This window comes from Thalia democratica, chromosome 2, assembly GCF_965202585.1.
Source record: "Thalia democratica chromosome 2, ktThaDemo2.hap1.1, whole genome shotgun sequence".
Classification (NCBI taxonomy): domain Eukaryota; kingdom Metazoa; phylum Chordata; class Thaliacea; order Salpida; family Salpidae; genus Thalia; species Thalia democratica.
In genome coordinates this window covers 2,584,677-2,723,487 of record NC_139166.1, presented here as the reverse complement: position 1 = coordinate 2,723,487, position 138,811 = coordinate 2,584,677, and the positions used below count along the sequence as shown (strand labels likewise).

The window sequence follows — 138,811 nt, the reverse complement described above, 5'->3', positions numbered from 1 at the left end:
AAAGAAAGAGTTTATATATAACTGTTCAATAATATAGGTTTTTTCGTTTGCTAACAAAAGATCCTAGTGAAGTAAATTCACTATATTGATGTTATAGTGTCTAAAAAAAGTAAATTAATGTTTAAATTTCCTAGTAATACTGTATAATACTTTCCGTGTTGACTATACTTGATAAAAAAAAAAAACTAAGCTTCTTATCTCTATAAGCTACATACTGTGTTATTAAAATAAAAAGTGTTTAGTTTTATTTACAACAGTATTAAACACAGTGTATGGACTAAGACAATTGTTTGTAAAAATTTAACCTAAAAAGCTTTCACATTTATTAGCTCACGGATTCTTCCATAAAGCTGAACATGAAATTTAAATTAACTAATTTATGAGATTAATGAAATCTTAAATAACAACTTAATTTTTTAAATAAATGATGATAAATACTTTTTCCGAGGACGGGTCTAAATTGCATGAAAACAAAATTGCACGAAGTTACTAAATTGCACGAAGAAGATTTTGCATCAAAGATCTATTTTGAATGATTACATTTTGCACGAGAATGAAAAAAGAAAATAAAAATTAAACAGAAAAATAAAACAAAAAAAATTTTTTTTTTAAACAATACCGACCGAGGGTAAGGGTTAGGGGTAACAGTAATAGTAAAAATAAATGTTACCAACCGAGGATAATGGTTAAGGGGTAACAGTGATAGTAGAATAAAAAAAAAAAATAATAAAATTAATAAAAACATAAAAAAAAATAAAAAAAATTAATCTGTGCCTAATTGTCTACGTGCAAAGTTTTTTGCTCTTTTTCGTGCAATTTTATTATGATATAATATAAATGTCTGTTCTTGAATAACATGTTTATTGCAGTACGCTGTGACTAGAATGCCCACTCTCTGGGGATGGTTTATGTAGCGATGGTCTTAGCTTTATTCAATATTACATCAGTAATTTCGTATCTGCTCATTATATTCTACTAAAGTTGCATCAGTATAACACTAAACCTTGTAAGCTTTCTCTTAAACGCTTGGATGAACAAGTATTTTGCTCTAATGGTTCAATAACATTTAAACAGTTATCATGTGAAACAAGTGTTCCAAAGTCAAACTGATTCTACTTTTTTTTACAATTTATTACAAAAAGCTCTTTAGGAATGTTTTGTAAACCTATATTTTATCAAATAAGTAGTAAATAATAGTATGAAAAACTGTTATATAATTAACTTTATGTACATTCTTTTATTATAACGTGTATGATGAGTAAAAATATTATTGTAAGGAAGTTTACACTTCCATGGTTGGTTTTGATGATATTTTGTCATCTTACAGGTGAACAGCCCGAAAAGTGGTTTCTACATAACAAAACCACTTAGGGGGCTATTCAATTGCAAAATTTAAACTTCAACCCTTTCTATTATTAAATTTGATTTTTTAATATTTGAAACTATGTTGTATAATTTCTTGCTCTAGCTTTGTTACATAACAAAATGATAAAGAACAAAACAAGTCAACCGTTAAAAAAATGAGAGAATCAGATCATATTTCAAATATGTATATATAAACGTATCAATAAAACACCAAGGTTTAAAATACAATTGTTTCACTGTTCTATTAAACAGCACAGATTTTCAGTTTGTTTATTGTGATAATATTTTAAATCATAAGTCAAAGTATATATATGTATATATGTAAGTTATTAAGAAAATGCGATTTTTAAAATTCTATCACATATTATTCATAAAGACAGAAGACAAAAAAAAAGTCTATAATCTTCAGCTGGTTCAATTTAAAACCAACAGCATTTTAGTAAAGAAAGATGCAAAAAGTGACAAAAAAAAAACAAAAAACACTATATGTATATATATAACTTTTTGAAATGTACGATTTTAAAAATACTGGAACATATGTTTCATAAAGACAAAAAACATTGTCTTTAATCTTCAGCCATTTCAAATTTAAAATAAAAAACACTTTAGTAAACAAAGATGCAAAAGTTTACCAAAAAGTAATTTATTTTAAATTTGAACTGGCTGAAGTTTAAAAACAATCTTTTTTGTCTTTATGAAACATATGTTCCATTATTTTTAAAATCGTACATTTCAATAAATCATTTGAAAGCCCTTCAAGTGGGCTCAGTAGAAGGTGTTCAAGTTTGAATTTCATGTTTGAATTATATATACATATATATATAGCTCATATATCAGTTATTCATGTATGGCGAATTTGGAGAGATTAATTAAGTCACATAATCAAAGGATTTTAAACAAAAGTAATTAATCAAAAATCATTGTAATTGCGCTGGTGGCTGTAAATATAATTTGAAGGTGGGCAATTGCCGGTCAGAGAACATTATTTACAAGGCAACAGTTAACTCTGACCTTGGAAAGAAGTTCTACATCGGTTTATGCTCCACTCAATTCAGATTTCGGTATGCTAACCATAAAAAATCCTTTAAAGGTGGTGTATACGAAAATGAAACTGAGCTTTCGAAGTATGTTTGCAGCCTTAAGCGCAAAAACATTGATTTAAATTAACTTGGGAGGTGATAAAAAGAGCACAGCCAATAGCAGATGGTAACAACCCTGTTTGTAGGCTGTGCTTAAAAGAATCAACAGCCGTTATGTATGCGTTAAAAAAGGAAGGTTGTTTAAATAGAAGGAGTGAATTCATATCGTCTTGTCGACATATGAAAAATCTTCTTTTAAAATACAACAAATTTTGAAGTATTTTATAGTCAATTAACTGTTGTTTTCGTCAATTTTAGTTGTTTGATTAATTAGATGGTAGATCGATTTTTGTGCTGAATATTTGTTATGTACAATGTTTAATTCTTACGTCATACTGTTTTTGTATTTTTGTAAACTTTTGCATCTTTGTTTACCAAAGTGCTTTTTATTTTAAATTTGAACTGGCTGAAGATTAGAGAAAATCTTTTTTTGTCTTTATGAAACATATGTTCCAGCATTTTTAAAGTCTTCATTTCAATAAATTATATATGTATATATATATACATATATATATATACCACAGATGTTCTTGTGCTAAAACTTTATTTCAACTAACGGCGTTTCACTGCTCTCAAATAAATTTAAGAACAGATCTACGGAGTCTCAAAAAGCTCTAAGAATCTATTACTCACTTCCTGTGGATCCTAATTTCTGTATTGTTGTTTTATTTTATGTTATTGTTGCTTTATATATTATATTTGACACTAGACATTGGTTGTTTAAAGGGCAAGGTTATTTACGGCAATAACAAAGTTAATTTTTTATGGTGCTTTTATCGTCTATATTGTTTTTGTCGTGTGCTATTATTTCACTTCTGAAATTACTTGTACAATTTTATGATATTTTAATTGTGTTACGGTTAGATATTTTATTCTATAGATAATTTTCGTCAAATTATGTGGTATTAGATTTAAAAATTGTTTGCCTATTTTAGAACTTACATTTAGACTAAATGGTGGGTTGAAAAATATCATACCTATTTTTCTTTGTCTTTTATTTCTTTTTGGAAAAGCGGTCTTATCATATTTTAAAGTATCTTTGTAATTTGCTGAATTTAATGCTTTTTGGTATTCACTTTTTAAGTTGTTAAAGGATTCTTCGTTGTTAGATAAAATTGATTAGTCTTCTGTTTATTGTTTTGGGTAGTTGTTTTAGTTCTTGTCGGGGGTGATTGGAGTTGTAGTTTACGTATAAAATTGGTGAGCTTGGTTTGTTGCAGGGTTGGTAACTTAAGTTTAAAATGTTTAATGATGCATCTAAAACATCTGTTTGGATTAATCCAGGTTCTATTGCTATTTTAAAGCCGTTATGTTTAAATAATTTAAATAAATATTTAGCAGTGTTTTTAGCTGATCTCGATGATTTGCTTCTTATTATCCCTAGTCCGTCATCTCTTAATAAACTGTATAAAATGTTTTAAATAGTTTAGTTAAACTTTATACTGTTTGTACTAATTGTTTAATTTGAACTTTCGATAACTAAAACATTAGAAAACTTAATCTAGTTTTAAGTTAGTATATGTTGTACCAAATAAAATAATAAACTAGGTAGAACAAGTATCAAAATAAAACATCTTAGTATTTTATCAAAGATTTTTGAAAGGCAGCGAAAAAAAAACAGTTTATCAAAAACTCACAGTAATATAACTAGTTTAAAAGAGAACAAGCTTTTGTACTACTGTCAGTAGATTAGTTTTTGATACTATTGTACACTATTATTATACGTAAAGAAAAACTTTAATAAAATTTCTCTTTTTAATTTACTTCTTCCAGAAAAGCTCTAATATGCTAATTTTAATCGTAATTTTTGTTTTCAAACAAAGCAAAAAAGACAATATTATTTTAATAAAAAAAAAAGACGTAGTTAAGAGGTTACGATAATTAATACTAAAAAAAAAACAAATATTTATAACATTATGCGACTGACGACAATAAGAAATTTCTAATTTAGTAAGAAATTCGTAAATTATTTTAAATAAATTAGAAATGTATATTATATACATATTATTTAAATGTTTTTTCTTTTATCTTTATTATTTCTTGCCTACTTTTTTAATTTCACATAACTTAATTTTAAGATATCAATCTATCAGTGGCACTTTTAACATTCATCAAAACAAATATGAATCATTTTTTTGAAAGTAGATTTAAAATAATATTTGTAATAGAACGCGCAATTTAAGTTCGTTGAAAGCATGATTTTAATAAATTTACAAACTACAAATAATTAGAACCTTAGGTCTTGAATTTATAAGTTATAATAGTTATGTATCAAACAGTTTTTTGTCTGTTTAAAAAAAATAAAAAGTTAATGTTAAAATGTTATAGAAACATTAAAGTCATAAACCATCGTAAGTAGTTTAAATTTTTAAAATAATTTTCTAACTTTTTTAAAAAATAAGTAAAATTTTATATATTTCCTTTGCACTACATAATTATCACAAAAATACTTTACAAATTAATAGTTTTGTTCATATTTTATTTGTATATAAATTATTTTTATCAGACACATTCCATGAGTTTAAGAATTTAATACTCGAAAAATACAATACCGAAAGTTATAAGTCTTTACGTCATTAAGTGTTCAACAAAAATTGTTGTTTTGAAAAGTATTAAATATTTATATTACTTTCTAAGACCTCAATTGAACTTATTATGAACTGATTAAACTCATGTTTTCAAGAAACTTTAATTGCACGTTATATTACAATTAATATTTTAAATCTAGTTAAAAACTGATTCAGATTTTTTTATGAATGTCAAAAGCGTCACTAAGAAATTAGTGAAATCAAATTAATAAAATTTTTAGTCGCAAAAACGACAACACTTTCACCGTTATTGAACATAAAATATTTAGTTATTAATTTTGAAGTGTAAGATTACTTTAACAACAATTTATAATATATGCAACACTACTCATATCTATAAAAAAAAAATACACAAAGTTTATTTCAATTTAAATTGTTTGATCAACAGATTGTTTAAAATAGAATAATAAAAAATGCTGAACCAACAACGACACTTTTAAACAAAAAACATTGTACTTAATTTTAGTTTATTAAAATATACAAACGTAAAGGTAATAAAAATTTTAAGCTTTGAAAATAAGGCATGTAGTTACACTGACTATCCTTCTTTTAGTTACATTTCTCCAACAAAATGTAATAGAAAGTACTAAGTAATAAGTAATATTGTCTGAAAAGTTATCTAAAGACGTTTTGAATATTTTAAATATATAAATATGAAATTTGCCTTTAGAAGCTAAAAGTTCAAGAATTTATAATAAAACAGAAAATTTTTTGTACTTAATTCCGTTCTTTACATAAGTAAACAACACTACTGACTCTATTAAAATGTTACAAACTGTATTATTAAATTGTAACTCAGACTTAAACATTTATTCAGTGGTACTTTAACTATTTTTGAATATCAACTAAATTCTTTTAATATATTATGTTTTAAAACTTTTGCTCTGTTAAAATATAAAATGTGTGATAAAAATTACAGCAGCTAACTTATTAATACTATTAATATTTTAAACGTAAAATATTGAAGTGTTTTTTAACCTTCTACTAAAAAGCACTAAAATGTTCAGTGTTTACAATATTTAAAGAACAACAAAAATAGCAATTACAATTAAGAATAAATTGGTATTTTGTATTATTTGTAGTTTTAATCTAGTTCAAAATTGACAACAAATAACTTTAATTATCTTTGTGTAAATAGCTATAATTGCGTTTAAATTTAATCAATTGAAAAATAAGTTATAAACCTTTCATAGTTATAGTTATAATAGTTATAATAGTTAGTTTAAACTACACATTTCTTTTAAATGTAAGACAAATGTCTACAACAAGTTTTTTGTATTATATCAAAGTGGTTATATTTTAAAACGTTATGCCTTGTTAAAGGTAAATAAAAAAAAAGTTTAATTCTTATAGATTCATGGTTAGCATTAAAATATAGTTTTACTCAAGCGTTTTATAAAACTAAACAAACTTTGTTTTAAGTTAAATGCACAACCTTATAATACTTAATTTAAAACCAAAAAATATATATATTTCAAAAAATTAAGGTTTTTTTGTTGCTTAAAAGCTAGATAAATTTTTAAGTTTGATATATTTTCTGTATTCTTGATTACTAGTTTAAAATGTAAAACTACAAAAATAATTGCACCAGTTAGAAAAAAAATCGCTTACAACAAAAGTAGCTCATTTTTTTGCGTCAATTTTAATTCTGATTGCATTTGTTAATATAACTAAAAACTAAAAACTTTGAATAAGTTTCTTTTTGTACGTTACAATTACTTTTCAAGAGGTTGTTAAATAATGAATAGCTTCTAAAAAAAGCAGGCCCAATTATATAAAACATTAGGTCCAATTAAGATTTTAGAGAACAAATTGGATACCAAGAAAAATTAATAATGAAGGTTTGTTTTTAAGAGTTAAGATACCTTTATATTTTCTTGCAAAAAATAACAATCGTAACTTTTATTTTTTAATTTTGTAGTAAAAAGCCTTTTTCAAAAGTTATATATTTAAACTTTTTCGACAAACTGATACTAGTAATAGAATTATTGCTTTTTTATTGTAATATAGCAAACATTTTTTGAGATTGCGTTTAACTAACCACAGTAACAAAACTAATACAAAATTTTAAAGTTTTTTACAAACTAAATGGTTGTAGTTCTACTACATGTCGTTTGTTTGCAAAAATATCATAATTTAATATATCTATGGTTAAATATTATTAGTTTAGAATACTTTTTTTTTTGTTTGATGTAATTGTACAAAATGCTAACTTTTAATAAGATTTTTTCAGTTGTATAAAGATAAAACAGTAAAAAAGAACTGAAAAAATATAAATGATGAGATTTCAGAAACTAAAGTACATAACTGTAGACGTACGTATATTAAAAGAAAATTGTTTCAAAATAAAACTATTGCATTAAAATTGAATGTATTAAATATAAGTATTATTAAAAGTTGCAAGTATGACGTTTCTAACGCAAATTTTCTGTTGAAAATTTTTTTTTTTAGATATTACTTCTAATTTGTTTGAAACGTTATATACAAACACAACAAAATAGCATAAAGTTATTATAACTTTACAAATGATTAATTTGAAATAATACAATTTACGTCAAAGTTAATATTAACTAGTTTGTTGTTAGCTGTTTAGAAAACAGCTTTAAAAGTTTTAGTTGAGCAGCTGGACATAAAGTACCAAGTTTTCATTAATCGATGCAATTAAGTTTCTGTGTTTTCTTAATATGCATTTTACTTTATAATAGTATCGAGTAAACGAAAGTTTGTGGTGATTTATATGACGTCAGCTAAACTATAAATGCGAAGGTTTTTTGTGGTTGTTATAGAAAGCGTTAGCGGCAGATAAAACAAAAATAACATTGTACTTAAATCTTGAAAGTTTAACTAAACAAACTTTTAAATTTCATCAAAGATTAAAAACTTTTTTTTTCAATATTTTTGTTCGTATCTCTCTCTTAGCTAGGAAGATTCTTTAGACTTATATAAAGTAATCAGCAACTATAATAATAATTTAAGTTTGAATATTAAAGCTATTTTTTTTTTGCTATAGAGACAACTTAAATTTAAATTAATGCAATCTTTGAGAGTTATTTATATATAGTTTTAAACTCTTTCTTTACCAACAATTTTTTGACTTTACTTCAGTGACAAAACATTAATAAAATTTTTTAAGGTTTGGTTGTATTAATATAATTTTTACAATTTAAATCTACATTGTTCAAATTTCTTGTAAAAAATTAACGCAGAAGTATAACTTGCTTTGAAATAATGCGAAAATTTTAGTTTTACTTCTCAATTTTACTTTTTATTTATAAAAGCTATTAGCTGTTATAGTGTAAGTTATAGTTGAACTTTAATATGTAAAATTCTGTCATAAAAAATCGTCTGTTCTACATGTCCCTTAAAAGACAATTTAATTGATTTTATTTAAGTTAAAAAATGTTTTTTTTTAAGAAAAATGTTTTTACTTTCAAATGTTCGGTCAAGTTTTAGTTTAAATTATTGCATAACCAAAAAATATATACTATACTAATTAATTTTTGTCTTTTAAAAATAAGTTTATAAAGTTTTATTATAATTTTTTTGTTATTAAAAAATTAATGCTTCTTTAAGTACCAATTTGAAGCCTAAAAATTGTTTTATGAAGTTAGTAATTTATCTATTTATTTATCAAGTTTAGGAACACATATTCGGCTATCTTATTATAATATTTTAAGTAAATAATGCACAAGTAATTAAAAATTTTAATTTTTTTTTACTCAAAAACTACTTACTTTAATAAACTTTTAAATATTTTTATGACATATATAACTTTAATTTAATTTATCTGTATTGTTACAAGGCTTATCTTATTCGTCGTTATGTAAACGACTTTTAAAATTCATGGAATAGTCAGATTGGAATTTACTCTGCAGAAGTTGTAGCTTTGAATCTTTATTTATACATTAGTCAGTAAATTAACGTTTGCCAAAGGTTTAGTATTACGTCATTGCGTGTTAAATAATAGTTGCATTCAATTAAGTTTATGCGCTTTTATTTACGTGTTAAGAGGAGTGCAAAAACCTATAACTTTTGAAATTTTGATCAAAAACTTTATTTTCATCGAATCGTGTAAGATCTATGTTTATAATGATAAAAATATCAAAAAAAAAATTATCTGATTTTGATTGTAGTTTCAAAATAAACAATAATATAGTTAGACAAAAAAAACTGTTAGAACATATCACTCAAACATTTATGAACTAGGTTTAAAGTTTAAAAGGTTCTTTCTTTTCAAGTTTAGATATTATAAATTTTTAAGTTTTGTTTTACCTAAAATTCAAAGCTAACAGAACTTAAGTTTGTAAATCAAACAAATAAAATATGGTTATATGAAACATTTTGTTGTATAAATATAAACTTACAACTACTATTAATACTTATTGTAACAAATAAAATAATACATATACTTCTATATTGCAAAAAATATTAAGGCATAATTTTAGTTGGCTTCACAAAATGCGACAGTTTTAGTTTTGCTACCCATTTTAAAACTTATCGAATATATACAATATATCGAAAGTAAAGTTTTAAATACAAAAACAATACATATTTGAAATTGGTAACGATTTAAGTCTGCATCTTGCTTAGATTAAATTAATAAATGCTTTCTAAGTTTTAAATTGTTTTTAGGTTAATCACAAATAAGATAGCATAACATCTTCTCAACTAAAATTAAAAAATACTTCATTTTATTAGTAATGTTCCTCATCATTTATTTATTAATTATAGGCTGCATTTTAAAACAAAACGGGTGGAGTTTTTTACATTGGCAACAAATTAAATAATATTTCAGTTAATAAAAAAGTTTTAAAATGCTAACATTTACACAATTGCATTAATTATAGTACTTTTTTTGACTACTTTCATATCTGAAACATAATAAGTATCAGATAATACTTTATGTTAACTACTAAACGTACAAACTTTAAATATTGATACTTATAGTAGAACACTTTAAAAAGTGAAACTATTTTTTTGTTACTAAATGTTTAAAAATAGATAAAAAATTCCTAAATGCTTTTTCAAAAACTTAATACAATTTATTTATATACATCTTAAGTTGTACTTATTTGTTAAGAAACATGTTAAGTTGAATATGATTTAGAGTTCAACTGTTATTTTTAGGTAGCTGTCTAAATTGCTCGAGCGTACAAAATTGCACGAAGGGACAAAATTGCACGAGTGCACAAAATTGCACGAAGATACTTTTGCACGAGGGGATAAATTTGCACGATGATTGAATAGCACTAAGACTCTTTTGCACGAAGGGTTACTTTTGCACGAACAGACAATTTTGCACAAGTAGATATTATTATTATCACTATCTTTTTTTTTACTATCACTGTTACCCTTACCCTCGGTCATTAATTTGTTTGTTAATTAATTTTTTTTTGTTTTTGTTTTTTGCTACTCTCGTGCAAAAGTGTGTGCAAAATTGGCTTCGTGTAATTTTTGCTTCGTGCAATTCTGTGCTTTCGTGCAAATTTGTTCCCGTGCAATTTTGTCCCCCCTCCGTGCAATTTAGTAAACTCGTGCAACTTTATCTTTGTGCAATTTAGACCCATTCCAGTTATTTTTTTAATACTCTCAGTCAGACAAATTTATGCAGTTTAACATATATACTCAATCAAAAGATTAAAAGATAATTGTTTCCTTCTTAAATTTACTTTTAATTTCATTAGCTAATATAAGTAAAGTCAGAAAATAAATTATATTTTAAAGTTTGCAAATAGAATATTATACTTAGTTTTAAATAAAAGCCAAAAGTAAAACTAATTCTACATTTTTTTACAACTGGATACAGAAAGCTTTTTATGAATATTTAGTAAATATATACTCTATTAAAAAAGTAGTAAAGAATAGTTTGTAGAACTGCCATCTAACTAATTTTGATGTACATACTTCTGTTATGACGTGTATGATGAGAAAAAATATAATTATAAGGAATTTTACACTTCCACGGTTGGTTTTGATGATATTTTGTCATCTTACAGGTGAACAGCCCGAAAAGTGGTTTCCACATAACAAAATCACTTAGGGGGTTATTCAATTGCAAAATGCAAACTTCAATCTTTTCTATTCTACAATCTGCTTTTTAATAATTAAAACTAATCTGTAAAACTTCTTGGTCTTGCTTTGTTACATAACAAAATGATAGAGAACAAAATAAGTTAACCGTTAAAATAATGAGAGAATTAAATCATATTTCAAATATAAATTATGTATTAATAAAACCTTTTATTTTCATATACAACTATTTCACTATTATTTTAAACAGAACAGTTCTTCAGTTTGTTTACTGTGATAATATTGTTTAACATAAGTCAAAGTATATATACAACTTATTAAGAAAATGTGGTTTTAAATATTCCAGAACATATGTTTCTAAAAGACAAAATACAAAAAAAAAAGTCTACAATCTTCAGCTAGCTCAATTTAAAATAAATAGCATTTTAGTAAAGAAGAATTTATATATAACTGTTCAAAATTTAGGTTTAATTGTTTGCTAACAAAAGATCCTAGTGAAGTAACTTCACTGGAATAAAAATAAAAACAAATTATACAGTAATCTTCTTTTATTCTACCAACATATGTTTCTGTGTGTCAACGAATCAACACACTTTAACTGGGTTCTGAAAAAAAATAATTACTGTAATGAGAGAATAGAAGCATAGAATAAAGTAGGTGTATACATATTTTAATTAAAATAAAATAATTTTTTAAATTATTACTTCATGTTCTTCTCAGTAAGATAAAGTTTATTATAATAGTAAACAAAAACTTAGACGTTGAATTTATTTATAATAATCATGACGTAGCAATAAAACAGTTTATTGTACAGTTAGCTGAATTTGAAAAATACGCTGTACTTGTTAATTTATGTATTTTAAAAAGTTTAGAAAATTTTATATTAAAATAAAGTTTTAAACTATAAGAAACATGTTTTAAAATACTCGTGTTTTTTGCTTAACTTTTACTTTGTTCTAATATTTAGTTAGTTTTAGTTTTGCTAAAAAAGTGTTTTTGGTAATGAATGCATATGTTTTGTCTTTAGCTTTTCTTGTTTAGTGTTATGTTCTTATCTGATTTATCAATTTCTATTTTTTTTAAGTTACAAAGTTTTCAGCCGAATTTAGTAGTGAATTTAGATTTTGTCCTGTTTAATATTTCCAATTTAATTTTGTAGTCTGTTTTGTTATCTTTTAAATTCCATATGAAGTTCGTTAGTTTTGTTGTATGTCTTTTGTTAATATTGTTGAATGATGATTATGGTTTCTGTATCTTTGTTTGAAAGTATTTGCTGTATATCCTAAGTACTCTTTTGTTGTTTTATTTGATGTTATTGTTGCTTTATATTTTATATTTGACACTAGACATTGGTTGTTTAAAGGGCAAGGTTCTTTACGGCAATAACAAAGTTAATTTTTTATGGTGCTTTTATCGTCTATATTGTTTCTGTTTTATATTTTGTTGTTGTGTGCTATTATTTTACTTCTGAAATTACTTGTACAATTTTATGATATTTTAATTGTGTTGCGGTTGAATATTTTATTGTATGGATGGTTTTCGTTAAATGATGTGGTAATTAGATTTAAAAACTTATGCCTATTTTAGAACTTACGTTTAGACTAAATGGTGGGTTGAAAAATATCATATCTCTTTTTCTTTGTCTTTTATTTCTTTTGGGAAAAGCGGTCTTATCGTATTTAAGTAATCTTTGTAATTTGCTTAATTGAATGCTTTTTGGTATTAACTTTTTAAATTGCTAAAGGATTCTTCGTTGTTAGATAGTTTTATTAGTCTTCTGTTTATTGTTTCGGGTAGTTGTTTTAGTACTTGTCGGGGGTGATTGGAGTTGTAGTTTACGTATAAAATTGGTGAACTTGGTTTGTTGTAGGGTTGGTAACTTCAGTTTAAAATTTTGAAGGATACATCTAAAAAATATGTTTGGAATAAGAATAATCCGGATTTTATTGCTATTTTAAAGCCGTTTTGTTTAAAGAATTTAATTATATATTTAGCATTGTTTTCAGCTGATCTCGATGATTTGCTTATCATTATCCCCTGTCCGTCATCTCTAAATAATCTATATAAAATGTTTATAGTAGTTTAGTTAAACTTTATACTGTTTGTACTAATTGTTTAACTTGAACTATCGTTAACTAAAACATTAGAAAACTTAATGTAGTTTTAAGTTAGTATGTTGTACAAAATAAAATAATAAACTAGGTAGAACAAGTATCAAAATAAAACATCTTAGTTTTCTATCAAAGATTTTTTGAAAGGCAGCAAAAAAAAAAAAGTTTATCAAAAACTCACAGTAATGTAACTAGTTTAGGAGAGAATAAGCTTTTGTACTACTGTCTGTAGTTTAAATGTTGATACTATTGTACACTATTATTATACGTAAAGAAAAACTTTAATAAAATTTCTGTTTTTATTTTACTTCTTTTAGAAAAGCTCTAAAATGCTAATTTTAATCGTAATTTTCGTTTTTAAACAAAGCAAAAAAGACAATATTATTTTAATCAAAAAAAAAAAGACGTGATTAAGAGGTTACGATAATTAATACTAAAAAAAAACAAATAACATTATGCGACTGACGACAATAAGAAATTTCTAATTTAGTAAGAAAATCGTAAATTATTTTAAATAAATTAGAAATGTATATTATATACATATTATTTGCTTGTTGTTACTTTTATCTTTATTTTTTCTTGCCTACTTTTTTAATTTCACATAACTTAATTTTAAGATATCAATCTATCAGTGGCACTTTTAACATTCATCAAAACAAATATGAATCATTTTTTTGAAAGTAGATTTAAAATAATATTTGTAATAGAACGCGCAATTTAAGTTCGTTAAAAGCATGATTTTAATAAATTTACAAACTACAAATAATTAGAACCTTAGGTCTTGAATTTATAAGTTATAATAGTTATGTATCAAACAGTTTTTTGTCTGTTTAAAAAAAATAAAAAGTTAATGTTAAAATGTTATAGAAACATTAAACTCATAAAACATTCTAAAACCATCGTAAGTAGTTTAAATTTTTAAAATAATTTTCTAACTTTTTTAAAAATTTAGTAAAATTTTATATATTTCGTTTGCACTACATAATTATCACAAAAATACTTTACAAATTAATAGTTTTGTCGATATTTTATTTGTATATAAATTATTTTTATCAGACACATTCCATGAGTTTAAGAATTTAATACTCGAAAAATACAATACCGAAAGTTATAAGTCTTTACGTCATTAAGTGTTCCACAAAAATTGTTGTTTTGAAAAGTATTAAATATTTATATTACTTTCTAAGACCTCAATTGAACTTATTATGAACTGATTAAACTCATGTTTTCAAGAAACTTTAATTGCACGTTATATTACAATTAATATTTTAAATCTGGTTAAAAACTGATTCAGATTTTTTTATGAATGTCAAAAGCGTCACTAAGAAGTTAGTGAAATCAAATTAAGAAAATTTTTAGTCGCAAAAACAACAACACTTTCACCGTTATTGAACATAAAATATTTAGTTATTAATTTTGAAGTGTAAGATTACTTTAACAACAATTTATAATATATGCAACACTACTCATATCTATAAAAAAAATACACAAAGTTTATTTCAATTTAAATTGTTTGATCAACAGATTGTTTAAAATAGAATAATAAAAAATTCTGAACCAACAACGACACTTTTAAACAAAAAACATTGTACTTAATTTTAGTTTATTAAAATATACAAACGTAAAGGTAATAAAAACTTTAAGCTTTGAAAATAAAGCATGTAGTTACACTGACTATCCTTCTTTTAGTTACATTTCTCCAACAAAATGTAATAGAAAGTGCTAAGTAATAAGTAATATTGTCTGAAAAGTTATCTAAAGACGTTTTGAATATTTTAAATATATAAATATGAAATTTGCCTTTAAAAGCTAAAAGTTCAAGAATTTATAATAAAACAGAAATTTTTTGTACTTAATTCCGTTGTTTACATAAGTAAAGAACACTACTGACTCTATTAAAATGTTACAAAACTGTATTATTAAATTGTAACTCAGACTTAAACATTTATTCAGTGGTACTTTAACTCTTTTTGAATATCAACTTAATTCTTTTATTATGTTATGTTTTAAAACTTTTGCTCTGTTAAAATATAAAATGTGTGATAAAAATTACAGCAGCTAACTTATTAATACTATTAATATTTTAAACGTAAAATATTGAAGTGTTTTTTAACCTTCTACTAAAAAGCACTAAAATGTTCAGTGTTTTTAATACTTAAAGAACAAGTAAAATAGCAATTACAATTAAGAATAAATTGGTATTTTGTGTTATTTTTAGTTTTAATCTAGTTCAAAATTGACAACAAATAACTTTAATTATGTTTGTGTAAATAGCTATAATTGCGTTTAAATTTAATCAATTGAAAAATAAGTTATAAACCTATTCATAGTTATAGTTATAATAATTATAATAGTTAGTTTAAATTACACATTTCTTTTAAATGTAAGACAAATGTCTACAACAAGTTTTTTGTATTATACCAAAGTGGTTATATTGTAAAACGTTATGCCTTGTTAAAGGTAAATAAAAAAAAAGTTTAATTCTTATAGATTCATGGTTAGCAATACAAATAGTTTTACTTAAGCGTTTTAAAAAACTAAACAAATTTTGTTTTAAGTTAAATGCACAACCTTAGAATACTTAATTTAAAACAAAAAAATATATATTTCAATAAATTAAGGTTTTTTTGTTGCTTAAAAGCTAGATAATTTTTTTATTTCGATATATTTTCTGTATTCTTGATTAGTAGTTTAAAATGTAAAACCACAAAAATAATTGCACCAGTTAGAAAAAAGAAATTGCTTACAACAAAAGTAACTCATTTTTTTGCGTCAATTTTAATTCTGATTGCATTTGAAATATTCAATTTGTTAATATTACTAAAAACTAAAATCTTTGAATAAGTTGCTTTTTGTACATTACAATTACTTTTCAAAAAGTTGTTAAATAATGAATAGCTTTAAAAAAAGCAGGTCCAATTATATAAAACATTAGATCCAATTAAGATTTTAGAGCATTAAATTGGATACCAAGAAAAATTAATAATGAAGATTTGTTTGTAACAGTTAAGATACCTTTATATTTTCTTGCAAAAAATAACAATCGTAACTTTTATTTTTTAATTTTGTAGTAAAAAGCCTTTTTCAAAAGTTATATATTTAAACATTTTCGACACATTGATACTAATAAAAGAATTATTGCTTTTTTATTGTAATATAGCAAACATTTTCTGAGATTGCGTTTAACTAATCACAGTAACAAAACTAATACAAAATTTTAAAGTTTTTTACAATCTGAATGGTTGAAGTTCTACTACATGTCGTTTGTTTCGAAAATATCATAATTTAATATACTTATGGTTAAATATTATTAGTTTAGAATATATTTTTTTTTTGATGTAATTGTACAAAATGTTAACTTTTAATAAAAATTTTTCTGTTGTATAAAGATAAAACAGTAAAAAGAAATAAAAAGTAAAAATAATAAGATTTCAGAAACTAAAGTACATAACTGTAGACGTACGTATATTAACAGAAAATTGTTTCAAAATAAAACTTTTGCATTAAAATTAAATGTATTAAAGCCGATTAAAATATAAAAAATATTAAAAAATGCAAGTATAAGTTTCTAACGCAAACTTTTGTTAAAAGTTTTATTTTAGTATTAGTTCTACTTTGTTAAAAACGTTTTATACAAACACAACAAGTATGACATTAAGTTATTATAATTTTACAAATGATTAATTTGAAATGAAACAATTAGCGTTAACGTTAATATTGACTTGCTTGTTGTTAGCTATTTAGAAAAAAGCTTTAAAAGTTTTTAGTTGAACAGCTGGACATAAAGTACCAAGTTTTTTATTTACATCTTAATTTATAATAGTATCGAGTAAGCGAAAGTTTGTGGTGATTTATATGACGTCAGTTAAACTATAAATGCGCCAGTTTTTTTGTAGTTGTTACAGAAAGCGTTGACCAAGTTTCTAATACTTAAATCTTGTTTGTTGAACCTAACAAACTGTTAAATTTCAACAAACATTATTTTTTTAAAACTTTACTAATTCCTAGCTTTCACTTAGCTAGGAATATTCTTTAGTCTTATATTAACAGATCAGCACCTAAGATAATAATTAAAAGTTTAAAAATTTAAACATTTTTTTGCTATAGACACAATTTCAATTTAAATTAATGCAATCTTGGGGGTTTATTTATAAAACGTTTTAAACTCTTTCTTTACCAAAGAATTTGTAACTTTACTTCAGTGACAAAACATTAATAAATTTTTTTAAGGTTTGGTTGTATTAATATAATTTTTACAATTTAAATCTACATTGTTCAAATTTCTTGTAAAAAATTAACGCAGAAGTATAACTTGCTTTGAAATAATGCGACAATTTTAGTTTTACTTCTTAATTTTACTTTTTTTTATAAAAACTTGTAGCTGTTATAGCGTAAGTTATAGTTGAACTTTAGTATGTAAAATTCTGTCATAAAAAATCGTCTGTTTTAAATGTCTAATAAATAACAATTCAATTGATTTTTTTTATTACGTACCATTAAGTATGGAAATTTAAAACAATTTTTAAAATTTCAATTTTTCTAAATTGGCACTCAATTTTGAGTTAAAAAGTGTCTTTTTTTATAAAAAAAATATTTCTGCTTTTAAATGTTGGGTCACGTTTTAGTTTAAATTAAAACCAAAAAAAAGTTATACTAAATAAATTTTGTCTTTGAAGAATAAATTCATAAAGTTTTATTATCGTTTTTTTGTTATAAAAAAATTGATGCTTCTATAAATACGTTGTTTTAAGCCTAAAAATTGTTTTATAAAGATAGTATTTTATCTATTTATTTTTTCATTTATTTATCAAGTTTAGGAACACATATTCAGCAAGCTTATTACAACATTTTAAATATATAATGCAGAAGTAATCAAAAATTTAAACTTTTTTTTTACTCAAAAACTACTTACTTTAATAAACTTTTTAATATTTTTATGACATAAATAATTTCAATACAATTTATCTGTATAGTTACAAGGTTTATTATATTAGTCGTTATCTAAACGAGTTTTAAAATTCATGGAATAGTCAGATTGGAATTTATTCTACAGCAGTTGTAGCTTTTAATTTTTATTCATACATTAGTCAGTAAGTTAACGTTTGCGAGAGTTTTAGTATTACGTCATTGCGCGTTTAAATAATAGTTGCATTTAATTAAGTTTATGCGCTTTTATTTACGTGTTGAAAGCAATGCAAAAACCTATAATTTTAAAAAATTTCGATCAAAAACTTTTATTTTCATTGAATCGTGTAAGATCTATGTTTGTAATGATAAACATATCAAAAAAATATTTTATCTGATTTTGATTGTAGTTTCAAAATAAACAATAATATAGTTCGACAAAAAAAAAAACTGTTAGAACATATCACTCAAACATTTATGAACTAGGTTAAAAGTTTAAAAAGTTCTTTCTTTTCGAGTTTAGATATTATAAATTTTTAAGTTTTGTTCTACCTAAAATTCAAAGCTAACAGAACTTAAGTTTGTAAATCAAAAAATAACATATGGTTATAAGAAACCTTTTGTTGTATTAATATAAATTTACAACTGTTATTAATACTTATTGCAATATGTTATACATATACTTGTATATTGCAATAAATGTTAAGGCATAATTTTAGTTGGCTTTACAAAATGCGACAGTTTTAGTTTTACTACCCAGTTTAAGACTTGAATTTTTTATTTATTTTACTAAAATGTTGTAATTTTTTTTCAGTTTTATTTGTTATTAGTTTTTGAGATTTAAAATTCAAAACTTCAACAGCTTAAATTTGTAAATCAAAAAAATAATATGCCGTTATATGAAACTTTCTGATGTATTAACATAAATTTATTATTGTCATTAACATTTATTAATCTTAATATACATATATTTGCATATTGCAAGAATTAATTAGGCATATTTTAGTTGACTAAATGCGACAGTTTTAATTTTAAACAGTTTAAAAATTTAGACTAATCAATTTAAATTTTTTCAATGAATAACCTACTACATAACTTAAACTTAATTAACGCATAATAAATTTTGTAAGAAATAAAAAGTATTTCATAACTGTTTCATAAAAATCAAGTTGATTTGATTTCATTGTATAATGAAAAAATGTATTTTGAAATCCAATACATTCCAACTGATGTTAGTTGACAGCTATCATATACTTTTCTCTTATTCATTATTTAAGCAACCTTTTTTATTTATACAAAAGTTTTAAAGTATACAGATTATTAAATTACCCACAAGAAGTCACAAAAAATCACTTTAAATATTTATTCATAAATATCATACATCTTAAACTAATAACGAATCAAAAGTTGAATTTAGTAGGTTAGTATTAATATTTTAATTAATGAATTAAATTATATAATTAAAACTATATTTAAATTAGTTTGTAAGCACAACAACTCTATAAATGAATGATTGTATATTCAATAAGAATTTAATACTTATTTGGGTTTTAAAATAATTCTACTGTAAAATGTAATTTTTTATTCACTTAGCATTAGCTCATTATGAAACGAAAAACAAAATATGCAGTTTTTTTAAAACATTATATTACAAAAGTTTGTAAACATTAAAAATAACCTTACATCTGAAAAAACGTTTAGCATAAAATTTAAGCATATTTTGTTTTTAACTGAATGTTTGTAGATAATTATATTACCAAAGTAAAAATTTGATGACTTTCAATTAAAGTTAATCGTTTTTATGAAAACTGATTACTGCTAAATTTGTATAATAATTAGAGTTTTTCGGTAGTTAAATAAAAATAAAATAAACATTTTCTATCAAATTCTATTAAGCTTTAGTAATTTATTATTTTAGTTGGTAACAACTAAAAAAGCAACAGTTAAACTGTTAACCAATGTAAAAAATATGATTAAGAAACTATTTATTTTCATCGTAAATTTAGGAACACCAAAAAGTGCTAATTCAAGAAATCTAAAACAACCCTTTTTTTATAGAATAGCTAATTAAAAGAGATTAAAAGTCAATAATGTTACCAAAAAATACAAAATTCATTTAAACATAAATTCAACACCGAGATAGAAACAAAAAAAAAAGTACAATGATAAGTTGCATATTGCTTTTGGTAACTTTCAATTTATTTTAAACAATTTATAAACTATCTGCTAAGCCTGAAAAGTAAGCTACTATTACAAAGAAGTATTCTGAAATAAAAAACAAAAAATGTTTTTCTTTTCTTTAATTTTTTGAATGATGGCTTTATAGACAATTTCTTTCTTTATATTTCAGTATGATGTTAATGTGTATTATACAGTTAACTGTTTTTTTTTAATGTGATAGTTTTTTAAGAGCTTTTTATCGTTTTAATACTTATACTAATTATATATTTTTATATAAAAGCCTTACTTCGTCACTTTACTTGATATTTAAATTCATCAACTAATAAAATTTTATGTTAAAAAATCTATTTCATTACTAGTATTGTTGATCTCGTTTTATGAATTTTGTTAAAGTTAATTTATGTAGGTCTAAAAGTGTTCTTTACTTCTATTTTTATTCTTTTAAGTATTAGGCATAGGCTTCATTTTAATTCCTATAGTGTTATACAAGTTTTTGAGTACATTATGAATAAAATAGTTTTAAGTAAACTTATAACTTGGTTAATTTTTTTTATTTTTTTTTATTTTTTTTGATTGTTTTATTTCTTAAAGTTTAAAAGTATGGATTTAAAATTAATTTGTTTTAAGCTTGTAAGAAATTATAGAAGAATGAGGTGTATAACTTGATAACCGAAAGGTTTTTACGTACACCAGGTCCTTAGACCAAGCTTTTTGAGGGCTCTTTTATTGTTTAATATACAATATATCAAAAGTAAAGTTTTAAATACAAAAACAATACATATTTGAAATTGGTAACGATTTAAGTCTGCATCTTGCTTAGATTAAATTAATAAATACTTTCTAAGTTTTAAATTGTTTCTAGGTTAATCACAAATAAGATAGAATAACGTCTTCTCAACTGAAATTAAAAAATACATCTTTTTATTATTAATGTTTCTTATTATTTAATCAATAGTTGAATACTGTATTTTATAACAAAACGGGTTGAGGTTTTTACTTTGTCAATAAATTAAACGATATTTCAACTAATTCAAAAGTTTTAAAAAGCTTACATTTACACAATTGCATTAATTACAAAATTTTTATGACAACTTTCATATCTGAAATATAATAAGTAAAATATAACACTTTTTGTTAACTACTAAACGTACAAACTATAAATAATAATACTTATTGTAGAACACTTTAAAAAGTAAAACTACTTTTTTCTTATTAAATGTTTAAAAATAGATGAAAAATTCCTAATTGCTTTTTCAAAAACTTAATACAATTTATATACATCTTAAGTTAAAATTTTTGTTAAGAAACGTTCATGTTATTTGTTTGGTTGAATATAATTTAGAGTTCAACTGTTTTTTTTAGGTAGCTTTCTAAATTGCTCGAGCGTACAAAATTGCACGAGTGCACAAAATTGCACGAAGATACTTTTGCACGAGGGGATAAATTTGCACGACGATTGAACAGCACTAAGACTCTTTTGCACGAAGGGTCACTTTTGCACGAACAGACAATTTTGCACAAATTGATATTATTATTATCACTATCTTTTTTTTTATTATCACTTTTACTCTTACCCTCGGTTAGTAATTTGTTTTTTAATTTTTTTTTTAGTCTTTTTTCTGTACTTTTCTACTCTCGTGCAAAAGTGCAACTCGTGCAAAATTGGCTTCGTGTAATTTTTGCTTCGTGCAATTTTGTGCTTTCGTGCAAATTTGTCCTCATGCAATTTTGCCCCCCCCCCCGTGCAATTTAGTAATCTCGTGTAACTTTATCTTTGTGCAATTTAGACCCATTCCAATTATTTTTCAACACTCTCAGTCAGATAAATTTATGCAGTTTAACATGTATAATGAATCAAAATATTAAAAGATAATTGTTTCCTTCTTAAAATAAACTTTTAATTTCATTAGTAATACAAGTAAAGTCAGAAAATAAATTATATTTTAAAGTTTGCAAATAAAAAATTATACTTAGTTTAAAAGAAAAGCCATACATCAAACTAATTCTACATTTTTTTACAACTGGATACAGAAACTTTTTAAGAATGTTTAGTAAACATATACTTCATTAAATAAGTATTAAAGAATAGTATGAAAAACTGTTTTAAAACTAACTTAATGTACATCCTTTTATTATAACGTATATGATACGGAAACGTATTTTTGTAAGGAAGTTTACACTTCCACGGTTGGTTTTGATGATATTTTGTCATCTTACAGGTGAACAGCCCGAAAAGTGGTTTCCACATAACAAAACCACTTAGGGGGTTATTCAATTGCAAAATGCAAACTCCAACCCTTTCTATTCTACAATCTGATTTTTTTATATTTAAAACTATTCTGTAAAATTTATCGGTTTTGCTTTGTTACATAGAAAAATGATAAAAGACAGAATTTGTCAACTTTTATCTGATTCTGTTGAGGGTTTGGAGCTTAACCAACAGCACCAACAATGTGCTGTTGGCATGATTTAACTGGTACAAAATCATGAAAAAAAGTTTGAAAAAAGTCTTTACTCTGTATCATTTAGTATTTAATTTTGCAAGTTATTATTGTATGATCATAACTAAGACAATCCAAACTGATAGTACTTTTGAAAAGTTTCAGACACTAATTACATTTACTTTATAAAGTTCGTTGTACGATAAAAAAGGTTATGTTAGCTTTAGTATAATCAATAATGAAATATCCATTGCAATAAAATACTAGTTTAATTATTATACAACCATATTTGAATTACATGGTACAAAAAGATTTTATTTTTAAATTAGTTTCATATACAGAAGGTAAACACGTTTGTTTTTTAATTATAAATTGTAAATAGCTTTACCAAAATATTGACATAAAACAAGTTATATTATATTGATGTGTTTCAGTTGTGTAATTTAACTTAAGTTGTAAATTTTTAACAATTATACTGAGCTAGGTTTTCAAATAGAATGTATATTAAAAAATAATTTGAAACAAAGTAATAATAAAAGACATTACACTTTACCTAATGAGCTAAAATATAATTTGTTAATTGCATAAAATTTATTTAAAATGGTATACAAGTATGGCATTATAAAGTATATGAAAAAAAAAGTTATTGTTAAGTTTTTATTTTAATCAAGAAAAAAATTTTGCATATCCTGTAAACTTTTTTTTTGTAAACTTTTTGAATACTGAGTATAAAAAATTCTCTGTTTTTTATATTTACACAACGTTAAACAACATGTTTTTAAGCAATTATTTTTAAATTCGATATGTTAATAAAGTACTAGTTGTCTCAAGCTAGTTTTTAGTTTTGAAAATTGACACATTTGTTTGTGTACAAATAAAAAAGGTAAAAAATACAGTATAATTTGTTGTATGTTTTAAAATATACTCAGTTTATTGTTTATATTTTGATTAAAAACTTTAATTAAATCAAAATTTTAATTTTACCTTTATAAGCATTTATTATGTAGTGTACAACTTATTACCAAAAAGGTTTCTTTGTAAACCAGGTCCTTAGACTGAACTTTTTAATCGTTTTTTAATTGTTCAACAAACAATAATAATAATACTATTAGTACCCCTCCTGAGCTGATTACTAGTTTAAAAAACTTTTATAAGCTATCTAGAATTATATTGCATTAAAAGTATAATATTTTTTATTACTGATAATATTTTAAAAGCTTAAGGTATTTTTTATATTTAGTCGTTAAAGTTCATTAAACATATTTATATTAAAAAGATACAATGCAATTATTATTTTTTAAATCGACGTAATTTAATACATGTTATAAAGTATACATTTCCGAAATATTATTTTACAAACTAATAAACAATACAGCAAAAAAAAAAACTCTTTTTAAGATTTTTGTGATTTTACTAGCCATAAAAGCCAACAAATCATGAAAATTCTATTTTTAAAGCGCCATGTAACAAACTATCAAAACATTAATTGCAACAGTGTTTATGAAACTATATAAAAATATTCTCAAGATTAGCAGTTAATTACTACATCGAAAGGAAAGAGCTTCGTGAGCCATATTTAAAGCTGGTTTTATATTTTCTCCAGATATGTAGACACTTTTTAAACTTTCACTATAAACTATTATTAAAATTTGAATAACACCCTAAAATTGTTCCCCTTTGAAAAAAGCATGCTCTAGCGTAGAAATATCTTATGTTCAGTTTAGTTACATATCGTGCTAATAACTTTCCTAAGTTAAGAGCACAATTAAGTAACTTAAGTAAAATTTGTACGACTCGAAAGCGATTTTTATCAATAAAGTTAAAAAATATGTTTTTTTTTATAGTTGTATAATAGTTCTACCCTTTGACAGCTTTGTATAAAGTGTAAAAATAGAATAATAATTTTAAAAATAAAAATATATTACTAAAAAAATAGATTGATAAAGTAAAGACTTATAAATAAGTTTTATTTGTTAACTCTGTGTACAATCTGCATATATATATATATAAAGTTTAAACTTTGTAAAGAGGGATTTAATAAAAACAGGAGTTTTAAGTTAATGCCTTAGATTATAAACTTAATAAGACAATAACATAAATATCTTGATTTTTTTTAATTTAAGAATTAATCTACAAGTATTTGTAAGCTTTATTGTAATATTACGTACAAACAGCCTGTGAAGCAACAAAGACTTTATTTTTATTTGACGGTAAAATACTACAGTTCTTTAAAGTGTGTTACTGAATCTAACAGCATCTTATAGGATTAAAATTATCTTGTATTAACTAAGCAAGACTAAAGGTTGTATACTAAATATTTGAATATATATGTCAAACCTTTTAACGCGCTATGTCGACATTTCTTAAAATATTAAAATAAGGTTATTTGAGTTTTGTTATAAAACAACATAAATTAAAACATAAATAACATAGAATTTAAAAGTTTTTTAAACTGTACTATCAAGTATTGTTATACGTGTAATGTAAATTCAGTTGAATATTTTACGGTTAAAAAACGTGATCACTAGAAAACGTGGAACTAGATAAATTTTAAATATAACTACAGTTAATTTCTTTTTTATAAAGCTTAGATTATTTTGAGCTTTGAAGTTTCATTAATATCTTGCGACCTATAACTTGTGTATAGTGTATACAAGTAATAAGTATATACTTAGCACAATTAATAATTCATCAATCATAATTATTGTTTCATAATTAAGGTTTCTTTATAACTGTAATACTTGAAATACTTTACAGTTACAACTTATATAACAAAACACAATTTTCGATTTTAAAAATGTAAAAATTAAAGTTTTCAGAAAACTACTTTAATATATTTGTATGTATTATATAAAGCATTAATTGTATAAAAGTGTGTTTTGAAATATTTTGGTATAATTGTTTTAAAAATTCTTTTTTTTTAATGTAATTCTAGATTTCTATTTTTATTATGTATACTAAAATATCAAAAGTGCTTAGATTCAAAAATGCGTTATCCATAAAAGTTACAATAAAAAATTTCAGCTAAAGTCTAAAAGAGCCTGGACTTTTGTATGCCGTGAGACAAGCTCAAGTTTCATATAAGGCTTGAGCTTAACCATCAGACCACAAGCCTTCGGTGGACTGAGACCGGTTTCGTCCTTATTAGGACTCTTCTTTCATTCACACCGAAAGTTAGAAACTAAAAGTATTAAAGTAATATTATTTTGTAAACTGTGTAAAACTATTTTATTTAAATATAATTTTAAGCAGGCTAAAGGCTGATTTTGTAAAACAAATCTAGTTAAAAAATTAATAAAAAAACTTAAATTTACAATCAACTTTCCAATGTTTTGTTATTACTTATATTTAGCTGTTTATTATTTTGCAACAACTTTGAACAACGTTACTAATTTCTTTGCTTGCTAGATAATATCTGAAATCTTAAAAATTAGATAGTATTGCATTTTTAAATAAAACGTGATAGTTTTCGTTTAAATGACGCAAATTTGGTTCTAAAAATAATGAGATTATGTTTTTATAAAAGTTTTGTAAATTTGTTTTCACATATATTAGTCGTTTAGGTCTCTTTTCAGTACATTATTACGTAATTTTATTATGATCAAAACTTGTTAAGATAAAACAAATAAAAAAATATAAAAAACTAGATAATATTTTTTAAGGATTAGTTGTGAAAATTGAGAACTAACATGTACTTTCTTAAATAAACTTTAAAATTTAATTATAATTAATAACAATTAAACAGTTTTCATTACATTTTCAACTTTAACTTGATGATAAAAAGTATGTAAAACAAAAATAGACAAACAAAATCAAGTATTACTGACAATCAATAAACTACTTTTGTTTATCTATATTAATTGTTATTCACAAGGAAAACAAGGTATAAATATTACACGGTAAAGTATTCCAAATATATTTTAAGCTAATATAGTTTATCTGCTAAATCTTGTCTAAATTTTAAAAATTTTTTCCTAATACTTCTTTTATTCGTACAACTAAAACTGAATAACCTGAGTTTAACCTAAGTTTAAATAAAAATTAATAACACGCTATTTGGCGTTTTTATACTGTTAAAAGTTTATACTGTAATACTTTTATCTTTAAATTAAAAGTGCAAAAGTTTTTTAAACATTTTCTTAAACTAAAAAACTTCAATTTGTGTATTAATTAGCATTTAAAAATAATTGAAGCAATTATACAGTAATAAAAATATTGAAATAAACAAATAGTAAAACTGAAAACTGACATAAGATTACCATCTAAAAAATGTCTAGAACACTTGCTACTTAATACAGCATTATGATATATACTAATTTGTGTTAATCAATTTTTTTCAAAATAAGTCGAAACGTTTATAGTCACAAGTTTATTTGGTGATTGATATAATCTTACATAAAGTTTTCAAACAAGGTTATATTTATTTATTACTCTAAACTGTTTAATTTTCCAACTTTAGGGTTGTATACTTTTGTGTTCGAGTATTTTTATGCTAAAAACATATATATTTTTTGATCACGTTTAAACTTTAATAATATAAATCTGATGACATAATTATCATAAGTCTTATAAAATATAAGTAACTTAACTTAAATTACAAATTACTCAGCCGGTGTTCGTTTTAAAGATTAAAATAAATTATAATTTTCAAATAAAACCAATTTTTACGATTTTTAGTTAGATTAAAAACATATGTGTTTCTCAATACAATAAGTTATACTTATTTTTTTAATGTTTTAATTTTTTTAGATATAAATTTTCTTATCTACATTTTATATTCAATTTATGTTTTTATGATTGTATTAATAAGTATGTTTTTAATACTGTGTGAATTGTTTTTATACGGAATTCTGCTTTTTTGTACAAATAAAATGTTATTAATTTTGATATTTAAGCATATTTAGATGAATTCGTAAAATTTATTAAGAAGGTAAAAATTTTAAAACATTTCAAAAGAAACTTTAATCAACTCAAATTCATAGAAAAATGCATTTATTTATATAAATTAAAACTATAAAGAGTAAAACAAGCTAGTTTATCATAAGTAGATTTAAGATAATAGTATATCAAAAATAATCAAAACTTTTTCTTTACTTACATATAAACTTACCGTAAAACATAACTTAAAAAAAATCGATTACTCCATTATTTTCTACTGAACTAGAAGAAAAGTTTACAAAAAGTTTAAAACAGTGTAAAAAAATTATCAAAATTCAACCAAAGTAAATTTATTATTAAATATTAGTTAATGGCTATTCAAAGTTATTATTTCCCTTAAAAAAAAATTATATGATTTGGTTTTAGTTTTAAGCTTAAAAAAATAAAAATTAAATTACAAACTTTGCTATAAAAATGCATACGTTTAGGTTTATAAATGTTATAAAAGTTTCAATAGTATCAAAATAACTTCAAAGTGTTTCGAATTTGTTTACGAAACAATTAAAAACTTTTTATTAAGTGCTAAAACATGCCGCACCATGTGATTTACAACCCTGCTAATTAGAAATTAAACGTTTTTTTAATTGACATAACAAGTACTTTGATTGATGCTTAACCGAATATTTTTTTGATACTTGTGTGATTAGTTGGTTTCCCATATTGTTTCGCTTGAGTTTCGTATTGAATTTTCTTAAAGTTTTTTGAAAATAAAACTGTTTCAAAAAATCTCCAACAAATTTGATAACAATAGAGTTACTCAAAGTATAATTGCATTGAAAAATAGTTTAATAAAAACACTGATTTTAAAGTTTAAGGTTGTTTTAAGTTATAAAGAAACTTGCTTGCGTATAAAACAACATACATTAAAAACATTAGAACTACCAAGGTTGTTAGTTAAACTATTTTCTATATGCTTCTTTATTTCTATAATAATAGCTTCTTTAGTTTGTTATAAATTGTTCTTAACTATAGAAGTAACCAAAATATGGAATATACTTATTATATTTTTATAAAACATTTTTTTTTAATTAAACAGATTCTCTAAACCACTTATGTCATTTGTTTTGGGCTTTGTAAAAAAATATTAAAAAATTAATTTAGTTATCCTTTTTCATATATATGAGTTGAAACAAGGTAGTAAAGTTTAGCTCAAGCACTGACAACATAATCGATAAACATCTGTTTAATAAAATACAAAGTTATAATTTAAGCAGGTGAAATATGTGAGAAATTACAAACAGAAATAAAGTTATAGCTTACATTAAAAACCGAGTACAAAACTTTAGCAACTAAACTTTTGTATTTTGTCTTCGTTAACTACACTGCGGTATTTTTAAACAGAGGAAAACAGTAATAATTGTTTAACAACTTAGACGAAATGTTTAATCTATAGTAAAGGTATGATTTTTAATTTTACATTTACATTGTTTATTGAACAAATAGTAAAAAGATCGCTCAAAATATTTTGTCTTAGGGCCTGGTGCACGAAAAAACCTTTATGTTGTTGAATTGTCATTTAACTTTCAGAACTACAACAAAATGTTTTGTTTTGAATAAATTGCAGTGATTTTGATTCAAAATGGTATATTCAAAAAAAAAGGTTTTAACATTTTAAAACGTCTTAAAGTTGATGAAAAATTAATTCAAAATTTAATAATCCACTATTTTCTTTATGTAAAAAAGAGTTCTTGCACATTTTGTTGTAAATTTTGTTTTCTTGCGTATTAAATTTAAAAATTAAACAATTTAAAATATAAAATAAGTAAATGTAAAAGTCACATCAAATATTAAAGTATTAAAATAGATTTAGTTATAAAAATCTAATAAGATGCTTAGATATACACATTTTCAGATTGATATAATTTGTTATATAAAAAAAAACCGTTTTATAATACCAAGGTGTTATTTTGTTTGATAACTAATAAAAAGTGATCAATCATCAGAAACTATAAATATTGACTGAATTAAAATCTGATTAGGGCTTGTAAAATTAGAAAGCTAATCTCTATAAATTTGACCACTAATTAATTACGTCAACAAATTTCAAAAAGTTTACTCAGTTTCAAAGCTTTTAAATATTTTCCTAAAAATTATAAGTCGAAACTAATAGTACTGGTAAAACTATAATTAAATTCAAAACTTTTTAATAGCAAAGTTAAAAGTATTTTACCAAATATTTTGTTATGATTTTAATATTAAAACTAAATAGAAAAAAGATTAAATAATCATAGAAACTGGTTTAAAACACAGATTTAAAAACATTGATTGTATAATAAATCTGTTAATAATTTTAACTTTTTTCCTAAACTAACATAAGTTAAAAAATGCATGACTATAAGTACCAAACTTCCAACATTTTAAATAAATCTAACAAAGCAGATTATTTTGCTTGAAATAAAGTTCTGAATTTTAAACAGGCTCAAACTATTTTTTGTTTTATTAAGTGGTTTCATTAGCATTACAGTAATTTTTACATTATAACAAAGTGCCAACAAATATAATTATTTTGGAAACAATAGTTGCTTAACTTTTTAAATACGAGTGTTTTAACTGTTGTAATATTTTAAATAAATCGAACTTTAATAAACAAAATAAAATTTTATTGTTCTAGAAAATTCAATGTATAAAAATTACATAGTTGAGAATGGTTTAAAAGTAATGTTAAAAAGATAATAAACTAAAAATAGAGCTATCAAAGTTTTGAAAATCGTTTTCAAAACCTTAAATAATAGTGTTTGAATTTGGTTTTAGTTAAACTATTTTTAAACTATCTTTTTTTCAACAAATTGATTCTTTAAATGTTTTTAAATGTTATGCTATATCATACAAAAAACATAAAAAATTAATATATTTTTTGTATTATATGTATATATTGGAATTTAAAGATACAAAAAAGACTATAAATTGAAATAAGAGATAATTTTTACAACTAAGAATAAATCAAAATATAAAAAACGTATAGCTTATGTAGCTTAAAAAAAAATCGATATAAATAAAAAGAATGAGCAATTATACAAATGTAGACATCAACTATGTCTCCACAATTAAAATATGTACTTCGAAAATAAAAACAAATAAAAATATTAGCAAGCTAAAACTAAGAATACGAAGAAAAAGTAATAAATAACTTTATGTGTGCAAATTGTTTAAAATGGTCATACCAAATTTATATAATATGTCATAATACATATTTTTGTGAAATTTTACGAAATTTTTCAATAAACTTTATTTGCTGCGATAAATGACGCCTTTAAGCCTAGAAACAGCAATATTAAATTAAATTTTCATTTATAATGAAGTATGTACAAGTGTTTTTATGTTTGATAAAAATAAACATATTTAATTAGTAGATACTATAGTGACTGTTTTTACTTCTTAGAACTTACTAAGAGACCTGTTATAGATAGCTTTTGCTAGCTATTTAATTTTCATAGAGAATTGTAATTAAAACTATTAAATGCAAAATAGATCTAAAAAATATTCAAAACTATAATTATTAGTGCGGACTGTTTAAAAAGAAACTTTTTTCATTGACATAAAAATACATACAAAACAAAAACAGTTATCAGCAAAGTTTTAGCACAATTTTTTAAGTATGTACAAGAGTTGGCTTGGCTTAATGCTAATGTTGCTATGGTAATTGAATATTGAATTATTTATAAACGTCAGATTGTATTATCTTTAAATGTTTTGCTCAAATTATCTATTAAAATACTGATGTGTACAACGATGAGTGAAAATATTTTTGTTAAGTTGTAAAATTAAGTGTTTATTTAAAAATAGTTTACAAGCTTTTATACAACCATTTTAATTTTAGTTTTTAGTTAAGATTTTTTTAAAGTTATAATAAATTATAAATAAAAGTTAAGATAAGACCGAAATGTTTGTAACTTGCATACTTATACTTAACAATCTAGTGTTGTTATAAAGGTCTTTTTAAGTAGTCTACAAGTAATTTATGTATTATGCAAGTCAGAAACAGAATTTCGCTAGTTGTAGCTGAATATCAAGCCTGTTCTATTTTATATTATATTTTACTTAAATGTTTTTTTGCTTATTTAAAAAAGCAGAAGAAATGTCTTAATGAAATGCACACTTTGAATTTTAGTGTATTCTATTGTAAAGTAAAAACTGCAAAAAAGTTAACTGTTTTGAAACAATCACCAATAAAACCTCAATTTGCGTACTAATCAGATTAAATTACTTTATTTCAAAATCAACTTAAATTAAACCTGAAAAGTAGTTAGCTATTCGATATTAGCACTGGATATTCATAAGAACATCTTTACAATATGATAAACGCCTATTATGAATTTAAAACTAACTTATATTTTCCGAAAATTTTGAATTTAATTTACCTACAATTCGTCAATAAATAATTTTGAAAATTTTAATCAACCATAAAAGCGGTTTTAGGACTTTTTAAATTTTAGAAAACAAATATCCTGTTAGGTGCATTTATTTTTATTTTTAGGGTCTTATAATGCTATTGCTTGTTTTTAGATTAAAAAAAGTGGCACAATAGCAAATAAGTAGCTTGAAATAATATTAATTAAAAAGATAAAAAATGCAATTAGTAATTTAATAGTTAAAAAGTTTTTAAGTATTTATCGTTTATAGTTTTAAATAATTTAAGCTGTTTTTATTTAAACTTTACCAGAATTCAAAAAAGTATTCAAAAATATAAAAACTACTGAATGAAAGATTAACATTTTCTCCACAATATAATATTAATGAATTTAAAAAATAATATTTTATTTAGTTAAAATTTAGTAAAAAAATCAACAAATATCAGTTAAAATATAAATGTAAAAGTTCGTTAGTAAACTCAAAATCTACCCACATTAAAATTCAGCCCTGCTATGAGATTAGTTGACTGCAAACAAAAGTATTTTCTCCTACCTATCCATAATCTCATTTGTGGGAGAAGCTAATATTGTGTTTTTGGCTAGTTACCAAGTAATATTATTTCATTGTGGTCTAATTGTAGTATTTTGTTATTATAATAATACTTTGTTGCTTTTTGTTGTTATCACATCTGGAAATATTTCTAAGAATTTTGTTATTGTAGTGTTACAATAACACAGACTGTTAGTGATTTATTATGAGTGAGTTAGTTAGCTTTTTTTTAAATTCTAAAAGTATTTTCAGACAGTCTGTTTTAAGTCAATTTTTTGTAATGAATTTACAAGAAAACTTATTAGATCTTATACTTTTAAACTTAGTATTAGTATTAATAAAATAAACTAGCATTTTTATGATTTTTACAAAAATTTTAAACAGATTTTTCAGTTTTGTTTTTTTTTTTGGTAAAAAATGTTTTTTGTTTATTATTATTTTTAAAGGAAAAAAAAAGTGCAATAAAGTTATTTCAAACTTTACTAAAAAAATAAAAGTTTATTTTAAAAAATATTTAAGTGAAAAGTTGGCAAACTGTGAAAATGAGTTAAAATAGAAGTAGAGAAAAAAAACAACCTTTTATTGCTTTTTTTAAAATATTAATAAAATTTCATGCTTACTTTTCTATTTTGAATAAAAGCTTATAAACTTCTTTGTTTGAAAATATATTAAACTAAAGAACAGTGTTTGAATTAAACAAACTTATAATTTAAACTTAAAGGAAAATTAGTTACCAAAAAAAACAGCCTTTACAAAAAAAAATATACTGTAAAATTATCAAGCAGTTTTAAAAACATATTTATAAAGGTCAAGCTTGTATATAATAAATTTTAAATAATTCAAATTAAATAACATTTTATATATCTGAAAACGTATTGTATTTTGTTGTTTAAATTAAGCTTAAATTATTAACCAGTTTAATTATTCTTAGTAAATAAGTGCTCCTAATTAAAGTTTTACAATATTTCAACTACTAAAAATTCTTTTGGCTTTATACAGTGTTACCACTTCTTTTAATTTAAAAAGTAATATGTAGTATAAAACTCAGAATAAATAAAACATTAGCATCAATTTCAACAAATTAACTTTACAATTAAAAGCAATTATAAAGAATACTATGTTGTTGAGTCCAATCAAGTTGTTTTGCTAAAAACTGCTAGAGAAATGTTTTTGGGAATTATTTTGGGAAATTCAATTGAATACAAGAACTTTCAAGTTTATTAAAAATGAGTTTTTGTATTTAAACTAGCCATTTGGTTGAAACTATTTAGTCATATGTGTATGTTTATATACATATAATAAGTATTTAACACAACAGATAATTTTCAAAAGCTAGTCTATTGTAATTCAATGAAGCATTAAAGTTTTACTAATTAAAAACTTATTAATATACTAGTTCATAAGAAAAAAAGTATTTGAACTACTTAAAAATAGATGTTTAACTTTAAGTATTTATTACAAATGAAAGTTATTACCAACTTAGGTTTTGTTACTTGAATAAAGTAGTTGTAGTTTTAAATTGAACTACTTTTAAAATTAAAAGTAAATTACACCTGGCTTTTTAAATGTTTTTATTTTCAAAAATAAAAGCAAACTTCTTAGTGTTACTCTTTTAACATTTTATTGTTTAAAGCATGTCTATGTACAGCCCAAAACCACTATATTAAAACTGAGTTAGCTTTTTCAAATTTTTGCATGATTACTAGTTGACATTTTAGCTTGCAAAGTTTAGCTATAAATAGGCTGAGAAAATTATTAAAAAAAAATTTATACTTAAAATAAAGAAGTTAACATAGCTAAGTGTATAAATGTACTATTAGAATTTTAAAGATAAGTTTACTTTAAGGAAACTTTGAAATAATACAAGGTGCTGTTTAATACTCTCTTTTGCATGTGTGAAAAACAATTTTTCTAACTAGAAGGTGCATTTAGAGTTCAAATAGTTAAAAACTAGATATTTAATAAAAAAAAAGTAAAAATTTGTACTTTTAACCAAGTTAATTTATACTAAAATTAAATGAAGTATTTAATGATAGTTTTCAAATATGTTTTGTTTATTGAAATCCTTACTTCAAAACTAAATTATATATCAAAAATATTTTTTAACAAATTTAATGATATATAAAAAAACTATCATTCTAACAAATAATAATGAAATTAATTTTTATTTAATAGAAACACTATAACCATTTATTAATATTAATTATATTTTATAATAAAACTTTTGTCTCATTTTATACCTCAGCAGAATATTATAACTTTCAATATTCAAGATTTTATTCTAAAACATATTTCATTATCTTTATTCACTATTCTATATGAATAATGTTTTATTATAAAATTATCAACTCTTATTTTTTGAGTGAAAACCTTTTTAAAAATAAATTCCGTTTATTGGAAGTTAATTATAATTTAATAAGAAAATCTATCATTAACTAAATTAGAAGTCATTTTAATACAGGTATTACTTTTAGTTTTAGTTTCTTATCACACTGAATCATAAAAAACCTTAAAACTTTTTTACTTGTTGAAACCTTTTATGTGACCGTTAAAATTTTTTAAATTTTGGAAATTCAAAGATAAATGGATTGTAATTATGCACTTAACAGCCCTTGAACTACTTGAAATAATTAATAACATTAAGCTTTGTAGTACAAACTTTTATATGATTTGTAAACTAATTGCAGCATGTTTTGTTTTGCCACTATGTTAAGTTATACTTGATTTTTTTAACATATTTATTTTCAGAACACAAATTGAAAAACTAAATAAATGTTACTTTCAAAAATCTTGGCATATATACCATATAGTGATGTGAAACTATTCAATTAACTAAATTAGACTCTAAAGTTATTTGTTAGAGGAAAAATATTTAATTGTGATAAAAAAAAAATCCAACTATGTTTTTAAACTTGACAAACTTGGTTTTTAATATTTGTGATAGTCTTCTCATATTAATTGATAAACATTTTTTAAACCTCAATTAAAACATGGCTGTAAAGTCAACTAAATTAGAACAAGTCACAAAATTAACTTTTTAGTCAGCTAGGAAACAAAAAACAACTCGAGTGTAAAATTTTTTACAAAGTAAACTTGCTACAGAACAAAATATTTTCCAAGATAAATAAACAAAAAAAAAATAAATCACTGATGGCTTCGAAGCACCAACCGAAATTTTTGAGGAGTACAAACTCGGGTCCGCAACTTCCGGTGAAGGAATCGATAAACAAACTTCTTGTGACGTCACAGAATAAAAGTGTCACGTCACCAAACAGATTTGTTACCTCACAAAATAAAAGTGTGACGTCACCAAACAGAGTCGTTACGTCACAAAACAAAAGTGTGACGTCACCAAACAGAGTTGTTACGTCTCAGAACAAAAGTGTTGCGTCACCGAACAGAACTATTACGTCACCAAACGGAAGGTCGAACAGAATGACATCACAAAACAACAGAATGACGTCACAAAACGTGGATATTACGTCACAATCGCACAGCAGGAACAACAGAACCGAACAGAAGATCAGACTTACAGGTCAGTGAACTTTTGAATATAAATTTCTGATAAATATTCTTGAAGTTGTTTTGTTTTTGTATTACCTTTAATGTGTTCAAAGTATGAATCTTCGTACGAACTTAGATATTTAGCAGTATAACGCTTATGATATGGGTATTAAAGCTTTTAAATATTTTGAATTGTTTAGTATATTATTGTTACTTTGAACCTGTGTATAAATTACAGTTGAAATCTACATTTTTGACTTATAAACAGATATATTTTGTTTTTATACTTTTTTTATGCTAAAGCCTGTAATGTTGACATTTTAATGAAAAAAAACTGGCAAATTTTAATTCAAGTATTTTAAACATTGTACTTTAAATTTAAAAAACTAGTTTTTTCCGATAAGCTTGAAAAGTATATTATATACCGAAAAAATTGCATAGCAATAAAGTAAAGTCGTTAATTTATTTCACTTAGACTTGAATAGCCTTGTTTAAATACTTGTATGAAATTTCTACAGTATTTTTTAAGCATTTAGAATTTATTTAATAATCATAGATTTAATTTTAACAATTTTGTTTCAGTTGTGAACTTTTTATTGGTTTTAAACTGTATCTACTATCTATTTACAATGAATTGTTATAATACTTTTGAACACTATTTAAACTGGTTTAAGAACTTTTTAAATTTTACTTGTTGTAAAACACAACTAATATAAAATAAATAAAAACTTTTAATTAGTTTCAGATTTTTGTTATTCAAATTCATCAGTTGTTGAAGCTTATAAAAACGTGAATTAAATACTTAAACAAGTTTACAGTTTAAACTCGCTTGACTGAAAATTTAACAAGTATGATTTATTTCGCGTTCTTGAAAGATTAATCCTATTGATTTTTTTTAAAACTATACATTATCTAACTTTTAAAGAAGATGATTGATAAGCAGTTGTAAAGTTATGTGATACTGATAAAAGTTTTAAGTTTTGTTTTTAGTGTTAAGTAAAAATTGTTAAGTAAAAAAGATATAAATCATAAAGCTTTAAAAAACATAGTATGTAATAATGTTTTTAAAGTTTGATATGATATTCTGCTGTAAAACTAGATAATTATATTCCAATAAATCCTTAAATGAGTTACTATTTTATATACAAAACATAAAAAAAGTTGTATACTAGTGTTAGAAAAAAGATCGACAAATGTTTTGGTTCTTTATTTTCAATAGCAGTAAGAAGTACTACAATATTTTCATTATTTTAAATATAGTTTTTATTTAAAAATTTATATATTAGTATAAAGCTTTCTTCTGTTAGTAGCAAAAACAACACAAAATAGTTTTAACTTGGTTTTTATTTATTTAATTTAAAGTTTGTCTGACAAGTTGACGTTTAATCTAGAAATTTATTATTTTTTTACTTAAATATAATCCTTTATTTGTTTGCTTACAAATAAGAATTGGGTTTCAGTAAATTACTTTTTATTAATCTCATTATAAAGAACAAATTAAATTATAATAAAATTTAAGCATTGCTACAAATACAATCTCTGTTAAACTTTTTTTCTATATAAAATAAAGATTTAGATGTTAGAAGTTAAAAATAAAATTAGATTTTGCTATTATAAAATACAATACAATGAGTAAAATATATACCTACTTCTCTATCTATTTGTAAACAATTAATTTAATTATGACGATGAAAAACAAGAAAATCTATAAGTTTTAGATTATAGCTAAATTGTTTAAAAAATGTAAGTGAAGTTTACTTTTATCTTTAAATTTTTATAGTTAAAAACTATTTTGTTGAAACGAAACAGAACCAATAAAACTTTACTAGCAGTTTAATTAACAAATGAACAATTTGTAAGGTTAACAATGGTGATCAAAAATGTTTTTATTGCACTAACTACATGCAAAAGTGAAATAAAATTTTATTTCAAATGTTTACACAATTTAACAATGTTGAAGAGTTTAAGTGAAGAAATATGTTTGTGTGTTCTACAAATTATTTTTCATTTAAGTACAAAGTATAATGAAAATTTTTCTTAAAACGATTTTATTATAAAAACTTACTAACTAGTTTTTGTCTTTAACAATTAGTTTAAAACACTAAGCAAAACTTGTAATACAATTTAAAGTTTAAATATAACTTAAAAATCAAATAGTTTACTTAACTGAAACTTTTAAGGATAGTTTCTTCATAATATTTGAATGGTAAAACACTATACTTTAATTTTTGTTTTAAACGTGCTGTTTTTTGTAATGTTGTTCAACAATCATTTATTTATTGAAATTAATCATATTCTTCTAAATGACAGAACAATGTGTAAAGTCACACATTTTTATGTTTTCTTATAAAAACCGCAGATTAAACAAAGCCTTTTCATTGAAATTAAGCGAAATCAGTCTGTGAGTCTATATATAGAAGTTATATAAAATTAATATATACAAATACATTACAAAAGTTTTTTCTTTTATAAAACCTCCATTATGTTCGTAAGTCTATTTAAATTGTGTTTACCACGAAAATCACTTTTTTTAAAGCCTTAATGTTGAAACAAACATTTATAAGCAAATGTCCCAAAAAAATTCATTTAAAAAAATACTTTTTAAGCCTACAGGAAAAAAAAAATTTAATATTATACTTAAAATATTTGTTGAGCTTCTAACAGCGCTTTCAAGAACGGCCGTTGTTCTATGAAAACAAACTTTAAAAGATTATCCCTTTACCTCCTTCTGCGCTTAAATGAAAATTTTACTTTGAACTTTTGAAGGAAAGTTTTCCGTGCAAACCATTTATTTACCAACAAACATTTCTGCTGCTGACCAGACACATTTTGACCCCTCGTGCTTACACAGTGACCACATGTAGCAACGTTGCATACTTCGTGTTGTGCAGATGTTACTGAATGTTTGTCTGTTCGCAGTATGTCGGCTAAATCTCTGTGAATTTGTTTGTATGTTTGTGAGATTTGAAGCGGAAACAAATAAATATTGTTAATATTGCATCAACCAGTAGTATTTCCGCTAAAAATTTCAGGATTGTTCAAAAAACTTTCTCAGAATTTATTGTTTAATTAGTATTTGTATCTTCTGTTCACATTTTACCAACTTTATTTGTAAACGATTGTAATTTTAAACAACTTGTTCAATTGTTTTAGAAATATTACACTTTTTTTGTAAGTTACTTAACAAATAAAGTACCAAGATAATATTTTTTTACAGTTTTTGATATATGCTGTTTTACTTTGTAGAATGCTTTAAATTGTTACTTGTCAAATTGTAAAAGAGTTTAGGAAAGTTTCTATTTTGGGAATATGGTCAGTTCAAGCTAAAAAATGAACTCCAGTTTGTTACAAGAGTAAATAAAAATTTGTACAATATAAGTATTTTGTTTGAAAATTTTATTACTTTGTGATTAACTGTAATTGAATTTATTATAAGTACATTATTTTTAATCTTTTTAGTATCTAAACTTCTAACGCAATCATGTAAGTACATTAAGTAAATAAAAAAATACTTATGTGTTTTCTATAGTTCTACAAAGTTTCATGTCTCGACTAATTCTATGTTACTTTATGTATTTACAAGATAAAAGATAAAATGAAAGTTTTTTTAGATAACGTCTGATGCTAATGTACATCTATATCATTTCTTTTAAGTTTAAGATGTTGTGTTTGATGTGTAGTATAATTTAATAATATATTTTAAGTTACTAAAGTAGACCTTGTGTAAAAAACTGTTTTTTATTATGATTTAATTTTTTTTTGGTTTTTTTGTTATGTAATATTTTAAACACGTTAACCAAACAAAAAAAAATTAATAAATTTTTAGAGCTATGTTGGTAATTTTAGGAATTAATTTTCAAAAGTTTTAACTATATACTTGTTTCGAAAAGTCAATAAAGTGTTTGAAGTTAGATATAGACGAGCTAGATTTTAAAAGTAGTGAAATAAAAAAAAAAGTTTTAAATTAGCAAGTAAAATGTTTTCCAGAAACTATTCAGATATTGCTGTAGTTTTTAGAATACATTGTTTTATAATTATAACGTTAATCATATATAAACTATATTTAAAAAAATAATTAAATAGTATTTAATCAATTTCTTGACATAAACATTTTTTAAACTTTAAACTTTATTCCTTTTAGTTTAGAAATCAAATAGTATTGCAGTAAAGTAGGTATTTATATATCTTTAAATAATTGTATGAAAAACTTAAAGCCATCTCACTTCTTATGGTACATTTGTATAGTTTCACCTAATATTTGTTCCTTGTAATTTGTTATTATATTTTTCCATATACAAGTTTATTTATTGTTAAGGTTTCATATAATTTACCAAAACTAACGGAAGTAATACAATGCAATAATTTTATTTTGCAATGTTTTTTTTTAATATTTTGATGTTTGTTTCTTTGTATTCAATAATTAAATAGGATTAACTTATTTAAGTAGGAAACGAACTTATATCGAGTAAATTTTCAGTTTTTTCGATGTTTTTCTTAAATACTATAAAAATAATATTTTTACAAGAACGTGAAACAGTAAAATAAATTTCAGAAAAAAAGGGGTGATTTTTACTTGTTGACAAGAATAAAATGTTTTACAACGTTTTATAGTTGGCGTCAATTTAGTCTATAAAGAATTTTGTAGATTATAAAATTTAAATAAATGGATTTTAAACACAATGCCAGGGTTTAAAGGATAGTAATTTACTAAAACCTCTTTTCATCAAAATTGTTAGCAAAATATTTGAAAGTTTTTAAATTGCCAGGTAATATGTTTGTAAACTTTAAAAAAAAAATAAATTTATGGTGAATGTTTATGTGAAAATAATAGTTTTTCATACATAGTTTAAACTTTTACAATATTGAATATTATATGAAAATGTTCTATAAAACTGATAAGTTTTCTTAATTGTTTAAGTTTTGTTATTTTGAAAAACTAATATCTCTTGTAATTAATTGATTAAATTTTAACTCAGTTAACTTTATAATTATGTCTAATTTTATACATTTATTTAAAATGAGATTAAAACTTGAATGATTATCTAATAAGAAAACTCAATGTACAGTACTTTTAGTAAAATAGTAAAGTAGTAAAATTTCATCTAAAAACTATTGTACCAATATACAATTATATACTTACTACTAAAAAAAATATTTTGTAAAATAAACAAACCACAGTTTTTTTTTTTAAAGTTTAATAAAATAAGTGCTAGCATTTTTTCATCTTTATTTAAAAATTATAAATACTAGAAAATAACCACTTTGCAAATATTTAATTAAACAGCAACATAAGTTTGACATAAGTTTCTTACAGCAAAAGTAATTTTTCACAAAATTTTGTTTAAGTGCTGTATAAAGTAAAATAAATAAAAAGAAAAAATCCCCTTATAAAGTAGTTAAAAAGCAACTTACTTTAAATTTATCAGATATTAGAAAACATTTTTTTTAAAGTTACAACTTGTTTAAACCTTTGCAAATTTAGTAGAAAACAATTGGACTTTAAACACAAATTTCTCACAACTGTTTTTTACATGATATTTTGCAAATTTTACTTTAAATTAATCAGGTTTTAGACATAATTTTCTCCAAACCGTTTGCACCAGATTCAAGAGTGCTTGAAAATTTTCTCAAACTATTTAAGTGCGTTTGCTTTTTAAGCAAATAAGAACTTAGCAGAAGCTATTTGTCTTCTTATTTGAACAAATAAATAACTTGTACTCTATGTGTCTTGGTTTTTTCATATTGTATTGTGAATTATTAATCATATAAACTTAAAAAAAAAACTTGATTTATTTTTATTTCGAAGAACACATTAGTCAACTGTTTATCAGCACAATAAATAATTTAATCAATGTTTTCGGTTAAAAAAAAAAACTTTTATATTTAATTGTGGCTAAAACGTAACACATTTAAAACGATTTCAATTTTGTTGTATTTATTTTGATGTGCTTAAGATTACTTAGAAAGTAAATTAAACTTGAATTTCAAACAATATTTTAAACTTAATAATTAAATCTAAAAGTTCTAGTACAGTTAGTTATTTTAAAAGTAAAATTTTGATTTAAAAATAAAATTTAATTATGTTTTTCTTGATAACATTAAACAAACTTTTAACACGTTTTCCGTTCATTTTCTGTCAAACATTTTTAGATTAGATTATTTTAGTCACCCTTTAAGAATTTATTTAGTACTCATAAAAAAAACACTTCAAAACTATTTTGATTTCAATTAATAACTGTAAAAAAATAATTTTAACCAAATTTTCATTCTTAGTTATTTTACATTTAGCCTTGAATTTCAAATCAAAAAATTATTTTTTGGTTTTTTTATTTGTGTTACATTGTTTGTTTTAACATAAATTGTTTTCTTAACAAATAACATTACCTTGTTGTCTTAAGAATGACAGTACAAATACTTTCTTCTTTATAATTTTTTGTAAACAATAAAATGACTGTTTCACAATCTGTTTAAATTATCTCTGAATAGTAATATTTAGTATTTTTATAAGTTAAGATATTTTTTTTTCATTTAACTATTCCTTTAAAGTTTTTCTGTCCATAAATAAACTAGCTTTTATTCATCTATCTTTTTTTTATATTATTTAAATTAAAATGTAATAAACTTTGACTTTGTTTTAACCAAATCGAAATTTAGTTATGCTTAAAAGTTTATATTGATAGATCTTTTTAAACTCATTTAACTGTTTTTTAATCCTTTCAAGTATTTTAAACTATCATTTAAAACAACAATACAGCTACATAAAGGTTTTTAGTTGTCATAACTTTATCATTGCAGAACACTTTAAAAAATTTTCGTTTAATATTTTTTTTACAGTTTTTTGAGTTTACTGAACCAATTTAAGGACTTTAAACAGCTTTGTTAAAACAACAGTTTGGTTATTGAACTAGGCAAAGTTTTTCAAACATTTGAATATTGTAAACTTTATTATGCTTCAGATTAGATACTTTTGTACGAAGCTAGTTGATAAAATGATAAACTTTTATTTTTAATAAACTTACGTTCAAGTATTAATTAATTAATTGATAACCATTTTTTCAACTTATGTCAGACAAATACTTATTATTGTTCTAATAAATCAATTCAATTTAACATTATGATATAACTAGATAAACTTTCCTTAAGGTATTTAATAAATAAAAGAAACACTAGATAAGTCAATAAAGTTTTATAAAGATAAAGTATGAAGTCACTTGTAAAGTATAAAAACAACTTTTGTATATATATATATATATATATTTTCAAAACATTTTTGAAGCATGCTTTTATAAATTTACGTTGGATTTGGTTTTATTTCACAAAACATATCAGTTCAAAGTTGTTTACAAAAAAACTTAGCTGACAAGACTCCTTGTAAAAACAACTGTTAAGTGGTGAGAAGATTGATAGCGCCACTTAGCGGATAAATATTAAAAAAAATCCATATATGTAGAGTTTTTTGTTGTGGTTAGAATAATCTCGATATAAAAAAAAAATCTTTTATGCATTAAAAGCATTATAGTTTTCAGGAAATGTCAATCTTAATATATTTCGTTTATCCGGTCTTAGAGTATTTATCAAGAATTGATAATTCTAATTTGATGTATTCGAATGAAATTTTCGGATGCCAAATTTTTATATCGGTAATTAAATCGGCAGTATGACGTATTTTGCCCTAAAGCGATTTTTATTGTACTCAGTAAATTGCGTGTAACGAACTTAAATTTATTTGGTCGATTTTTTTTATTTAATTTCGGTTCAATTGTTAAGTATTTTGAATTTTATGTTTGGTGTGTAAACAGTTATAGCACAAAAAAAAACAAAGAAAATGTTTTTATTCTAATTTTGTTGAATTATGTTTGCAGGCCTCAGTGTTTATTTAAAAATAAATAGTTACGTTTGGAGATAAAATTTAATTGAAAAATTTTTCGGACACTTTATGTATAAATTGAATAGTTTGCTTAATTTAGACAAAATGAATGCATTTGTCTTGTTAAAAAAAAGGATATGTTTATAATACTTAACGTGTTTAAATTGAAGTGGTCATGGTTTACAAGTAAACTTTTTCATCAAAATATATTTTTACTAACAACAAAGTTTGGCTGCATCGAATAAACTTAATAAATTTATGTTCATACTATCTACACGACAATGAATATTAACAAGCAAATTAAAAAAATCCTCATCAAATAGGCAGACAAACAAATCCTTAAATTTTTTACCGTAGAAAATGTTTACTTGGGGCCGTAAAAGATAAGATCAGTCTAAAACGAAAAAAAAAACAACGAAAAAGTCTGAAAAAAAATTAAATAAAAACGCGTCGGAAATAATTCAGTGGTGAAGTCACCAGACCGTGACGGCCGACGTTGCCATAGGAAACCCGTTCGTTGCTAATCTGTCGCCTAGTTGCTATGCGAAAAGTAGCGTTGTTGCAAAGACGGTTGCTAAGTAAACATCCGTTGCTACCAGAAACGCGGAAGTTGTAAAAAAAATCGAGTGGTTGTTTACGTTATGCGAAATAATTTTAAAGCTTATTATAAAATAATAATGTAAAACTTAAATGTTGTTCAAGCTTCTTAAATTACTTTTAAACTTTTGTAATAATTTATTAAATACTTACATTCAAAGAGTACGTGACCAAAAAAGATTAAGCTGTATCGATTTACAAGTTCATATTAGTCTATATATATATATATATATATATATATATATATATATATATATATGATGTTAAATTAGATCAATGTTTAAGCAAGAAACTTTATTAAGTTGTATCAATAAAAATATAATTTAAAATGTTTTTTTATGAAGTTGTACTAAAAGTTTTACAACTTTATGAATATTGTATACTAATGTTATGACTTAAAAAAAAATAGTGAAGTTTTTTGTGGTTGTTTTTTTGGAAAATGTTTTTATAGAATTTAATGTATGATATATTTAAAAAAAAATAGTGATACTGTAAGTTTTGTATAGTAAATATCCGTTGACGTAAATAGTCTAATTTTAAAGCAGAAAATTAAAAAAGAAGTAAACTTCAAAGATTACAAGTTTTTTTGCTACTAAAAACAAGTTTGAAGTCCATATTTTTTTAATACCAAACTTAAATTGATGTCATTAATAATAAGTACATGTAAGTCTCAAAGTGACATGAAAAGTTACAAATATTAAACTGAAACTAAAGGTCAAATATGTTTAATATTTAATATTAACGCTTAAACTTACGTAAAACCTTGGTAAGTGTTACGCAATTAAAATTGAAAAAAACGTTCAATTTTCTACATGTTTCTGACTACTTTAATGATTGACGCACTAGAATTACAAGGTAAAATATTTATATATTTCATGTGAGTACATGTTAAAATAAGGGATGGTTTAGCAGTTTTGGTTTAATTGTCGGAAATAAAAACATGTATATAAAAGTGAATTAAGGTCGAAAAAACACTGTATGTCTAAAGTTTTTGATTCTAAATGGAACATATTTAAATTTGATCTTAAAGCACTTAAAAACAGCTAGATTATGGATTTTATCTTAAAATGTTTGTTTATTATTTGGATTGTATTTTAGATATGGATTTTTATCTCTAAACTAGCTTATAAGCAAATAAATATTTGAAAAAGGTTTTTAGACATATTTTACAATGTTGTTTAACTTTATTCGTGACATATTTTGCTTTCATCTTAATTATCTTTAAAACTATCGTAGCTAAAAATTAAAATGTTTAAATATCAAAAGATAAAAATTCTAGACGTTTCGAATTTAATTATTCGTGATTTTTTCTAAAAAATTTAACTTTTTTTATGTGACGTCATAATTACTGTAACGAGTTGACATTGATCATTTGCAATAGAAATGACAATATGCCGATATTGTCTCGAAACTTTTACATGTGTCTAAGAAAAATTTAACTTCATTTTTATATGTTTAAAACAAAAGATACGGTCTGAAATATGTGTACTAATATGATAATTTAATATACCTAATTTTTTTTTGTTTTTTTGGTAGTTGTTTTTAAATTTCTTTCTGCTGTCTGATATTTTAAATTTATTTAAAGGTATTTTTTATCTACACTTTGTCATTTTAAACACTAAAAATAATTAAAATTTAGACTTTTCTATCTTGTTTTTACATTTTTGTTTAATTAAAAACGAATCTTGTTTTTTATTTTTCTTCTCTGTCTGAAATTTAATTACTCGAAAACAGTTTGTAAACTTTCAATTTGATGAGAGATCGTCATTACTTTGTCTAAGAAATGATATAGTACAGACAGTTCTTCAAATGTTTAATAAACGTCTTAGAGTAATTTAATTACATTTTCCAATATTAAAAACGTCTAAAAAGTTATCGTACTATAAATTTGAAAAACGTGACATTCTAGTATATATCATAAACGAATTATGTCATTTTCAAATATTTAAAAATATTGAAGCTTAGAATTTTAAATCTATTAAAGTTTAAATAAACGTCAAAATAAAAGAATAAATAAAAAAATTGACGACAAAGCACTAAATATTCCGTCTGTTAAGTCTATTAAGTAGGTGATTTATTTAAGCCATAGACAAATTTAATTACTTACCAGTTTTAAATAACATTTAAAACAAAAATAGTTTTTTTTTTTAAAAATATTTTAATAGACACTTTATAAATTTCTCATTTCTGTTAAAAAACAAGTTTTAATCCTCCCAATTTTTAAATTTAAATTTAATAAAATGTCTAGAAACTAGTATTTGTCTGAAAAACTTAAACAGTTTAAGTTAATTTGAACTTACTTAATTAAAATTTTCGTCTTTTAACTTTAAGTAATTGATTGATTATGAGCTAATGGTTGTGTTTTAGCAAAACGGTGTAAAAAATTAAAAGTATTTGTTGGTTTTTCAAATCACTACGTCAATTAAAAAGTTTTTTTAGCACCTTTAAAAGCTTGCTCAGATATTAATTTAAGAAAGTTATACCTTTATTTACTTTTATTTATGTTGAGAAGACATTTTAAAATAAATGTCTACATTTATACATGTGTGTCCATTAAACTATTTTCTAAGATTAAAACGAAATTACTTTATATCCGCACTTTATAAAAATAAGAAATAAAGAAAAAGTTAAGTTTTAAATTTAAATTAATACTCTTTAAAATCGTTTCCGAAGTTTATTCTTAGTGTATACAAAACTACATCGGTTTTTACGTTAAAATTTTATTTAAAAAATTTGAAGATAAACTATGAAACGTGATTTCTGAATAAACAAATTTTTCTCAACAAAATGAGACAAAGTTGTATTTTTAGATTGTCTCAAAAGTTACGCCAAATTTGGCAAAGTTTATTTTGAGAATCTCTACGAAAGAACAACTTTCAAATTTTAGCCGAAGCTTAAATAAACACATTAATTTCGCGGCAGACCAATTTTACGTTAAGGAATCTGAAAGTATAGAAATTTTGAAATTTATTTCACTAGCCCATTTTTGATTAAACAAGTCAGTTTAGTTTTAGTCTACGTTATGGTCTTTATATTTATATGTTGCACTAAGAGTAACAAATTAATTTTTCTAAAGTTAGGATAAACCGTTTTCCAATAAATTTTTTGATTATAAACGTGAAATTTAATACAAAGTTTTTAAGTTTTATACAAATGTTGCCACAAACAATATTTCGGCAAAACTAAAATTTTGAAATGCTCTAAAACACATATACTTATCGGTATAGAGAACTGAAACTAAAATAGAAACACGTAATTTTTTGACCACAATTGTAATGGACATAAGAGAAACTGAATCATACTTGTTTATATCAATTGATTTTTTTCTTCGTTTTAATAATAATATTTTTTATATATTTTGAACTTATTAATTTTAATTTTTAATAAAATATCCATAAAATTGTCATTTTTCACAACGTTTTTTTTTGTCTCGGGTTGCCTCTTTCCCGTCCTTCCCAGAAAACCAGTCGCTCTCGAACAATAAGGCGCTTGTACCTCCCCCGTGTCGCAAAAACTATTTTTAACGAAATCCTATCATCCTGCCGCGCGAAATACTCCAGAGTCTGGAAAACTTTTCCTAATTTCTGAAATCCCGCAAACTTTCTTTTATTTCTGCTTAATGGCGATTTTTTTTGCTGCTGCACACAAAATGACAGTATTTATTGTCGAGTTTCTCTAAATTTTCCAAAATTTCTCGGTTAATTTTCCTCTTTTTAACCGAAACAAAAAAAGGTTAACTTGGCGCCTAATGCAATAGGAAAATGATGTAATTTGAATTTCCAGACGTTTTTGATTGCATTATGACGTAATATTTATTATTTTTGTTTCCTTTTGTTTGTATTTAGATTTTTGTGATAGGCATTGAAAATTGGTTATCTTTATATATTTTTTAGTTAAGTTTATTTAAACATTCTTATTTAAAATTTATAGACAACTTTTGATTTTTTATATGAATGACATAATGTATCAATTTCTGTTTTGTAATTATTAATTTATATATGCAGACAATGGCATTTCTTATGCTGGATAATGGAATTATAATTTTGTTTGTTTAACCCTAAAACCAAGGTTGATTTAAACAAAATCTAGAAAGTTTATTAGTTTTGTTTCAGTTTGTTTTTAATTTTAATGTTTGGAATTAAGCTATTTATAAATCTATTTAGAATTATTGCGAGTTAAACAAGTTTAAGAGCATCTAAAAGTATTAAAAAAATGTTAAACAAGCCAATATTAATAAGTCATATGGTATATTACTAATCTCTATAATTTAGTTGTTTTTTAGCTATTATTTCAAATGATTGAGTTAATTGATAAGCAAAAATAACATGTTTTATACATTTTATGACAAAATATATTTTACGTGTTTGACACTTTTAGAGTTTAATCAAACTAACAATACTTGTAATCGAAATACTACATTTACAACAAATAGTATATTATATATATATAAATACATTTACTACAACTGTTTCATTTCATAACAAAAATCATAAAAACGTAACAAGTATTTTTTTCAAATTTATAACTTGTGTTTTATCATAGTTGAACGGCTTAAAAAAAATTATAGAACTACTTTCAAGGTTATTAGAATTATAATTTCCGTTTGTGCCGTACAAAAGTTTTGATAAGCTTTTTTATTGTTTGAAATTTTGACATATTGCTTTATACTTTACTTGTACAAATAACTCAAAAAAATGTAAAAAAATTATATGACATAGTGTAATAAGATGGGATATTGTTTTTTACTTTTTTATCTTTCTTTAATTGCTTAAGTTTTTTTGTTAGTTTAGCTATAATAAATTTATATTATTTTTAAACTAAAGTGATATAATCCTCTAGAAGTTTATTAAACAAAACACTTAGTATAGTAAAAAGTTTGAAAAACAATCTTTTTAAGATTTGAAAGTATAAACACCCTAAATAGCTATTTTATTATTATTTTTTATTAAATTAAAGTTTAAAAAAGTCAATGCTATTCATTATTTCATTCTTTTTTTTTATTTTTGATAAACGATATTTCATTTTCATTTTTCCTATAGTGTTTTTTAAAAAGTTATAACTGACTTTTTGACTTATGTACAGAGTAAATATTTAGCTGAATAAAAGTTTCCAGTGTTAAACCTTAAAACCAAAAGATTTACTTTAAAAAATTAATTAGATAAATATTGGTGAAATTTACAAAAACTAATTGATGTTAATTCACTTTAATATACACTAATTACTTTTTTTGGTTTTGAAGGAGGTAGTTAAAAAGTATTAATTTGAATAAAAGTGTTTCCTTAATTTTTTTTTTTTTGATTTTTCACAGAATTTTTAAGGCTTTCTGATATAAAACAAAATATTTTTCTTAAAAACCTATTTAGGCGAACGAATAAAGTACATTGAAACATTTAAATTAAAACTTTTTATTAAAGTTGTTATTTTTTAGACTAATTAATTTTTGCAATAAAAAAAAAACCAAATTTTATTAACTTTTTTTTACTTTTACGAAAAGGCATATTACGCAAACCTTAATTGCTTTGACAACTTGGGTAAACAATGAAAATTTTCTTACGCAACTGAATTTTAATCCTGTTGTCAGAGGTCACCGAAATGACAATTTTTGTTCGTTGTGTTTACAGTTTCCATTGTTTTACACTAATTGCCTTGACAGACATGTAGAAATAGTAAAACTTAATTTTACTTTAAATGGTTGAAAATTTACAACTCTTTTGTTTGTACTACCAAAAATATTTTTTTTAACTGACGAAATGCGTTTATGTTTTTTGTGTCTGTTTTAGTACTACGACATCACAAATTTATTTAAATGTTTTCTAAATTATTAGATAATAATTTTCTTGTTTTTAGACATAATAATTTTCACAAAAAGTTTTCTTTAATAAAAAAATTAATAAAAATCCAATCATTTACATTTTTAGTGCTTCTCAAAGCTGGTATTAATAAATGTTTTAATGTTCAAACTTAGCCTGTTTTAAATATTTTTAGAAAAAAAACTGCATCATTAGCCTATAATTCAAATCGCTAAACTTACATGTTTTTAATATTTTACAGTTTACCGTAGAGTTAAGTATTTATTTTAAACTTTATATAAAATTAAATTAAAGTTAGTCTGAACAAGAATACTTAACATTAGCTAGTAAATGTCTGTCTAAAATGAATTAATTATTTCGTTACCTTTTGCTTGTTTTCAAAAAATACTTTTAGTTTAACACAAACACTTTTAAATAAAAGTAATTATATGCAAAGTATATATCCTTTAACTTAAATTCAAAAACCGGTTTTTTATGTTGATTTTTTTTTCTGGACTTTACAGACAACGGCGCCATTGGTAATGAATGTAATTGCCTTTAACAATTACAGATTGTCATTTTATTCTGAATTTTTGAGAATAGTTGCCAAATTTTAATGTTTCAACTAATTTAAGTCTGGTTGCTATTTTTTTGGTGATTTTGAAGTCGTTTTTTTTTTGTGAAAATGAAACTAGTCATAATTGTATTGTTTTTTTAAACAATCAATTTCAACTTAGTTTAGTCAAATGTACGTTGGTCAAATTTTAATGACTTTGTCCTTTACTTAATTTGTTCGTCTGGGTTTTAGACTATTTTCAAGCTTTTTTGTAAGAATAAAACCTTTAACATCTAAAGAATTGAAAATTTAAACTTAAACACTGTTTTAAAGTTACTGTTATTTTTTTTTGTCCTTTAGTTGTTTTATTTGGAAATTAAGGCTTTGCGCTGAAAAAATTAACCAAAATACTTTTCTTTTTTAATTAAAAAAAAATAAATTCTTGTTAGTTTTTTAAGTTATATAAATATACATATTTTCTCCTAAAACCTATTTTTTCACGTTCACAAACTTTGCTAACAATTTGTTTTTTTACAACTCTAACTAATTCTTTTCTCGTTTTTATCAAACACACTTTAAAAGTTTTCTTTGATTTGAAATCACGTTTTTTAAACAGACAGTGTTTAATCCTATTTATATGTCTTTTCGTACACCTAGCTTTGGTATACAAAAATGACGAGTAAAAGCACCTTATATAACAAACTTATTATCAACACTAAAAATTTTAAATGTAAAAATAAACTGCTTTCAGATAAGAAGCTGTTTTGTCGAGAAAATTTTACGCGTTACACACAAATATCAGAAATTAAAGAATATTATAAAGAAATGCTGCTAGTTGTTGTAAAACTAATTGATTAAGAAAAGTTTTATAGAATATTAAATAAATGATAACTGTCGTTCAAAAAAACCTAAAACTATACTACTATCATAATACTAAGACCTATTGTTAAAATTGAAAAAAAAAATTAAACAAAGAAACTTACCGAAGTTTTTTAAACGAAGACTGAATTAAAAATTAAAAGCGAATAAAAATTATTGACCTTTTTAATATTCATAAATTTAATTAAAATTGAAGTGCTTTTAAAAGCAATTTTTAAACATTGCAAAAATTGTTGAACGCAATTTAAAAATTAAAATGTTTCAAAAGTCAAGCATTATTGAGATAATAACTCTAATTTAAATTTTACTGACAACTTTTATAACTTTGGTGACATATTAGATACAATTGTCGTTGAAAATAAAAACAACTTGTTCTTTTGAAAACGATAAAAAAATTTAAAGTTTGAACTGTAACTATATTGAGCTGGAAGTTTTGTATTAACTCATATATAACTAGTAGAATAAATTATTTAAGCAATTTAAATTTAATCAATCTTATAATAAATAATTATAACATTATAATCAAAAATATTAGTTTCAACTAGCTTAAAAACTTGAATACATTTGGAATATTATAAACTAAACTGTCGAGAAATAAAAATAAAACAATCAATTTAAACTGTTATTTTAAATATTAAACAGTTTTTAAAATCAAACGGCTCGAATACTTTAAAACAAGCTAATTAAAATTGACATGAACTCGAAAAAAAAACTTTCAATTTTCAAATTAAACGATTCAATTCCCACCAGAATTTCCAAATTAACCCAATTAAATATCTCTGCTGTTATTGGCTCATATCATCCAGATATTCTGCTCTCATTGGCCAACAAACCAGATTCACTCTGACAGCTGCAGTCTTTACGACGACTTTTGCTTGACAACAGACGTGATCTGGTTGTCATGGGAAACCAAACGTCTGGTTGCTAAGTAACAGAACTTCTCTCGAAACTTTTTGTTGATATTTCGAGTGGTTATTCTTGCGATTTTTTTTTTGAAGATTTTTTTACTGTTTAATGGGAAAATAAGTAGCGATGCTTTCAAACTTGAACTGAAAACTTTAGTTTTCTCTGATGTTTTTTTTAATTCTATATTACGTTTTTTAAAGTTACTTGCGTCCAGACAGTAGTAACATTTGTTATTTCCGGGTCTCTGAAATTTCAATGCTTTTACGATTATTTCTTACGTTTGTTATTTCCGACAATTAAATGACTTTAGATTTTTTTAAATTGAAAATATGCTCAAGTAGTATTCTGTGAATTGTGAATACTTACTTAAGAAAGTTGTTCTGTTTTTAATTTATTTGTTTTGTAGTTAACGTATTGCTAATATGCTGTGTTTGGCAGTCTAGAAAACCAATTTAACTATTTTTATATCATGCTTACATAAAAGCACTGTTTAAAATTAAAATATAACTTTTAAAATTTTTTAGTAGTTTCTGATAATAACATTATACTTATTTACTTTTGTAGCTATTTGTACGAATTAAGTCTATAAGCTAATGGATAAAATCTTCAAAAATCCAGAATTAAATCTTATATTCAAACAATATTATTTATGTTTAAACAGATTGTGACAACTAAACAAACATTTTATTTTTACTCTCAAATTTTCTTAAATTATTTGTACTTTATTAAAAAGCTAAAAGTATTCAAAATTACTAATGTATTTATGAATATTTATAGAATTTCTTTATTCTTTTATTTAATTTCTTCGTGAAAAAAAAAGTGAAAACAGCACTCGAACTTTGATGCTACTTTAAATTTAAACAGAGGCAACATTTAGTTTACATAAAATTAAATAGTTAAATCATGTAATTAAATGCACAAACCGTAACATTTTTGAAATAGATTTAGACTTATTTTGTATGCTAATTACATCGAGAGACAAACAAATCTTTATAAACTGTTTAACAACCAAATTAAAAATCAATTTTGATTTAAAAGTATCTAGAAAGTTCTTAAAACAATAGAAAGTTTTCCTAATTGATTTCTGAAAAAAGGTAAGCACAAAGAAAAGTTATTTAATTGTACTACTAACAATTCATTAATCTAACCCGGAAAATAAACAAAACCAAATTGAAATTACCTTAATTTGTTACAAAACTAAACTCAGCAACACAAAGTTAATGTCACAAAGTTGACAGAAGCAAAGTAAAAAGTAGTTTGTCAAAAAAAAGTAATTTAAACCAATAACGAATTCTTTACAGAAATTAACTGCTTTAAAATAAAAAGCAAAAAACTTGAATGTGTCCTTTCTCAAAAAAACCGGGAAGTTAAATAATTGTAAACAAACAGAAAACAATAAATTTGCATGTATAAAGAAGAAAGTTAAACAAAAACAAATTAAGTTTATAGGAAATTGTAATATATCTTGTAAGCAAACAAAAAAGGACAATAAAAGGAATTAATTAAGTTTTTTAAGTGAAAATTACACAGACGTCTCGAAAAAAAACCCGGAAAAAGAAACTGTCCTACAAGCAGCAAACAAACAAAATTAACAAGCAAGAGTAAATATTTACATGAAAATTAAAACATCCGAAAGTTGAAGTCTTGTCAGTTGCGCTTACATGAAAATTTGCTCTAACGTCTCGGTTGCTAGTCATGATTTTTTGTTTACTGGGACCTTGAGAAATTTGAGCGTGAACTTTTATGTTTTTTGCAGATTGCAGTATACAATATAGAACAAAATTCAAAATTAATTTGAGTTTTAAGTAAGTTTTTTATCGCTATTAGTTAGTACTTTTTCGTAATGTTTTTAGTGTTACAACCCTTAGAATATTTAACATGAGAGATTGTCTTTTGTGTTTTATATTTTTATGTTATTTGTTAATTGAATAAAAAAAGATTAAAACTATATGAAAATTATTGTTTTTATTTGTTCTTTTTGCTCAGAATTTTCAATACTAAACTTTTGAGAATGTTTTTGTAAATATGTAAGACTTTGTTTTAGTTTGTGTTTATTTAGTTTGTTGGTTGAAGTTTAGAACGAGTTTTTGCAAGATAAATTATGAAAAAAAGCTTAGATTTTCTTAATTAAACTTGTAGTACTTCTTTCACTAGGATTTAAAGATTGATATATCAGAGGTACACGATATGTGTTTTTTGATAAAAGCTAGATTTTTCATGTGATTTTGTATTTACTTTAACGCCTTGAGAACATTTTTTTATTTAGTTTATTGGTTAAATGTTGAAGAACTGTTGTAATCGAAATTTTTTGTAATCGAAATTTTCACTTATATTTGTATTTTATAACTTTACTGAAACCTTGAAAAACTTGAATGGTGCTTTAACAACTGATTTTAATTTTTTTTTTGTAATATTTTTCACCAAATTAGACAGTTTTCAGACTTTTAAATAAAAAAGAACATATTTTGACTACTTTAAAATTTCAAGTAATTTAAATATTTTTTATTTTATGTAAAATATGCTAAATCTGTAAACGTAAACACTGAATAGAAAAAATTCAACGTCAATCCAAGTTACCGTGTTTGAAATAAGACCCAACGTTTTTTTGAATAGGAAGCAGTAAAATTAATAATTTCACTAATCCCGTTTGCCCGTGTCAAATATTTCTCATTTTCGTAAGCAACTGACGCAAGTTGAAAATTCTTCGCATTGTGATTGGCTGTCACTTCCTTATTGTTATCTCAAAAACCTTAATTAGCATCTCGTCTGCATAACAGAAATATTTTGCATCCGATATTGTTTTACGGTAGCATATTTGTTTAGATATTTGCTGCAGATAACAATTTGGCCAATTTGATTTAATCATTGCAATCGCAAAACCGTGCAAAGGTTTTTAGACATCTTAAAAACTAGACAAGTATGAATTTTTAGGTATTGTAAATTAATAAGAAATCTAATACTTCTTAAAATTTTGTTGAGGTTATTTTAAGTTAATATCTTATGTTTATAAGCATTTGAATAAAGATATTATAACTAATTTATCTCTTAATAAGGTTAATATGTAACTACTCAATTTTTTCAAGTTTGAAAATTTATCTAATCTTCCAACTTCATTTTGTAGTAAAGAATGACATAATTTATTCATAATTAATAGCTATAATAATGGTTTATAAATTAACCTATTTAAGTGTAATTATGCTTTAAATTGTAATCATTATCCAACTAAAAGGCCAAAGGAAATATTTTATCTAAACTTTTTACATAACTATACATTCTACACATATGTAATGATTCAATAAAACATCTATTCAACTAAAGTATGCATTTAATTTCCTTTATTATTTCAACAAAACGTTCAAAAGAAAGTGATTATCCTTTTCATTGTAGTAATGTCACATACAAATGGCCGTATTAAAACCCATTTTGAGATTGAAAAAAATTCAAAGAAAACAAAGTTCCAGACAGATAAATATTCTGAAGTCATTTATAGGAGATTAACTATCAAAGTTATAATAAAAAACCTTACAGAAATAAAAAATTCAGACAAAAGCGAATTACATGTACAATATTAAACACAGACAAGAAACGTACTAAAGTCTGTCGAGTATTAATCTCGTTTTAAACATACTTTGTTTTGTTTCCATAGACCAATACATAGTGATTAACCTAAAATAAACTTTATCCTATTAAGTATAAACTTATACTTTGCTGTTTTTGGTACTAATTTTAATGCCTCTTAAACTTTATTGAGTCTTTAAAATTTCATGTTTTATAATCTGTATTTAAACATAGTGCAGCTAGCTTTTTATAACTGTTTTTTTTTGTGTATTTTTATTACAAAGGTAAGTTTTAAATAAAAAAATTAATTTTTATGAAGTTTTTGTAACTAAAAAGTTACAATTAACTTTTAAATTTTTTTTACAATTTTAACTTTGTTGAAAATTTATACTTTTGAAGTTGTAACTTTATCTTATTTTAAAAAAACAAATTACTAGAAATATTAGCATTTTTTGTTATAAAAAATTATTTTTATCGTGTTTTCAAAAACTTACAAGAATTGGCAGAAAGTTGTAAAGGACTTTAAACTCAGTAAACTGAAAATAATGTAAAACTCATTTGTCAAAGGATTTAAGTGGTTATTTTTATACCTTTCATGTTTCACCCATGTAAGTGTTGAATTAATTGCAGACAGTAATATGTGGGATTAAAAAAACTAAACTTAAAGAATTTAAAACTAAACTGTCAACGATTGATGGCTTTTCTGTAGTAAAATAATTTAAAAAATATGTTGCTGTAAATTTATTTAAGTTTATACTATTTGAAGTTAAATTTTTAGTTTTATCTAGTATATTTTATTTTTAGACGGTTTTATTTTGTTTAGTCTAGACGCTAAAAAATGAATAATAAATTAGTGATTAATTTAATTTATCATCACTTAGTTTCGTAATAAATGTATTTTCTTTCATCTATCGGCTTTGATGAAACAAATTTAAATTTAATAACTTTAATTTCTCACATAACACACGTGTCAGCAGAAAATTAAGTTTTCTCAAGTTTTGTAATTTGGTAAAAGTGTTTTCAGAATAAAACCAGTGTAAATAAAACTCTTAATCTTAATTATTATGCAAACAATATGATTTATTATTAAAAGTATATTGATGCAAATATTACTACTTCTGTTGTTTACTACTACATACATTTCTACCAGAAAAATAATGAAAAATATATGTTTTAATTATATTTATATATGCAATATATCCTGGATATTTGTAAAAGTTTGGAGTAACATACTAAATATGCGTAACTAATTTTATGAAAAAAAAATCAAAAAGGCTAGATTGACCTATAAAAAATATTTATATTTAGAACAGAAAGCTTTTAGCGCAAAGCTGAAATTTACTTTTAAAATAAGAAACCACCAAAAAGTTTAAAAAAGGCCATTATTGTCGAGTTTGAGGAAAAAAAAACTTTTTTTTAGGAAGTCAATTACTCGTCACGTTCAAGAATTTATTCGCAGATCAGCAGAATTTAATTTTAATTTATTTTTATTTTATTACTTTTCTACCTTTTCAACGAAAACAATTTAGATCAGGATGCTCTTATAAAGTTTCAGTTTGAAAGCAGGAAAAATTTTTCAGACATTCTGAACGCAAATGTGTTTTTATTTGAAGTTTCGAATTAAAATTTAGCCCAAAGCCAGACATGGTTTTGAGACAACAATAATTCGCTGAAGCAGACGAGAGAATAAAAACGAGACATTTAATTTTGAAAAAAAAAAAGAAAGAAAATTTCGTTCCGACGCGACCATTTGCGCTTTATTTTGTTTTGTGTTTTACAAAGCGAGCAGTTTTTTCATTACTATTATTTTTATACTTTTGTTGTAAGTTACGAAGTTACAAATACAAATCTATATTACTTTGCTTTAAGTTTGTTGAAGTAAATTTTAGTTTTTGTTACGTTGGTTATGCTGTCTTGGAACAGATTTGTTTTTATATAGAAATTGTTTGCATTTAAAACTAATTAGTGTTTGAATATAAATTCATTAGACTTTAATTTTTTTAGACTGAACATTTTCTTAAATCTACAAGTTTTTTTAATAAATAAAAGCTCATAAACAATAAATGTTTGTGCTAAATCATTATACTTACAGTCTGTAATAAAAAAAAGCAAATATGTTGTTTTACACTATAAATTTTTTACAAGAAGTAACTTTAATTAGTCATAAAAACTTAAATATAAACAATGATAAAAATTGTTTTTTCTTAATTTGCTTTAAATGTACTGTATAAAATACAAAACTTAAACAAGACTATTTAAAAAAAAATGACAACAACACAAATAAAGTTTTAAACACATAAAAACTAAAATAAAAAGTAAATTTAAAGTAAGAAACGCCATAGGAAATTAGATACCCGCTCAGGAATTTCTTTTTGAATACCTTAGAAGGAGAAAATTTTATATATTGACAAGTTTGAATTCCAATTGAAAGAAAAGAATAGATCTTTTATCTTTCTACTCGAAATTACGTAGTTCAAAATTGGAACGTTTTCTTTCAGTTTCTTCATTACTTTACACCTGTTCGCTAATTTGCGCTCCTATTGTACTCGTTTTTTTTCCGAATACACGTTTTTATTTTAAAATAAGTTCTTTTCTCATTAAAAATTTTCCTTTTAAAATTCCTGTTCTGTCAAAGCAAATTTCCTTAACACCTTAATTGCCCCATTCACAAAATGAACATCTGCTGAATACACATAACTCATTTTTAAAAGTTTTAAAATAAAATCATATTTTTCTTGTCGCCTTTTACCTTTTAAAATTCCTTTTATGTCGCCGGACTGGCACCTGTTTTGTCATAGCAACCAGATAGATTTCTATGACAACCATAAACGTTTTCAAAGCAACCAATACACAAGCTCCCTTTTGTCGGCACGTTTTCTTTGAAGCCAGATTATTTGTCCCATTTAACATTCCTACCTGCAGCCTGTGGAACCAATGTAGTATCTGCCTGTTGCTTCGATGTAGTGCTTCCCGAATTCCCCACCCGTCTGCACTGTGACATCTGAGACTTTTCACTTTGAAGTCGAGCTGGTAGTCTTTGTTGTCTGAAATTGAAACCTTTGAAGTTTTTTCGAGCTGATAAAACTTTTAATAAGTTCGCACTTCATCAAGATGGTACGCTTCGAAAAGCTGCAAATATCTCAACAGATGTTTAAAATTTAAAACGCACGCTTTTATCAAGTCAGATGTTTTATATAAAAAAATATAGCTTTATTAGCTTAATAATATACATAAAAGTGCTAACCAGAAATGTAACTTGAGTACACGTTTTACTAAAAATGAATGCGTCATTCAAACTTTATCAAAAGCACTTAATAAGTACAAAAATCACTGATACAATCAAAATAAAAAGAAAAATATGAGCAACAACTTCAAGTTTGAAATTTTTAATTTCAATACCGGAACTTGATAAAGTTTATATCTGAAATTTACATCTCAACCATTATGAGATTGTGGTTTTAGTTTTTCAACAATGAGCTACTTTTATTAGATGTGTTTGGCGTTTTTATTTCCTTTAATTTAGTTAAAATTTTTTTTTTTTTAATTTTTAATGAATGTGACAGACTAAGCTGGATTGTGACCTTTCAAATGAAGGTTTGTCAGATATCTCTTGTAATTAACTCAGGCAATGTTTGCAATGAAAACTTTTGTAAATGTTTCAGTATTTTATCTTTATTGCTGTGGAAGATTGATTAACTTTTGATGAGATTAAAATTCTTAAAGAACTTTCGATTTCTTTTTTTTAACTAAATCAAAAGAACTAAATGTGATTAAGATAGTTTAGTTAGTTACTGTTTATCCTTACAAAACTTTGGTTTACTTTATACAGAAACGTTGTCTAAACACAGGAAAAACTTTAAAACGCTATAATTAAAAAAAAATATTCGATTTATAGACGAAAATTTTCAGATTTTTTGACAAAAAAAATTTATTTTTTATTAAATTTCTCGCATTTGAAGTTTGTTGTTTTTGTTTATTAGCAGCAAGTATTTCAGACGTCTCAAAGCAACAGTTCAGAGATAAATAAGCGAATTGAAATTAGTCAGGCTAGACTTCGAAATTAACGCGGCATCTAATAAAAGGTAGACATTCCAAGCAACTTCTTTGATAAGCTCCATAAGTAGATATTATGAACTTAATGGCATAAAAGATTAGTCGGTGTTGACAAGATATGTGTTTAAAGTTGTTATTCAAACCAGTTATAAGCTACTAGTTATTATTTTCAGCAGTTAAAATAATAAATTAAATTAAACCATCTGATGTAAAAGTTAAAATAAATCAAGTACAATTTTAGTAAACTAAACCAGTTTTACAGGCATTAGTAACACAAGTCCTGTAAACGCCTGATAAATTTTTTTCTGATTTAGTTTTTAGTCTTATCAGTGGATCGATTGCATGTAATCTTTTAGGAAACCGCTAAAAGTAATAAATTTTCACAACCAATAAAAAAATACAATGCAACAAAAGTAAGTCAAGTGTAGTTATTTGCTGCTGGATAATCGAATATTTTCAGTTTAAAAGACAAGTGACTTTTTACTACAATTTTAGAGTGCTGTTTCGGAATGCTGTGAAATGCTTAAAATAAAATTTCTAATTCTAACATCTAGTAGTTTTTTTTCAATATCATAGAAATTTTTAATAATCTTGAATATTTGTAAAAGTCAGGCAACCACTTGATCTACAAATACTAGTATTTATAAAGCTAGATAAGTTTAGCAGGGATATGAAAATGTTTTTCAACGTATAAGATGCTGGTGTTAGCTTCTAGTAGATATCACTTTCAGTTGAGTGTCTAGTAGATATTACTGACCAGACATACTGTAAAGTACAGTGGTTAGTTAACGTAGGAAACCGGTGAGAAAGTTTGCTTTGAAAAATTCGTGTAAACAAATTAACAAAATAAAGTATTTGAAGGTGTAGGTGATATATTTATAAAAATTAAATATTTTTGGGCACTACGACTTTGTCAAAAAAAATTTAATTTGGTAAATTGCATGGGTAGCAGATACAAATATACTAATTATTGTTTATAAACACTATTTTACTTATATGTTCTTTTCTCAATTTCACATAGCGACTTTAACTTTAGTCAAAATAATTTAAAATGTAAAAAGTATTTCTTCTTCGTTAATCGTTATACAGTATTATAAAGTATAATTGCAATACATAGAAAAAATTGATACAAAATAAGGTTCATTTTTAAAATATAATATCATTTAAATCTTTATCAGAAGATAGTTTAAAAACATCTTTTTAGCTGAATGATTTAAACAACAAACTAAAATAAGGAATAAATTACTTAGTAACAAAATCTTGTTAAGCGCTAGAAAAAAATAATTTATAATTATATACGAATGTTTATGTTGGTAAACCAGTTGTTTGTAAATCCAAGTATTTAAATAAAAGCGCTCAGACTAATTAATTGGTTAAACAAACTTTTAGCAATTGTTTTGTTAGCTGCTAGATAGTTGTTGGTTTAAAGCAAAACTAATCAAATCTTTTAGTAACATTTTCCAAAATAAGTACGAAAATTAAGCCTGCAGACTAATTAATCGCTGACTGAACACATAGATACAAGCCTGTAAAACCAATGCAGTTCATAATGCCTGTAGCTCCGATGTAGTGCGAAGGAAACCGTTTAGTGATAAAGGTGGAAGATTAACGAGATTTTGTAAACAAACATGCTTACTGTCGAAGTTTCTTTGAAAGTTATATAAGTCTGGTTGGAACTTTTTAAGTCTGTTAGAAAGGATTTGTAAGTTTGAAAAAAAGTTTTTCAAGTTTGAATAGAAAGTTTTGTTAGTCTAGTTGGAAGTTTTAAAAGTTTGTTAAAAAGTTTTGTGTAAGTTAAGTCTAGTAGGATATTTAAGAATCAGTGTGTTGATTGCAGTTTATGTGTTTAGTTTATTTGTGGTAAAAGTTGTTGCTGAAATACTTGTTTCATGTATATCTAACGAAATAGTTAATAAGGTCTGGATAAGATTTTGACAGTTCGTTTAAATTCCAAGAAAATGAAAAGTTTTATATAAACCAGATGTACTTGAACTTTAAAATTTCTCAGATGTAACAAAAATAATTAAAAACAATTTTGGTTACTAAAATTAAAAGTTTTTTAAATGTGTTTAAAACAAAGATTCAATAACTAAAATCAATGATAACAAAATGCTATAGTTACATTTGTTTTCAGTTGGTGTAACAGAAATGATGCTGAACTTTTATAAGTTGAGAAAATCTTTTTGTTTATTGATTATCATAAAAATAGAGAAATTATAGTAAATTCACCAACCAAACCTGCTTAAAATTTCCGGACTAAGAAAAGTGTACCAATAAAAGTTCAACATACGTTTTAATTTAATTTTAGTTTTGTTAAGTTGGGTCAGCTAGAGTTGAAAACTCACCGTAAGTTAGCTCAGAAAAATATTACGAAACATAGTAAACTAATTTGGAGTTTTTCCATTGATGTGCGTCCAAAATTGTTGGAACAAGTTTCAAAAAACAAGTAAGTGAGGTTTTTTGGAACCAGAAAGTTAAGAAACAATAAAGTCTATGAAAACATTAAAGATGTGAAAAAAACATAATGAAAAAGTTACAATCAAAATGTTTTTTTTTTATGTGGGATTGAAAATCTAAAATGTTTAAAGAGAATTAATATTTGTTAAACTTCATAAACTTTTATTAATAATCAATCAAATGCAAAAAAAAACATTAAAAAATTTAGTTATAGATGTGATTTAGTTAAAAAAAATGAAAAAAAGGTAAGGAAAAAAAAGTTTTTAAAATTTTTACAACATAAAAACATCAATACAAAATTAGTCTGGCTTAACTTAAACAAAACATTAAGTTTAAAACAAATATTTTATTGAACATAGCAAATAATTTAACGAATATACTTTAAAAAACAAACACGGATGTAACTGTACATTTAATAAAACAAACAAAAATATTGATAAGCGCTGATAAAAGTATATACGAACGGGCTTGAATAATTCATTTTGTAGAAAAGCCTCTCTCCAAAGATAAAATAAACAAAAATATTGATTGGCCGCACATCAAATAAAGTTGGAAAAATGCTCCGGAAACCTAACGGAGGTTTTCAGACTTTTCAGAATATTGTGTCTCGCGGCTGGCTAACTGTTTCGTTTTCAGAAAAAAATAACGCTATTGTGAAAAAAAACTACTGAACTTTTTTTTTCAAAAATTATATATTTTAAAAATTAGTTTCAGAAAATATAGCTTTTTTTTTTAGAGAAATTGTAGTATAAATTTGTTTAAAAACATATTTGTTTCGTGTATATCAAGTATAGGTTTTGGTTTTAAGATTAAGTTTTTGATTTTCGAGTTGAAAAGATAATGAGTTTAAAAACTTGTTTACTTACTCTGAAATTATAAAGTATTCTTATCAATTTATTTCATTTTTAAACCTTTTTTGAGTTGTATGTTCTTATACTGATAGAAATAGTTTCAACTGGTTAAGCAGCCTTACTTAGTTTAATAAAGTATTTTGTCACAATTCTTTCTTAGTCTCTATGTTTTATAAGCCAACAACTTCAACAGAATATTAAATTTAGATAACACTTAAGTTTGTTATCATAATATTAATGACTAATTTTTAGGGATACACCTACTGTCTTATTTTAATATTGTTTAACTTATTTTCTTATAATAAGTTGATTACTATGCATACTCAATTAGACTAATGCTAAAAATTGTTTTTATTTTTTTTTTAAGTCAGTTTTAATATAATCTTTTACAAATAATATTTTTATATGCTCTATTTTTTAATTAAAAGTAACTTAGATCAATTATTTACGTGTTCAAAGTTGTTTTATTGTTTTCAGAAAAAAAAAATTCATGAATAAAAGCATAAACACTTTTTTATAAAAAATCAACATTTTTTTATAAAATTAAAAAAATCGATTTTAGTTTTATTGACAAGTTTTTTTATATAATTTTTTTTTTTAATTATTTGTTTAAAATTATTATCTTTTTTGTAAGTGTATAATACAAAATACTACAAAATTATCGTGTTTTATAGTAAAAAGTGTTACACCGACAACCTTTAAAAACTAAAAAGAATTTAAAAAACTATTATTTTCTTAATAAGTATAAGAGAAAAATGTGTGGACAGAAGAGAACAGTAATATAGAAAAGAAAAGAAGGAAAAAAATGTTTCAACTTTTTAAAACTAGTTAAGTACAATTGGTTTTAGCCACTATAAAATTTAGCTCGAAAAAAGTTGCATTTATTTTTATTTTAACAATCAAGTGTTAGATTTGTTTGTGCATAATAGATAGCTAAGTTTATTTTAAAACCGATTAGTGTTAGTTAAAAACAAGTCTTGAAAAATAATCATTGTTTTTTAATTTTTATTGATGAGTTTCTATTCATTTAAAAGTTTTTTCAATTTTTATTTTGGAATATCAAATAAAAATATTTTTGTACAAACTGAATAGACTAATAAAAGTGTTGTACTATTTAAAAAGTCGAACATTTATTGTTTTGATAAACTTATTTCATTTCATTTTATTTTAATTTCAGCTGATTAAAAATAAATTTATCAAAACTGAATTTCCCCTCGACTTGCGCGTGGGGCTCATAAACTTTTGTGACGTCATCAAAACGCGATTGTGACGTCTTAAATGAAGCCGGTCGCCCGAGAGCCGAGCCGATACTTCGAGATAACGTGACGTCATAGTTAATTTGTGACGTCATCAACTTGTGACGTCACAATAGCGACCAAAGTGGAGGGTCGCAAACGAAGGAAGAGGATAAACATGTTCAAAATGCAAAAAGTTAAAATTACAGGTTTAATAAACATTGTTGCAAAAAAAAAAAATGGAAACAAAAACAATCAAAATGTTGTTATAATATAAATTAAAAAAATTAATCACCCAACGTTTTTTGTTCAAAATGCAACAAAAAAAACTTTTGCAAATAACAGTTAATATATAATAAGTTTTTGTTTCAAAAGATTAGAGTTAGAAACTATGAAAGCAAAAAAGTAGAGTACTGCAAATGTTTGAAAAACAAATTACGCAATATTATTTTTTTAAACTCTTAAAGTTGAAATTACAAACAAAGCATCAAATATGTATATATATATGTATATATATTTATACATATACAATTATTTATTGGAAAAGTACGATTTTAAATATACTGGTACATATGTTTCATAAATCTTTAATTTTTCATAAAGCTGTAATCATCAGCCAGCTCAATTCAAAATAAAAAGCACTGTACTAAATACATACAAAAATACATATAAAAGTACTGGTACATATACACCAGTGTTTTTAAAACCGTACTTTTCCAATAAATTGTTTAAAAGCTCTTCAAGTGGGCTCTGAATAAGGTGTTCAAGTTTGAAAAATAATCTTATTTTATATATATATATTGTTTATTAGAAAAACTGTAAAAACAAAAGTTAGTATGTACTTTTATGAAAATAATTATGAGAAGTGTAAGCCATGTAAATATACTTTATACTAAAAAGTTTGCAGGTACTCATGTATATACGTATATTGCATATATAGAAATTAAATGTGTAGACAAATCAGTTATGAGTGCTTAATATACGTAAATTAAACAAAATACAAATATAATGTGCATATGAAAAACTTAGAGTATTAAAAACACATGAATTTATTATTATAACAATTGTTAGAACAATTAATCACGTAACTATTTTTTAATAAATTTACATGTACATGTAACAAGTTAATATATAAGCATACGTGCGTACAAACTTTATTAGACTTAATAAAGTTTCCATGTAGGATATATTTTGACACATTCACACACACACATGTACATTAAATCCATTCAAATAGCACGAACAGACGCTGGTTAATTAAACATTTACTACCTGATAACTATTGTGGTATTCATTAAAGTTTAATTTGAATGCCTTGAATATTTGGTCGCAAGACAGACGTATTAATCTCAAAATGTCTGCGTTTTACTAAAATAAAACTACTCGGTAATTGTCTGCTAGTAGACACTTTAAAAGTCCGTATTTGTTTGTTATTTTAAGTAACTAACTTATAAAATTATTAATAAAATTAAAATTTAAAGATGCTTGTCTGCCAGATAAATACTTTAATTAATAAATTTATTTAATAACTTAATATATAAAACTGTTTGTCTGATTTTAAAAGAAAATTTTTTAACGAAAAAAAATTAAGTCAACTACTTTGATTAAGCTGATAGATGTAGATAAGTGTCTAAGATTATAAAGTTAAAGGAAAATATTTAAGTCTAAAATTAAAACTATGTAACCTTTATTATGTTTCTTACGTAAAATAAATTTTTATTTCCAAGAAACAACATAAATAAGTTTTTACATAAATTGTGTTAAATAAAAAAATGTTACAAACATTTAAAAAACTAGAACAAATAATTTATGTAATAAGACACGTAAAGTTTAGCGACATTTAAACGGATTTAAAAAATGTCTGAATTAAAATCTAGCTACATGAAAATCAGACTTATTGATCAGTTTCATCTCGTTTGGTTTGTACTAATATGTCAATTCAACCTTTTACGTATGACGAAACTAGTCTACAATACAAAAAAGTCAATACTAGTTGATCGACGTGTTTTCGTGTCTATAAAACATGATATAAAATATATCTAAACAAAAAGAGCTGTAAATACTATGTATAAGTTTTATTAATATTAACTTAACATTCAATTGTTAAACAACTGTATATTTGACTGTACAATAACAACTTTAAATACTAATTTAAAATGAGTCTATTACATTGAATTTCTTTGCTTTCACAGAAGTTGCTGATTTTTTTTTGCACCGGTAAACCTTACATTAAAGGTTAAAAGGCGAATGTACAGTTAACACACCAAAAAACCTCCTAAAATCTAAAGTCTTTTTTAATTGATTTTGAGGTTTTTGTTTCCTATAAATGTGTACCATATGAAAAATTTTTGTTTTGTGAATTTTTTTTTGTCTCGTAAGTTTTGAAACTAAAATTACCACCAATTTGATACGCATCAGTTGACACAATACGCTTTGTGACCTCTCATAATAAGAATGTTGTGTGTCGTTGTTATTTTGATATTTGTTCAACAATTATTTAAAAATAACTTTTAAAAGCATTCAAGTGTAAAATATTTTTTTAAATAACTTAGTTTTCATACCATACATCACTTCTTTTTGGTTTATTTAAATTTATTTTCATTTTCTGTTTAATTTTTATAATCATTTTAAGACAGAATAAATCTTTAATAGTATTTAAAATATTTTTATTTTGTTTGAAGTTACTTTTTTTTTAATATTTCATACCTTAATGTTTAATCTCATTTTTGTTTAAAATTTACTTAATTGATCTAAACTTATGGTTAAACTATTCATAATTTTATCTGTAAACTATCTTGTAAATATTCTTTTTATTTTCCAGTGCTTGGAGCTAAGAATGTATGCAAAAGAGATTTTTTCCGTAAGTTTTTAATGATTATTGATAAAAGATAACAGTTAAATATAAAAAAATATTTTCAATTTTCTGCTAAACAATTATTAACTTCTAAATGATAAAAACGTTTCTTTTTATCTATATTCACAATTATCAAACTGACTTCAATTAAAAACTCTATAGAAATGTTTTTTAGTTATTAAAGATCACTATTTTAAAAATAAAGTGTGCAGTATTTGATTTTTTTTGTATTACCAACTTTGATCAAAAATTAGACTAAGAATGAAATTTTAGGTCTGCCCGACCCATTTGCCAAGGTACTAGTTGACGGAAGTGGTCAATGTCACGCCACACCGGTTTGTAAGGGAACCCTGGACCCTAAATGGGACCAACACTACGACTTGTAAGTTGTAAAAATTGTTAATAATCTTATAAAAGTAAAAACACCAGTTTGCAAGGGAAACCTAAACCCTAAATAGGACCAAATTTACGACATTTTAGTTATAAAAATTGCTAATATAAGTAAGTTAATAAATTAAAGTTGTTTAAATATATACATATATAAACATATATATATTTATTTTTCTAATACAATCGTTACTTTGCAGTTCAATATATTTAAAAAAACTTAAGTTTTAATGTCATACTAATAATCTGTCATCTAGGTTTATTACAGGATTTTACTAACCTTAAAACTTAGTAGCATTTATTATTTAGCACCTAACATTGTATTTAAAGCAAAAACAAGATATAAAAAACTCCTAAAAGTGTTATGAAATACACTAAAGTTTTTATTGCCATTATCAAAAAAAATGTTTAACAACTCAAACTTTTCTAAACATCTTTTTTTGTTCAACATTAATTCATTCTAAAAAAACTTATCAACATTGCACAAACTAAATACTTTATGATTTTGGCTAATTCTGTACAATTCAGTATTTGATTATTTTCATTTTCACTGTTATGTCCGTTTATTTTGTATAAGTATTATTTACTTGAAATACTAATATTTAAGTTGAATGCAATTTTTAAATTACAAGAGAGGTTTTACTAAACTAAAGTTAAAAAACTATTAGCTCTAGTTCAAGTTTAATAATTTTACTTAAAAGTTTCGTACAAGAAAGTTAAAACTCAAAAAGAGCTAAATTTCATGTCTTGAATATAATAACCAATTTGGTAAACAACGTTATAGCACGATATTGACTTTATTTTTAACTTTAATTGGGGTCTATTTCATATTAGTGGTCTTTCTATTATCGATTTTTGAATACCTATTTTTGCACGCTATGCTTTGAGCAATAAAACTTTTATAACGTTGAAAAACAAATCATAAAACATTTAAAAAATAGTTAACGAATTAAAAAAAAGATTCTTTTTTAAAAATATCAAAGTTAGACTGTACTTATACGAAATAAATGTGTTTATTATGTTTTAAAATCTAGAAAATGTACAAGAAAAAAATGTTTTTATAATGTCAAAAAAACTGATGATTATTTAAACAGTGACAATGATCGATTAAGTCGACATTTTTTAAATAAAAATGTTTTAGTATAAATAAGTTTGATGGAGAGTTTTGTTTTGGTCTTTATCTATATATAATTTTTTTTTTGATATATTGCTTATTGTTATGTAAAACAATTATAATCCATCATCTTATTTATTTTGCTTTTATTTATTATTTTCTATAAATTTTTAAAAGTAAAAACAACTTAACAGTGACTAAAAAAAATTGATGAGTTTTTTTATAGATAAAAGGTAAGTATAAGACAGGTTAAGTACAAAAGTTTAAATGTATGGAATTAAAACATCTAGGTCTTCTCTAGATAAACTAAATAAACATGAACTGAGTTTTAAAGTACGTATTAAACATAATTTTTAATTGTTCCGTTATAAGTTATTTATAACAGTTATCTAGATTTTTTACTATCTTAGTCTAAAAAATTAGTTAATAATATAGATAAAGTTTTTTGAAAAAATAACTATAAAACTAGCGTTTGATACATACCGATTTGTACATAAGTTTTAAAAAGTGTTTTAATTTCTACAAAAACAAACAATATTTTGAAAAATCCAAATACAGTGAACTACTCCATATTTAAATGTTTGTTCATTTAAATTAAGTTAGCACATAGTTTAAGTTTACAAAATGTTAATATAATACAGATACGTTTCAAAATGTTACGTTGAGATACTACATACTAAAAGTAACTTAATTCTTTATATAATTTCACAAGTTTGTCCAAGGAGCGACAGCATATTTAAATGTTTGGTTACAGTAGACTACCGCTTAAGTACGCAAATTGAACCAGACCAAAAAGTGCGTTCTTAGCAAGGTTAGTGCGTACTTTTTGACGACATAGTATGATATGAAATTTAGTTGTTTGTTTTCTTTCTTACAACTAGCCACAAAATGATTAAGCCAAATAAACAAGTCGTTTTATTTTAAATAACATTTAATACATAATTCTAATCTGCAAATTTTTTAAAAGATTTTAAAATGATTTATTTTTTCTATAAAAAGTTTCTACATAATTTATACATACATTTAATATAGAAAGTCAATGTCAGTCAATCATATAAAAAAGAGTATTAAGCCATATTTTATATATTTTGTTTTGTTAGAGGGAAAGTACCAAGCCACATTGTGCTTACCAAACATTTTCAAAACACCAATGAGTGTACATTTAAATTAAATTATGACTCAAATACGTTGTATTTGTAATTTTTTTTTAACTTTGTCATCTAAATTTATTTATTTTTATTATTAATTATTTTTTTGTCTTTCTGGATAAGTGCGTACTTAAGGCGGGGTGCGTACCAAAAAAAGTGCGTACTTAAGTGGTAGTCTACTGTAATTAAATGTAAGTTAGCCTACAACTTAAGCTTATAACAAGTTAATATATTTCAGATACTTGCTCTATGTTAGATCTCGTTCATAATAAAAAAAATATTTCTACTCTCTTCAACTCTAATTTAAATTTTTTTTTAATCACTTCACAGATACATCTAAAGTTTTAACATCTTTATTCTTTTTTGTATTTTTACAGGTACGTTTCAAAATGTTTTTTTTTTATTTTTTTATTTTCACAGAAATGTTTCGATTTTTATTTTTTATTTTTCAATTTTCAAAGGTACGTTTCGAGGAGCTCATTTAGATACTAATTACTAAAAGTTCAATCTAATAGTTCTTTTTTATAATTTCATAGGTACGTTTCGAGGAGCGACAGCATCACGATATCCGTGTGGAACCAGCGGAAGATCCACAAGAAGTCGGGAGGTTTCCTGGGATGCTGCACGATCATGAGCAACCACATCGGGAGGCTGAAGAACGCCGGGTTCCAAAGACTCGATCTCACAAGGCAGAACCAGGATCAGGAGCCGGTTAGAGGTGAGAGGAAAATATTTGGATATTTAAACTTATTTACTTTAAATTAAAAATTTATATGCTGATTAGAACAGTGGTCCTTAAGGTGTCGCTGGTGCACAATAGTGTGCACGAAATTGATTCTAGGGTGCACGAATTTTTAGGGTACACAAAAGTCATTTTGAGGTGAACAAAGTTTTTAGAGCTTAGAGGTGAAAAAAAATAAAAAAATGTTTGCATATTTAAACTTATTAAAGATAAATTCACAGTTTTTAGTATGAGTGAAATATTAAAGCACTGACAAGGTCTTTGATCGAAACTTAGTTTGTAAAGAAATTCTTGAAAGAATAAATTTATTATTCCTCATCCAGTAGCTGAGATCTCTTTATTTATTTTCTTAAAACCAAAATATATAATATTATTGAAATGTGTCAGTTTTGTAAATATTCTAACGTTTTAAACAGTCATTTAAACTTTTTCACTATTAAAAAATATATATTTAACTATTTTATACAGTTTATAAAGTTTAGGCGAAACAAGTGCAAATAGTAAAAACCAGATAATCTTATTATGTTTAGTAAACAAAAAACAACAGATTAAAATTGGTGTTACTAATCTCATAATCTCCAGATTTCGTTTCCTGTTTCAGTTTTATCGCATTTTTGCAAAAATTTTTACAGGTTTTTTTTTGAAAAACTTTGTTATAAAACTTGTAATTGATAACCATAAGCATTAATATCATGTAAGATTTTCTATAAGTAATACTGAAAGTACACTGCCTTTTACAAAGATTTATTATGTTTTTACAAGTGACTTATAGCACTTATAGCACGAGCTTTTGGCTTAACATTTCTATTTTTGTAAATACACTAAATTTATTTCAAATTTTGTTTAAACTTATTTCAGCTTTAAACTCATTAAAAAAGTACATAAAATTTATTATATTTGATTATAATTGTTTTTTTAAACTTTAATACATAATGAATTTTAAGGTATGTTTTAAAACAACATGGATAGTAAATAGCTCAGGCTTGGTATTATTAACTTATTCTATGATTTTTTTATATTACATTCAAAAATCGTGTTCGAATTCTGATACATTAGGATATTTTTACGGTCATTATTACTTTTTTTTAATTTTCAAGAGGTAAAAACAAACCAACCATGGTAAGATTAGTATTGAAAACGCAAAGGTTAAAAAATTTAAACACTTTCCAATCTGCAAAAAGTTTTGTGGTAGCCTTTTGGAATGATACGGGAAAAAATACCACCAAAGTTTAAACTTCTTTTGTTCAAATCTATTTATTTGACATGTTTGTATTTAAGTCATACAGCTGAACAGTCTATTTCACATTCTTTTAAATTTTTTGTATCACCATATTGTATTTTCTCTAATCATTTTGCGCATTTGTCAGCCAAAAATTAATATTTTACTAGTAAACCAATTATGAAGTATGTAAGCCTTGTTACAAGTAATTCCAAAGTACTGATGGACAGTATTTAAAAAAAGAGTTTCCTTTATATAACTGAATGCTTTTTTAATTTGTATAAAAATAATAAGTCTAAGTAAATCTAAAGAAAGTGTTTTTTTGATCTTGACATAAACATACTTTTGAATCAAATAGTACATATTTCACTAAATTTTAAAAAGTTTTTTTTATGGAAAAAGTTTTAGAAAAAAAAATCAAATAAACAGGTCAACTAATAGTGAAGATAGAAAGCAGGGAGCTTAACGACAGAATCCAGCCGAACGTGAACGTGAACGATCCGAACCACATAACAAGATCGTCTGTTATATTGGAAGAAAACCACAGGAGAAGCAACGAACCTACTCCGTCAGGGTACAGTGTTCCTATTAGGTTATTAATTTTGACAAACTAAATTAATATTGGTTGTTTGAAGCTTAATCTCACTTGGTATATCAGAAGGCATATAATTAAATATATAAAAAAATAGTACTTTTGACAAATAAAAGAACTTAAAGAATGAAGTTTATTAAAAAGCATGATTTAAACAATGTGTGAAGTTTAAATAGTTTACATTGTTTTCACTAAAATAAAATTTTAACTGTCCAAATTTATTTTAAAAGTTTTCAGCAGCTCATTGTCGATGAACTTTACTTCTATTAAAGTATTATTGAAAAAATTGTTTTTAATTTACTTTACAATAAACATTTCTACTTACTCCAGAAGAGACAAAGTGGTGACAAGAAGACCACAATCGGCGCATCAAAGAAACAATAGAAACAGCCTACAACAGACAACAAACCAACAAAAACAAAACAATAGAAACAGCCTACAACAGACAACAAACCAACAAAAACAAAACAATAGAAACAGCCTGCAGATATCATCCTCATCAAACAACAACGTAAGAAGAAGGAGAAACAACCAAGCGAGCCATGAGGTTGGTAACCTGAACAAAAACTCCGACTTACCGGAGGGGTATGAACAGAGAATCACTGACAAGGGACAGGTGATTGGCTTTTTTATTAAGAATAAATTTATACATGTGTATATATATATACATATCTAAAACTACAATTTAGTTTCATACCTATGTCATCTACATTGTGTTATAAAAGCAGCTAAAATATTAATACTATTATAAATAAGGTTTTATGAGTAGCTTTTATGTAAAGTTCTAATTTAAATACACATATATATATATATATATATATATATATAAGTATTATTAGTTTTAAAAATTGTTTGGTCGGTAGTGCTCGACAAGGTAAACAAGAGATAGATATTTATTTAGTTTTGTAACAAACAACTGTTATTTGTTAAGAAACTAAATGAATATATATACAATTATAAAAACTATAACGTTACAGTTTAGTTTCATGACTATGTAATCTATAATGTGTTATTATAGCAGTTAAAATATCAGTACTATAATTAACATAAGGTTTGTCTTGTTTAAAAGTATTAAAGTTATTTAATATAGTAAGAAAACTAACAGTTTTGACTTTAGAAAATAACTACTGTTAAATGAAATATATTTAATTATATGAAGAATCCAAAAAATTTTAAAATGTATGTAAAACAAATGCTTATTTTTTTGAACGAAGTAGATAAGTATTTAAAATAGTAGCCTCTTATAACTTTAATTATTTTAACTAGAATAATAGTTTTTGAATTTATTATTGCAGCAGTATTGCTTCATTGGCCTTATTGTTATTAAAAACAAAAGTTTCATTAATTCTGATTTTCATTAAAAATTAAAGACTGTTTCGTTTATATACTGTTTTTTGAAATAAGTTAACTGTATGACTAACAGAAAATGAAAATTAGATATTTCTGTTTGTATTACTTAATCATACTTAGTTAAGGTAATACCCTAAGACTTAATAAACTTTTAAATTTCTGTTCAAACAATGAAAAGTCATAAATTTAATAAATAATTGCTTTGTTTACTATAAACAAGTATTTAATTTACACAATGAAATTTTTAAAATTTGTATTCACAACAATATAAGATATGTACGCAGTATGATAAATTAATACCTGTTTTTTATTTTATTTTGACATTCAAAATTTTTCTCAATGTATAGTAGGAAACCAAAAATAAGATTACTCAAATTAGATTTATTAGAGCATAAAATTTATTTCTTTAGTATTGTTTTTTATTCTTTAAATCATTCTTTACTGTATGTCTGGAGTTTGATGTATTATAATTTTTTTATTAATTTTTGTTACATTTTATTATTCTAAACAGCTGTTACTAAATTTGGTAAAACCGGTTTTGTACTGTCATCAATAATTATAAACTTTAAAGAAACTTTTGTTTTTAACTTTTAATCTCAACTGTTTGTTACCCGTAACTTTATAAAGTGACTATTTTTTGTTTCGTAAGATTAGTTCTTTCTAAACATTTTTAACTAAATTTTCTCAATTAAATAAAAATCTGAAAAAACATAAATATATTTAATTCCAGAAGTTAATTATTTTGTCTTATCTATACAATACATGCCAATCTTATTTTAACTTGTTTTCAACGTAAGTAGAGCAAATTATTTCAGTCAAGCAGTAAATTAAACTGAAAAGAGTAATTAGAACATTTTTTGCATGCAATTCTCTTTCAACTTTTATTTTAAATTTTATTTTTCAAATACTTTGAGCAAGTTAAAACTACTTAAAATAAAACTACTAACATTCACAACCAGTTTACTTTTTCAAATAATTTTTTAACTCAGAAATTTTTCAGGTTTACTTTTTGCACACTTCGACGGGCATCAGCTCCTGGCACGACCCCAGGGTTCCCGTGGCAACCAGTGATCAGGTGGGTGGTAACCACAGAGATCTGGGTCCACTTCCCCCGGGTTGGGAGTCGAGATCCACGGAGACCGGGAGGGTTTATTTCGTTTGTCACACATCCAGAACCACCCAGTTCACTGATCCCAGATTGTCAATAAAAAATGAAGGTTTGATTGTTTTATATATATAGTTTTATAATATGTATATAAATATATAATATATAACATTGTTTTCTGTATACTTTTATTTGTTTTGTATCTTTTAGACACATTTACTTTAATATTGAAACTGTTTTGCATTTGTTTGTTTAGTGTTTGTTTAATGTTTGTGGTATTAGTTTTGCTGAAAAACAAAAAAAAAATTGAACCCTTCATTGATGAGATACTTTATTTAAATATATAGACACAGCTTTATGCTGAGGTATCATTGGTTCTTTGGTAAAATGTATAACATTATTTATAATTTCAAATTATATAACTTAAACTAACAGGTAATGAAAACAAACCAAACAAATCAGCGACTCCCTCAAGAACCAAACAGTCCTCCTCGAAAACCAACAGTGACGTCATGAAAACCGCGAGTGACGTCATCAAGCCTCCGAAGTACAACAAGAGGGATCTGGTGCAGAAGTTGAAGGTTCTTAGGGGCGAACTGAGCAACTCCCAACCCAACACGGGTCACTGTCACATCCAAGTAGATAGAAAGGACGCTTTTGAACAATCATACAAGTTTGTTAAACTAGAATATCTATTTAAATATTATTTATTACTGGTCAGTGTCATATTAAAAACTTATAATAAAGACGCTTTCCAACAAACTTATAGTTAAACATATAAGTTTGTTAGCATTGTGAATCTTAATATTGATTTTTTCAATTAAATAAGCTTTTACCTTTTAATTTTTAGATGTACAAGAAACACATTTTACAATGCAAACTAGTTAAATATTTATTCAGTTAAACGTAATCTGTAAATTAAATTTAGATTATACAAAATGTAGTTTACTTGTTTTAAAGTCGTGATTTTCTTCCAGTATAATAATGAAAATGAAGCCACGCGATCTGAAGAAGAGACTTGCGATAAAATTCAGCGGGGAAGACGGTTTGGATTACGGAGGACTGGCTAGAGAGTGGCTGTATATACTATCCCATGAAATGTTAAATCCTCAGTATGGATTATTTCAAGTTTGATATTTTTATTGTCTTTTATTTTTAGTTAATAAAATAGTGGTCGTATATACTATCCCATGAAATGTTAAATCCTCAGTATGGATTATTTCAAGTTTGATATTTTAATAGTCTTTTATTTTTAGTTAATAAAATAATGGTTGTATATACTATCCCATGAAATGTTAAATCCTCAGTATGGATTATTTCAAGTTTGACATTTTTATTTGTTTTTATTTTTAGTTAATAGAATAGAGGTTGTATATACTATCCCATGAAATGTTGAATCCTCAGTATGGATTATTTCAAGTTTGATATTTTTATTGTCTTTTATTTTTAGTTAATAAAATAGTGGTCGTATATACTATCCCATGAAATGTTGAATCCACAATATGGACTATTTCAAGTTTGATATTTTAATTTGATTTTGTTTTTAGTTAATAAAATAGTGGTTGTATATACTATCCCATGAAATGTTGAACCCACAATATGGGCTATTTCAAGTTTGATATTTTTATTGTCTTTTATTTTTAGTTAATAAAATAATGGTCATATATACTATCCCATGAAATGTTAAATCCACGGTATGGATTATTTCAAGTTTGATATTTTTATTGTCTTTTATTTTTAGTTAATAAAATAGTGGTCGTATATACTATCCCATGAAATGTTAAATCCACAATATGGATTATTTCAAGTTTGATATTTTAATTGTATTTTATTTTTAGTTGATAAAATAGTGGTCATATATACTATCCCATGAAATGTTGAACCCACGGTATGGACTATTTCAAGTTTGATATTTGTTTTTTTCATTTTTAGTTAATAAAATAGTGGTTTTATATACTATCCCATGAAATGTTGAACCCACAATATGGGCTATTTCAAGTTTGATATTTTTTTTGTCTTTTATTTTTAGTTAATAAAATAGTGGTTGTATATACTATCCCATGAAATGTTGAATCCTCAGTATGGATTATTTCAAGTTTGATATTTTTATTGTCTTTTATTTTTAGTTAATAAAATAGTGGTCGTATATACTATCCCATGAAATGTTGAATCCACAGTATGGACTATTTCAAGTTTGATATTTTAATTGTTTTTATTTTTAGATAATAAAATAGTGGTCGTATATACTATCCCATGAAATGTTAAACCCACAATATGGATTATTTCAAGTTTGATATTTTAATTGTATTTTATTTTTAGTTAATAAAATAATGGTCATATATACTATCCCATGAAATGTTGAACCCACGGTATGGACTATTTCAAGTTTGATATTTGTTTTTTTCATTTTTAGTTAATAAAATAGTGGTTTTATATACTATCCCATGAAATGTTGAACCCACAATATGGACTATTTCAAGTTTGATATTTTAATTGTCTTTTATTTTTAGTTAATAAAATAGTGGTTGTATATACTATCCCATGAAATGTTGAATCCTCAGTATGGATTATTTCAAGTTTGATATTTTAATTGTTTTTGTTTACACTAAATCAAGGGTTTATTGTATTCATTATGGAATAAAATGCTTAGTCCAGAACATGGATTGTTTCAAGTTAGCTAATTTTGTTTGTTTTTGTTAATAATAAATGGTATAATTGATGTATTCGTTATCCAAAGAAGTGTTTAATCTACAATACAGGTTATTCCAAATTTATTAATTTCTATTTGTTTTTTATTTAAATTATTGTTTAATTAAATTCTACAGTTTAACAAATTTACTATACTCAAAAAAGACCCTAAATCTACTTTATTCATCAAATTTTTACTTATTTTAGTATACAGGGTTGCCACTTTACCTGGAATCCTGGAAAAACCTGGAATTTGATTATTTAGGCAAAAAAATCCTGGAATACCCTGGAACTTTGAACAAAAAACCTGGAAAAACCTGGAACTTTTAAGAATTTTAACATTTTCAGTAGTTAAGTTTCGGTTTGACTCAAAAAATTTATCATATAGATAAAAAAAATTTGTCATCACCAAAAATTTTTTATTATAAAATACATTTAAGTAGCTCTACAGTATCTTTTCAGTTTTTTATACTATTGAACACAGTTTCTTACTTTAAATTTAACTTTACAGTAAAAATAGACCCCAAAATGTGTACTTTTAAAGACCTGGAAGAAATTTAAAAAACCTGGAAAAATGTTTGAAAATACTAGTGGCAACCCTGAGAATAGAAAAAAAAGTTTTTAAGTTTTAACCTTAGTCCTTATTTTATAGTTTATAGTAACAGCATCTATTTTACTAGTAATCTGTATCTTTAAACTGTAATTCTACAACTCAAAATTTTTAATTTGAAAGTTTTTCTGTTTTAAAGTATATTATTCAAAAGTATGCTTTTTAGTTTAAACAACTTAAAATGGCTCAAATTTTGAAGTATTTCAAACTCAAAAATTCAGAATAACTAAGTTTTTACAGGAGGCAATCGTAACTAGTAAACAAAAAATATTATTATAAAGTTTTAAAACTGTTTTATTTATTTTGTATACAAATAAGGATTGACAACTTATACCTATATGATTATCAATCAATTCAAGTTTTGACAATCTTTATCTAATACAACTTATTTAAACCCTAATCAATCAAAAATGATCAAGTTATTAATCAATCTCACACTATTTTTAATTGTTATGCAAGGATTTACCTAGTATTTTGTTACACATTTACCTGTGACGTTTGTTACAAGTTATAATAAATTTTATTTAATTGATTATCTTTTCTTTTTCTTTTTTGTGCTTAAAACCATGTTAAATCCGTTCTACTTACTTACAGTATGAATTTAAATAATATTTTATATGTAGACTTCTTTTAAGTGATATAATTTAGAAAAAATATTTTTTTAGTATCGGAGTTTAACAAGCACTTTTTAAGTGTTTATACTTTTTTATAAAGTATAATGTATAAACAAAATTGTTATATCTATCACTTTAAATACAAATATAATAATACTTGAATATTTGAAAAACAAAAACATTTAAATTTTTAGTATAAAAAATGTTTTACTAATTTTATTTCAAAAATAGTTAAAGTTTGTTAAAACACTTATTTTAATTTTTAAAAGGTTTAACAAATGATTGTGCGTTTTAAATTACACAAACCGCTCGGATTAAACTGACACTTTTAAGAGTGTACTACGTATGTAGTGGTCATGTTTATCAAAGCGCTTGTCAATTACATGCACTTCTAAGAAATAAATTTATATTTAAACGCTCTATTTGTTAACAGGTTGAAAAAAAAATAATAGAAATATTAAATTTCACTTTAAAAATTTGTGTAAAAATGTTTTAAGGTGTTGTTGTTTGACGTTAATCCAAAATAATTTTGTGGCTTTTTCACAGGAAACTCTTCTGTTTTTAGTTGGTTTTTTACACAAGAATACTGACAATTGATTAATTGGAAAAAAATTGTAAAAATTAGCTAAAAAATATTTGCATTATTACTTTATGTTTCTTAATTGAAAAAGTTTTAATACTTTAGTATTTAAATTTTCTACGTAAATACTTAAATTCACAAATGCACTTTATGTACTTAATACGTTATTATATTCACTTTATTATTTTTAGTAATTTCATCACAATATATATACAACTATTTATATAATGAAAAAATACTTTTCCCAAAATACTTGAAACTCAATAAATTTTATTCTACAGTACTCCCTAAGAAGACATATACAAATTATTGATGTTATCTTACAATGTTCTTTCCAAGATATTTAAAATTCAATCAATATTTTTCTACAGTACTCTTTAAAGACATATACAATAAATTTATGTTGTCTTAAAAATTTCTTAATATTATTCTACAGTTCTCCCGAGAAGACATATACAAAAATTAATATATTCTTACAAACTTCTTGTTAATATAATTAAAATATTCTACAGTATTCGTTAGAAGACATATACAAAAAATTAATATTTTCTTAAAAACTTCTCAATATTATTCTAGAGTACTCTTTAAAGACATATACAAAAAAATTAATATTTTCTTACATATTTCTCATCATTATTCTACAGTATTCTTTAAAGACATATACAAAAAATTAGTATTTTCTTAAAAACTTCTCAATATTATTCTACAGTACTCCCGAGAGGACATATAAAAAAATTTATGTTGTCTTAAAAATTTTTCGTGAATATAATTAATATTATTCTACAGTACTGTTTAAAAACATATACAATAAATAAATAGTATTCTACAAATTTATCGTGAATATAATTAATATCATTCTACAGTACTGTTTAAAAACATATACAATAAATTAATATTTTCTTAAAAATTTATCGTGAATATAATTAAATTATTCCACAGTACTCCCGAAAAGACATGTACAGAAAATTAATATTTTCTTACAAATTTCTCAATATTATTCTACAGTATTCCCGAGAGGACATATACAAAAATTAATATTTTTTTACAAATATCTCAATATTATTCCACAGTACTCCAGAGAGGACATATACAAAAAATTAATATTTTCTTAAATATTTCTCAATATTATTCCACAGTACTCCAGAGTGGACATATACAATAATTAATATTTTTTTACAAGTTTCTTTATATTATTCTGCAGTACTCCCGAGAAGACATCTACACGCTCCAGATAAACCCCGACTCCCACGTGAACCCTGACCACCTGTCCTATTTCCACTTTGTCGGGAGGATCCTCGGTCTGGCCGTGTTCCACGGACACTACATCGATGCCGGGTTCACTCTGCTCTTCTACAAGCAGTTGCTGGGAAAAACAATCACCTTGAAAGACATGGAAGAAGTGAGAAAAATTTATGTAGAAAATAGTTAAAATATATGCATCAACGTATAAAACGTTTCTACAATTTTGCTGAAATACTTGTTAACAATGTTAAAATGTTGAAACCTTGAAAGACATGGAAGAAATTAATACAAAATGTTTAGAAATAATTATGTAAAAAGATAAAAGAGTTATGATTCAGTACAAACATGTTTTACTAAAAACTTTTTTTATATGATATACTATGTCAACATACTAAAAAAATAAAAAAAAAATTTACTGAATTTTAAACTGTTATCATTTTATTTTGAATTCAAACTTAAATTGACAAAGTTGTGAAGTAAAAAAGTGTACTAAAAATATGTTATTTACGAGTTTCTGTCGCATACAAAGTAAAAAGGAAAAAAAAAAGTATAGTACTCTTTTAAAGTTGTATGGTTTTATTTAATGTTAAAATAAAGAAGCTGTGATTAGCTTTGTAAAACACGTTCAGCAAATCTTTTAAACTTTTTGCATTAAACAGATAAAGTCACTCCCAAGTATACTACACATTTGCGGCTTTAAAAAACAAAATTTTGACAAATTTATTTTAAAATAACTGCAAATTCCAATGCGAATGTTATTTACGTCATTCAAATTTTTTTATGAGAATTTCGAGCAATTTACATTACTGTTACTTTATTTAAACCTTTGTGGTAGAGAGTAGCGCATTTTTAAATGAGTTTTCATTGAAATAGTTTAGAAAAAAAAACTTTATTTTTACAGGTTTTCTTTAAAAAACTAAAAGTTGTACATTTAGATTTTAATTTAATATATGTTTACTTTAGTTTATTTTTTCTAGAAATATTTATACTATAAACATTTTTTTTGTTGAAATAAAAAGGTATTTGATAATTAAAAAGTTATTGCTGATGGTTTATATAATTTAAAAAATAATTATAAACTATAACTTTTAAAAAGATTGATTTTAGCTTGTAATGTTTAATGGTTATCCTTTTTTGTGCATACTAACTGTTTTCAATTAGAGTTTTATTAAAATGAATAATTTTAAGGTCGATCCGGAATTACACAATTCAATGAAGTGGATTTTAGAAAATGACATTACAGATGTATTAGATCACACATTTAGTGATGAAAGGTTACAAATTTTAAATATTAATTTAATATTTAAGTGAAAAAACACATATCTGATATTTTAAATCACACATGTAGTGATGAAAGGTAATTAAAACAAATAAAAAATATAACTTATAAAAAATATTAAAAGTGTACACTTTAGAAGTAAATGAACTAAACTTTTCATTCTATCAAAATGGTTTTACAAGTATTTTTAGTAAATATGTAAACAACAGTTTAGTGATGAGAAAGAAATACGAAATAGTTTAATTGAAAAATTTTTTTAAGGTCTTGAATGTCGAACAGTTTCACGTTTTTGTTTTTTTATAACAACTTTTGTTCTTGTTAATTTAAAATTTGTTTGTTTTCCAGTTTATTGTACAAATGTACATATCATAAAATAAACAATTGTTTTCAGCATTATTGTATAATATATAATGTTTTGATGTACAATTTTTTACAGGTACATTTTCGGGGAACTAAAGACACACAGGTTCAAACCAGATGGGGAAAACGTGAAAGTTACTGAAGAGAACAAGAGAGAGTACGTCAGGTTGTACATTAAATCGAGGTTTTTAAGAGGAATTGAGGCCCAGTATCTCGCTCTGTCCAAAGTAATTTATTGTTTAGTTTTTCTGCATAATTTGTAATTAAATTCATTTAATTTCCTATCATATAAGTTTAATTAGGCGTGAAAATGATAATTAGTAATTTTGTAATTGGCAAACGTGTCTATATTGTATTCAAGATATTTTAAGCTATATAGTTCTTGTTAAAACCAAACTTTATTAAAACATCGCATTATATTTCACATAAACTGTATTTAAATTTATGTAAATTATGATTTTTTTATTAATTTGTTGTTTTCGTAGAGAAAATTCCGATATATTATTTATGGTTATTTAAATATTTTCAATATACTTATGGTTTTATTTTTAAACACAGCTAATTAGTACTATCTAGTGACTTTTACTATATGATACTAATATATTTAGATTAAGATCTTCAAATTATCTTTCATTATAGATTTATGGTAGACTTTCATAAATATATAATGTTCATTCAAAATCTCTAAAACTTCTTAATATTGCTAAATTACTATATGTATATGTACTTTAGAAAATTAATAAATAAACTAAATGAAGTCCAGACAAGTTGTGGTTGTTTATGATAGCTAAAAAAAATGAAAACTTTTGTACTCAAGATACAAAATTCTAGCATTTTTTAGTAACCATAAACAATGTCTTTACATTTTTTATAAAGATTACTTTTTGTTAGTAAAGTTTTATCAAAGTTCAAAGAGTAAAGTATTATAGACTTTCAATAAATTGGATTATTGAAAGATTTTTTTTGTTACAAAACACACAAACTGATAACATTAAAGCGAATTCTAAGGACTTACCTTTTTTATAGATATACATTTTATTTTATTTTCCTATATACTTCAAAGTTTGGTAAATGTTTCATTAACTAGTTTTTTATTTTTCTTGTTATCATTTTTACAACGATTTCACACTCAAATAATCACTAAGAAATATCTTATATACTTTTGTTTATTTCCCAGGGATTCTACGAGATCATTCCCCAATACCTGTTGAGAAACTTTCACGAGATAATATTGTTTATCAATAATTTTTTTTATTTTTAGGGATTCTACGAGATCATTCCCCAATATCTGTTAAGAAACTTCCATGAGATAATATTGTTTATCAATAATTTTTTTAATATTTTTAGGGATTCTACGAGATCGTTCCCCAATACCTGTTGAGAAACTTCAACGAGATAATATTTTTTATCAATAATTTTTTTATTTTTATTTTTAGGGATTCTACGAGATCATTCCCCAATACTTGTTGAGAAACTTCCACGAGATTATATTGTTTGTCAATAATTTTATTTTTATTTTTAGGGATTTTACGAGATCATTCCCCAATACCTGTTAAGAAACTTCCACGAGATAACATTGTTTATCAATGATTTTATTTATTTTTAGGGATTCTATGAGATCATTCCCCAATACCTGTTGAGAAACTTTCACGAGATAATATTGTTTATCAATAATTTTATTTTTATTTTTAGGGATTCTACGAGATCGTTCCCCAATATCTGTTGAGAAACTTTCACGAGATAACATTGTTTATCAATAATTTTTATTTTTATTTTTAGGGATTCTACGAGATCATTCCCCAATACTTGTTGAGAAACTTCCACGAGATTATATTGTTTGTCAATAATTTTATTTTTATTTTTAGGGATTTTACGAGATCATTCCCCAATACCTGTTAAGAAACTTCCACGAGATAACATTGTTTATCAATGATTTTATTTATTTTTAGGGATTCTACGAGATTGTTCCCCAATACCTGTTGAGAAACTTTCACGAGATAATATTTTTTATCAATAATTTTTTTATTTTTATTTTTAGGGATTCTACGAGATCGTTCCCCAATATCTGTTGAGAAACTTCCATGAGATAATATTGTTTATCAATAATTTTTTTAATATTTTTAGGGATTCTACGAGATCGTTCCCCAATACCTGTTGAGAAACTTCAACGAGATAATATTTTTTATCAATAATTTTTTTATTTTTATTTTTAGGGATTCTACGAGATCATTCCCCAATACTTGTTGAGAAACTTCCACGAGATTATATTGTTTGTCAATAATTTTATTTTTATTTTTAGGGATTTTACGAGATCATTCCCCAATACCTGTTAAGAAACTTCCACGAGATAACATTGTTTATCAATGATTTTATTTATTTTTAGGGATTCTATGAGATCATTCCCCAATACCTGTTGAGAAACTTTCACGAGATAATATTTTTTATCAATAATTTTTTTATTTTTATTTTTAGGGATTCTACGAGATCGTTCCCCAATATCTGTTGAGAAACTTTCACGAGATAACATTGTTTATCAATGATTTTATTTATTTTTAGGGATTCTACGAGATTGTTCCCCAATACCTGTTGAGAAACTTTCACGAGATAATATTTTTTATCAATAATTTTTTTATTTTTATTTTTAGGGATTCTACGAGATCGTTCCCCAATATCTGTTGAGAAACTTCCATGAGATAATATTGTTTATCAATAATTTTTTTAATATTTTTAGGGATTCTACGAGATCGTTCCCCAATACCTGTTGAGAAACTTCAACGAGATAATATTTTTTATCAATAATTTTTTTATTTTTATTTTTAGGGATTCTACGAGATCATTCCCCAATACTTGTTGAGAAACTTCCACGAGATTATATTGTTTGTCAATAATTTTATTTTTATTTTTAGGGATTTTACGAGATCATTCCCCAATACCTGTTAAGAAACTTCCACGAGATAACATTGTTTATCAATGATTTTATTTATTTTTAGGGATTCTATGAGATCATTCCCCAATACCTGTTGAGAAACTTTCACGAGATAATATTGTTTATCAATAATTTTATTTTTATTTTTAGGGATTCTACGAGATCGTTCCCCAATATCTGTTGAGAAACTTTCACGAGATAACATTGTTTATCAATGATTTTATTTTTATTTTTAGGGATTCTACGAGATCGTTCCCCAATACCTGTTGAGGAACTTCAGCGGGATAATATTGTTTATCAATAATTTTTATTTTTATTTTTAGGGATTCTACGAGATCATTCCCCAATACCTGTTGATAAACTTTCACGAGATAACATTGTTTATCAATGATTTTATTTATTTTTAGGGATTCTATGAGATCATTCCCCAATACCTGTTGAGAAACTTTCACGAGATAATATTGTTTATCAATGATTTTATTTATTTTTAGGGATTTTACGAGATCGTTCCCCAATATCTGTTGAGGAACTTCCATGAGATAATATTGTTTATCAATAATTTTTATTTTTAGGGATTCTACGAGATCATTTCCAAATACCTGTTAAGAAACTTCCACGAGATAACATTGTTTATCAATGATTTTATTTATTTTTAGTGATTCTATGAGATCATTCCCCAATACCTTTTGAGAAACTTTCACGAGATAATATTGTTTATCAATAATTTTATTTTTATTTTTAGGGATTCTACGAGATCGTTCCCCAATACCTGTTGAGAAACTTCCACGAGATAATATTGTTTATCAATAATTTTTTTTTATTTTTAGGGATTCTACGAGGTCATTCCCCAATATCTGTTGAGGAACTTCCATGAGATAATATTGTTTATCAATAATTTTTATTTTTAGGGATTCTACGAGATCATTCCCCAATACCTGTTGAGAAACTTTCACGAGATAATATTGTTTATCAATAATTTTATTTTTATTTCCCAGGGATTCTACGAGATCGTTCCCCAATATTTGTTGAGGAAATTCCACGAGATAATATTGTTTATCAATGATTTTAATTTTATTTTTAGGGATTCTATGAGATCATTCCCCAATACCTGTTGAGGAACTTCCATGAGAGGGAGCTAGAGGTGGTTATGTGCGGGTTGTGCAAAATAAACGTCGCTGATTGGAAGAAACACACGAACATCAAGTCAAACGGGATTTCCCCGAACAGCAAGCAGATACTGCAGTGGTTTTGGAAGATCGTGGAGAGTTTCAATGATGAGCAAAGATCTAGGTTTGTTTATTTTGTAATATAATAATTTTATGTAAACTTATTTCATGTAAAAAAACTAAATTTTAAATGCTGAAAAACTGATCTAATTTTGTTGTTTTAAAATGTAAAAAACATCGATCTAGGTTAATCTGTTAATTTTTTAAGTGTGTAGTTAAAATTACTAAATCTAAATTTAATCCATTACAAAATAAATTGTTTATTTATTAAAAAGAAAACTCTATAATAGTTTAAAATTCATTGTAACAACTGTATTTAGTCTTTGCTAACTAGATTTCTAAAAACTAAAAGCTTTTAATACTGTTTTTTTTTCAATTTTTTAGTCACGTAGTTAAACAAAAAATAAATTTAGCTAACAAAAATAAGCACTAATTAAACATTTTAGTTATTAAGTTATTTAAATTTATATATACTTTAAACTTATTATATAAAACAATCCAATATGGTAATTTCCTTAGATTAATTCTGTTGAAAACAATAAGTTTGTTTGATCGACTTCAATTTTTAAATACCTGCGTTAGATGTTTCATCATAATTTTACATAACATTTGACTTAAATAACTGCATTTTACAACTTTTGAAACATAGAATGACCAAACAAATGTTTTAAGTTGTCTGTTTTTTAGCAAGGTTTAATGATAATTTAGTGTGCTGCTGTATGTTACCAACACAATAGTTGAACTTTTTTGACTCTTTTAAACATTGTTTATTGCAATGTAAAGTCCAAGTTAACTTCTTTAAGTTTAACCTACAACTAATTTTCTTGTGATCATTAAATGTACATTCAAAGTTTAACAAACCTGCAAATATAAAAAAATATTTTAAACAGACTGCTACAGTTTGTGACTGGATCATCAAGAGTTCCACTCCAGGGATTCAAAGCTCTCCAGGGAGCCACCGGATCCCAAGGACCAAGGATGTTCACGATTCAGTTCGTACAAATATCTACGGAATCACTTCCAATTGCACATACATGGTTAGTATTTACTGTTATTTACTTATACGTATATTACATATAACTTATGCATAGTTAGTATCAATGTTATTTAATTGAAGTTTCTACAAATATCAACTGATTTAAACATAAACAGCTCACACTATTTTTTTTTTCAAATATTAATTGGTTTAATACCAATCACTCATACTTGGTAAGTGTTCATTGATACACTATTTATATTTAGTAGCAAAATGAATATTATTCTAATACACAGTTCATTTAATTAATAAAAGTTTTCTTCAAAACGTATAAGTAAGAAAAGCAATTAATCTCGCTATAAAAGTACACAAACGTATAAAAACGCTATAAAAGTATAACATTACATAAACGTTGGCTTCATTAAACATGAACTCATAATTTTGAGTTCAATAAAACGCTACTTTTGTAGACTTCAATAACCAGAGTGACAAAAGACATAAAAATATAGTTGTAGTAGCATTTAATTTTTATCAACGTTTAAAAATCAAATAAAAATAATACTTGTTTTGTTTTCAACAGTTTCAACCGACTAGATCTGCCCTTGTACGAGTCTTATGAAAAACTTCATGAAAAATTAGTTTGCGCCGTCGAGAACACATGTGGATTTTATACTGAGTGAAAAAACGAAAACATGTTTGTGATCACAACTTTTTATACCAAGCACTAAATTTTTGTTTTTTGCGTTTTAAACGTGCTTATCCTCTGACTGAAAAGTTTTATTTGTGAAATGAAACTTCTTTAATTTTGAACACTTAAAATTTCTAGTTTAACTAAAATTTGAAGTTTTTGAAATTTCTTTAACTAAATATATTTGTTAGTGACAATCTACACTTACGATATTTGTTTTATGTTTTTCAAGTAGTATGAAGTTTAATCCTGACAATATTTCTAATAAACACCAGGTGCCTTTTAGAAACGTGTCAAAACTAATTTAAAGTTTTTTTCTTAAAAAAGTAATTAAACTACATTTTTAAAATATCTATATTTGATAATTTATGAACTTCTATACTTTTATCTACCTCTTAGCATTTGATTATTTTTGATACTTTAGAAGTTTTTGTTAAAGTATTTTAAACTTAACAAACTTAAGTTTTTAGCAATTGAAACTGCCTTTTATTTTTTAATGAAAATTTTTAATTTTTATGTTCTGTAGCGCAAAATTATCTTTTTTTTTTAATCATGCTTGTTAATTACCTGAAACAATAAATAACGAAAGCACAATTTAAAATTTTTTAATTTGAAGCACTTTATTCAAAATATTTTGTTTTATTCATTTTATAGTTGTTAGGAAAATTTTTGTCTGTTTATTTTCTTTTTATGCTTTTTGTTCCATTTAATTTAAGTGTTTTAGTTATAAAATTTAAATTGAGTTTTTTTCAACATGATATTTGGTCAACATTGCTTATAAAAATTTTCTTAAAATCTTTATTGTTCTTGTTTTATAGTGTTCGATATTTTTTTATTAAATTTTACATTGGAATATATATTTTTTAATTAATTTTATCGTCAAAATATGTACATATACAACTTTACTTGAAATAATAACATAGTACATTAATTCATTATGTCTTAAAGAAGATTGGTTTTATGTGAGAATTTAAAAAATCTGATAGAGCCTATACGAAAATGTAACTTTAAAATAAAAGGTTAGTGGGAATTTCAACAAAAGGGTTAGTAAAAAAACATAATTAGAATGTTTATTTATTTGACGTAAACTTCCATATTAACCTAGCTCAAAAATTAAAGGAAAAATCAATAAATCCAAAATGTTATTTCTTTTACGAAACTGTTTTTAGCTTTATATATATAAGCTAGATAATATCTCTTACTAAGTTTATCAACAATTTATTTAAAATTAACTTTATTAAAAAGATATTTGCACGGTGAATGTAAAATTTTTAAGTTAATAAAACAACCTAACCATAAAAATTATTTATTTCTTTGGCTTTCTATAACTAACAATTTAGCAATACAACTGATGACTGGAAAAAAAACTTTAGTTACCTATCTTAGTGGAAAATTAAAAACTTTTAAGTATTATAATATTATAAGGATTTAAAACACCAGAGTAAATTAAGTCGAAATAAATAAGTTAGTAAACTATATTAACTATAAAACATATTTCATACCATTAATTTCAGTTTAATTTTTACTGTTTTTAAATAATTAAAACTGGTGTAATCATTATTATTAACTATTATTAAATATTATTAATTAAATTTTATTATGAAAACAAAAGTTTTAAAACTTGACTCTAGCCAAAAAATATTTTTATTGAAAAAAAATTTGTTTCTGATGTATAGCTACATAAAATTGTATAAAAAAACTAAATTTAAGCTAGATAAGACTTTCTGTCATTAAAGTTTTCAATATATTAGTTACGATAAAAAATGTATATACTATTAATATAAAATATATATTAGTTCTGATAAAAATTAATTCTATTTATTAAACAATATTAAATAAAAAGATATATTTTTAAAAAAGGGTAATAAACTTCAATGAATATTGATATTGCAAAAATCAAGAAAGTATGTTCGTACTAGATATTTTAAGCTAAGTTAGAACAATAATTGTTTCAGTGTGAAAAAAATAACTAGGTTATACAAAATATATAAAAAGTTTAATATATTTATTTTTATGCATATATAAACTCATTAAACTTATACTTTATCCTTTTGTGTTTAATGCATGTTAATCGTAATTTTTAGCTAATGAGTTTAGATTTACAAAGTTAAACAATTAAAAGTAAAAAAGCTAACACCGCATAATTTTTTTATATTTATTTAAGTATGAAAAAGGAAACTATTTAAGGTATTTTGTTTATTCTGTCTCAGCTATAAGATTGTATGGGTTTTTTTTATTGTTTCTAGTTTTAAATTTAAAACAAAGTTTTTGACAGCTAAAGCTTTTATATTTTAACTTGAGCTACTTCAAGCTTAATCGAACTTATATTCTAATTTAAAAACTCAAATAAAGTTTAAGAATATTATAAAACTAATAAGTTATATTAACAGCTAGACAAAATTACAATTTTCTTTCACAATTTAACTTATGATAAAGTTATGGTTATGGTTCCTCAATTCACCTTATAGTTTTGTCTGTTTAAAAATGTTTTTATTTAAATAAGTAATACTACTTATATTTAATACTTTGTTTAACTTGTTGAATAACTTTAGATTTCTTTATTTTTTGTCGTTAAATTTAAAATAAATCCAAAAATTCAGCTGCCAAATTTTTAATTTACTATTTATAAAATTACGTAATTGATTAAAAGCAGTTTATTAAAGTAGTTAAAAGTGTATTGTTTTACAGTTATCATAAACAGTTATGTCTATCATCTATCAAACATTCAATAGTTTTAAACCCTTAGTAAATCTTAATTTTCAAGTAAAAAATATTATACAAAAAGGAAATTAGATAGGCTTTTTTATTACATTTATGATTAGCTTAATTTTATTACAAAATGTTGTTTTTATATTATCTTTATTAAACAAGTTTAACTTTTTACAATTAAAGTAGTATATAAACTATACCCTTGTTTACGTTTTAATTCTGTTTACTTGGCCATTTGTTTAGAAAATTTTTATAAATATAGTAATTCAAGTACTTTTTCTATAATCTTATCAAATAAATTTTAACTTGTATCAACTTAAGAATAATTGCACTAAATAAAACTACGATTATATTGACATGAATTTAATTTAATCACGTCATATAAAACACAATTGTAACTTCACAAGTACATTATAAGAATTGAACAGTAGATAACGACTTGTTTAACAAAAATTAGGTTCATATGTAACAAGTCAATATATAAGCATACGTGCGTACAATATTTATTAGACTTAATAAAGTTTCCATGTAGGACATATTCTGACACATTCACACACACACATGTACATTAAATCCATTCAAATAGCACGAACAGACGCTGGTTAATTAAACATTTACTACCTGATAACTATCGTGGTGTTCATTAAAGTTAAGTTTGAATACCTCGAATTATCAGTCTCAAAGACAGACGCATTAATCTCAAAACGTCTACGTATATTAAAAAACAAACTCCTACTAGTATTCTACTAGAAATTGCTTAAGAATTAGGTATTTGTTTTATTGTATAAAACTGATTTTAAAGCTTGGTCTAGTTTACTAAAATACTTTATTTTAATTAACATGTTATATTTCTACTAGAAATAAAACTTTCATGGTTACAAAATAAACAAAAAAGGGAACCAAAAATAAAATTTAAAAACAAGTCTGTTTAAATTTAAACGTAAAGTGTAATTTAAGTTATAATAATAAAAACATTGTAAAAGTTTTCATTGAAAAAAAAAGTTCTAATAATAATTTAAACTTTTAGCTATCATTGAAAAATTCTATATAACTTAATTATAGTGTAAGTGGGCACGTAGTAATTCGTGAAATTTAAAAACATTCAAAGAAAATAGTAATATGTTTATACTAGAATCTTGGTACATCAATTTTATCTCGGTATATTTGTACAAATATTTCATTTTATTCTTTTTCGTAAGGCAACACTAGTCTACTGAATAAAAACGTAGTATTTTAAATCTTTTTAAAAAAAGTTTTCTAATTTAAAATAAATAAGAAATTGGTTTTTATTTTTGTGCAAAACAACTTATATTGTGTATTTGAAGAAATTAAGTCATAAGTTTAGTTAGTTAAAATATACTGTTATTTTAGAAATTATTTGTTTCAACTTTATTTAGTTATTTTGAAATTCTTATGTTAATTTTCTTTTGCAATTGTATAGTAAAAGCTTAGAAAAAACATTTATTTTTTTTTTAAAGTTATTTGTTACATATAAATGCTTACCGTTGGAAATATTTTTGTTTTTTTTTATTTTGATTTTGTAAATCCTAAATTTTAAATTACCACCAATTTGATACGCATCAGTTGTCACAATACGCTTTGTGACCTCATAATGAAAATTTGTATGTCGTTGTTGTTTTCTATGATACTTAACAAATATATTTAAAACTCATGTCCTTGATTTGTATTAATATTTATTTAAGTTATGATTTTTTAAACATGTTTTATAAGAGTTTCCTTTTTTCAATGAAAATTTTTTTTATTTATTTTTGTTTTAGAATAATAAAACTTCATTTTGTAGCTAGTTGTAAATAATTTTTTTATAAAATCAAACCTCAGAATGTATGTAAGAATAAATTTTTTAGCAAACTTTTGTATACAAAAGTTTCTATTTAAATGACTTATTAAAGAGTCATTAAACTGTTTTAGCAAATTAAACATAAAGTTAATTACTTTGTCTGGCTTAAATATATTTTTGTTGATCTGTGTTTATGAAGCCTAATTTTGGTCCTTCTTACCTATTTGTGAAAGTTTACTTTTCTGAACTTTTATGGATCCTTTACAGTACGCCGATTCATATAGTGAAGCCTAAGTGCAAAATATTGAACAAGTAAAAATAGTAATTTATGCATAACACTATTAATCGGGGTGCACAAAAAGAGCCTAGCGTTTTCTAGTTTAAAGTTTTTTGTTTATATTTCTAAGAAGCTTGAAAAAGAAAAAGATTTTCAAGTTTTTGATACTCACAACAAAGGTAAGAAATTGCAAAGGAAAGACAGAATAATGTTAAACAGCCTTGTTTAATTTGTATACCAGAGGGCCGAGTGATTAAAAATTAGCAGTTAAATAATATATAATAATTTTGTACTAAAAGTAAAAGTAAAAATATATTTAAAACTATTTTTTTTGTGTCAGTAAAATAAACATTTTAATCACAAAGTAGTTTTTAAATTAATAAAACGCTTTAAAACTAAACTAATGATTGAGGTTATTGAAGTACTTATATACGATTGGTGTTTTACTAATCTTTAAAAAGTAATTAAAAAAAACTATTTTAACAAGAATGTAAATACTATAGCAAAGATTGCGAAATTTATTGTCAAACTCTAAAGTGTTAGTCAAGTTCAAAAAAAAGTATAAACTTTGTATAAATTTATTGTTTCGTTGCTTAGAACGCTGTATATATTTGTTTTACAAGCAAAAAACTTTCATTGGTAAAAAAATTTGGCCAAATACTATTTTTTATAAAAAACTATTAGCTTTAGTTCATACAATAGTTAAAACACTAAATGAGCTTTGAAATAAAGTTGTTGTTATGGTTAAAGCATATACATTTGTTTGTTTAATTTTTTATGAACTTTAAAGAACATACTTATTAGCAATTCCTTAAGCTTTTTTCATGCTGTCTACATCGATAGTTTTTTTCAAAAAATAAAAGGTATTTAAGATTAATAAAAAAGTAAAAAACTCAGTAGTTTTATTTGATAATTAAACCATAATATAATAAAAAAAAACTTAAATAATTACAAAATAATTTTGCAAAAATACAAAACATTGTTTCAAATGTTAACTACTTGTTACTACTAAGAAATAACCTTACTATAGTTTAGAATAAATTTAAACTTATGTCCTCAGTTTTTAAACATAAAACTATTTAAAAGGAATCAAAATCTACAGAAATTTAACATTTTATTAGGTTTTAAACTTAGTAAACGTAATATATTCGCAAAAATATAAATAAAACTTATAGAGAGAATATAATGAAAAAAAAAGTTACTGGCCGAAAGTAAGGATTAGTATAATAGTGATAGAAAATAACAAAACCCTAAAAAATTATTAGTAAACGAAACAAGAAAGTTAAGAATTAAACATGAATCAATTATAAAAATACAAAAAAGAAATAAAAAAACAACCGACCGAGGGTAAAGGTTAGGGGTAATAGTAAACAATAATAGTTCAAATTAATTAGAAAAAAAATAATTAACTCGTGCAAAAGTGACCCTTTGTAAGAAAGCATCTTTGTGTAAGCATGACCCCTCGTGTAAAATTGACGCCGTGTAAAAGGGTCTTCATGTGATTTGACCTTTTGCCAAAAAATATGCCTTCCTACATTTCAGATTTCTACCCTTTTATTTAGCTTGATTATAAAATAAGTAAACAATTATTTTATTTTAAACTAATAAATTCGGCTCTAAATTATCTTTTGTATATATTAACTGTGATAAAAAAAAACTTGTAATATTACTTATTTAGTTTATATTGTAATTGTAAAACTTATAAGTCTAAAATACAAAGAATAATGCTTACTTTAGTAAACAATCTTTACTTACAAAGTATTTGAAAAAAATAAACTTTAAATCCCATTTTAGGTTTTAAAACGACTTACTAATGAAATAAATTAATATAATAGACAAGATAAAGAAAAAATTGAAACAAAATTTATGTAAAAAAATTTATAAATATAATATTTAGTATTAAGTAAACTGGCAAACTAACTTAATTACTTAAGTAGTTGTAAGCTTAATACCTTATTGTTTTTGATATTTTGGTTGTAAGATAAGTAAACTATTAAATTGTATATATTTAATTTTTGAATAAAACAACCTTATCAAATCATACTTAATTTTTTATAAACTATTTAGAGCTTATAGATAATCAAAAAGAAAAATATATAAAGTTGCGACTTCTTGTTGTTTATATAACAATCTGTTTATTCTTAGACTTTTAAATAAACTAAAAACGTTACTTCATTAATTAAAAGTAATAAAAACAATTTATCACTGTCAACTAACAACAGTTAAAAATTATCAGATTTCAAAATATTTTTTTTTTATTTTACAATGAAAACAAATCAAACCTAGTTTTTATGAAATAATTTAGAAGTACTTTTTAATTTTAACTTGAATTAGTGTGCTTCAGTTCAGTTAAAGTTATGCAGTAAATATCCTATTTAATAGTTTACATACATAATAGTTTAATATAAAAATTTAAATTGGATAGTAAATCTAAAACTATAGCAATTGTTTCTATAAATGTGTTTGTATTTCTCTTTAAATTTAATTAACACATAACAATCTTTAATGTACAAAATAATTATCAGTTTCTACATATTTAAATACCAAAGTGTTTTGGTAACTTTCTAAAAATGTTATTATTTAATATGTTTAAATAATGTGATCTTACATATTTAAATAAGTATTTTCTTTTAATGATTCACATATAAAATGGTAGTTGTAAGTAGAAATTCTTGTAATTAAGAATAAAATACTTCGTGAACAACTTGAAAGTTTTAGCGACTACCTATAGACGGTCATTTTTTCAAATTAATCAAGTGTTTTATAACAATGAAGTATAATAAAAATTTATTTATGGTAAAATATTTTTAAATATTTGTGTTAACTTTACTTTTTTTAAGTTAAACAAACACTGTTTTTTAAGTTCTGCCTATCTATAAGTCATCTTAAAAAGTTTAGTTAAACCAAAAAATACTAGATACTAAAAAAAATAAACAAATAACAGTGTGCTTATTAAACGTATTAGTTGGATGTTCTCTGTTAAAGAAATGCTAAAAATAAATTACTTTTAAATGTAAATTATTAAAGTCAAAATACTTAGAGTGAAGAAAATATAAAACTCAAACTCATTCAAAACAACAAAAGACTAAATGTTATTCAATCATGATTTGTTTTAGACGAAAAAATTGTTATACCTAACGGATATTTTATTTCAGTAATAAAATGAAAATCAGCCTTAAGTATAAAACATAATAGTGCTGAACACATTTTTAGTTGTAAAAAAGTCAAAAACTTAATAATAAACATGTCAATAAAAAGTAAACAATTTCTTATATCTAAAATAACTCCTTAAACTTTAAGTACTCTTTATGTGTCTTAGAATCGTTTACTAAAGTTTTGTGCTAATCCAACTTTTATAGCGTATTAATACTTTCGTGAATAATTTTTTTCTACATTAATAAGTAGTATAAGTAATTAACTACAACAGTAGACTGTTATAAACATTATTTCTTATCAACACAAAATAAAAACTTTAAGTTCTAAAGCTACTTTTTTAAGTTAATTTGTTTTAAAAAAACAATATACCCTGTGTAAACATATAAAAGATAAATAAATACTTAATATTATGAGTTGAACGTGTATGTCCTAAATGTATTAAAGCACATTTATAACAAAGAAAGTTTTTGTTTACTAATGTAGTACTTTCGTAATAAAACAATTTACGAGATACATTTTTTTTAAATAAAATAAGTTAACTTGTAAGGATAGCTACTATAGAACTCGATGTAAAAATGATTGTTAAAAGAAACATGATAACAGTTGTATCTTTAAACTTATCCATATACAGTTGTATAACTTATGCTTTTAATATTTTAATTTTTTAATTTTAAATAGATTTTTTTGTCAACTCTTTTAATGATAAATAAAACTTATATCAAAATTTAAAAAATGTTATCTAACAAACATATTTTTGAAAATTTATTGATTTACACATTTATTTATAAAATAATACTTCATTCAGATAAATGAAATTTGAGAACTTTGATTGTTACTCTAGAAATAAATTAAAAAAAATATATATTGTTTGAAACATTATTAAATTTACTTAACGATAGTCCTTCTTTTTTTAAAAGTTCTATGTAATATGTATGAGTACATAGCTAAACTTGCATAAAATTGTTTAGAAAATATTTAAAACTGTCTTTTTTTTTTAACATTAAAAGCTAAGTCATTTAAAACCAAATTTAACTGTGATGTTAAATGAGTATTTAAACTGAACTGATTAGCTTAATTTTATACATCTTCTATCATATTAAGTTACTTCATGCATAAAATATTTTGAATAAAAGAAAACTGGTAATTAACTAAAACGAACGTTAAAAGTTCTAAGTGTTTATCAGGATTAAATTGTCTACATAATCTTTGTTTAAATAAACAAAGCTACAGCTGATAATGCTAGTAAGTCATTATTTATAAGGTTATTATAAAAATTAAATTCTTATAATAATGCAGAATACATCTAACGTTATTGATTAAAATAAACACTGTACAGCTTAAATGTGCAATATACAGATGGTGCAAAACTTAAAAATACAAAAGATGTAACTTCAGCAGGGGCAAAATAATAATTTGGTAAAATTTGAATTACAGTAAAAGTAGTTTATATAATATTTAAAAAGGAAAGTCAAAAATCGTCTCACAAAAATAAATATTTCAGCAGTAACATAATTCTTAACTATTATTAAAAAATGAAAATGGAACACTGTATAAGTTTTAACTTAATTTAATCAAAAATTTCATGCTCGAGTTAGTTTATGGCGACTCTTTGTAAACATGAAGTGTTCTTCTAGTATAAGTTGGAATCAGTGGCAGAAAGCAACAAAATTAAATATTTTCGGGAAAAAGCATTCTATAGTCATCCCGTAGGTTATGAAATAAATTAAGTTAGAGAAATTAAATAGTCAAAACTAGGTGACCTATTAGAAGTTTATCTTTAAAGTAGAGTTGGTTATGAGTATAAAACACTATCTAAACCTATAGGGTTAAAAAATGTACATACGAGAATGAAAAACTAATATAGTTAAAAAGTACAATAACTTGAGGTATGACAATTGCATGTTATGTTGGCTCTACTTATTCACATAAACTAACTTATTAGCAGTTAAGAACCTAACCAATAAAACAACATAACTAAAATTTTGATAATGTCTTAGAAAAATATATCTATCTTAATAGCAAATCAAAAGTAAAACTATGATCTTTAAATAGTCGATAAGTACTTAGTCTAGTTTACATACTGTTAACTTTGAACAGATTAATCATTATAATAGAAGGAATGCAAACTAATAACCTAGATTTTTTTTTTAATAAAATATAGTTGTTTAACTTTTGAACTACATTTACTTATAATAAAGTTGTTAGTTAATTGTGATTAGCTTTACTAAAATGTATTTACTTAAGTTTGTTCCACTAGATCTTCGTAGCTAAGTATATTTCAGCAAATATTATTGCTTTATTATTTTTAACTTTTATATAAGATTTATTCTACTACCAAAGTTTTTGTTTTATATTCTTAAATAGTTTAATAAAAATTATCTAACTTTTAGTTATTAAAACTTATATTAACTTTATTAACTATGTTGATAAAGCTTGATTCAAAATTGGAAATATATTCACATTTTTACATAACAAAATAATAAATATGCTAATTTTAAGTTATCAAGAATGACAAATACTAAAGCAAAGTAGTAAACTTCAAGGTATAAATAGATTTTTTAGTATATATATATAGCATAAAAATTTTTAGCTGTTTAACTGGCAGCTTTTAAGTTATCTTCTCTGAGTTTTAGAGTTTATATATCAGGGTTTCCCAAAGTGAGCCGAGTCGCCTCTTTGGAGCCATAAGCAGCAAAAGGACCGTGAGGAGTGAACGAACACAGGGGATCATGAGGTCATAACTTGAAACTTCCACACGATTTTCTGAAGTTGATGATGAAGAGCAATTAAGAATCATAGGCGTTTTTAGAAGTAGTTTTTTATAAGTAGTTTTACGTTGGAGTTAGTCATAAGATAAACTTCCCATAAGTAGAATTTAGAACTTCGTTTTAGATTTTCTTAGTTTATGCAGTAACTACAAAAACCCTAACCAAACACAGTTAGTTTAGTATAAATTGCGTTAGTTGCTTGTGTCAGTAGCAGATTAACTTATTTTTCAACTAATAAATCGTTTTAGACTAACTTAGATGTTGCAGTACTAAGAAAAACGCTTTAGATCACATATAGTTTAGTATAAATTTTGTTAGCAGTTTGTGTCAGTAGCAGATTAAGTTAATTTTCAACTAATAAATCGTTTTAGACTAACTTAGATGTTGCAGTACTAAGAAAAACGCTTTAGATCACATATAGTTTAGTATAAATTTTGTTAGCAGTTTGTGTCAGTAGCAGATTAAGTTAATTTTCAACTAATAAATCGTTTTAGACTAACTTAGATGTTGCAGTACTAAGAAAAACGCTTTAGATCACATATAGTTTAGTATAAATTTTGTTAGCAGTTTGTGTCAGTAGCAGATTAAGTTAATTTGATACTAGTACTTTGTTTTAGATTAACTTACTTTAATCAGTATTATCAAAAAAAAATATAAATAAGAGCTATTTAAGTATGAATTGTGTTAGCAGTTTGTATCAATAGCAGATTAAGTTAATTTGTTACTAGTACTTTGTTTTTTATTAACTTAGTTGATGCAGTTCTAACAAAAACGAAAGTTTGAGTATACTTTTATTATAATGCTGTATATGAAAGATATCAAATGCATCATCAATAAACTTTAAGTTTTACTTTTGTCTTATAGCTACTTTGGCTTTTGTTAAATTTTGTCCTGAAAAAATACGAAATCTATAAAAATTGATAGGTTTACAATATTTTACTTTTATATACTTATTACACAATATGTAAAGTAACTTCAAATTTTGAACAACAAAAAATGGGAAATTGAAAATACATATAAACATTATTCTTTCAGAAAATGGATAAAAAATTTAATAGCTTGATTATAAGTTTAACATTGATAGTGATTATCTTCATTTTGGGCATTTTATTCAGTGTAGGTAGTTTTTCTGTCACCGAAGACACGAAAAAGGTTTGTTTTTATTTAAATGCGTGATTTAAAAAAATTAATTATATTTATGAAAAATCATGCAGGAGAAATTGAATGAGAGGGAGGAAACAGTTGTGGTACTTAGCAAAAAAGTTGGAGGTATTTACAAACTTTATGTTTAAAATTAAAAGTAGATACATTTTTCTATTTTCACGAAAACTCCTAGAAAATTACAATTTTTTTGTTTTATTTAAACACTGTATTTTAGCAGAAAGGTGGTTGAAAAAAAAGTTTTTTCAGTTTTGAAATATTTTTTTTTATACTGTTGGCAAATATTATAAAAACACTCTGTAAAGAGTTTTAGATGGTATTGATAATTTTTCATGGTTCCAAAATTAGTTTTCTGAAAACTACTTAAAGTTGAAGAAAAAATACTCTTTCATTGTAAATATAACCAAAATCAACATTATTTTATATTTTCATAGGCAGATCTATGTTAACGATTATAAGTTTTTGATATTTTAAATCAATGGTTTTCAACCTTTTCAAAGTCAGTGTAAACCAAAGTACTAAAATCTGAATTCGGTACACACTAGACAACAAAAAGTATAAATAACTTTATATAATATTATATTATATTCATGTTTTTAGTGTCTTAATTCACAAAAAACTTGTCTAGAACTTGCTAAATTGAACCATAATTTCCTTTTTATATTTGTCAAAAACAAAGTAAACGCTATTTTATTTATTTTATTTTTTTTCATAACTTTCTGTGCGCAGTAGAATAATTTATATGTACATTAATGTGCACAGGTGCACACCGTGAAGATCACTATAAGAATACTTAAGTAAATACTTTTTCTGTTTTTAATGCAGTTATGACGTCATAAGAGCAGAGACTATCCATAATAAAGTTGAACTTTTTAACATTATTTTCGTTTAAATCCAATGGTATTTACATTAAACAAAGTTTAAGTTAAGTTTGTCATATTATTTTAAATCAAACATCACGTAAAACAACGTTTAAATGTTTTATTAAAAAAAGTGTGCATACTAAACGTACTAAAACATAAATATATGGCTAAAAAAAAGTTAAAGAACAAAAGTATTATCAAATACGATGTTACTAGATATTGTTAAACAGAAAAATTTACAAAACATTGATAAATAAGTAGATGAAAGAAAATAAACATTGTTTTTTTTTACACTTTCAAAAAGACCTTTTAACATAGATCTGCCTATAAAAAAAAAGTTAGTTGTTATGTTAAATATTAATTTATTTTTACAGTAGGTATTTTTCTCTAAATTTAAATTGCTTTCAGAAAATCTATTTTGTCACCCTAAGCATGTTTAAATCGTTCGAGTTTTGCACATGGTGCTTTGTAGTGCTTTTAAAATTTAAAGTTTTTTACTGTTCATTGAGGTATTTATCTACACAGAAGATATAGCCGTGGATAAATTACCAAAAGCTACACAAAGTACAACTAAAACGAGGCAAAAACTAACTACTACTGCTAAAACATCAACTACAACTGCGCAAAGTACAAATAAAACCACGCAAAAGTCAACTACAGCTGCGCAAAATACAACTAAAACCGAGATTTCTACAACAGCAACAGCTAAAAGTAATTTAAATCTGTCAGCGTTTTAGATATTTAAAAAATTTTATACAAAATTAAACAGTACTTATAGCCGGCCAAAATACAAATACAATGAAATTAACTTAAATTTTGTTTGGACTACTTTTTGTTTTTGATCTTTAAACTTAAAAATAACCTTACGAGAACTTAATATTTGAGTATATGTTTTTGGAAAAAAAAATACATTTACCTTAAACAGTTAGTACAAATAAATTTTTACAAAACGATTAAACTGAATATAAGTTTTTGAAAAACTTATTACTTAAAGCAGACTGTGGTTGTTTAGTGACATAAAGCAATTGTTTGTTTATGTCTATTGAATTTTATGTAAAGTTATTTTACTTGAGAAGTTTATAAAAGCTAGCAAAAAAAAAGTAAAAATTTAACTTAATTATATTAAAGGAGAATAATTGTGTAATGTGGTAAAAAATCTCAAAAAAGACATATCTAAAACTTACCAGATTAACAGTTAAGTATTACTTAAATAACGATCATTAGAAGAAACTAATTTACTTAAATATAAGCTTTTTGCTTTCAAATTTGAGCAAACTAATAAAAATTTTAGTTTGACTATTTAGTTAAGAGATAATAAAAACTAGTTGTATGTCAGTTAATAAGTTTTAATTAATACTTAATAAAATAAATTATCAACAGAAAATGGGTTCGAAGTTGTCAATATAGAAATGCATTGGAACGAAGCAAGAAGTTACTGTCAGGAGAAAGGTGGAGACTTGATCCAGAATGACTCGAGAATTTTAAATCGAAGTGGAAGAATGTAAGTTACTGAACATCTGGAATCAATTGAACTTTCGGCTGTTAAATTGCTTTATAACTTTAATAAATTTTAATTGATTTAACACTTCAAAACATATAGTTTAGTTTAAAACGATAATATTGTGCATATTTTAAAATGTTTGGTATTGTATAATTCAGATTAAAGAAGTAACCTTTAAAGACGTAGCTAGATAGTCAAATATTATCATTACTAATTATTTCAAGTTAAACAATTTAACCACTTTTCTGTGACTTTTTAGGATTTAAATTATTTCAATGCTCTTTATGGTTTATGATAACTTAAACATTGTCACTTACTTACTATGACTTGAGGACTTTAGTTGTGTAAATAATATTAACACTGTTTTTTAGCTATAGCTACTACAAAATGTTAAATTCTATGTTAAACTGAACAATTTGGGCTTGTATTTACTACAAAAGATATTATTCTACGTTAAAAAGAACACTTTGGTCTTAACTTCACTTCAAAACATTTTAATTTTGGTAAACTGAACAATTTGAGCTTATATTCTCTACCAAAGACTGTATCTTTGTTAAACTGAAAAGTCTATGCTTATATTTACTACAAAAGTTTTATTCTATGTAAAACTGAATAATTTAGTCTTATATTTATTTCAGGCCTTAATGGTATATTTAGCTGACAATAGGTGATTACTTTGGTTGATAGTTTTGGGGTCATTTCTGCTTTCTTTAGTTTAAACAACGTCACTAACTTTTTTGAATTTTAATAACATATGACCCATATTGCCTGATATTTTTCTCAACATTTTATGTATTTCTGTATTTGGGTAATGTAACCTGTATTCGGGTTTCGATTAAACTTCCAAGGCTTTTTAAGGGAGGACATAATAAATGTGATTATTGCTTCTTACAATTATATTACAACCATGAATGGTAGAATTTCTCTACATATACTGTTAAATATAATGAACTATGAAATAAAAATGACAAAAATATAGTAAACAAATGTGATAAACACTGTCTTCAAATTAAGAAGTAACGTATAAGTACAGTGTATTTCGGTAATTTACCGTTTCTGTGTCATTCAACTAATACTTAAAAGACTGGTTGTCTTACTATCACATTTTAGAACGCCAATTATAACCTACCATGTCCTGGACAAAACTTTAAGAGGTATCCGTTGTGTACGAATCGATGACCTAAAAGTTCTTTGTGCACCAGTTCCTAGGACCGAAAATTTTTGAGCGCTTATTTAGGCGTTCAATAAACTTATAATGCTAAATTTGTTATAATTTTTTTAATCCCGTTTAAAATCAAAGAAAATAATAAATGTTTTATACTCCGAAGTCAATTAAGAAAACTAAACAGATTTTAATGTAAACAAAACACTTTAAGCAAATTTAAAAATAGCATTTAAAAAAGCAAATTTTAATATAACACAAATATTAGGCATCAATTTATTTATTCATTTTATTAAACTATTTAGTAAGAATTTGAGTGAGGTTTCGGAAATGTTGAAAATGCCGACTAACTTCTATTTATGTATATATTTTTTCAAATGTACATTTCTTATAAAACTGTTGCCCTGTTATTAAAAATTAATTCTAATTGTCGATATTTGAATAGTCGTGAAGTTACTATTCTTAAGTCCTAGTTTAACATAAATAAAAATAGTTAATTCCAAAGTTAATTGTACAAACTAAACAGTTTTTGATATTAATAAGGTTTTTGGCAAATTCCAAGCAAATACACTTACTATTGTGTATTTACTATCATTGCATAAATTTATTTTATTCTAATATTTTGATTAAACTTCCAGTGATCTTTCAAAGGAACTTGGATTATTATATCACTATTTTACGGGAATCAGAAGAGATAAGAAAAACAAAAAAATCTAGAAAAGAATCAGCGACGGAGTTCAGGTCAACTTAAAGGGTTGGAAAACAGATGGGGCTCCATATGAGTACGATAGTTGGGATATTTTATTCTTGTACTACCATGATAATGTAAGCAAAAACACAATTTTTAACAATCCTAATGACAAATCTTTTTTTATTTGTGAATACTAAGTTTTTGAGTTCTGAACTTTTTATATTTTTTAAAACGATTGACCTTTCCTTAAAACTTTTTTAGATTATTTAAATACATAAAGGCTGACATTACAAAATGACTTTATTAAAATATAAACTTTAAGTATTAGTGATTTTCTACCTACAGTAGAAGATATTTTTAAACTTACTTTTTTCAAGACATTTGCCTCTTACTATATAAGATGTTTATTTTAGTCGGTGTCCTAATAGTAACGATCGTTTTTTGTACTGTTACTTCTACAATGACACAAACAAAAAAATACCGTTTATAAAAATCCTTAACTCCCATTGTACTTTTTTTGGGAGTACTAGCTTTATTAATTCGAACTTTTAATTTCAAATCAAGACTAACCTTTTCTAAAACGCAATTATAAAAAATAACTTTCTTTATTATTCTATAAACTATCCTATAGGCTTTTATGAAATAAATTGGTTGTTTATAATTCATTTTTCCTTCTTTTATTTACAAACAATAAACTTTTTTAACGTTGTATCTCTGTTATAACAAAACATGTCAGCTTTAATTTTTTCTATTGAATACTTAAAATAGATTCTATTGTTTTACAATAACTTAAAGTATATTACTATTCTAAAAAATTAGATAAGCAATGTATCATTAATATGTATGCTTTTTAATAATTTTAAAACAAATAAAAATTTTCTACGATTAGATACTCAGTTAAAAACAAATTAAATCTGTTTTAACGAGTTAAATTCTTTCAACTAAAATTGAAATACTTAATTTAATACCAGTATTTTATTTACTTATGATTAAATTTTCAAGTGTTTGTTTTTAGCTATTGGTAACTTAAACCTTCGTCAACCTAAAACAGTAAAAAACTTGATTTAGTTTAGCTTAATAAGTGTTATTGAAAAATTTTAAACTTCTACAACGAGTATCCAAAAACTATATCAAAGTTTTTCGTTTCTTTCAAGGCAACGAAAATTAAAACTGACTTATTAACAACTTACAACAATAAGTTTAGTGGAAAATTAACTTTAGTGTTGTTGTTTGAAGTTTAGGTGTTCGAAATAGTTAGTTATTTGTATAAACAGCATAAAAACCATAAACATTTTAATTTAAAATAATATACTGCTAGTTCAACATCGCTAATTTCAATTACAACTATTCTTTTATAAACGAAAAAAAAGTTTTTATTTTTAAGAAGTAAGTTGTTTTTGTGTTCAAGAACTTTATTTAATGATGCGCATAGGTTATGAAAAGCTCCTAAAGTTTAAAAGTTTAACTTTAATTGATAAGGCATGCAAAAATACTTGTCGAAATATGTGATAAGTATATTAACTGTTAACATTTACTTATAAGTAAAACAAGAAATAAAGTTTTATCTGATACCCCATAACTAAGACGTTATGGGGGTTAAGACGTTTAAATTTTATGTTTTATACAAGTCGAGCAGCAATGATAAGTGCTTACTTGAGGAGTATATACTATTAGTGTAAAGGTTGAAAAGAAAGTTACGAAATAGCATAACGAAATAAAATGCAAAGTTGGTTTTCAAAAGTTTATGGAACTTTAAAAAAAAATATTAAAAAACCAACTAACGAGTTGTTGGCAGTTTTACTAAAAGATCTAAGTTATATCTGAATTACAATTAAGTATACGCCACAATGAATATATCTTTTATTACAAAAACTTATCAATTTATGTTTAACCATTTTTACACTGGCTTACAATAACTCTTTCAATTTTCAACGAATGAGTAACTAATAACATCACAACAACAATAACTGAATAAAGTGTTGCGTGGGGTGACACTCTGTAGCTGTTGTTACACATAGTGGAAAAAGAAGGAAGGAAAAAAAATTTCTGTTGATTTTTTTTTATTGATTTACATAATAAATTTCTTAACTTTTGAGTTTTACAATGGAATTTGAAATTTTCGGTAATGTTGACTTCTTGTTGTTTAAATAACAATCTGTTTATTCTTAAACTTTTAAAAAAACTAAAAAAATTACTTCATTAATAAAAAGTAATAAAAACAATTAATCGCTGTCAACTAAAAACATTTAAAATTTATTATATTTCAAAATATTTTTTTTATTTTACAAGGAAAACAAATCAAACCTAGTTTTTATGAAATAATTTCGAAGTACTTTTCATTTTTAACTTGAATTAATGTGCTTCAATTCAGTTAAAGTTATGCAGTAAATATCCTATTTAAAGTTTAAATTGGATAGTAAATCTAAAACTGTAGCAATTGTTTCAGCTAACTATAAATGTGCCTAAAAATTTTTTTCTGTATTTAAATATATGCATATTAAAATTAATAGTTTTTTATTATAGTTATAAATTAATATTAATACAAAAGAAAACTCAATATAACTATATATTATCATTTTGACTTAACAATTTTATTTCTTAAAGTTTTGAATTTTAGGTAAACCAAAACTCAAAAACTAATAACACCTTTACTTGAAAAGATGGAACTTTATACAAAATATTGGTATAATAATTAAAAAAACCTAGTTTTATTTTTAAAATTTTATTTTTAACTTTGTGGTGAATTTAAATTTATAATAAAAACTAAATTTACAAATAAAAGTATAAATCTAGGGAAACTTAAAAGTTTGTTAAGCTCAGAAAACAAAAAGAAAAACATTTAAAACTGAGTATTTTCTTAAACATTAGAAGTAGTAAATTTTTTATCAAGTAATTAATTTTGTTGGTATTAATTATAATGAACTAACTATTCTACATATGTGCTTTAATCTACAAATAAAATACGTTGCAATAAGCTTTAAATGACCCTACCTATATGGAATCTCTGGGAAGTTCTGCCAATCATGAAAAAAGCAAAATAATTTATATGTACAAATGCCACTGTGACAGTGAGTACATTGGCAGAACATCCCAGAGATTCCATATAAGAAAGGACCAACACATTTTTAATTCCCTCAGAGAATGGATGGACACTGGTTTAAAAAAACCATCTAATAGATCATCAGCGATTGCTGAATACTTATTAAACAATTCAGACTGCGCAAAGAACTATAAAGATAGTATTTTTTCAATTTTAAGTAAAGCTCGTAACGATTATCACCTAAGTGTTTTAGAATCTTTATTTATAAAAACATGCAAACCTAATTTGTGTAAGCAACAATACGTTTATAAACCTAATCTTTATAAGTTGTTATAGTTTTTATTTGAATTTTGTCACTTATTTTTTATTTTCAGGGTTGCTTATCTTAGTTAAATTACTGATCAACTGTTTTATATATGCATATATGAATTGTGAATTTCTAACTAATTAATTTTTGCTCAATTATGCTAATTAGTGTTAATTGACTTTTCTAATTTTTCTGATGTAACCTCTAACTATTTATATACTCAAAATTTAATCTTAAAATTAGTTGCTAACAAAAGTAGTTGAAAAGCGTTAGCCGAAATCGATTTTATTTGTTTTTTGCTTTAATAAAGATGTTTTTGAATGAATTTTGTCTTAGATTTCTGTACAACATATGTAGTACTAAAAAGTTAAAAGCTTAATTTTCGATATACGTCGCTTTTGGTAGAATGGTGAGACACATTGTTAAATATTTTTAAGCTGCGTATTATTTAATCGACTATTATGCTTATGTGTTCTTTATATTGTGTATTTACTTTGTACATATTGTATTGTGTAATAAATTGTAAAACATTTTGAACAGTACTTAGGTAAATATCACAAGGAGATACTATTTAAGTAAAACTTTATCTGTTAAAAAAATAACTGATTACAAACTTCATTACACTTTTTTAACCCAAATTATAATTTAACTTTTTTTTATCTTCGTATTTACATATGTGCAAAGATGAAAGTTTTAATTAAGCTAAAATCTGGTTTATATACTTTTTGTATTTTAATTAAGTATTCTTTATTGCATCAGTATAATTTTAAACAAAATTTGTACGTAGCTATTTCATATTTGCAGTTCAGATTAGATTTTTTTTAAGTTTCGTTCGGTTTTAGTTTTACTTAATAACGTTAAGTATTACAAAGAATATCTTTAAACATTTAATGTTTAATTAAACAAACTAATTTTTTCCATTGAAAAAGAATTTATTTCAGAGTTTTATTACTTTTTTGTTTTAAATACCAACTCTGAATATAAAAATTTCTTCAAACAAACTAAAAAGTATTATTATTTGTCTTAGATTTTGTCTTAATTTTGTCTTAGATTTCTGTACAAAATTAAGCATTGAGAAATTAACGTTTTGTTTGCAATCTCTTAATTTATACAATTAAGAAAGCAATGAAGCATGCGATATTGATGCACCGTATATAAATATCAGCCTAGAAAAAAAAAAACGAAACTCCTATAGAACGGTCTGAATGTGTTAAAGTTTTGTAAAAAATCAGTTGTAAAGATTGTGCTTCCGAGCTAAAGTTCGTTTAGTTTTGAAATAGTTCTAACAAAATGGTTGTTAACTCTAATAACAAAATAAAAATAAATCACTTAATTTGAAATTTGGTTATATTTTTCTTTATAACTTAGAAAAATTTTACGTTTATATTCACTTTGATATGGTTAATGAAAAATAAGTATTAAAATAACAAAAATTAAATGGTATACTTTCATGATCCACCCGCGTTCAAAATCCACCCAATTATTTTTAATTTTCTTTATTTACTAATTATTTTTTTTATTTTTTGAACTTTTTTTATTCTTTATATTTATTTTTCTCTGTTACCCCTAACTCTTACCCTCGTTCGGTAATCATCGTTCGGTTCTCGAGTTTGACTTGGTGGATTTTGAACGCGGGTTGATTTTAGCGTTTTCCAACTTAACTTTAGGGTAATTAAATTTTGATGCACTGATATTTAATTGCATAAAACAATGAAAGCAAGTTTAACAGGTACTAGGTTTTTTACTAGGTATTTTCAACAGTTCTCTTTGCAGTTCGTAGTTCATAGTCTGCACACTCACAGCGATACAATAATTTAATGGCGTCGCGTGATCTTTTCGTTAGGAAAATTTTTTTTGAAACTTTAAATCAAAAAAAGATAAAGACATGAAGATTTGTTTAAATAAATTTTAAAGCTATTGAAAATATAAAAATAAAGAAATCATATCTCATACTCATATATATCATCACTTTTTCTAATAATTACAATTTTTTAAAAATTTGTAATCCGTAAAAGTTTCTTTATTTGTACAACTATAAAATTACTAACTTAGAACTAACAATTAACTAACTAGTAATAGAAAACTTTGTGCGAGTGATTTGATATAATACAACGAGGTTGTCAAAATCTAATAAAAAATATACATTTCTAATTTATATACAATTTTTTATTAAATAATGAATATAAAATGTTAAGTTTATTCAAACTTAAAATAAAAATTTTTAAACAACCTACAGGTAATAACATCTAATAACGAAAATTTTCTTATGAAATATGCATATCTTATACAAAAATAAGTTGGAGATGAATTATAAGTTTTTTGCTCATTTGGTACCTACCTCATATAATGAAAATTTGTTTCTCTTTATGTTTTAACAGTTGTATTGCAACGTTGAATTCAAAAGAGCAGTAAATAACTACTTAAAGTAGGTTAAAAATTTACAAAGTAAAATCAAGCTGTCAAATACTTTAAACAAAACTAAGACAACAAGAAACTTTTTATGTAAAAAATTTAACAGCAAAAAAAGACTATTTGACTAAAATCCTATCTTTTTTTCATTTTTATAAAATTTACAAAGTTTTTAAGTAGAGTATATAAGATTTTTCAAATTTATTAGGAAGAAAAATTTTAAATTTAAAATCTATTTCTTTAGTTTAAAAAAAGTAAGTTCATAGCTTTTATTATAATAATATTTTTAAATATTTTTGATGTCAATAATTTTTTTTTTCAAATCAAGCTAGGAGCTCTTCTTTATATTTTTAGGCTACCAGCTTAAATAATAAAAGAAGAGCTCAGAGTTTTATAAAGTTTTAAAATCATTTTTGTATTTCATCGAATAAGGGGATCTTACTTTGACAGATCTTATTTGAAAAGTTAATTATTATTTAAGAAGTCATTGTAATCAATTTCTAGGCTAGCAAAAAGTTTATAAATAACTTTAAAAAAAAAAGTTTTTTATCACACTAACTTAATAAATAAAAGGTTGTGGATCTTACGTACATAAAATCTATGGTACTAAGTGATTTCCAAATTTGTTTGTAATTAATATTTTCATGAAAGTGGTTTTAAACAACTTGTTACATCAATGTAAGGCTAATACGCTAAAAACTTGCTAAACTACTTTAATTAACTTGTTAGCTACAAATTAATTACTTAAATATTATAAATTACCAAAAACCAGATTTAATTAATCCGTAGTAAAAATCCAAGTGTTAAATGTAAATAAGATAGGTAGCCTTTTTGTTTCTAATCAATTTAATCTTTTTATAATTAAAAATAATAATGTGTGAAAAGAATGGTTAAAATTTTTATTTGATAAAAAAAATGTCATTGAAACACACAAAAAACTGTTAAGTTTATAATTTTTAAGAACTAAATCTTTTAAGAACTTGTTTTAACTTTTGGCTTCGATAGTTTTATTTTGTATATGTGTTGACCACTGGGTTAAAATCTTGCAACATTTAACTGAGAGAAAAACCTTTACATTAAGTATATATATTTGATTTACATTACATTTTAAATTTTTAAAAACTTATTCTTTAAATTCACAAAGTGCTGCAGGTTATGCAGCTTCAAAGTAAAAATTTTCAACAACTGTTTGTTTAGACAATTTGCATATTTTCAAAATGTTGCTAACACAGACTGAGCTTGCAGATCAAATTTACTAAATATTGAAAACTCGATTGTAAAACTCAAAAAAGAAAAACAAACTTATCATTAAAATCGACCAAAATAAAATCAATAGAAATTTTGTTTTCACTATGTGGAACAACAGCTACAAAGTGCCACCCCACGCGACACTTTATACAGTGATTGTCATTGTGATGTTATTAGTTATTCATTTGTTGAAGATTGAAAGAGCTATTGTAAGCTAGTGTAAAAATGTTTAAACATAAATTCATAAGTCTTTGTAAAAAAGAAGTTTTTTATTGTGGCGTAAACTTTATTGTAACTTAGATATAACTCAAGTTTTTTAGTAAAACTGACCACAATCTGTTAGTTGGTTTTTTAAGGTTTTTTTTAAGTTCCATAAACTTTTGTAAAAACAATTTTGCATTTTATTTTGTTATATTTTTATATTTTGTAACTTTTTTTTTTCAACCTGTACACTAAAAGTATATACGCCTCAAGTAAGCACTTATCATTGCTGTTCGTCTTGTATAAAACATTAAATTTAAGCGGCTTAACTAGTTATAGGGTATCAGATAAAATCTTTTTTCTTGTTTTACTTATAAGTATTTGAGTACAGCAAGTATAATGATAACATATTTCGACAAGTATTTTTCAATTAAAGTTACACTTTAAAACTTTAAGAGCTTTACATAATTTATGCGCGACGTTAAACAAACTACTTGCATACAAAAGCAATTGATTTGTTTATAAAAAACATTTTCTTCGTTTATAAAAGAAGAATTGTGATTGAAATTAGTAATTTTGATTGATAGCTTTTTTTTAATTGAAAAGTTTGTAGTTTTTATGTTTTTTTTTTATAAATAACTTACTATTTCGAACACCTAAACTACAAACAATAGTACTAAAGCTAATTTTCCATTAAACTTAATTTTGTAAGTGTTCAATAGGTTATTTTGGACTTTCGTTGCCTTAAAGGAATAGAAAACTAAGACGTAGTATTTGGAAAATTGTTGTACAAACTTATGCTTGTTTAATAATACTTATTAAATTAAACAAGATTAATTATTTTACTGTTTAAGGTAAACATTAGCTAATAACAAATAATTAAAAATTTAATTAAAAATAACTAAGCAAAATGTTAATTTTAGATCAACTTTTTTAGTTCAAGTACTTTTAAGGTATCTCGTAAAAAAAATTTAATTTATGTGAAACAAAGTATCTGTTTGTCAAAAATAACTATAAACTAAATAAAAACCATGAGAATTAGTAATACTTATTTAATTTTTATAACGTATATAATACTTTGAGTTACTGTAAAACAGAAAAAAATTTAAGTATTAAATAACAAAAATCAAAATTTGCTTTTTATATTATAGAAGGAATAGAGAGATAGAAAAGGGATATTGTTAATAAATAAAAGCATAAATGTTTTTCTATTTAAACAGCTAAAGTATTTTTTGAAAGGTTTTAGGATTTTTTTATAGTGTAAATATAATATGCTACTTTTTTATAACCACGTTTAAAATACGGCTAATCTTAATTAAAAATTAAAAGTTTTAATAAAACAAAGCTATTATCCGCAAATAAAGTATAATGAGCGATCAGGATTGTTATTAATAGTGTTTTTTTGTTTAAATCATTGTAGAAGTACAAACAATCTTAACCATCGTTGCTACTAGGACACCGACTTAAATAAACATCTTTTCTTATAAGAGGTGTTTGTCTTGAAAAGAAGTTATTTTAAAATGTTTAGTTACTGCAAGCAGAAAACCACTAATATTTAAACAAGTATTGATAAAAGTTTATTGTTTTTTTACGTAAGCCTTTATGTATATTAATAATTAAAAGAAACATTTTTAATAAAGGTTAACAATGTTTAAGAAATAATAAAAAGTTTGGATCAGACAAAGTTAGTATTCACAAATAAAGTTATGTGGGGCGTCATAAGTGTTAAGAATGGTATTTCCGTCCGAGTCATTCCGGAAGTACTAGGACATAAAATCCCACGTGTCTAAGTCGTAAGGAAACTCATCAGAATGCCACTCCTGAACATCGACCTGAACACCATCGCTGCTCCTCCTCCAAACGTTTTTGTTCTGCACATCTCTTCTGATTCCCGTGTAGTAGGTATTAAGCGGCATTCCTATTTCTTCGGAAAGTTGGCTGAAAGTTTAATTAAATTATTAAGTTATGATTAATTTATGCAATGATAGTAACTATACTATAGGTAATGCGTTTTCTTTTGAAGAGTTAAACCATTTTTAGTTTATATAAAGTAATAACACCCTTTAACAGCCGAAATTTCAATTGATTCTACATTCAAGCAACTTACGTTCTATTTTGTCGAGTGTATAGTCTTTCGTCTTTCTGTATTAAGTCTCCCCAATTTTTATGGCAGTGACTTCTTGCTTGGTCCCAATACATTTTTTGATTGACAACTTTAAATTTTTCTGTTGGTTATTTATTATTAAAATAACAAATTAAGCACATTTAATTCATCATTTATTAAAGACTATTTACTGACATACAACTAGTTTTAAATATCTCTTACTAAACATTCAACTTATAGTTTTTTAGTTTGCTCTAGTTGAAAATAAAAAACCCCATTTATAGTTTAAACAGTTTATTCGTGAGGATCGTTATATAAGAAAATAATACACCAATGAAACTTTTGAAAACTTAAATCTTAGATTTTGGTACTTAAGTTATAATTTGGTAAATTTTAGATATGTTTAAGTATGTTTTTTAAAAATTGTGTACCACATTACACAGTACTAGTCTCCTTTATTAAATTTAAGTAAAATGTTATGTATAATAATTAAGTAATATACCTTACTAAAAGTACTTTTTGTTATTTAAAAAAAACCTTCCCAGGTAATAAATTTTTACACAAAATTTAAAAAAGGTAAGCAATATTTATTTTTCACAAAACAACCACCGTCTGCTTCAAGTAAATAGGTTTCTTAACAGTTACTTATTTTATTAGTGTTGTGAAAATTTAGTTGTAATAATCAAGTGTGAGTTGTTTTAGTAAACTGATTTTGGAAACATTAAAAATTCTTTATATCAGCTAAAGCTCTCTAGAAAGTGTGTTTATAATATTTGCCAGCAGAAAATAAAGTTCTAATTTAAAACTGAAATGACATTTTTTTTAAGAACTCTTCCAACAAGTAAAATAATTGTGATTTACCCTAGAAGTTTATGTAAAATTAAGTTTTTATACACACCTTCAACGTTTTTGTAAAATAAAAAGTTTGTATATACCTCCAATCTTTTTGTTAAGTAAAAAAAAAATTATACTTTCAACTTTTTTGTAAAATAAAAAAGTTTTATTTTACCTTCAACATTTTATACTATAACATGTTTGAAAATACCTTTAATTTTTTCGTTAAGTAATAATTTTGTATTTACCTTCATTTAAAAAAAAATTAAAAAAAAAATTCCTTCAACTGTTCTGTTAAGTACCACAATTGTTTTTTCCTGCTCGTTAATTTTCTCTTCCATGACCTATCATAAAAGTAAATTTAAGTTTTTATCGATTATAATTAAAAACAAACAAACCTCTGTTGATTTCCTTTGACAGAATAAGTACTTACAATGATTAAAGTTCTTAAAGTTAAGTTCATCACTATCAAAGAAAAAATTAAAATCAAGCTAATTTTTAACTTTTTATCGATTTTCTAGAAAAAATTTTGATATGTGATTTCAAATTCCCATTTTTGTTTTAAGTTGTTCGAAATTGGAAATTAATTTACATACTGTGTTTTGAGTATAAAAAAAAAGTAAATCTTGTAAAAATTTCATTTTTATTCGTTTCGTTTTTTATTCTATAAAAATTTACAAAAACTAAAGTAGCTATATGATTAAAATAAAACTTGTTTTAAAAAAGTTTATTGATGATGCATTTGATATGTTTTATATAAAACATTCTAATAAAATTTTATTTAAATTTGCGTTTCTGTTAGTACTGCATCAACTAAGTTAATATAAAACGAAGTACTAGCAGCAAATTAACTTAATCTGCTACTGACACAAATAACTAACTTAATTTATACTAAACTAACTGTGTTTGGTTATGGTTTTTGTTAGCACTGCTTTAACTAAGGTAATCTAAAGCGAATTATTAGTAGATAATTAACTTAATCTGCTACTGACACAAACTGCTAACAACATCGTCTGATAACAATAAAAATTACTTATAATATAGAGTTCTGTATTGTAAAAGGATTACTATTAACTTTAAAATAAAAAGTAAAAATATGGTTTAATTGAAGTATATTTACTTTGAAAAAAACTAAGCGTTTTAATTTTATTCTTCTTTAATGCCCCTAAAAGCTTTGGGCTCATAGAATCTTGCTTTGCACTTTCTTTTGGTTGATCCTATGATTTATTACATGATATATCAGATTTATAAACTTTTGCTTTGTAGATTACGTTGTATAAAAACTTATTGTTGTTTACTTATTGTTGACAGGAACAAGACGTTAAAAGGTACCCGCGTCTCGGTAATCAAAATGTTCTTTGTGCACCAGGTCCTAAATACTTGGCTGACTGTGAAAAGTTTTCAAGTTTATTTTTACCAAAATTAAAAAAAGAAACTTGATGCTCAAAGTATCTTGCTTTAAACTTTCTTTTGGTTGATCTATATATGATTTACAGCCGGTTTCGAACGTATAAACTTTTGCTTTGTAGATAACATTTGATAGAAAATAATTATTGTAAAAAGGAAAAGTTTTTTCAGGCGATTTGCAGTTGCAAAATTTTTATCCTGATTTGTTTTACTAATGAGGTTTTCGTAATATAATAAAAACATAAAAACAAATATGTAATTTAACTGGGTGAACGACTATACAAATTCGCACAACTGGAATTCTCAAAAAAAATTTAATAGTCATCACTCAATAAGTATTACGTATTAAATAACAATAAAAACTTCATGTTTATGTTTATTTAACAATTACAAGCAATTTTTTTGTCTAAAAAGCATTATTAAAAATAGTTAATTATTAGTAAAAATAATGTGTTTTGAAACTTATTTTACTATATCATCAATAATATTTTTAAAAATTCAAAGAAATATCTTTTTAGATATCAATTAGATTTAAAAAACTTTAAATTAAAACTCACATTACAAAATAAGTAAAAATATAGAATATTAAGCTGTGATCTTAATTACAATAAACTCGATAGCACTCGAATCTCCAATACTAAGTTATGAAACTTTTTACACATCCTTACATAACCATTGTATAGACCAGGGGTCGGCAGGCTAATGGTATTCGTAGGCCAAATTTTAAGTTTCAAAATTTTTGCGGGCCGCAGTTTTATTTTTAGTCTTTTTTCACTTATTTTTAGTTTTAGTTATATTAACTTTTAGCTCCACACACATTTATAAAACATTTTTAGATTTTTTATCATCTTAATAGTAAAAAGATTAACCTCTACTGAAGTACTTAAGTCATAGTACACATAGTTTTATTATCTAAAGACTTTTTAAACAAAATAATAACTTTTTATTATAACTTAACTTTGTAATGTTACCACTTAATTCTGTAAAAATAATAGTAATCCTAAACAGGCCATGGTTTTTTGTGTTTGAAAAAATAAAAACCACAATCAAAGAAAAATAAAAAACACAGTGATGCAACAAATAGTTATATAAAAAAAAGATTTTTTTGTCTTTTTCTACTTTGGTTTCATAAAGTTCTAATGTATTTTTCTATCTTGGTCTAAATTTTTCCATAAATCTTCAATAAGCCTGTGATAGCTATGGTGGTCAGAGAGACCACTGGATTTTTAGAAACCTTTTATTACGTATTCTGATTGATTTTCAAGTTTTTTTGAGCACAATTTTAATTTGTTTTTTTTTAATTAAATTCTAAGAAAACTTTGAGAAAAATTTTACAGAAACAAATTGTATAAGATTACTTAAAAGATACTGTAAGTAAAGCCTTTTTCAATGTGCCTCATATAGAAAATAGAGATCTAAACAATAAAATATTTTAGTGTATAACAATTTTTTCTCTTATCTAATCCAGATTTTCTTAATCAGATGTAAAATAATTTCAAGTTTTTAGGATTTCAGGTTAAACTATTTGCTGAGCGTGTAGCAACCCTTGTGATTATATTTCAATCAAACACTATTACGAATATTAAATTTGTTTTCATAAAGTAACGCTACTCAATGAACAGAAAGTTTAGTTAGTATTTTAAATACAAGTAAAAAATTATATTTGAAGCATCAGTGAAAGTTACTAAACATTTTTCAATATTTTTTAAATTATTTATCAAAAAGTTTATTACTAATCAAAACTAGAAAGTTTTAGAAAAAATCTAGATTTTAAATCTTTTCTGGTATCTATAATTTATTTCTATTTTATTTAGTTTTCGTTGCGTTGCAGGAATATTTTTATCAAGAAACTAAAACATATTTTTTAATACCTTTAGAGATAATTATTTTTTCAGTATAATATATCTCTAATCTATTATTATATAGTAAAAACCAGATTAGTGATTCTTTTGTTTTAATTAACCTTAATTCATTTAAGCATTAATTAATAACGGATACTTTAAAGTTTTATTACAAAAACTACTCTTTTTTTATCTCGAATTTTAATCTAAATATTAAAAAGACACTATTTTTATTTGTTCGCATTATTTATCATATTTATCAATGTTATTATCTATATAGATTTTCAACTCGAAAATTCGCTTTGTAGTTAAATTCAGTAACTGTTTCTCTCTAAAATAATAGAATTTTATTTTAAAAAATTTTATAATTTATATAGATACAAGTGTTTATTAATAAAAAATATTTTTTAGAATATGAAAAAGCATACAAACTAGTAAAACATTATAATTTAAGTTTTAATAGGTATAAGATACTTCTAAAAATTATAAACTAAAGCAAGCTATTTTTAGTTGTCAACAATAACAATTAAAATTGTCATTTTATAAGAGGCAATAAACATTAGAAATTTGTTATTGCTTGTAGATAAAAGTAGATAAAAACATATTTATGCAATTTAAGTATTTAAATTTTTTTTTTTTTTGCTTTTAATGTAGGCCAAAATATATTAAAATATATTTTATATAATTGAATTAACGAAACAGGTTAATCCTGGTTGAAAATAAGATATTTCTATCAAATAAAGTCAGTATTCACAAATAAAGTAAAGTGACAAATCAGACCAGTTAAATACGGTATTGTTGTTTGAGTTTGGTAGAAAATACCAGTTCAAAAAATCATGATCATCGTTACTATAAGGAGACCCATTTAGCTCCCAACCCTGCACAGTGACCTGCATTTCATCACTGCTTCTCCTCCAGATGTCTTTATCCGTCACATCTCTTCTGATTCCCGTGTGGTAGGTATTGATCAGCATTTTCATTATTTTTGAAAGCTCACTGAAAATTTAATTTATTAAGTATAATAAAATAAATTAACATAATGATACTTTTTATTTTTCGTTAAGTCCTAGCTACATTTGCTTTGTTTATTTATTCAAATTATAACCTATTTAGTTTTTTTAATAAACTTTTGAATACAAAAGACTTTTTTTTCTTTAATTTTAGACTGTATCAAGAAAAATTATAGTTTTGTTAGCGTACAAACAAGAAATCTTGACTATCTTAGATTCGAGAACAGAAAATATTTCTTTAATGTGATTTAAATGTATTAAAAAGTGCACAGTGTTATTTTCTTCTATTTAAACTGCTTAACTAAACTTTAAAAACTTTATAAACTTATACAAAACTACAAAGTCATACAAAATGTCTTTATTCAACTAGTTCTAGATGTTATGCAACTAACATTCTTCCTTGTTGAGTCAAAATTCTTGGATCCTTTTGGATGAGATCTCCATTTTTCCCCTGACAGTAACGTCTTGCTTGATCCCAATACAATTTTTGATAGACAACTTCGAATTTTTCTATTTATTAAATCAATAATTTATTAACTTTTAATTAAGCATTAGACAACATTTGTTAACTAACAGACAAATAGTATAAAATGTTTCTGAACAGAACAATTAATTTATTATTTTTTGTGAGTTTATTTTAAAAACAAAATTTAGTTTAAGTTACGATGTTTATCTAAAATAATAAGAAACAAAATAAAAATTTTTTGATATAATTTACTGTTTTAAATACTTTTATCATATTACTCAATAATAACCTTGTTTATTAATCGTAAGTAATATATCTGATTCATGTTTTTTGATAGTTTTAATAAACTTCTCAGGTAAACAAGTTTAAGTAAGTTTTTTGTATTTTACCATACATACTGCTTAAAAAAATAGTTCTTTTACGACTTATTCTATTAAGTTGTGTTGGTAAACTATGTAATTTAAATTAAAAAATAAATGTAACTTATTTATCATTAAAACCTCAACTTAAATATTAAGTTCATTTACTACTTATCTTTTTTTTTCAAAGATTTTGTTATAAAATATAAACAAAGTTTAAGTGTTTACTTTCATTTTATTAATTTTATATTTGGCTGGCTAGAGGTACCATTTAACTTTCTACGAACTTTAAAATATCTAATTTTTTACTAACTTTTAGTCTGTTGAGTTGTTGATGTTGTAGAAATCTCCGATTTTTTTGCGGTTGTACTTAATTTTTCCGGTGTGCTAGAAGATTTTCCCGCAGTAGCACCATATTTATTTGTAGTAGCCGTAGATTTATCCGTAGTAGCGTCAGATTTATCCGTAATAACAGTAGATTTATCCGTAATAACAGTAGGTTTATCCGTAATAACAGCAGATTGTTGATCAGTTGTAACTTCTGTGTAGAGATGTGTTGAAGTTTGAACATTGAATCGAGCCTTTAAGTCTGAAAAAATCTTTATACCAAGTACAGTAAAATACTTATGAAAAACAACCTTTGAGCTTTCAACCAAAAAATCTACATACGACAAGTATCATAAAACACTATGTGCAAGTTTACATGATTTAATAATTTTTTAAGGTAACGAAACTGATTTTCTGAAAGCAACTTAAAAATGTAGAAAAATTACTTCTGTAAATTTTAACACAATACTCAACAGATTTTTTTTTTCATTTTTATAGGTAGAATTATGTTTAAGGAGTTTTCGAAAACCTTAAAAATTAAGAATGTTTAACCTTGTTTAATTACTTTTTTGGCAAAGTTTTGTAAGTAGTGTTTTTTGACATTATTTATATAATAAAATTATATAAGATAGTGCTTTTATTCTGTAGAATTTTGTTAGTAAAGAGACATATACAAGTTTGAAATTGATCCAATTAATTTCTTTAAAATATTTTTAATACGCACAGCTTATTTATAAAAAACAACTTGAAGATTATTTTGCAGTATATATGGTTTAAAATTCACAAAAATATTTAACTTAAATCATGTTGAACGTAAACGAAGTTGGATTTTAAACAGAAAAAAATGTTAAGTATTTAACTTAGTTTGTATATTTTCCGCTCTTATGACGTGATAATTGTACCAAAATGAAGAAAAAGCGTTATTTTTTTTAGATTAAGGTTTAAAATAAGCCTTAAACATATGTCTGCCTATAAAAATGTAAAATAATAGTTTTTTTTTGTTATTTTTACAGTAAGAAGTCGTTTTTTTTCTGTAAGTTTTTAGTTGTTTTTAGAAAACTAATTTTTAAACAATAATTTTTTTTTCTTAATTACCTTAAACTTTGCATAGAGTTTTTTATGGGGAACGGGTCAATTATGCACCAAAAAAAACCTGCAAGAAGGGTCAACTTTGCACGAAGAAAAACCTGCGAGAAGGGTCAATTTTGCACGAAGACAAATTTACACGAATGGTCAATTTTGCACGGAGGGTCGTTTGTGAACGAGAATAATAAAAAAAACAGAAAAAATTACGTGTACAAAAAAAAATAAATTAAGAAAAAATAAATAAAATAAACTATTGACCGAGGATAAGGGTTACGGGTAACAATGATAGTAATAAAAATAAACAATGAGATTAAATAAATGAATAATAATTAAATTATTAAAAAATCTAAAATAAATTAAAAACTCAACTCGTGCAAAAATGTCTTCGTACAAAATTGTCTGCTAGTGCAATTCTGTACCCTTGTGCAAAAATGTCTTCGTGCAAAAGTATCTTCGTGCAATTTATGCACTTGTGTAACTTCTTTCTCGTAAAGTTTTGTCCGCTAGTGCATATAAGACAGCTATACGTGTTTTTGATATTGACCGATAGTAAAAAAACTCCAGTTGAATCCTCAAAACATTTTTTATATATTTTATATATACAATTTTTTTTTTGTTAAACTATATATTCATATTTGCTATTTTATATTATTTTATCTACGGACCCTAATACACAAACACATGGTTAAAGTAAAAAAAAGTTTTTATTTACTTTAAATGATTTCGTAAAATGAAAAACTAACATTTACCTTTAATTTTTTAGTTACAAAAAGGTTAATTTTTTATTTAATGATGAGTTTGTATTTATTTTATTTTATTTTTAAATAAAAAGTTTGTATATACCTTCAATTTTTTTTGTTAAGTAAAAATTTTGTAACTACCTTCAATTTTTTTGTTAAGTACTACAATTGTTTTCTCCTGCTCGTTAATTTTCTCTTGCATGACCTATCATAAAAAGTATAACGAAGTTTTTATTAAATAAAAATATTAAAAAAAAAAACCTTTTTTGTTTCTTCGGTTGAAAAAGTACATACAAAGAAGAAAATGGCCAAAGTGAAAATGATCACTATTAGTGTTAAATTTATAATCAAACTAGTTTTAAATTTTTTATTCATTTTCTAATAAAAAATGTTTACATACTTTTAATATTTTTCAATATAAGAGGTAATGTTTATTAAATTTTTTTTTGTTAGTTTACGTTTTTAATTTTTCAATATAAAATTTTACAAAATAAAAACATTATAAAGAAAACATTTATTAATTATTTATCTAAAATTTTTGTTATATAAAAAGTGTCATAAATCCTATTATATTTCTCATATAAAATAGATAAATAGACTATTATAAATTTGTTCTTTCAAGACTTTACTTTGCAAAGTAAGTATCATATAGTATACTATTATTAAATCTATTACATCTTTTTATTAAATTAAAACTAGTTGCTTAATAATTAATGGAAGAAGTTTAGATACTCTAACTTAAAGCTTAACATTTTCTTAACATATTTTAGCATTTTTTGATAGATGAAAAGGCTAATACAGAAGCTTTTGCAAAAAAGTTTTTTTAATACCTGTTAATAAACTTAACAATCTGAACTTTTACCCCTTACATAAATCGTTATAATTAAAGAAAACTAAAACTTAGGAGCTTGAATTGAAAATAAACAAGCAATTATAATTACTTTACTGCATCATTTAAATTAATCTATAACGAAGTACTAGTTACTAAATTTATGTTGGTTTAATCTGCTAATGAACAAATAAAAGTTAAACTAAACTTATTGTGTTTTAAGCCTTTAATAAACCATAGATGGGTGATTCATAGCATACACGTACACGGAACTTAAACGCGTCATAAATACGTACACGGAACTTAAACGCGTCATAAATACGTACACGGAACTTAAACGCGTCATAAATACGAGAATTGAACTTAAACGCGTCATAACTACGAGAACTGAACACCCACTAAATTCGAGAATTAAACACGGAACTAAAACGTGTTATACGTATTTGTATGAATTTTAAAATGTGTTTCAATAACTTTAAGTGAATAAAATAGCTATTGTTCAGTAAAACTACAAGAAATCTTAAATTTAAAAACTGTAAGTTTAAAAAGATAAGATAACCATATAAAACAAAACTTTAATGAAAGTTAATAAGCTTCAAACTTTATGTTTAAAGTCTAAAGTTAAATATACTGTTGAATCAGATTTGACAAAGAACTAATAAAAAAAATTACTAACTAAATGAAAAATATTTATTAAGATTTAAAAAGTTACTAAGTTTTACCGCTAAACAAATTATCAAACTCCTATTCTGCAATAAAAAACAATCCAAATGAAAAAAAATATGTGTATTAATTAAGTTTACTACAAAAATGGTAAAGTATAATAATAAGTTAACTATTTTTTTATTATCTGGTTTCTGCTAGAGAAAAGTCCGACCTTTTCAATTATAAAAAATAAAATATATATAATAACCTGTTGTGTAAATTATTCAACACATTATCAAAATAATTATTTTTAAACTGCTTCTTACCAAATAAGTTGTAATGGTTTACCTTAGAAATGTATTAGCCTGTTGTATAAAATTAATTTAAATAAAGAAGGCTTAATTTAAAAAAATAGAGAGGTACATTAAGCATAAACATGTGACTTTAATTAAGATTTATGAAGATGAAAATTAAAATAGTTAAAATACAGTATTTTTTATCACTAATAAATTTAAATAAAAAATTAATTAACAACCTTAGAAAACAATTAGATAAATCAACATACAAAATAAAAAATTTACAAACTAAAAGCGAATACTTCAAAAACTTTGTTAGATCAGTAAATATATTTGTGAAACATTAAATTAGAAAAATGTTTTTTTGATACAAAAAAAAAAAAAAACATAAGTTGAACAAAATTAAGTAATGAATTTATTAAGTTATTTATGACTTTTTATGTTACAAAGGACTTGAAACAACTTACTATTGTTTGAATAAAAACTTTTAGTGAGCATTATCTATAAAGGGCTTATTAAACTATAAAATATCTAAATCTAACTTCAGTTTAAATATTAACTTTATGTTTCAACAATACATACAGTAAATATACAATCAAGTAAAGTTTTTCTGTAGATCCATCACACAGATACACTTAAACACAGCTAACAGCTTTTTTATGCTATTTTGTCAGAGTTTTCACACCTCGTTCTGATAGGCTCATTAAGTTATGGATAAGTGGACTAAAAGTTCACTTCCATATATGGTCATTGTTGTCTAACTCTACATACTAAAAGTTTAAAACAAAAGAGTATTGCAGCACTTCATCATAATGTTTTTAAAAATGTTTAAAAGACATAATTTTTCAGTCAAAAGTATTTTAAGTTATCAATTTTATAAAATTTTCTTTGTTTTGTGTTCTTCAAAATAAAAGCTGTTGTGTTTCATTTATTTAAAGTATTATTATTATTATTATTAAAGTATTATTATTATTATTAAAGTATTTTGTGTTCATATTATTTAAAGCTAATTTGTTTAGCTGTACATTATTGTTGTTATGATTTAGTTTGTATGATTGTATGATGTATAAACTTATGAATTCTTTAAAAATCGTATCTGTAACTAGACAAAACGATTTTTTATAGAACAAAAAAAAAGTGCTTTAAATATTTGGTCTTATGACCTGGTGCACAAAAAAACCCTTAAAAAACCCTTTCAGTTATCGATCTTAACTTATAAACAATTCGAGAGCTTAATAAACATAATACATTGTATATTTATTTATTATATATCATTATTTTTAAACTAGTTTCCTATGATTATTTATTCTCACTAATCTTTTTTATGTGTAAAAGTCATAAAAAAATTAAAAAAATCAAATAAAGTGAAACGAATATTTAAATTTAATTTTAAAGCACCAACAACATTTTTATTTAATAGTTTATATTATAAAAAAATTTATTATCGTTAAAATCGGTTTTCTCCCTTTATATTTCTATAAATTTTTATTTATTCTTATCAAAACATAAAGTCTCTTTATCTGAATAGTAAAAATTATTGTCCTTTTAATGTTTTTACAACATGAAAAACTTAGACTTGAGAAAACTATAACTTGAGAAAGTTATATCAAGGTTAATATTATTTTATATTTCTAAATCTTACTTGTAAAAAATTATTAAATCAATTATTACTACTATTACTTATTAATTTCATCAACACTGTGTATTGTTTCCTAAATAGTTTACTTTGATTTTAGTTAACACTAAATTTTTAATTTTGATAAGTAATTATGAAAATTAATAAATCTTATATATATATTTGTATTCAGTGGAAAAGATTGACTGCTGCACTGGTTTGGTTTGCTTGTCTTGAAAATAATGAATAAATTGAGATCCTAAAAACTATTTTTGTTTAGGTGTTGTTTTTAGTTATCAAATATTTAGAAAAATATTTACACATACCTATAAACCTTCAAGTTAAGAAATGACCTAACTAGTTGTCGAGCATTCAGCATTGCGAATGTAAATTGAAGAAATATTTTTATTTAATAATACTAAAATTCAAAACAATTTAGAACATAAAATAAAATAAAAAGTACATAAAATGTTTTTCTATTTTAGATATTTTTGTCAACAAGTCAAAAAAGCGTCTCTATAAAGTTGTAAACAATTTTTGCCTGATTATTTACTAAGCAGTAACATTTTTATCTGTAGTTATCTAAACATTTATTAAACTTAATGATTTCAAACATAGCTTTTATCGCATTTCAGATTTTTAGTAAGTATTTTTTTACTTTAAAAGTGTCAAAAAATTATTAGAAAACAAATGTTCTAAACATTTACGTCATTATTAAATCAATAGAAAAAAATTAAAAGGTTTGCTTGATAAACATAAATAAACAGAAAAATAATATGCTGATAGTTTGAACCAGTGGCGTCGCGTGGTATCTTTGTTAGGGGGTGCTGCAGATTGAGTTGCCAACTTAAAAAATCCCCTAATTTGAAACATTAAAATAAAACTCAAGGAGTTAGAGAGAAATAGGGAAGTTTTTAAGCTAAAAGTCTTTAAGATATTAGCTTAAACGCTTCTTGTTATGAATATAAAAAAACATGATATACTAAAAATGTATATTTTATACTTTTATACTTAATTTTCAATATACGAGAAATTTGTTAAAAAGTACTTTATGAAGGAAACAGATTACTATGTTGCTAAAAATTTTTATCATAATACAGTACATAAATTTACAATATATCATACATTGATAACAAGTTTGTATGTATTAACATAACTTAATTATAAGAGCAAAATAAGTTTTTTTTTTACAGATTAGAAAATTAATTATTTTTCATGTTTAAATAACTTCTTACAATACAACTTTAAAAAAGATTTGAAAACTACGAATTTAACTATTTAAGCATCAATGGTTTTAAAAACAAAAAAAAAGAAAATATGTTTAGCAAAATAAAATTAAGGATCAAAAAACACCATTAATAACTTTTTTGTAGATTATAAAGTTAACTCAAAAAGTAAAGAAACTTTTGAAGCAACTAAAAACAAATTGCTTTAAACAGTAACTTTGTTTCTTTTGAATTACTTAATTATTTTTTACTAGTAAAAAATAACATTACAATTGAAAAAAAAATCACACTGGAAGGAATTTTCTTTTAAAACTTTTACAATGCAACACAAAGGTCTTGATAAAGTTATAAATATTACAGCAGTAAAAAAAATTGACTTTATTCATAAAATAGTTTTACACACTAAAATATTAAATAAAATTCTACTTACGTTTTAGAACATATATAATTAAAAATTACTCACAAAACTAAAAAGCAAAATTTATTCAGAATTAGCTTTCATTATAGATAATAAACAAATAAAGCAAAATTTGTTTAAAAGGTCTTTGTTTGCAAACTAAATAACTACAAGTTGTAAAATAACCTTTAAAAATTTATATCTAGAATCCACAAATAATTATCTAAAACAAATAACTTTTATCAAAAACATAATTGAAGTTAAGTCAGAATTAGTTTTAGTATACAAAATTAACAAACAAAGCAAAATATATGTGATAGTTCACAATTTGTTGATAAACAAAACTAAAATTTGTAAAATAACCTATAAGCATTAGAATCTAATTAATGAAATACAAACTAAAAACATATAATATATCTGAAAAAAAATATATAAAGTTTAGTCAAAATTAGCATTCAGTACAGAGAATTAAAAATAAAGTAATATATTTTTAGTAGTTCACTATTTGCAAACTATAAAAATTAAAAGTTTTAAAGTAACATATAAACTTTAATACTTATCAACGATAAATATTAATCAAAAATACAAAAAAATATATATCTTTTTATAGAAAATTAAAATAAATTTACACACTCTACTGATAGAAAAAAACTTTTCATTCTCATTATTTGAGTGCTATAGTTGTTACAAAAACTGATATTGATAAAACAATAAATACCTAAAAAGTAAATATATAAAAAAGATCTAAACATTTCTCCTTTGATAAAATCTCAGCTAAAATTATTATAGGATGAAACAATGTTTCAAATATATCTTAGCTCTAAAGACTTTAAGTTATAAAGCTAACATTTTAGTTAAAACTGCAATAGTCTTTGTAAACATAATAAACTTTTCCTCATAAAATATTTTTTTTTAAAGTAACAAACACATATATAAAATATAATTAAAATTTTTCATATAGTTCAAACTTTTAGCTTAGTCATACAATAAACTTCAAACCTCTTGATGTACACTCTTGGGTATTGAAATATCTGGTGTTGGTCTGCTGTTTTTTAACTTAAGTTTTTCAACTTTAGACAAAGCATTTATATCAAAGCGTTTAAGCTGATCCACAGTCCATTCACTATAATTTGTAGTTTGCATGTTAATATTTTTTAAAACAACCTAAAAAATTCATTATGTTGAAGTATTTGTGAAAATTTTTACACGGTACTGATATTTCAAAGCTAATATTTTTTTTTTCAATATGAAAAGTATCTTGTAATATATAAGCAAGGCTTTCATATAATATCTAATGCTAACTTTTGTTATAAAAAATGATAGACCCCCTATGTCCTTAACAAACTTTCTATACACTTTATACCTTAAATAACTTTTTCATTTAAAATAAATAGATGAAACTTGTTAGTTTTAATACAGGTTGATATAAGTTTAACTATGAGAATTGTATTTTGTTGTGTAAGCAAGTTTATCTAAAAACTTTTATGTATTTGCCTAAAAAGTCAAATTGGAGATTAAAAAATAGTTTGATTTTGTTAAGTCAGTTTGTACTTCCCTCTGATTATAAAATTTTGGTGCTCTCTAACTTTTATTAACTATATGTCAAAATTCAATTCAAATAGTATTTCAAAACAATTTATAGTTTTCTTAAAAGTCTACAAAATAAGCTCAAGCTGTATAAACTAATTTTATAAATGCTTTAATATCAATTAAAAGTTCATGTCAAACCATACAGAAATCATTGAGTGGTATCAGAGTTCTTTTAATTTTTTTTGATCAGAATCAAGTAAATGCTTAAAATAAAACTAAGGCAACAACAGGTTCTTTATGTAAGGAATTTTATTAAAAAAAAACTATTTCACTATATCATACCTTTTTCTTTATTTTCAGCTATTGTTAACAAAGTTTTTTAGCAAAGTAGTTAAGATTTTTTTAATTTTTTAATTTTTTGAGTTTAAAATATTATTTATAATATCTTTCATCAAAATCTTGTTCTAAATATTTTTACACTAAGTTAAGAAAACTTTAGGTTGTAGATATCAACTTGAAAACTTTTATTTTTTACACAAATTTTATCACAAGGCAGTTACATTTAAAACTTGCATGTAACTTGTTAGCTACATATTGCTTATTTCAATACTAAAAATTATCAAAAAACAGAATTATCTATATTTAAAAAAATTAAATAATTTTAAGTAAATAAGATAGGTAGCCTTTGTTTTCTTTTACTTTAAGGTAATCTGGAATAAAAAATTATGATATATGAAACAACAAATTTAATGACCATTTTTTAAAGAATTATCAATAAAACACACACAAATTTATTGAGTTTTAAAATTTTTTTAATAATGTCCTTTAAAAACTTGTTAGAACTTTTGGCTTATATAGTATTTTTTGTATATGTGTTGACCACTGGGTTTTGATGTTGCAACTTTCACCTAAAAAACTAAACTTTTCTTTTACTGTATTCAAGTTGTTTAGATTTAGTAGATTTTTCAATGTATAATGTTCAAAAACTAATTAACAGCATATTCATATTCACTATATTCTTTATATTCAGTTTAATTCACACAGCGCTGCATTGAATGCAGCTCTAAAAATAACGAGCATAAAGTTAATTTTATAGGAAAATTTATTAATTTTTCAAAAAACATAAAACTTTAATGTCAATTATTTTCCTTATCTTAAAAGCTATCTAAAAATTTTTTTTTCATTTTAAATAACGCACCTTTGCCTTTAATTTAAAAAAAAAATTATTTAATTTTGGGTTGGAATTATTTCATGGGGTCCCTCCAAAAATAAAGGTTTTTTTTTGTTTTTTTTTCATCAAATGGTATTAGAACCAAAAATAAATATTTTTTTTAAATTTTTTTTTTTGATTTCCCTTAGTTTGCATGTTATTAAAACTCTTAAATAGTTATTTTATAAATAATGTTAATATCTTTTACGATTTGGCCCAAAATCAAAATGTAGTATATTACACTATCATTTGCCTTGGCCATTTCCTAGATAAAAAATTGATAAAAGGAAAAAAAAAGTTAATAAGAAGGTGAATTACATCAAATAAAATTAAAATAACATAATTTTATTAAATTTGTTGTATATTCACCTTCTTATTAACTTTTTTTTTCCTTTTATCAATTTTTTATCTAGGAAGTGGCCAAGGCAAATGATAGTGTAATATACTACATTTTGATTTTGGGCCAAATCGTAAAAGATATTAACATTATTTATAAAATAACTATTTAAGAGTTTCAATAACATGCAAACTAAGGGAAATCAAAAAAAAAATTTTTTTTTAAATATTTATTTTTGGTTCTAATACCATTTGATGAAAAAAAAACAAAAAAAAACCTTTATTTTTGGAGGGACCCCATGAAATAATTCCAACCCAAAATTAAATATTTTTTTTTTAAATTAAAGGCAAAGGTGCGTTCTTTAAAATATAAATAAAAATTTTTAGATAGCTTTTAAGATAAGGAAAATAATTGACATTAAAGTTTTATGTTTTTTGAAAAATTAATAAATTTGCCTATAAAATTAACTTTATGCTCGTCTAAAAATAAGCTTTTCAACAACTTTTTGTATAGGAAATTTGTATATGTTTAAAATGCAGCGGACACAGTTTTAGCTTGCAGCGCCAGCCATTTAACGAATATTTGAAAATTGAATGTAGAATTTGATAAACTAACAAATTATCGTTAAGTTTAATGAAAAAAGCAGGAAAACTGAAATAAAGGAAAATTTTCTTTTTTCTTCTTTTTTTTTTATAGGTGGGACTGCAGCTCCAGTGTGCCACCCCACGCGACGCCCCTGGTTTGAACACATTTTTTCTTCCTCTATTTTTTATCTTCCTCTATTTTTTATTAAGCAATGTAGTAATGTACACGATTTAGTAAAACTATGGCTCTCAATTTCTTATTATAAAAAAAAAAACAATTTTGTTTACACCTAAGTGTTTTAATTGTAAGTCCAATTTTTCAACAGTTATCAACATTAACTACAAACTTAATAAGTTTTTTAGTTATATCACTAATCTTTGAATGTTTTTTACATATAGTTGCTTTAAGTTAGTGTATATAGCTACAAATTTTCAAATTTCTATTAAGTTTATTGAGTAAACTAAGTTTCTCTTTAAGAGCTCGTCAATGCTTAAGATAAAATAAAAAAATTAATTCGAATAAAATAATCTGTGCCGCCAGTTATACAAACCTTTTGTCATATTTTAGAGTTTAAAGTCTAGTAGTTGTGAAAATTTGTTGTTGGTTTAACCAATGTATAGGTAAGAACAACTTTTTTACACTTTAAAATTTCCGAGCTTTTATTTTTATAACTCAACATAGTTTTTTACACAGTATAAATAATTTACAAGATGTAAAAATGGAAAATACTTTAGTCAGTAAAATTTTAAGTGAAATATTATTATAGCATACTTATTTTGTTTTGATATTTTAGTTTTACACTTGAGTATTAAAAACATCTTTGTGGATGTTTTCTTAACGACGTTAGCTATTTTATTCTAAAAAATGTCAAAATTTCTTGAGTTCGCACTTTCTTTTAATTAGTATTTTTAAGTTTTTTTTTATCAAGAGAAATACCAAATATTTTTAATTTCTATTCCAGTAATATAAGTTTTTACTACTACTTTATAGTTGTTAATTTTTTAAAACTATCAATCTACCAAATCTCTAAAGAATCTCTGATAAAATGTTAGAAAATATGTAAAAATGAAACTACCAAATCATTTTTGTCTTTATTAACTTTTAACAGAAGAAAAGTTTACCTAACACACTAACTAATAAATGTTAAACTTTTAAAATTTAGTAGTTAATTAATTTTTATATTTTATAAGTTATTCTTTATCAGAGTGAGTCTACAATCATATATTAAATGCTTAAATTGATAAAAATTTTATTCAATTCAGTATTTGTTTTACTTCATAAACTAAGATATTACAAAGAATATAAAAAAAAATTAATTTTTTTAAATATATGATTTTTTCTCTTCCTTTGAAATTAATTTAACAGAGTTTTATTACTTTTTTGTTTTAATACCAATTCTGAATAGAAAAGTCTACAATTTTATTAAATATATGTAGTTTATAAGTATTTGAATGTTTCTCAAGTTTAAATTTTAATCTAATAGTAAAAATAAATAAATGTAGGTAGTAAAAGTACGAAACATGTACTCATAATTAGTATTATCTAATACAAAATAATATGTTTTTTGAGTTTTTATCTGTTTTATTATAAAATACTTAAAATGTAACATATAAGAAATTAATTACTTTTTTTTGGTTAAATAGTTTATTTATTTCTATATTTTCTAGTTGAATATTTAATCTTAAAATTTAACTTAGATTTTTTTTATTATTTATAGTGTCAATCTTACAATTGTCAAAGTGTATGCAATGTAAAGTTTATTTATAGAAAAGTGGAATTTAAAAAAATTAATGGTTTTAAATGACATTTTATGCATTTCAATCTAATACACAATTTGAGGTGGTGAAAAATCTGAATAATTATTTTATAAATCTTTAGCTAGCCTACAAATTCATTTTACTGACTTTTAAAGTTCTATTTGACCTTTTAGATTAGGCCAGTAAAATAAAAATCCTCTTATTAGAGTGAAAAGAAAAAATAAATTTTAAAACTTATAAAACTTGTAACTTTTAATTATTATTTAAGTTAGTAACCTAAAAACTTCTGGAAAAGTTCCTAGCTTGACTTAAAACATAATATTTAATATAACTTTATCTTATTAAGAAAAAATATTTTTGTGAATATTATGAAAAAACTCCTTTTAAACTAAAATATAATTTTCAATTAAAATATTCTGTTCCTACAAAATTTAAAACATCTTCTATATTTTGCTGATAAGTTTGTATAATGAAGAAAATATTTTAGTGAAATAGTATTTTTTTCTTTATAACCCCTTACATAAAGAACTTTTTGTTGCATAAGTTTCATTTTAAGTATTTTCAAATTCTCAACAAAATAACTAAAATTTTTATTCATAAAAAACTTTGGTACTACTTCATGATTAATGTAAGGGTTGATTTTTAATTTAAATTAATATTTATGCATTAACAAACTATATTTTTACAGCTTGATCTTACTCTGTGGACTTTTAACCTATAAGTCGTTTTAACTTCTCTATAAAATTCAAATTTGACTGATTAAACTTGGCGAGTACCAATCAATTAAAAACTTATTATTTATCTCCAAAATAATTTTTATTTAAAATTGCATTGTTTTATAAAAGAACTTCCTTATTAGATTAATATTACCTGTATGTATTTTGAAAATTTTTATATTAAGTCTAAATAAACTTTAACTTTTAGTTTGTTATTTGTATAAAAAGTTATAAATATTTTAGATAATTAGGTTTTAAATATGATAGGTTTCAAATAGATTAATAACCCTATCAAGTTTGACTAAATAAATTGACAGAATTATATTAAACACTAGTTAATTAAGTATTAATATTAAGTTAGTAAATTTAAAATTGTGCAAATCCGTAAACTTTCACGGATTTTAAAGTAAAACAAAAAGCTTTCAAGAACGGCCGATGGTATATAAAGGTACGATATATAATTGATTTTAATTTTTTTTTTAAATAAGATTTATATAAACTATTTCGTTAACTTTATTTTTCTAAAAATTAGCATATTTACGTTAGCTTTATAATTTTCATTTATATGTTTTAAATTAGGGGATTTTTTTACAATGTCAATCTGCAGCATCCCCCAATCAAAAGATCACGCGATGCCACCTTGTGTGCAACGCTTTTAAGGCGATTCAGTGCGCATAGATTAATGTATTTGTAATTTGAACAAAAAATAAAAATTATTATGAGTTACAAAGAATAAATATAAAACATAAAATATAAGGTTTGATCGTCACCTTTAACAACAATTGTGTTAAAAAAAATTCAAAATCTGAATAGTTTTTAGTTAGGAAGGAACAACCTTTACAACTTTCTTAATTACAAAAGATGAAAACATATTTAGATTGTTTTTTTGTAGTTTCGCTTTTTATGTTATATGCCTCTAGGTTTCCCAAAATTCATTTACTTAATCGCCCATAATGATTTTATACAGTAACTTTCCTCTTGAGTACGCACTTTTGAGCCAAAAAAGCTGTGTTTGAAGAGTAATTTAGACTGATACTTCTTAGGCACGCACCTTTGAGCTGTGTTCAAAGTAATTTAAAGGACTTGAGAAATAGTTTCAAGTTATTTTATTATAAGCCTGGTAAAATAATTTAAAATATTAAATTATTAAAAAGCCTTATGTATTCTCTAATCAATTCTGTCAAAATATAAATTGTTTTGAAACTAATGAACCCTTTAGGTAAGTGGTGGGCAACTTTTTTTTTTCAACAGGTCATATTTAATAAAATATCTTTTATCGTGTCGAATTGTTAAAAAGTTTAATTGCAGGCTGCGTTATTTAAAAACTAACGTATAATAAAAATAAAAAAACTAGAGTGAATTTTAATAAATTTAACTAGCATTATTGTGATCTAGAAAGTGCTATTGTGAACTTAAAACCAAATTGAAAGCGTATTTTATAATACTTAATATCAAGGAATTAAATTTATTTCTTTTTGCACAAGTAGTTTTCAAGTTACTTAGCGGGCCAAAATTTGATTGGATCTGGACCGTACGTTACCCATCTGAAATCAGACAATATAATCGTCTCTGACATAACGAATTTCGGACATTTAGTAGTTATGCTAAGTTATTTATTTAAGCTGCACAGCTGATCACTTAAATTATTGTGATTATCAAATACTAAATAATAACAAATTTGCATATACACTATCTGAGGTCACAATTGTACAAAAACAAAATTCAAGAAGACAAATTTGTATGAGGGCGCAAACCCGCAAAAAAAAAAAATTGCACGAAGAAAATTCTGTACCAAGGTTCAATTTTACTCGAGTTTCATTTCTGCACGAAAAAAAAAACAAAATTAAAAAAAAAAAAAAACAGAAAAAAAATAAAATAAAAGATAAATTAATAAAAAACAAAAAAAATTAAAAAAAATTATAATTAAAACTTATAAAAAAATTTGAAAAGAAAAAAAGAATTTGACCCGTGCAAAAATGTCTTCGTGCAAAACTTCTGCTCGTACAAAAATGTCTTCGTGCAAAAGTATCTTCGTGCAATTTGGTACGCACGTGCAAATTTTACAGCTACCCACACTACTTATACTTAAGATATTTGATTACCATGTGAGTACATGATATTCAAAAGTTACCTTTTTTTTTTATTAGTACAACCTCAAAAACAAAATATTGATTTCAAAACATAACTTACAAAATATATCTTAATAAAATACAAAAACATTTTTTATTCTATCAAATTATTGACTTATATATAGTTTTAGGTTTTAGTCTATGTAATTGACTTATCAAAAAACAATTGGAAATATCATGTGTAATAGCTTAGGTCAACAAAGATTTTTACCAACTTAATAATTAATATATGTCAGGTTATGAAATGATGAGAGGGGTTCTATTCATCTATGTCCTATGTAGTTCTAAAATAAGAAAATATATGAATAATAATATGTTATCTACTTGAAAATAGCAGTCCTAAGCACTTAATTTTTTTAATATACATTTTACGTAAACCAAATGGACTTTTTTTGTGGCTAATATGTTCTAGGCTAACTTTTGGTTGCGGTACATTTTTGTTGAAATGTGTTTTGTTAAAAGATCTCGACTTCCGAAAATTGACGATAATACTTTACTAAAACTCACTATTAAATAAAGTTAATTGTTTAATTGAAATTTACCAATTTATTTCTTCGTTTTTTACCTAAGATATGTCCAAATTGTAAAGTTTCAAATGAACTAAAAACTGGTTTGTTTGGTTTTATTTGTAACTATGTATACTTTACTGCAACATTGTAATTTTTTAAACTAAGTTCATCAGTTTCTTGGCTTAAATATATACAAAAAAAAGTTAATTTAAAATTTTTTGTTATTTTAAGTAGAAAACTACTAATATTTAAACAAGAAATATTTTTGAAAAAAGTATATATTTTTTTTTTATAACGTCAGCGTTTATGTCATTAAATAAAAATAAGATACAAATATCTAAAACAAGGTCAATCAAGGTTTTACAGTAGATGTAGAGAAATTTTACCATTTAAGCTTTTAAGAAGCAATAATCACATTTATGCTTTCTTTAAAAGCATTTGAGGTTTAACCAAATACAGAAATGCATAAATGTCATGTTATTAAAAATACCCCAGGGGTATTAAAAAAAAATTAAAGAAAGTTGGTGTCAATGTTTAAACTAAAGTAAGCAGAAATATGCTCTAAATTATCAGTTAAAATTATGACCCTTTATCAGTCAAATATCCTAATAAATCCTAAAGTGAATATAAAACAAAGTTGTTCAGTTTAACATAGAATAAAATGCTGTACAGTAAATATAAGACAAAATTATTCAGTTAAACAAAGAATAAAATCTTGCGTAGTAAATATAAACCATAATGCTTCAGTTTGAAACGAATAAAATCTTGTGTAGTAAATATAATAGACCAGTAATTATACAATAAAGACATAAAATTTCAAAAAAAAAACTAGATTTATTTTGACCAACGCTCATCAGTAGAAAAAAACTAACAAGTAATAACATGTTACAAAAATATACAGTAAACAAGTAATCAAGTAATCATTAAGTAATCAAGAGATTAATAAAAGACAAAAGCAGTTAGTAGCAGTTAGAATAATTTAAATTTACTAACTTTATAATTGATCTACAGCAGGGTTTCCCAAAGTGGGCGATATCGCCCCCCTGGGGGCGATTTTAGTAATTTGGGGGGCGATAATTAGTGAGGGGGCGAAAGGGTGGGCGATAACTAGTAAGGGGGCGATTTTAAAGTTTTGGGTTGTCATAAAATTTTTACTTTTTATATTTTGCTATTTTAATAATTTTAGCTTGCTATTAAATATTTGACCCTGAGGTAAAACTTAAACAAAAAAGTTTATTGTGTTTATGTAAAATATAGAAAAAAAATTCAAGTACTTATGACTCCTACTTTCAAGTTAATTACATATTTTCATTCATATATTTTCTTATTTAACAATTACATAGATCATAGACGATCGGAATTCCTCTCACTATTTTCTAACCTTACATATATGTTATTTAGGATCACAAATGGTTTGTAAAAATCTATGTTTTTTATATTAACTATCACCTCATGATATTTCCAATTGTTTTTTAAAAAGTTACTAAGTTAGACTTCGAAATAAAACTATACAGGGTTGCCAATTTACCTAGAAAAACCTGGACTTTGACAATTTAGACAAAAAAAAAAATCTAAAAAATCTGGAATTTTTAACAATTTCAACATATTAAGTAGTAAAATTTCGATTTGACACAAAAAAGCTATCATATAGATAAAAATATGGATCCCTTCGTGGCAGATCTTTTTGAAGTAAACGACTCAAAGGAAACCCTCTCAGACTTACAAACTGACCTTGAACTTGAAGTATTTTTTTTCCAAAGAACGATATGAAAGTTTTTGGACTCAACAAAAACTAAAGCAAAAGTATCCAACCATTTGAGAGGAATTTAGATTATTGTGTATAGTTTTTCCTCCTAGCTATGTTGTTGAGAAAGCTTTCGGTTTAGTTATCAACATCTTAAGCAAAATATATAATCTAGATATTTGTAAAGGAGGTGACTTGAAGCGTTATTTGACTGATTTAGAATCAGATTAGAAAAACTTGCAAGCATTCATGAACCTCATCCTTCGCATTATGTTAGAATTCGGTAGCAGACAATATTTTATGAAAGTTTTTTTTTATTTATTTGATCTTATAAAATACTTCTTATTTAACCTGGTTTGTATTGTATTTAAGTAGTCTTTTTATATTAAAAATTCTTTTAAGTTATTTATTCTATAGCAGGTTTGCATAATGCCTAATAAATATTAATTACGGTAGACTTCCTCTTGAGTTCGCACTTTCTACCCAAAAAAAAGTGCAAACTTATATTTTCTTAAATTTAACTTAAATAAATTCTATTACTAACTAACTATTAACAAAACAAGAAATGCACAATATTTAATAGCTTTTATAGATTTCATTTTTTTTTGAATGTTTGTTTTATGTTTTAGTTGATTTCATGTTTATTCATAACGTTATTGCATACAACATATTTAAATTTAACATTTTGTAAAAAAAATGGTAATAATTTTTGAGTTTAAACTTTTTGATTTTGTTCAAAGTGCGAACTGAAGAGGAAGTCTACTGTATTTATAAAATGGTTTATGTTTTAAATATGTTAATAGCTTTGTTTTGACCTGGTTATTTTTATAGTTTATATTTGTCGAATTACATTACACTAAAAGTTTTTATAGCATAGTAGCTTGAAAGAAATTTATTTGAATTATTTTTGTTAATACTTGTTTAATCTGTATAAATAAAAAACACCTTGATATCCATCAAAGTTTTTATTTCAAAAATTTTTTTTTGGTTTTAAAAGAGTATAGATTTGATGTCTCTATTTGAAATGACTTCAAATTTTTCATTTAAAAGATTATTAAACTCAAATTTATTTTCTAGATTGATTTATTATTGTTGTTTATTTTAATAGTTCAACACTAGCTTTTATTTTTTCACTATTTTCTTCTGGTAAATTATTATAGGCTAATAACTAGAGAAAAAATAAAATTAAACAGTATTAATTAATCCATCAAAAAGACTGCTACAGTTACAAAACAAAGTTTTAACATAATTAAAAGAATTTTTTAATTGATT

The 138,811-nt window shown here is 23.9% G+C and overlaps 2 protein-coding genes across 3 annotated transcripts; one reads left to right on the top strand and one right to left on the bottom strand.

Annotated features, from left to right (window-relative positions):
- The first annotated feature begins 35,727 nt into the window (after positions 1–35,727).
- On the top strand, positions 35,728–89,238 carry LOC145849899 (E3 ubiquitin-protein ligase SMURF1-like). Of its 2 annotated transcripts, none has more exons than XM_082955002.1 (15): positions 35,728–36,132; positions 67,671–67,709; positions 67,977–68,085; positions 70,889–71,070; positions 72,743–72,905; positions 73,236–73,521; positions 75,256–75,472; positions 75,796–76,033; positions 76,338–76,488; positions 81,054–81,251; positions 82,283–82,368; positions 82,810–82,960; positions 86,741–86,949; positions 87,776–87,922; positions 88,442–89,238. In XM_082955002.1, exons 1-15 carry the CDS (start codon positions 35,748–35,750, stop codon positions 88,539–88,541), a joined length of 2,661 nt encoding a protein of 886 aa, XP_082811128.1. In that variant the 5' UTR covers positions 35,728–35,747; the 3' UTR covers positions 88,542–89,238. The 2 variants fall into 2 exon arrangements, with proteins under 2 accessions (XP_082811128.1, XP_082811129.1); XM_082955003.1 differs by lacking the exon at positions 35,728–36,132 and adding an exon at positions 64,796–65,058 and having other exon boundaries at positions 88,442–89,236.
- A 29,448-nt stretch (positions 89,239–118,686) lies between these two features.
- Positions 118,687–122,387, bottom strand: LOC145829977 (uncharacterized). Its single transcript, XM_082937867.1, has 5 exons — positions 122,276–122,387; positions 122,156–122,219; positions 120,175–120,450; positions 119,429–119,546; positions 118,687–119,022 (listed from the first exon to the last, which is right to left on the bottom strand). Exons 2-5 carry the CDS (start codon positions 122,214–122,216, stop codon positions 118,770–118,772), a joined length of 708 nt encoding a protein of 235 aa, XP_082793993.1. The 5' UTR covers positions 122,217–122,219; positions 122,276–122,387; the 3' UTR covers positions 118,687–118,769.
- Between the last annotated feature and the right edge of the window lie 16,424 nt (positions 122,388–138,811).

Excerpts from the sequence above, each read along its gene's own strand:
- LOC145849899 (XM_082955002.1), top strand. The coding sequence starts at position 35,748 with ATGGCTTCGAAGCACCAACCGAAATTTTTGAGGAGTACAAACTCGGGT. Across the intron at positions 75,473-75,795 it reads ATTGTCAATAAAAAATGAAG|GTAATGAAAACAAACCAAAC; the intron begins GTTTGATTGTTT and ends TTAAACTAACAG. Across the intron at positions 76,034-76,337 it reads GCTTTTGAACAATCATACAA|TATAATAATGAAAATGAAGC; the intron begins GTTTGTTAAACT and ends ATTTTCTTCCAG.
- LOC145829977 (XM_082937867.1), bottom strand. The coding sequence starts at position 122,216 with ATGCAAGAGAAAATTAACGAGCAGGAGAAAACAATTGTAGTACTTAAC. Across the intron at positions 120,451-122,155 it reads ACTTAACAAAAAAATTGAAG|ACTTAAAGGCTCGATTCAAT; the intron begins GTAGTTACAAAA and ends AGATTTTTTCAG. Across the intron at positions 119,547-120,174 it reads AACAACTCAACAGACTAAAA|AAAAATTCGAAGTTGTCTAT; the intron begins GTTAGTAAAAAA and ends TTTAATAAATAG.